This window comes from Archocentrus centrarchus, chromosome 9 (genome assembly GCF_007364275.1).
Source record: "Archocentrus centrarchus isolate MPI-CPG fArcCen1 chromosome 9, fArcCen1, whole genome shotgun sequence".
NCBI lineage: Eukaryota > Metazoa > Chordata > Actinopteri > Cichliformes > Cichlidae > Archocentrus > Archocentrus centrarchus.
This window is the reverse complement of record NC_044354.1, coordinates 4,611,102-4,746,371: the sequence shown is the minus strand read 5'-3', so window position 1 is coordinate 4,746,371 and position 135,270 is coordinate 4,611,102. Positions and strand designations below refer to the sequence as shown.

General features: G+C 39.6%; 6 protein-coding genes across 10 annotated transcripts; 3 read left to right on the top strand and 3 right to left on the bottom strand.

Annotated features, from left to right (window-relative positions):
- Nucleotides 1-53,593: 53,593 nt before the first annotated feature.
- Nucleotides 53,594-57,538, bottom strand: LOC115785842 (zinc finger protein 37-like). The gene is made up of 2 exons (XM_030737744.1): nt 57,309-57,538; nt 53,594-56,196 (listed from the first exon to the last, which is right to left on the bottom strand). The coding sequence occupies exons 1-2, from the start codon at nt 57,478-57,480 to the stop codon at nt 53,681-53,683; spliced, it is 2,688 nt and encodes an 895-aa protein (XP_030593604.1). The 5' UTR covers nt 57,481-57,538; the 3' UTR covers nt 53,594-53,680.
- A 1,892-nt stretch (nt 57,539-59,430) lies between these two features.
- Nucleotides 59,431-63,414, bottom strand: LOC115785843 (zinc finger protein 841-like). Its single transcript, XM_030737745.1, has 2 exons — nt 63,169-63,414; nt 59,431-62,624 (listed from the first exon to the last, which is right to left on the bottom strand). Exons 1-2 carry the CDS (start codon nt 63,338-63,340, stop codon nt 61,666-61,668), a joined length of 1,131 nt encoding a protein of 376 aa, XP_030593605.1. The 5' UTR covers nt 63,341-63,414; the 3' UTR covers nt 59,431-61,665.
- An 8,270-nt stretch (nt 63,415-71,684) lies between these two features.
- cenatac (centrosomal AT-AC splicing factor) lies at nt 71,685-80,181 on the top strand. The gene is made up of 11 exons (XM_030737746.1): nt 71,685-71,961; nt 75,063-75,229; nt 75,840-75,938; nt 76,025-76,091; nt 76,457-76,519; nt 76,781-76,848; nt 76,958-77,072; nt 77,196-77,226; nt 78,164-78,265; nt 78,622-78,754; nt 79,441-80,181. Exons 1-11 carry the CDS (start codon nt 71,845-71,847, stop codon nt 79,547-79,549), a joined length of 1,071 nt encoding a protein of 356 aa, XP_030593606.1. The 5' UTR covers nt 71,685-71,844; the 3' UTR covers nt 79,550-80,181.
- Nucleotides 80,182-81,251: 1,070 nt separating this feature from the next.
- atosb (atos homolog b) lies at nt 81,252-108,831 on the top strand. 4 transcript variants are annotated; one of them, XM_030738332.1, is made up of 11 exons: nt 81,252-81,694; nt 93,487-93,673; nt 100,290-100,470; nt 100,710-100,922; nt 101,557-102,897; nt 104,236-104,294; nt 105,046-105,145; nt 106,298-106,456; nt 107,259-107,327; nt 107,510-107,715; nt 108,009-108,831. In XM_030738332.1, the coding sequence occupies exons 5-11, from the start codon at nt 101,719-101,721 to the stop codon at nt 108,160-108,162; spliced, it is 1,926 nt and encodes a 641-aa protein (XP_030594192.1). In that variant the 5' UTR covers nt 81,252-81,694; nt 93,487-93,673; nt 100,290-100,470; nt 100,710-100,922; nt 101,557-101,718; the 3' UTR covers nt 108,163-108,831. The 4 variants fall into 4 exon arrangements, with proteins under 4 accessions (XP_030594192.1, XP_030594195.1, XP_030594194.1 ...); XM_030738333.1 differs by lacking the exon at nt 81,252-81,694 and adding an exon at nt 93,075-93,189; XM_030738335.1 differs by lacking the exon at nt 93,487-93,673.
- A 2,954-nt stretch (nt 108,832-111,785) lies between these two features.
- naaladl1 (N-acetylated alpha-linked acidic dipeptidase like 1) lies at nt 111,786-124,280 on the bottom strand. 2 transcript variants are annotated; one of them, XM_030737716.1, is made up of 19 exons: nt 124,162-124,280; nt 120,866-121,038; nt 120,437-120,558; nt 119,070-119,189; nt 117,571-117,763; nt 117,363-117,456; nt 117,165-117,269; nt 116,814-116,899; nt 116,612-116,731; nt 116,443-116,528; nt 116,250-116,313; nt 115,836-115,903; nt 115,247-115,335; nt 114,544-114,637; nt 114,339-114,420; nt 113,916-114,089; nt 113,623-113,710; nt 113,427-113,519; nt 111,786-112,808 (listed from the first exon to the last, which is right to left on the bottom strand). In XM_030737716.1, exons 2-19 carry the CDS (start codon nt 121,014-121,016, stop codon nt 112,625-112,627), a joined length of 2,013 nt encoding a protein of 670 aa, XP_030593576.1. In that variant the 5' UTR covers nt 121,017-121,038; nt 124,162-124,280; the 3' UTR covers nt 111,786-112,624. The 2 variants fall into 2 exon arrangements, with proteins under 2 accessions (XP_030593576.1, XP_030593574.1); XM_030737714.1 differs by lacking the exon at nt 124,162-124,280 and adding an exon at nt 121,277-121,636.
- On the top strand, nt 123,488-133,160 carry erap1b (endoplasmic reticulum aminopeptidase 1b). The gene is made up of 19 exons (XM_030737713.1): nt 123,488-123,841; nt 124,173-124,683; nt 124,996-125,134; nt 126,456-126,590; nt 126,773-126,893; nt 127,144-127,298; nt 127,551-127,664; nt 127,871-128,002; nt 128,249-128,380; nt 128,665-128,748; nt 128,876-129,033; nt 129,196-129,275; nt 129,345-129,528; nt 129,618-129,774; nt 130,271-130,455; nt 130,543-130,704; nt 130,808-130,948; nt 131,343-131,424; nt 131,651-133,160. Exons 1-19 carry the CDS (start codon nt 123,805-123,807, stop codon nt 131,819-131,821), a joined length of 2,880 nt encoding a protein of 959 aa, XP_030593573.1. The 5' UTR covers nt 123,488-123,804; the 3' UTR covers nt 131,822-133,160.
- Nucleotides 133,161-135,270: the final 2,110 nt, after the last annotated feature.

Genomic DNA, 135,270 nt, shown 5'->3' with positions numbered 1-135,270 from the left:
TTTAACTGATAAAGCTTGTGGTTAACTGAGAAGCTGAGACCTAAGGTGGAGTAACGCTCTTGCTACCAGCTGAGCTTTTTCCTTTAAGAAACAAGGCTTAATTTGATTTGACTGTTAAAATTCAGGGCCATGGACCATCAGACATTTTATAATAAAGACTCCTGATACAGCAACAACTCACAGGAGGAGGCAGACTAATGGTGACGCCACATCTCCACTGTATTAAATACAATATCCATCATTACAAGTGACACTGAGGCAGAGGGGGCATTTGGTATAATTATGGCCATTTCCTGGACCAAACCCTGCACCCTGGCTGTCTCTATACATGGAGTCTGGCAGTCTGGGCCCATATAGACAGCACAAACACACACATCCATCCAACACACAGCAGATCTCTAATCCAACTGTGAGGGAAGCTGAACAATCTGCTCCTTCTTCTGGCATTCCCCCTTCCAGACATATTTTCTGCTTCAATCTGTCCACTCCAAATGAAGATAAAGGGGAACACCACAGCCTGATTTATCAGTCAACATGGAACTATCTGAAAGTCCCTTCTAAAGATGGCTGGATAATGTCAACTCGAAGACCATTCTCTACCCCTGCTGATTTCTTTTAATCCATCTCCTCCTGACATATTCCTGAGAATACTCAAGAGCACTAATGATAAGGCCAGAGTTTCAAAGTTAGCATTCAAGGGTCTCTATTGATGTTGTTACCACAACAACATGGCCAACCATGCAGCTCAGATTACTGCAGAAGAAGCAGTGATAATAAATGTAAAAATAAGTTGACAGATTCCTCTTAGTGGACGCCTGAAGTGAGCTTTCAGGTGAAGAATGTCAGCGTCCACGGTCAGGTTGACTCCGGCCAAGGGAAATACAGCTGTAGGCTTCAGTTAATAAAGTTGTTCCCAGTGTTAAAATAAAGTTTTATCTGGATATTGTTTGCTGAACAATAAATGGAACATTGCTATAGGATATAAATTAATACAATATGCAGTACAGTATACTATTACTTTTTACCACAGAGGCCAACAGATTATCTACCGAATAGTTTTTACTTGCAAATTCCACAAGTGTGAACATTTTTTTTTTTTATGAATTTTGATTTGTTTTTTCTGTCCAGTATATCAATGCTTCTGTTCTCTGTTTGCATCACTACTATTCTTTGTTCATATGATTTTCTGATTAGTGCAGCTTTAATTTAAATTTGGGAAAAATACCCTTTAGTAGAAGTACAAATACAGACCTTTGTTGTACTTGACAGTCAAATTTGTATTAGTGACAGTGTATGGTTACATGTATGGTCCATGCACAAAATGATTGCTAGCTCTTGCATTAACCTAATTGTTGTCAGTCAGTAGAGTTCAGTCCACAAAAATGTGACTTAAAAAAACTACACTGATATTATCTGTAACTGGCATCAATTCTTCTTCTTTTTAGAGGTGTGTTAATGTAACGTCTGATATCCCTTAAATCTCACAAACATGTTTTGACAAATCTGGCATGTAGCGGCCGTTTTTTTTTTGTTTTGTTTTGTTTTTTAAAGCACAGTGAGGAGACTGATAACTATGTAATCAGTGTAATCTTCTTTAGGAAACATGCACAAAACTGGGACCCCCCCCCCCCCCCCCAAAAAAAAAAAAAAAACTGGGTTAATGTGCAACAGTGAGAAAATGTGATTTTCATGTTTGTTTCTTATCACCTGCTGAAATTGTGATGATTGCATACTTCCATTTTTACTAACAAACTGGTCCACCAGCTTGAAAGAGGGCAGAACTGAGCTTTCCATATGGTATTACATGGTGGGTCACAATCTATTTTTCTGATTCGTAGGTCAGTGTTAAAGCGGTTTAAGAAATAAAAAACACTCCCCTGGAAAATCATCAAGTATAAGAACTGAACTGAAAATGTGTGAAAAAGTAGCCAATGTAGAAAACAAAAATTATTTTTAAAATGTAAAAGATCTTCAGAAAGCCAGAACAACTATTGCTCAAGAACAATTAAAAAAAAAAAATCCATCCATCCATGCAAGATGGCTCAAGACTTTTCCGTAGCTCTGTCTGCTAACCAAACACTCTAACCAACCTGGTGAATAGCCCAAGGTTTATAAAGGCTACTGCTACTTCAGCTAAGCACTGTATAATCAATTCCTCCTCTCACAGAAAAGGTCAGCATGCCTGCTCCTCAACTCTTTGATATGCACCACACTCAGGTCTTATCGTAAAAGCATTTTCTATGCTTTGGCAAGTCTGATCACAGAGGAAGAAAGATACCCGGATTTTGCTTTGAACTTCAGATAACATGGTCTCCACATGTGTGCCAAAATTGTGTGTGCATGCGTGCATGTGTGTGTGTGTGTGTGTGTGTGTGTGTTTGTGTTTGTGTGTATTTGCATTTCTACTTCAAAATAAAATTAAGCATAAGAAATATTTGGCAGTTAAGCTCTGCAGAGAGCACTTTCCTGATTTTTTTTTTTTTTTTTTTTTTTTTTTTATGCAGGCATTTTGGAAAAGAAACAATTAAATACAGTGTATTTAAATTTGTTCAGCCGCAGATGTTATACATCAGCCCACTCACATAAAAAAAACATACTAAGCATTAACCAATTTGTCACATCATGGTGCAGTTTGTCTTGATTATAATGCTCCTCTCAAACTAAAATTGATTGCACTTTCACAGGCACAGAGAGGATAAACCTTCCTGAGTGAAGGTTTCAGAATCTAAAGGATTCTTTGCAAGTGACCTGATTTTTCCATCAGCCTTCACTCGACTGTTTTAGCATTTGGGGAAAAGCAAAACCCGATTCAGGCATTTTCCAGTTCCCCTACCAACTACTTTCCCTACCTGACAGGAGCAGCTGCACCTCATGACATACAGACGATGTCATTTCCAAAATCCCTGCAGTGCTGCTCTGCTCTCACCATTTCTGTCAACACTCAATATGACGTTCTAATTTTACCAAGGCTGGTACACCTGTGCAGATTGAGCCTTCACTTACTTGGTCTCCCCCTCGTATTATCAATTGAAACTGGCTGAACCTAACAGCCTCTATCTATATATAATAGGGATGTTTACTAATTGGACTAATTTAGCAGTCATTTAAATGAGGGGAAACATGATTTATAGACAGCCAGCCCTGCAGCCCACAAAACATAAATGATCTACTGTCAATGTCCTGGTAGCAAATAGCACAAGAAACCCCTTTAAGTTCCCATGACAATATCCAGATAACCATATCCTGATGTTTTGGCTGCACAAATACTATACATACACATATACTATACATACAGTTCACCGCATGAACAAGGACCACCATCACCAGTGCAAAACACAGAAGATGAAATCAATCCACAGGACAAGAGACTCAGTGGAGAGCTAGCTGAATGCCACTGGGGACCAGCACAAAATCAACCTTGCCACAGCCTGCAGGGAGCCAAACACAGCTTGTTATAAATAAATAATATCACTATCTAAACTTCCCTACCACATATGAACTAAGAAAAAGGGGTCACTGACTATGATACAATCTGTAAATATGGCAGACAAAGAATCAAGTGGTCCAACATCCTAAAGTTTACAAGTCGGGAAGATTTGAATCACCACTTCCAGCCAGAACAGGATGCAGAGATTTGTCAGAACAGACTTTACCCTCGTGTTGCCAAGATGGTTTTGTGTATACGCAGCTGTATGCACAACTAATCCGATTATGACATAAATTCAACCAAATAAAACAGAAGTGCTGTAATCCACATCATGGATTATGATTCTGCCCCCCCCCCCCCCCCCCCCCCCCCAAAAAAAAAAGATTGTGATACAATCTTTTGGCCAGACTGACAACCCCCTACCTCCAAGGTCTTGTTAAGGCCATGGGATGAGCTGTGCAGCCTTTTAGGTAATGGTCTGGGGATATGCTAGAAAGGAACTCAAGCCTTCTTGCTATTCCAAGCAGAACACAGCAGGCCATGTTCAGTATCAATGGCAAAAGCAGACAGCAAGCACTGATGCATAAAACATGAGCCTGAGAAAGTTAGGACAACTGAGTCAATTATCATTTTTGGAAGTACATGGAATAAGTTTCTGCACCAGACTGTATAAATTAGTGCCTGTAAAACCACACAGCTCCATATAACAAAATAATTTGCCATTTTTAGCCAGCAGTACAAGCTGAAACTCTAGTAGAAAACAGACCGAGCTCCAGTCATTACACAATATCAAACTGTTTGACTCCATAGACAATGAGACTAAAGACTTCTGCATAACAACAACAATAACTTGTGAAAGATGGCTTTGTTGAGGAGTGTTAACTCTAAGACAAACACATTTAAACAAGCATGTAGTCAAACTACTGTGTAGTCCACAAAGATACTGCAGTTTTGTATAAACGCAGACAAAGCCAAGAGAGTTGTTTTGGTTGAAACCATATGGGACTCATTTGCAAGAGAACTTCTGGCATTGATTTCAGGGCCTGGTTTTGATGTGCAGATAGGCACAGTACACATTTCGGTCAACAAGAATCTATTCCAAAATAAATGTGTCACTGTCACTGTAATAGGAAAATTCCAAACTGAAACCATTAACACATTAAAATGACTTTTATTATATTTTTCCATATCTCAACAGAAATATGAGGACTTAGCTTAGCCCATGTTTCCGAATTATTCCAAGCTAAATCAATGAAAGAAAGCAAATGTCAAACGGTTCAATATTTTTTCTCTAGAAATCAGCTTTTTATGGAAAGATAGTATAGTCTGTAGAGTTTCTCTGATCGACTTTATCAGGCAGATTTTTGTCTGCTTTCCTCTCCTGCTTGGATTAAATTAGTCTAGGGGCCTGTTTGGGGAGAGCGTAGGCCAGGGCAGGGACCAACACAAGGTTTAACTCAAAAACTCTGGTTGCATCAGCTACTCCTGGGGTCACATTAAATCTTTAAAAAAAAAACTGTTTTGGATGTTTTGAAGACTGGCTGAATGAACCGGTGACATCTAAAACAGCGAACCGAAAGACCATTCGAGAGGGGTCTACTGATTCAAGTTCAGTCACAAGTAACAGTTGGATTACAATGGAGGCATTTTATTCAAGCTTTCAAACTGTTTACTTAAGTTTCTTATAGCTGAAAATGGAGCAAGTGTACATTCTGAACACAGTTCTCACTGTGAAAAACAAATGTGCAGTGTTTACCATGGGTCCCCAGAGCACTCAAGTGTAGCTGTTGCCCAGTCAGGCTCCCACTGTTAAAAAAAATGCACATAACAACAAATTCTACCACCAGAAGTACACAAAATTGCTGCTGATTATGGTGAGCGGTAGTAATTCAAATAATGCAGTTCTTTGATAATGGGACAACATATCTGGCTTCTTGTAATCTGGTGTGTTGCCCTTGAAACATGAGCAATTCGCTGTAATGCCCTTACCATGATGGCCATGCTGAGATTACAATCTGAGCAGCTACGAGAATGCCATTTGCTTTAGATGTGACGAATTACAAGAAAAACAAGGCATGCACACACACAAACACACACATGTAGTAAAGTGCAGACTGTTTGGCACCAAAATGTGTAGCATTACACAGCTCACACTTTGTGAGAGCACATATAGTGCCCCTGATGAGGCCATAAAAGGTAAACTGTACTTACACTGCACTGACCTAGGACACTATAGACGAAATCTAAATTAAATACTGAACCTCTCAAATTTCCATAAAGCAAGTTCTTACTCTTCTAAAGCTGAAAGGAGAAGCTCTGTATTCTCGGCAGATCAGAATTACCTTTAAGCTTAAGTAGTTTCCTGGCAGATTCACAAATCATTCTCTAAACTCAGTAAGCACTTTTCCTTGAAACATAGAATGAACTTTTCCTTAAAAACTTAAATGAATCAAAAATCTTATACAATACTGTGCCAAAGTCTTGGGCCACCCCTGATTTCTTTCCATAAATGGAAATACAATATTTAAGGTAAAAACAGAGTTTGTGCAATTCTAACAAGCGTGAAAGGCAATATTTTGTACGACCACCTTTATTCTTCAACACAGTCTGTACTCTCTTAGGCAGTTAAGGCAGTAATTTATTTACGTAGACTTCAGAAATAGTTCTCCGGGCTTCTTGAAGGACAGTCCAAAACTCTTCTTTGGATGTTGGCTGCCTTCTCTGTCAAGATGTTCCCACACTGTTTCAATACTGTTGAGTGGATCAAAATCTACTTTTTTGCATTTTTAATTCCATCAATTTTGACAAGATCTCCAACTCCACTGGCTGAAATGCAGCCCCAAATCATGACAGATTAATCTGGATTAATCACTCCAGCAAACCTGTTGCCACTGATTTTCAATTTACTTCTTGTGTAATTTGGCATACCTCAGCCCATTTTCTCTCCATTTCCCTTCTTTAAGAATGGCTTCTTCACAGCCACCCTTCCACTGAGACTATTTCTGACCAGGCTTCAGTGAACAGTAGATGGATCAACTGAAGGGCCAGACACCACATCTCTCAGGTCCTTTGCCAAGTCTTTGCTGGATTTTTTCCACCTATTTTTTTAGGGACATGACTTTCAGATACTGTTCATCTGCTGTAGATAGTTTTTTTTTTTTAGGCCCGCCACTTCTTTTGCCCTCCACTTGTCCAGTTTCCTCAGTTGTTTTTAAGAACACACTGCACACCATGCTGAGTTTTGGGGTAATAGCTCTTTGGGAATTACTTTGTTGGTGCAAAAATACAATTTTGCATCTATCAAACTGTTATTTTTGTCATTTTTCATAGATTCGACTAAAGAAATGGGAACAAAGTACCTGTTTTTGCAAGAGGCTGATAACAGCAAAGTATCTAAAGATACAATTTAAAATTGGTTCTTTGCACACAGCACTGCTTCATCCATTGAGTTAGGTGTTTCTTTTATGCTTGAATGATTGATAGGTCAGTGTTCAGTGGCTACAAAATTAAAACATTCCTCTGAAAATGGCCAGGTACAAAAACTGGACTGACAATGAGTGAAAAAGCAGCCAATGTCCAAATAAGAACTGTGAAAGACCTTCAGAAAGCCTGGAGATTATTAGTATAGTATTATTTACAAGAAAGTCTGGATCCTTATATAAAGAAATGAGGTGTGGCTTTTGCACGGTGCTGTGGATTCACTGTAATATTTAATAAAATACAGTTTAGCAAAACAAATTATTGCCAATATCATTCTTAGGGTTTACCTAACAAAAGTCCTTTAAAACCCATCATAAACAAGTTACAGCAAATGTAAGAATGTTGAGTGTTGAAAGTATTTTCAAATTCCCTTCTTCAAGTGACAAAAGGGTAAAACCCTGCAGGAATTTCTTCACTTCAGCAGAATTTGACAAATTTAAATCCAAGTGTCTCCGTGAAGCTTCTATCGTTCTATATTTAATGATAGCCTAATAAACCACAAAGAAACCGCCTTCTTTGAACAACACAAGAGCATGCTGTAGCTTCTTCTGCAGCCCCTGACTCTTTCAACCTGTAACTTCAGTCTACCAGCAGCTGCACACCCGCATGAAACTGCCTCCATTAGAGATTCACTGCCTGCATCAATCAGAAAGACAGAGAGATTGAGGATGTAGTGCAGGCTGCTGGCATGCACCCGCAAGTCAGGTTTCACATTAGCATATTAATCAGATGAGATATATAGGATCTCTAGCATGCACTGCACTGCATCTCAAATAAAAATATTAATTTGAGGTCCTTTAAACAGTAGGAAACTACAGGCATCTTATTAGAGATAAGATAAAGATTAATACGCATTTTATACAATGATGTGAATAAGAAACTTTTCACAGGAGTCTATGCAGTCCTGTGAAAACCTAAGTACACCCTTACTACTTCCATATAAATTCAGAGGGTAAGTAGCGACCAGGTTACATGAACATGAGCAAATGTGACCACCTCTATAAAACAGAAGTTTTGCCAGTTTGCTGGTCTGGTACATTCAGATGTGTGTTCACACAATTTTACAATCTTCCCAGGAGCGGCCGTCCCAAATTCACGCCAAGGTCAGACTACACCTCAGGTGCACCTCAGACTCCACAGGGATCAGTTGGCAGCCTGACAGCACAGTAAGAAAAAGACTGAACAAGGATTGTTTATTTGGAAGGGTTACCACAAGAACACCTTTTTTCTGTAAAAAGAACATGGCAGAGTTGCATCTGGACAAACCAAAAGACTCCTGGAACAATGTTCTATGGACAGATGAGTCCAAATTGGATATATTTATCCATAATAGACAGCGCCACATTTGGCAAAAACAAAACACAAAAGATCAGCACAAACACCTCATACCAACTGTCAAGCACGGTGGTGAAGGGGTGATGATTTGGGCTTGTTTTGCAGCCATAGCACCTTGCAGTCATTGATTTGACCATGAACTCCTCTGTGTACCAAAATGCTCTAGAGTCAAATGTGAGACCATCTTTCTAAACCCCTCCCCCACCTTGGCCAGTCCGACCATCTTTCCCTGCCGGTCACCCCAGCGTACACCCCTCTCAGACGGAGAGCCAGACCTACTGTAAAAACCATTACAACCTGGCCTGAAAACACACTCTCTGACCTACAGGACTGCTTCACACACACAGACTGGGACTTATTTGAACACGAGGACCTGGAAACATTCACAGGGACGGTACTGGACTACATTAAGTTCTATATCGGAAATGTGACTGTTAGCAAAAACATCCGGGTTTTCCCTAAGCAGAAATCATGGATGAACAGCCAGGTCCGTTCACTCCTCAAAACCCGTGATGCTGCCTTCAGGTCAGGCGACAGAGCTCTGTACAGTGCTGCTCGAGCTGACCTGGAAAGAGGAATTAAAAAAGCCAAGGCGGACTACAGGAGGAAAATAGAGCCCCATCTGTCCAGCAATAACACACGGGAGGTGTGGCAGGACATTCAGAACATCACAAACTTCAGAGGCTGTGATGTGACTGCAGGAGACCTGAGTGTGTCACTAGCAGAGGAACTTAACTGTTTCTTTGTTCGCTTTGAGATGCCTCAGGACTTTCCAATGATCCCAAGCACAGTAGCAATCGCCACAGAATGGTTGAAAAAGAACAGAATCAAAGTCCAGACCTCAACCCGACTGAAATGATGCGGTGGACCTTAAGAGAGCAGTGCATAAATGAATGCCCACAAACCTCATGGAACTGAAGTAAGGTTGTAAAGAAGAGTGGGCCAAAATTCCTCTACAATGATGTGAGAGGCTGATAAAGTTACACAGAAAATTATCATCTTAATTTATTGCAACTAAAGGTGGTTCTACAAATGTTTGACTTATACAGTAGGGTATACCAAGTTTTTCATGGAGACCTCTGAAAAACATTTTTCACATGACTGTATTTATAGCAACAGGAAAAAAAAAATCTACTAACCATGTTACTCATAATGAAGCAAAATGTCCCCCAGTGCAAAGCCGTTTATATATTTATAGTTTTTGGATAACAATAAAGCGTTATGGCATCGAGCATTTAGGCTCTGGCTCCATATACAATACTAGTTACTCGGATAATTGCTTGTTGGTTTTGCTCTTTTGGCTGGAAAAAGTGCAGAAAATCCAGCCAATGAGAGCTTCGGTTTGTTTGTTTTTCTCTAAAAATTAAGAAAAAGTAATCTGCCCCATTATCAGCTGGTGGTACATATTTAGGAAAGTGGTAAGATTTAAGAATTTTCTATGATCAATTCACATTTATGACTTGAAAGTAAGGGCCAAATACTTGAAGGGAAACAGGATACCTAAACTTCTGTTGGTGACAGCTGGTCAGGGAGGGGGGCGAGCGAGACAGAGAGAGAGAGGATGCAGCTGCAGCCTAGCTACATGATGGTAGGGGTCCAGAAGCAGATGGAGGCTATAGACTGCACTGCAACATGATAGCCATTATGAAATACCCACATATGTTTTTTTTTTTAAATAAAATAAAATCACTTTTTTTTGCCTCCTTGTTCACAAAAGTTTTTCTCTTATGTTTTAAAGCTTACAGCTTTTATCCAGATGACATTTTGTTGTCCTTAAAACCACTTCCTGCACTTTTAACTTTAAAACTTTATTGCTCCACTTACTGTGAAAAAATGATGGCTGCATTAGAATCCGCTCATTTATACAGTTTCTGTCATTCTGCAAAAAAAAAAAAAAAAAATTTTCAATTCCCATGACTGAAGGTGTAAAACAACTGAGTCGACACTTCAGGATCTTGCTAATCTTGCTCCTGCCCAAAGACTGTAGGTTTGCAATGACTGAAGAACTTTGGCATCTGGTTGGAGGAAACCTAATATATCTCTGCCCCGAGGGGCTTTAGGCTATAGCCTCCTAAGGCCACACTCTAACGAAGCCAGCAATTTTGGTTGTACGGGAATGTTACATGAAAATTACTTCAGGCCAGTCATAGATTATCTGTCTGTGAAGAGAAATAAGCTTCTGATTACTGAGATTTGTAAGACGTCCTTCCCTGATAACGTACTGAATCTGTTGGTGAGAAGAACACAAATAAAAGAGAACAGAACAAAAAAAGAATTTTCTTTTTGCAAGAAGGTTTCTTACTGCACAGTGCTCTTTGAAATTTTGTTTGCACAATAATTAACTTATAGTTACAGCAATTGTGTTGCTATAAATTTCACAACATCATAAAATACATACCTCTGTTGCAGGATTGGAAGTTTCCATTAGCCTAAGTCAAGACAACAACATTATCTAGTGACTCTCTTAGACATGTTTTCTGTAATTGCACAATAATACAGATGACAGTATCACAAATCAACTTGTATGACTTGGAGCCACAGCTGGGTGAAACAGATATTACAGGCTGAAAGTGATAAAGGAGAAACCTCCCTCACTACCTTGGATGTGACCCAGACCTGCCGTTTCTCAGAAAGGTCAATCCCATGAGACCTGGAACCCAGAAACTCACGACTTTTATTAAGTCTTAAAACAAATCTGTTTGATTACTTCTACGTTTCTCGTGTTTTTCTTCTTTGACAGCTCTGGGAAAAATTAAAAATGCACTGAACTCAATTTCGGAATAATCTGCAGCCCCAAAGACTGCTTCTAAAAATATGACTATCATTTATTTCTATGTAAGCTTTGATAGGAAGATGATAAGCTTGCTTTGATATGTTGTGTCAGGAATATAAAGTTTTCAGCCAGTACACCAAGTGGTCCAGCGCACATTATTTTCCAGATGTTCATCACAGTTCATCTTATAGTCAGTTCATCCCATCTCTGAAGGAAGAACTCGTCTCATTTTAAGGTCATCCTTGCATAAACCACCAGTCTGAGCTTCTGCTGGTCACACTGTTTGAAAATGTGGTGGTTCCACGATAACACGACAAGCTGACATGTCTCAGACTTTGGACTTACCATATAGTTAGCAAACGTATACAATGCTTGTTTAAGGAAACCATGTATTAGTTATTTGGTAAAACACATGCTAATTCCAGTGCCAATAACAGACTCTTGAGTAGATTGGTTTTGATGGATCAAAGCATTCTTGAGACATGGCCCAACTTCCTCTTTGGCAGGTTTGCCACCAGTATTGTTGTCAAGTCTACAGTTCATGTATAGAGAAAAACTAAGAGATAGAAGCTTTCATAAAATTCAATGTTTTGTCCTTGGCTTGATCCAGAGAATGCAACGATATCTAATTTTTTGAAACTCTGACATGTAGTAAGAGGTAAATGCACCTTTATGAGATGCAGACATTCCCTAATCACAGCAACATTTTCCAAAGCTTAGTACAATGTAGTTCTATGGGCTTGAGATGCAAAGCAGCATATAAAAAAGCAGTACCACTATGGGTAACCTAAACAGCTTTACTGCTTGCCCACACGTTTTATTGCTATGACAATGTTATGGTTAAGGTCTGGTTAGGCACAGCCACAAAAACAATTTGGTTAGGCTTAGGGAAAAACCATGGTTTGGGTTTAGATAATGTACTCTCCCACAGTGCAAACAGTTATTTCGAAATGGGTTAAGTAGCATAACAAAAGAGTTTAATGTTGACTTGTCCTTCAAATTTTCCAAATTTTAATTCAATTGTGCATCTGTGGGAAGTGCTTGAAAAACAAGTTAGAAACTGCTTCCAACATCTTGGGGCCTGGAGCCACAGGAGACCTTCAGCAGGTCTTGTGGAGCCTTGACGGGGTCAGAGCTGTTCTGTTTGCACGAGGTGGACCCACATAACATCAGGATTAGGGAGGCAGCTGATTTTAATATTGTGAGTGATCAGTGTAAATGAGAATGTTAACTTTTAGCAAGTAAGATATTAAGCTTATTCCACAAAACTGACTAATTGTTTAAGTCAAACAATTATGTATTTTGTATCTCAGGTTATTATACATAGTTATAATTCCATTAATGATGAAAATTTTGATTACAAATGCTTTCCTTACATAGCAATACTCCACAAACAGTATGTAAATGCTTCTATATGGCACCCAAGGCTGAGCGTGAGTTACAGCTGCCATAATGTGGTGGCTGTTTCACTTTTATCACTCCAATTATAGTTAAAAACATGATGCCTGCATAAGTGCCTGTTTGAATTTTCACTGGTCAGAGGGAGAGAAAGGGAGAGAGGCCGCGGCAAAGGGAAACATAGACTCAACATTGTGAAGTGAAGGTTTATGAAGAGCCTATCCCCTCAGCAGGAGATGTTTTATTAGCCGTGTTTAAATGACCGGCTTGTTAAACATCAAGCGGCAGGCGGGCAGCCAGGCTACTGTGGCCTTTAGGATCCGCTGCAATGCTACAATGCTGGCTATTTTCACCCTGTTCAGAGCTTTATTTGACATGCTAGTGTGTAGACAGGGTTGTTTCAAGGCCTAATAATCACTTTTAACTTAGGGGGAAATGCTAGATTCCCACCTGCGAGTGCATGTTAGGGCTCGGGTGGTCCCAGGTTGTTCAGTGTCTTCACAATGTTTGAGAGAAAAGAAGCAGGAGGAGGAGAGGTAAGGTGAACAGTAAGGTTTTCTTTAACACGCTGACATGTGGAGAATTTACTTAAAGCCTCACATGGATATGCAATCACACAGAAAAAGTCTAAATTAGCATTTAATTAAATGAAAAGCCCCCTTTTGGCATGTTAGCGTTTAAGATGCAATGTTATTCCTTTGCTTGAAGACCATGGGAGCACATGAAATATAATTGATCCCCAGAGATGAGAGCTGCAGTCATGGAAAATGTGGGAGATTAACTCGGTTTTTTGATGACAATGATGCAGATGGAACATCAGGGAACGGAAAAAGACGTTCATTTTTTTTTAGTGTACTGCCCATTATCTATGCTGTTAGTCTAATCTCTCTGTTCATGTATTCTTCAGTCTTTAATTGTGTGTGTGTGTGTGTGTGTGTGTGTGTATTTTATTTAAAAAAAAAAAAAAAAAAGGACTTAGAGGAATTGCCTAATGATTGAATAAAGACAAAACAGTAAAAAGTTTCTCAAATGTAAATATTTGCCATCTTTTTTAAATTGTAAATTGAATTTATGTGCTTGAGACTTTTGTTTAAAGAAGAATCATTTCAGTTTTTTGATTATATGTAAGCATTCTGGGTTATTGCTTCTAATCTTTTCCCTACAATCATCAAAGAAGCAAGTCTTCTCCTTTAACACACTTCTTGGTAACACATCTGGGCACTTTTTGAGTGGCTATTTTGAAGCATTATTCTAAATCATCTTAAATGTCAGCGGTCACAGGGACTTAAAAACTACAAAATCATCAAATCGGATTCACCAGTGAAACCTGGAAAAAAAGAAAAAAAACACTTTGGGCCATTTCCCCAAAATATGGCTTTGAAAAGCTTTTATACTTCTACCGCCATACAGGAGTATTTGAGTGTCACATCTCTGCTAGTGTGCGTAATAGGGCAGCTTTATAAGTATAAGTCATACACTGTACAAAAGCCCAGCTCCAAATTTTCCTGGGTTCCTCCTGGTGCATGACAATGTCCGGTCTCCTGTGGCAAGAGTATGCAGACAGACTCGGGAACGTTATATTTCGGTCCATCTGGCAACACCAGGTTGCACCTCAGACTGTCCAGGGCATCACTGAGCTCCTGGTCCAGATCTGGGAGGAGATCCCTCAGGACACCATCCGTCTGGACTGTGGGAGGACACCGGAGTACCCAGACACGGGGAGACAGACACGGGGAGAACATGCAAACTCCACACAGAAAGCCCCGGGCCAAGGTGGACAGGGTCAGCTAGACCTTCTAGCTATGAGGCAGCAATGCTAACCACCACACCACCGTGCTGCACAAAGTGTTTCTAAGTGTTCCATTCATTTTTTTTTTGACAAATTTAAGACAACACTTTAATTAAACTTCTGAACCTAAGTTGTATCTTTGTTATGCTATATCTGATAAAATGATACATAAATTAAGGCTGCACCTTGAAATTATACAAGGGTAAATCTTACTCTGATTTTAGGTATACAACAGCTTCTATTAACTAAATAACTAAATAAATACATTTTGACACTAGAAAACTGCACTAAATAATCTTTCTTATTACTGCATCCTTTCCTTTATTCTTATTGTCAGCATGATCCTTCCTGGTGGAACAGCTGCATTAAAAAAAAGAAAAAAAAAACAAACTGCTTTCCAATTCGATGAATGACACCAGCAAAAACAATCTAAGACCACTGAACTGAACACCGTCAGAAGGTGTGAGGTATTGGGTCCACACTCTGTAGCCTACAGTAAAATAGAACATATTTCAGTACCAGGGATATTGCAACAAATTATTTCCCAACCCAGTTGGTGACTTTGTTGTCTTTTTCGAGATTTTTCTGTCTCCACTTTCAATTTTATTCTGTTATTGAAAGAATGGTGGTGCAGTGTGGATTTCTGTCAGTGCTGCCTCAGGGTTGAATGTGAGGACATATTTGGGTGAAGACAGAAAACTGGCACAGGATACAAAATAACCTCAAACAGTTTCAAAGGGTTTGCTGTGGATTCAAACTAATGTATGAATTAACAACTAGTGCACTGAGTGACTTAACCTGACTATTAAGAATTACTTGGCATTGCTCAAACAGTTTTTCATTTCTCAAAGGTGGTTAACAGTCATTATTATAAAATCTATTAATTAATATTATGATGTAATATTGATAATGATAATCAATATCAATATTTATTATTATTATTATTATTATTATTATTATTATTATTATTATTATTATTATTATTATTATTATTATTATTATTATTATAAGCCAGTACATGCATTTCTTGCTAGTCTGTGTGTCTTTTATCAGCAAAAGTGTGTGCAGAAAGAGCGCGCACAATTTTAGTGTATTCAATTGTTCTTCTTGCTTTGTTTAAATCCCTGGCTTTAGTCCAGGCTGTATTTTCAAAACTAGTTAAAAGCAGCATGAAACTGTGAAGAAAAGGGGACAAAGTCAAGAATAAGCCATCTGCCAAAATGAAGTGCAGTAAAGAAATACAAAGTTCTGCACAACACAAAATCCAGAAAACCATAATCTTCCGTAGATGAGCAGTTGATACACTTGCAGAAACAAAACAATGCAATTCACAGAAGACAACTTATCTATAATAATTCAAACAACACACCAGATTTAGAAACTGCATCACTAAATCCACCTAAACACACAAAATAAAGCTCTGTTCTTTGGTTAGACAGACAGCTGGAACACTGTGTTTCTTGTCACGCTGAATACTAAGAGGTGGTCTGGTCTGTTGGTCAAAGCTGTTGCTGATAATGCTATCACTGTTCCCCATGTCCATGCCTAAAATAACTCTGACAGAAATAACTGTATGAAAAATTGTCTTAGTATAGTCTTTAAAAGACAAAAGGGATGCTAGATGGCATCTATATGAAGGCACAGTCTGATTTATGCATCTGGACTAGTTTCCTTTGAGATAAATCACATTGTCAGAAACATAATGTTTGGCCCCATCAGAGTAAGAGCATTTATTAAACATTTAAAAGCTGGTGAGTGGGCTATGAAATTAAATGACAGGTCTGCACATTTGGCATTTAATTTGAAGTGATGTATTTGGTAACTATAGTGGGAAGTTAATTGTTGATCTAAAGCTGTTTTCCCGCATGTACTGCAGCCCTGAACTTTTCTAGACATAACTCAGAAGATGTGCATGTAAGAATACAAATGTCACATACGGTCGGATTCGACATTGAACATTAAGCCCACCAGCTGAATATTACAAAGTCCATGTATTACAAGACAGTGTGATTGAGAAGTAAAATGCAAAAAAGAAAAAGCATCCTTAGATAAAAAGCTACACTGAAAATCAATCACAGCATTTTCTGTGGATTACTCAGAACAGCAACTGTTTCTGAAAAAAAAAAATTGTTGAGTGTAATTTGTTAATGTTGTATGCACCACAAATGCCAGTTCATTTAAATTCATAGTACTGATGAAGGAGCAGAAATCATAAGGATTTCTTCAAATCAGTGCAGAGAAATCCCTGCAAACCTAGAGACTGTATGACTTGATCTTAATAAATTAAATTATTTTCATAGTAAATTGGATAAACCTGCCCCTAATTCACCATATCATGGATTCTTTAGTTTCTACAGAAAAACTGTGACAATTTTCAAGATCCAGACAAGAATGACCTTGTCTCTCTCTTTTACCGGTCATTCAGTCATCTGACCTTCTCCTGCATCACGGACGTGACTTTTTCTTTTACAGGAGCGTAAACAAGCCTTTATTATCGAGCCCTGGACTGTCCATTTGATATATGTAATTTTAATCCTACTAGAAAATACTCAGGGTGGCTGTCCAGACTGCCTGCGATTTATCTGGTGTGCCTGGATTAAACAGTATACACTCCTGGCAGCCTCTGAGACAAGCAGTGCTCGGAACAATTTTAAATGTAAATACAACCTGACAATGAAAATCTATCTCTGAGCTTTGGGCTTTCACTGTGTTCTCAGAACAAACGAGGGCAGGGAGCAGGAGCCAAATGACTGCGCAGGGAGTCTGTCTGCAGCTAGTGAAATATGTAGATAGGAACTGAGAGTTGTGCAAATCTGAAAACTTGAAACCTGGAAATTGCACAAAACATACACTTTCTATGGCTTGATAAAGCTTTAAGCAAACAAAGTCTGAGTGGATCATTCAAACAGCAACATGAAAAGAAAGTTAAAATTTCATCTCGTTTAAGTGGAACAAGCTAAACAAACCCTCCTGTACAGTGATTATATGAACTCTGTGCTGTTTTCCTGTGAAAGACGATATCTATAAGTGAATCCTGGCAGCACAGACAGAGTGCTGTATTAATGATCTTCTGGGGAGTGGTTTGAGTCCAAAACATATTTCATGAGCCAGAAGAATGAGTGCTGAGGTTCTTGGTTTGGGGTCATCTGAAGAGTCAAGACCAAACATCCCTCAAGGAGTCCCTACAGGAAGTTCTCTCTAAGAATGCAATTAGAAAGAGGAGGTTCAATTATTTTTTTTTTTTTGGGGGGGGGGGTTCCTTGTCTTCAACAGGAATAGATAAAGATGCAAGAGCATCTCTATCTATAATGTCAAATTTGAGAAACACAAGAAGAAAAACTGGTCTTTGTTTTGTATCTCACAGTCGAATACACAGATTTGACACATCTGCAGAATGCATCATCTTGTATGTTCAGTTACCAGAGCTATAAAACAGCAGTGAATTTGTTCAAAGAACAGACACGCAGTCCTGAACATTATATGGAATACTTTCCTTACACTTCCCATCAAGGAGCATGGAAATAGGGCTGGGCAGCATTTGTGTTGCGATAGCCGTTGCTCCTTGCAGACGCTGGAACACTGAGCTACGAGTTGTTTCAGTGTCATTCTGGATGTTGGGTGTCGAAGAATCCATAGGTCCCACATCCTCTTCACGTAACTCTTTTCACTGGGATTACATGTGTAGTAGCATTCCAACAGTTCCCGGTTCTCATCTCGTGTCCGTTTATGCCGTATCCTTGTTCCAGCAGCCCACTTATCATCAGTATGTCCTGGTTCCTCAACACCTGACTCAAACCCCTTGTTAATCCGGGCGATCATCCGAGCCGGTATGGCTTCAATCATATATCTCTCGCTAGGCTTGGGTAGTATGTGGGGGTCTAGCCTGGGGACCCTTATTGGACGCGTGCCCTGGCCAGGATTTTAACCCCCAACATATATATATATATATATATATATATATATATATATATATATATATATATATATATATATATATATATATATATATATATATATATATATATATATATATATAAACTGTTAACTGCAAAAAATAAAATTAGTGGTTTATGAATACAAGTTCTAGGAAGAGGACTCAGATTCTGCCTGAGCATTTAATATCATTTCATGCCATTTTTAAGGATTTGTAAGTAATCTTGACACATGCCAATCAGGTCATATTTTCCATATATCAACTCAAAGGTTCCATTTCTATCTCCACTGTAGTCTGTCTCTAAAAAAATAAATTTTATAATAATCACTTTTGTTGTTCCCACATTTAAGAAAAAGAATCTATAATAATTAAGTTTCTTCAATAATAACAGACAGTGAGTAATAGCCAGAATGGAAAACAGTTTAATGTTGTGTTATTGGGTGTAACATTAGCTATAATCAATCCAATTACATCTGAAAGTTATCAGCTCACTTCTCATCATTAGAGCCATTTATATCCTTGTGTTTCACAGTTACCCTTTATAGCCAATATGCTGAAACAGATCACAACCATAACACATAGCTTTCCGAGTGTTCACGTCTTTCATGGCCACTTACTCACAAAGCTGAATGACATCTGTTTATATGTTGAAGGGTTTGGCATTAGCACCAGGCAAGCTTCTGCTTCATCTGATTGTTTATGTTCATTCTGGAGACCCACCACCTTCAACCAACATCAATTCAGGCAAGAGAGACAGAACCACCATGTGTGAGTGTTCTCTTACTGTAAATATTTCCTTAGCTATGCATTTGTCGGCTGCCCTCCCTGCCAGCATTCACATAGTAAAAAGGGGTGGGCTCCGACAGATCTAGAGAGAGGTGGTTCATGTAATACAGTAAATCAGGGATTGTTGAAGAATACTTGTCAGCTAGAGTTATTTTCAGCCAGCAAATACACTGTACATCTTTTTACATGAGGACTTCTGAGAGAAAGAAATGGGTGCAGTGGAACAGGTTAGTTCAAATCATCTGATCTTAAGGCAGTATGAATGCAATCTAATGAAGTTAATATCAGACAAGGTGATGAGTGATGAAAAAATGTTGGAGTGCCATCATTATAGCCCCTTGGAACTTGTCAGTGACCTGAACAGTGATGTAAATAAGCTGCAGCCTTAAAGCCTTTGAGTGCTCTAGGTGCTCTCACAGTAGTTACAGTGATAATAACCTCATTTACAGTAGACTGGTAAACTGAATTAAGTATTAAGGAGAGTTTTAAGCTGCTACAGATTGGCTATGATGACCATGTGATGGCCCAATGACCGTGAATCGGATAAGAGGAAGAAAATGGATGAATGTACGGATGGATTTAAGGACTTCCACTGTTTCCATCATTACATGTTTTATTACTGGGCTATATCTAGGGCTGACTCATGTTTTATAAAATCCTCTCTTTCTTTACATCACTATCCCTCCCACTCTGGAAAAGTGCATCTAATCAAATGTCGTCACCCTCCTAAAACATAATGCCCTGTCATTTTTTTAATGAAAAGTTTATTTTTGCCTAAATCATCATATTTTCAATATTTGGTTCAGATTTTTGTGTTTTCTGAACAACCTGAAAAAAATTACTTTTCAGAAGTTTTCCTCATAATAGGAACAAAGTTGCAAGGACAAGCAGTGACATTATAAATATACTATATTTGGTTAAGTGGCCAAGCACAGATAATTACAACAGGCATTATGACATAAGATTCAACATTTTGGTTAATGTTGGGGTGGTGAAGAATCTACTGAGAAACAGGGTCAAGTTGGGGTCCTTCCAATGAACTAGTGGACTCAGCAACTCTGAGGGGCAGCCACAATTAAAAAAGCTCTCTATACTGTATTACATTTTCCAATTTAAATTACAGTAGAGTACTTTATCTATGTAAACCAACGGTAAGAAAGTCTGTGTGTGTGTACATATATATATATATATATATTAGGGGTGGGACTCGATTAAAAAACTTAATCAAATTAATTATAAGCTTTGTAATTAATTAATCGAAATTAATCGCATTTTAATCGCATTTCAATATTTGACATGAGAAATATTAATTTAAGTTTAGTTGATGAATAAATCAATATACATAAGCTTAAACTTCAAAATTTTGTTTATTTTCCCACCAGTCTACTACACAGACCAATGAAGGGTGGAAGTGCTCCTGTGATAAACTCCTGAAACTAAAGTTAAGCATCGTAACTGGATAGTTTTATTCAACATTAATGTCTCACTTGTTATAGTTGGAAATTAATCATTCTCTCATCTGTATTCCTTGATGTTGAAATGTCTTATGCTTGTTTTAACAGCTTATTTTGAATTAAAGACTTAAAATTAAACCACAAAAAGGAGAAAAAGTTCGTTCTCCGTTTAACAGCTGCTTTTACACAGCTGTGCTTCGCACTCACGGTTGCTAGGCGACATGAGCTACGCAGAGGTGATGGAAGCTGATATGAAGGTTAGCCGCTCACTTCCGGCCTTTGTGGTGTTCGTGGGCTGCGAAAGACGTGGGCCGGGTCCTTCGCAGGATGCGGCCCCTAATTTGGACATTGTGCGTCGATATAATCTGTATGCCGGGAACTCGTGCACTGAGAAACGTTCCACGGTGCAAAGTGCGATTAAAATGCGTTACAATTTTTAACGCGTTAATTTCCCCGTAATTAATTAATCGAAATTAACGCGTTAAAGTCCCACCCCTAATATATATATATATATATATATATATATATATATATATATATATATATATATATATATATATATATATATATATATATATATATATAAATAAACACACATTATTGTATTGTATGCAATATATTGGCCAAATGAGATCAATGGCAAATCTCAGGCATGGTAACCAGTGTAGCTAAACCTTACACTAGTCTCAACCACACAAAGAGTGGAAGTAACAAATCAAGCCTTAAATGCAACATAACTAAAATACCTACTCACACCACACAAAAGACACAATTAATGATTTAAACCGAAACAACGGCATTACTCTGAGACTTCGTGCTCTCTATAATCTGAGCAAAATCCTTCTGGGATGTTGAAAGTTGTTGAAAGATCATGAAAGTTTGTTTTATTTTACACATTATCCAATATCATCTATCAGATTCATCCTGAACTTTGGCAAGAAGAATATGAGAACAGATTAATTATATGAGGAGACTGTATAGGAGAAATACCTCCATCGTGTTCACTGTTAGGTTACTGACTCGAGGATAATGTGCACCAGAATAGGACCAGAGTGTTATAATCAAATGTTTCTTTCAAAAAAGAAAACACATGCGTGACTAATCATAGAACAGCCTTACTCCTCTTGCCTTTTTTCCAAGCATTTGGAGACTTTGTACTATTATTTTCTCAAACTATTTCAATGTGGGGAAAAAACCCAACTTTTTTCATTCTGATCCAAAAAAATAATAAGAAACCATAACACATTAGCTGGGTTTAGAAACGCATTTTTTTTTCACAATAAATAATTAGTTACTGTGGCTATGCTAAAGGGAAAATATGATCTTGTACCATTGGAATGTCTCCTCTGTGTCCTGCCAAATCTGAGCTGGAAACACTTAGTAAGGAACCTGCGTGCACTAGGAACTGCTAATAATTTGCTTAAGGGAACCCACATCTGGTCGGGTGGCTGAGGCAGAGGTTAAGAGTGTCGAAACTGGGCCACTGTTCCTTGCCAGTTGCAGGCTGAGAATAGGGCCTAATGTTAAACAAAAATCTTAACTGCAGGAAATAGGCCTGTTATCATAATATAACCATTTGCCTTGGCTGACAACCAGACTAAAATTGTTCCTTGTTTACTATTTTTGAGTAGGGCCAAACGTTTATAGATAGATAAATCTCAAATCCTTAGCACAGCAACAACAGCTCCTGAGCTGTTTATTTTTTAGTATCACAGCCAAAAAAGTAAAGCGCAGTGAGAAAGTGTGAAAAAAGCAAGTTTGTTTCCACAGCTATCAGCCTTGTTTAAGGGCTAAGACAATAATCCACCCTCCGAGCTACTGAATGCTGACGACTCCTCAAACGCTTCATAACTTCTTTGAACAGCTGCTTTAGGAAAACAGAAGGAAACACAGAGAAGTGTTTAAAAGTTACAACCTAGCTGGAACAGAAGTGAAAGCCAATTAAACACGAGCAAAGTGATGTTTCTTTAGCTTGAAGAGGTTTTTCTACCATTCGGTGAGGGTATGGCAGAACTAAATCTTAAAGCAGAGAATACCCAAAGGGGGAGGCAGAGAACAGATGACATGTAGCGGAAAGACGGGAAGGAATCTTGGCAAGACGTTTGTCTTTGAGCATCATGGACGAACAGTCTGCAAGAATTTTGGCCTTGAGAATCTCACCTGTGCTATTCAAACATTGTTAATCTTGCTGACGATGCATTCCTTTCATTTGTTAAACTGTGTGTGCACTATACTACTTGCACACTCTCAAATTGAGAGCACTGCACAGTTTAGCCCAGTGTGCTAATAACAGCAACGGGACCAGAGCAGGTCAGTGGCGACGGGAAACAAACCCTGAGTCGGTGCGCTCATGGAATCCGTATTTCTGTTCCTGCGTCCTGCTGCTGTTTTCCATCAGAAATAAGGTGACTCACATTCACATGAATTGTTTGATATTTCAGATCATTAACAGGGACTCAGTGGGCTATGCTGGCACATTTATTTTAGCCCTGTGCATGATGAAGTTTCAGGACGATATAATAGCATATATGATATATAATAGCATCTTTGCTACTGCAGCAGACCCACTGTAAGAGGCCAAAAGTAAGAAGAAATGACTGGCTAGCACCACTTTAAGCCAACAGTAGCATGTTAAGGTTTTCCAAAAGGAAAGATCTTTTTACTTCTAGGGCTGTTATAGCAGCTTATTTGCCATTTTTGTTTAATCCAGGTTGTTCAGTCCATTTGCTACTAAAGATAAGTAACATCAAAACAGTGGAAAAGCTAATATCCTCATTGAAAGTCTAAATGGGCCGACAAAAGCCAAAATTGCTCCTGATATATGTGTTTTTTAACACTCGGCCTGTTTTTAAAACTTTTGGGACAGGTTCAGGGAAAGATCACATAGCTATGAGTAAAGAAACTCAAATTGAGTGCAGTCATAGGCTTTGTTGCTACAGCCTCACTTGATCTGTTATGGCCAGTTGTTTGGGGTGACTAAGGGTAACAAACTTCAAAGCAATATCCCAGTGCAACTGACATTATGGAGTCAGTTTACTGATTTTAAACAATGAGACATATTTGTTTCATTGACACATCACACAGTGTGTGAGAACATCTCACACTGCACACAAGAGTGCACTCATATTTAATCTCTGGTTGCATGATTAAGAAAAGAGAAATAAACTGGCATACAACATAAATGTTGTTGTGAATAGAACATAATAGGAAAAGTGAGCATTGCATGCAGTGTTTTGTCTCACTATCAATTACACTAACTCAGCCTGTAGACAGTTCCAGAAGGATATAATTAATGTCTCAGACCTACAAAATAACAGATGTAATTCTGTTCATAAAGAGACCACCATGCAGCCCCTACACAAGTATTACTGAAAAACTATTTGCTTCAGGCACTGCAACATACATATTCCTTTAAACAAGGCTTTCTAGGCACTGGATTCTCTGATACAGTCACACAAAGACAAGAACCTGTCCCCAATGAACATTAGGTATGTTTACTATCATCACTAAACTTTCAGCTCTTAGGAAAGATCTGATCCTTGTCATTTTGCTGCTTCTGGAGTCTTTATAGTAGAATAACACAAGAACATGTGCTGCAAGTGAGAGAGAGGAGAAGACGCCACAGGGAGCTCAAACTGTTGGTGTGCATGTACAGTAAGGTTATTCATATCAAGTGCAGCTAAATCTTTCATATAAACACCAATACAAGGCTGTCTTTGTGAAAGCAGGAAAAAAAAAAATAACCCAGCATGCACCTTAAATGACCAATCAAAAATCCAATCAGGTTAATTGAAGCTCCAAGTAATTGGTATCAACATTAGGCCACGCTTCCCAGTCTGTCATAGCATTTAAATTGCCTGCTGTGATGTTGTGTACATAAATGCATCATGTGAACACACATAAGCATGTGTAATCAATTAGCTGCTTTTGAGTGATTATACTGTCATATATCTGAATTATTTGACCAGCTTTCTGTTACTTTGTTGGATTACTCTCGTGTCTGAACTGTGCTGCTGTAAGTGTACGAGCACTTTTCCCAGACAGAAAAATGACCAATAACATCTGTAAGCGAGAGCGTGCCAGCTTTCCATCTTTTTGTTTTTGGTCACTCTGACTAAGACAATGACTCACTTTTTAAAAGGGAAATTCAACAAGTCTTTGAGGTTCACAGTATTTTTTCTTTTTCACTACAGGGAATGGTGCTGCAAAATAATGAGTTACTGTAACAAATCACTTCACTTCAGTCCATTTCTACGAGGTCATTGCATGCAAACGGAGGACTTCAAATCAAAGAAACTGCATCATTAACGATATCATTCTGTCTTGTCTGCAGTTCTTTCTTTTTTGTTGATATTTTAGTGGAATAGCAGTATTTTTATCCTGAAATGGTTTTCAGTAATAGTACAACAAAGTCTAAATGAGACAGACTAGCACACTTATGTCTGCAGGCCTATCTTCAACATCTGAGGGAACCTAAAGAAGGGGGCCATACCCAAACCTACAGACTCTTGTCGGAGTTCATTTCCCCCAGCCTCCTCCGCTCAATGAACTCCAGATGTTTTGCAGACGAAAGTGAATTTTAAGGGGTGGAGGGATGCAGGCAGTTGTGGGGAGCTGCTCATTTTTGTACAATAATGTATATATGGTGTACACCTAAAAAAAAAAAAAAAGAAGCCATATAGGCCCCTTATGCATGGCAAGACGCCAATGTCTTGCTGAGACTTTCTGCCCTTAATCTCTTAAAGAACATTATCAGCACTCAGCAGTAAAACTAGCAACATAATTTACAATTTACAATGAATGCAAATGCAAAAGATACACTTTATACAGCCAAAATAACTGAGCAAATCCACACACACTATACAATTGCCAACTCAGTTCAAGTAAGAGCCAGAACCAGTTCAGAGTCTAATGAAGTCCTGAGCAGCACATCTTTGGCAGAAATTCCACAATTCTTTGAGCTTGAAAATTTACATACTAGGCCAGGCAAGCAAGCAGAGGAGGTGTTTCTGATCTACTGACTGTGTGTGGTCTGCCTCACTGGAATAACCCAGAATCATGACTGGAAGAAATATACTGCTCTCCATTTTTAATAAATATCAAATCCTTCTTGCCTGAGGGAGAGATGAAAAGAAGCCTCAATCTAGTGTTCCTCTTGGCTCCTAATAAAGTGGCAGCCCCCATCCGAGACTCTCAGACAAGAGGAATCAAATGAAAAATGCATGAAATGTAATTGCTGTCCCTGAAGGTTCTGCAATCTAAATGTAAAGTGTGTGATGCTTCTACTTGCAAACAAGTGAAATCAAAGTGTCCGCTTGGACATTACATACCTTTAAATAGTCTAAGTAATGTTTTGTTTTGTTTTTTCTTTAAGCAACTTGTGCTTTATTCTTTGTTTCAAATATGAAAGATGCCGTTTTGTGCAACTAGTGAACTACCATGGACTTCTCTGACCCCTCATCAAATCCATTACGGCTTCCCTCAAACTGCTCAAAGCACCAACAAGTCTGACTTCTAGCTGCAAATCATGGTTTCACACTCTGCACTCTTGCGCCTGACTCACTTGACCAGGATTGCACACTCATTGTTTGATTCCAGCAAACGCTGGCTACCACGCATGGCATTGGCAGCAGATGTGGCAGGGCCCAGAAAAAATAAACTGCTCGACGATGATGCCGTCCGCAGAAGCTAAATATTGACTTAGCGACCTGTAATCAGATTCACACACATGACAGAATGGAAATAAACAGCAACATTTGCCCGTGTCGCCTCTGCCGACCCTCCCACCACAACACAGGAACCCCAGCTTGCAGAAAAAATTTTTTTTAAAAATCAGCCGCCTGGGGCTCTAAGCTCAGCCGATCTGGTAATGAGAACTTGCCTGTGACGCCAAGGGGTGGGAAAAGGAAAATTGTAGACATATTATGATGTATAATTACTTGTTTGACAGTCCTGCCTCCTACCAGCTCTAAAATCCTGCTTAGTGAAAGCTTTGGTGTGGACTCTTCTAAGGCTCCTAAAAATCCTTCTCAGATTTTAACCTAAAAACAGCACTGCAGCTATACTGTATTTTGATCAACGAGGTTTAAACCCCATGTTTCTGTATTTGACCAAAACAAATGGAGCTTGTTTAAGAGATAACCTTTCTCCACATATGTTAATAACATCAGTGTTAATCCAAGCATCTGTTTATCTCCCTGAGTCACAGTGCTGGCTCATTTTCTACAGAGAGAGAAAACATTAAGCCAGCATTCTCTGAGCTTCATAAATTAAAGTTCAAAATATAAGACCTTCATGTGGTTGGAATCTGCAGATTAAACAATGGTCATAAATCAGGCACATCTGGGGTGCAATAAATCTGTCTTTCTATTTTTGGACAAAACTCACTCCGAGTCCCGTTTGCCAGGATTTGAAGAGCTCTCAACGCAGATAGAGGGATCAGTTTGGGTTGAGCATTATCTCACGCGGTTGCATTATTCATCCATGAAAATCACTTTTTGCTATGGATCAGCATGTACTTGGAATCAAATTGTCCATGAAGTTCATTACTTAGATATTACAGTCATTTCGAAGGATTATTTTGGCTCTCAGGGAGGGTTTTGCTTTCTGCCGATCAGCAAAACGGCACGAGTGATTCAGTGGTAACAAATAGAGTTTGAACTGAAAAATTTGAGCATGTCACATCTTGTGTGCTGCATATTACAGAATAATATGTTGGCATTTGCTTGACTCTGAATTATGAGTGCACCTGCTGCCAAGAACTAGTCACCTAGTCATTTGTGCATGAAAACTATTGAGACATGTAACACCACCATGTCTAGCAATATGACCATCGCATCTTATTTGAGACACCCATCATTTATCTGGACACGCACAGACATTCCTGTCTTGAAATGCTGAAATCCTGCGGTCATTCTTTCATTATTATACTGGGTTATTATGTCCAACTTAGAACAGTATTAGTTATTGTATCATTATGTTGCTGGAGAAAGCTAAAGCTTTGATCTAGTTGTAGCCCCGTCTGTATTTGAGTTGCATGTATAATTATTATTTCTCTCCATGTCTCCTTGGCTTATTTGCAGCAGATGTGTGGGAATTGATTCTGTATTACACCAAACCATCTGCTATTCATTCGCTCTTCATTTGTTTTGTTTTCTATGAATTGAACACGCTCGAAATGAATGTTTGGAATCTTTTATCACTTGCCAGTTGTCCAAACTAATGAGGGATATGAAAGCTTTCTGCTGAGCTTTATATATCAGGGCACAACAGCCCTCAACCACATGCTTTTGTGGGCTTTATGTATATATTTATACACTCTAAATATACATTCAGTACATTTATATCTGATGTCATCAATCTGAAGAACTAAAACGGAACAAAAGGGATGCTGAAGCCAACAAGATATTCACTTCCCCAATAAAAGAATTAACTGAATAAAATAAGCTTTAATGCAATCGTGTGTGGAGTTGCAGCCTTCTCAAAAGCATATTAATGGCCTGTGTCAACATTACATGACTCAAGTTTCTTTCTCTCTGCAAACTGTAAAAAATAAAAGCTACAAAGTCCAGCAGGAGTTGGTGGTATTGGCATAAGTCAAATAAAACGTCTTCACCAAGGGGATTGTGGTTTATGGCTCATGTGGTACCATTACATTTCTCATTTTATATTTAGAATAGAGTGGAAACAAAATACAAGAAAAAAAACTGCATCAGCAACGTTTTTGTTTAGGTTTATGTGCCCAAAATTACAATATTGCACAAAAGTCTTAAACCACTCGTCATTTCTTTATATTTGCTAGGATAATGGGAAATAGGTGCAGAGATTTATTGAAATGTGCAAACATCCACGGAAATACAATATAAAAGGCAAAAGCAGAGTTTGTACAATTCTAACAAGCTTAAAAATCAACATTTTGGATGAACACCAGCCTGACCTCTCTTGAGCAGCCTTCTTGTAATTTCTTTAAGTAGTCTTCAGGAATAGCTCTCCAGGCATTCAAAGCTCTTCTCTGGATGAGGTCGGGGCTCTGGGGAGACCAATCCATGACTGATAGTGTTGCACTGCATTTTTCTATCCAGGTATGCTCTTACTGCACGGGCAGTGTGTTTGGGGATCATTGTTATACTGAAAAATGAAGTTGCTGCCAATCAAATGCTTTCTAGATGGTATGACATGGTGGATCAAAATCTGATGGTACTTTTCTGCATTCATAATCCCATCAAGTTTGATAAGATCCCCAAAACCATGAAATGCAGCCCCAAACCATGACGAAGCCTCCACCATGTTTTATAGATGGCTGTGGACACTCACTGTTGTACCTCTCTCCCGACCTCCTCTGTACAAACTGATGATTTGAACCAAAAATTTCAAATTCGTCACTCCTTCAGAACTGTTGCCACTTATTTTCAGTCCAGTTCTTGTGTAAATTGTCACTTATGCTTTTTCTCCATTTTCCTTCCTTAAGAATGGCTCCTTGCCAGCAGCTCTTCCACTGAGACCATTTCTAATGGAAATGGATGAAGTTCAAACGGTCACACCTTTATTTCTGCATTTTTGTGCAAGGTGGTGCAAGGGCTCACAAACATTTCTGGGTCTACAGCATGCTTTTCTGATACCTTTCAAGAAAAACTAGCAGATACTATAGAACTTTGTGCAAGTGAGGCAATTTAGCAAAATGTATTCTGGTAGGTCAGCACTTCTCAGTTCTAGGAAGAAAACCTGTGTTTACATGCATTGCTGCCATGTACCCTGTGTATTGTACATTACACACCACATACAAGCATCTATCAACAATGAAAATATTGTGTAGAAAAGAGTTCATTTTAACCATTTCTTATAAAATGCCCATACATTTTTTGATAGAAACTAAAATAGGACATATTGATGTGTCTTTGTATGGTTTAAGCAGACTTGAGAGTGTAAACAGATTTTTTAAATCTGCCGAGGGTACCCATAATTCTTTTGATGTGTTGTAATACCCATCCAATACTGATTAAATGGCAATAAAGAAGTATGTGAGATCTGTTAGAAGACGTGAGATACTGGTCTCCTTACAGGACCAAAAATCAATGAATGGAGTGAATCCAGGTGGCGCTGATGCAGATCTGCATGAAGGCAAACAAGTTAGTTTTTTTTGTTTTTTTTGCCAGTTGCATAGATAACCTATATGGTCTATCACCGGGATCCTCAAATCCAGGCCTCGAGGTCTGGTGTCCTGCAGGTTTTAGTTGTGTCCCTGATCCAACACACCTGAGTCAAATATAGAAGTCATTAGCAGGACTCTGGAGAACTTGACTGCATACTGAGGAGGTAATTCAGCCATTTGAATCAGGTGTGTTGGATCAGGAACACATCCAAAACCTGCAGGACACCGGACCTTGAGGCCTGGATTTGAGGATCCCTGGTCTATCATTTGCGATTGTCAAAACCATGTGATCTTCAGTCAGATTATAGATAATCAGGCGCAAAGGTATTCAAAAAGTGGGCGTCGCCAATTGAGCACAGAAGGGGTTAATCTGAAAATGAGGCATAAAATTTTCTTTTCCCATCACCTGACACCATTATCGTATAATATGATCAGATTTGTGGTGATTTCATGCTGTTCTTATCTGGACCTACTCTTAAGCACCTTGAGATAGCTTTTGTTTAAAATAGGTGCTAAAACTGAATTGAATTAATGGAACTGTTTCTCATTTCAATGCTGTATTGGTGTATTTGCAGGGCAGACGTGAAGCGCATACATTTACTGGCTCATGACTGTTGCAATAGAGGCTATTGGTAAGTGTCTTTGCAGCTTAACCTGATGTCTAGCATTTGTCCACCAAAACAATTAATGAATACTCATGGCTATACCGTATAGCTGACTGATGTTACAGTGAAAAAACATACATACTGCAGACGCTGCTTTTCCCATTTACCCTCTAAAAGCAGGTTTTAAACCAAACCCAGGTAAGATGGCTGCCATATGGTTCCATTCGAGTGTGGGAATGTGTTTTGATATTTCCTCTTTATTGTTAAGATCTAAATGAAATATCCAACTGTTGCCTTTTATTCCAGTGGAAGGCTGTAATTGTTGGATGCCTGGATAAACTGTCAGCTTAGACCGATTTCTTCTGCAGCCATCTGGACCATTCACGATTTGGACCATTAGTCCCCCTTCAATGCCTGCACATTTTTGGCCTCACTACACAGGAGAGGAGATAGCGGCTCAGATGACGCCAAAGGTAATCACAGGAACTTGAATGGGCCCCTGCCACTGATGCACAGACCAGACTGATAAGTTGGACAAAATGCACATTTAAGGCTGAGGAGGAGATTATTTTTTCCAGGACAGGCTAATTGCTGCTGAGTGGTGGGCAGTTTGGCTGGATAATCAAGATGGCAGAAAATTGATTAAACCCTAGCCAGTCTTTTGAATGAAGCCAGGTTTCCTTCAATTTAAAACACTTCCATCACCGAGGAAGCAAACTATTTCTTTAGAAAGACGTGTCATGTGTGCATACACGTGTCTTTCTGGTTTGAGGCTCTCTTAAGCTTGATAAACTATACACATTATAGACATAAAAACTATGTACAATTACTTTTGTTCCAGGGTAATAAGCATTAAAAAAAAAGAAAGAAAAAGGAAACAGTATTTCCCCAGCAATGATCCTTTGGGAGCAAAAGTTAAGAAATCAAATGTAAACTAAGCCCTCAAATAAGTATTCTGCCCTGCCCTGTAGTGCTATCAAACACAAGAAAAAAAAAACAGGCTGAGGTTTCTGAGTTAAAGACGTGCATGTTTCTATTAAACATATAGCAATACCCTGGAAGCAATAGCAGAATATTATTTTCACAGTAAGAAAAAAAAAAAACATTCAGGTAATGAGAAAATCTTTGAGATAATTTTGTGGCATGACATTTTTTCTCATTATCACGACAAATTATCCTGCCACGTTAGCAAATCTTTCTTGATAGAACCCATTTGAATTTAAATCGAATTATAAGGAGATCAAATCAAAATCCAATAGGAAACTCTGATTTTTTTTCCCCCCTCTTCTTGAATTAACACTAATGGCTGTGCATTTGCACCAGTTGCTCAAACGATCATCTTGTGTTCCTTATGGTGACGTGGTCTGCAACACATACGATGAAAGCAACATACAAATTAGCATATTTTAATCACATGTGTGTTCCCTGGAACAAAAGAGAACCTCCTGCTCTCTTCTAAACAGGACTGAGTGAGCTTCCATTCAGAGAAACAGCAACAGATACCACAACAGTCAGTCACATCATAATTTCTTCATGCCGTTATAAGGGACCTACTTTAACTTTACACGACTACACTTGTGTTTCGTGTGTCAGCCCTTCCTGGCTTTCCTTCTGGGAAATCACCTGTAGAGTGTGTAAAAACAGCTGTAGGAAACCTGAGGTGAGCTGCAAAAGTCATAAACCTTTGTCAGCTCACGTTTGCTTAGTGATAACTTTCAAAGAGAAGCTGTTTAGTTTATCCAGCTGTTTAGCGTGATGGCAGTGAGAGTGGCATTCCTGCATGCTTTTGAACTCTTTTAATGATGATTAATATGATTTTAAGGCAGTGCACTCATGCAGCATTAGTATAACTTCCTGGAAAAAAAAAAAAAAAGCCTGGAGAATCTCATATGAATCTTTTCTACATTTTGCGTCTCTTTTGTGCGGATTTTTCGTGCGTCAGGCAAAGTGAATAATTTGGAGCATTCATTTATGCTTATATGTTACCTGGAAATATCTGTAATTTTAATGATTAATTTATGCATGGCGTCACACCTAAACAGGTTCAGAAACAACACTTGATAGTGATAGCATTTAATTTAGATTATTTGAATAAGATATACACATAAAAATACATTAAAAGTTTTTTTTGTGTGGTTAGTGCAACGAACTGTATACATTACACTGCTACATGATGCATTAAAAGCATGCAAGGTGTCATACATAAGTGTGAAGCATGATGACACTGCAAGCCTGTGTACTGAAGCTGTACTCATATGAAAGTAGCTCAGCTGTTCACCAATTTCCCAAGCACTCGCCGATTTGATCTGGCACAGATTTTACGTCAGGTGCTCTTCTTGATGCAATATAAAAATACTGAATTGAGCAGTAACAGACAAATAAGAATGTAAGCGTTAAAGATCCCTGCCTGTTTCATTCAAATGTTTGACTACCAGATATCACTGCAGATGTTCAATTTCCACTTCATATCTGTTTATGCATGAACATGCATACCATTCCCAGAGGTTAAAACTCAGATTTGGAGCACAAACACAATTTCCAGTTTTCTAATGTCAAGCTCTGAACATACTTATGGTCAACCGTGCAAGAGATGCAACGATGACCAAAACTAGTTTTATTTAAATCAGACTCTGGACAAACACTAATGCAGAGAAGACAAAAATCTGCAAACAATCTCAAATTACCATCATTATTGGTTAAACACGTTGCTGTAGGGCAAATGGGATTTCTGTTTCTGGAAGAAGCGGAATGGCGATAGCGCAGTCACTTTCTGAAAATTTCATTGAGGTTTCACATAAACAGATTTGAGGTTCACCCACTCTGCTGTCAACAATTGTGGTGCATTCTATGGATTTAAGTTTCAGCTTCACAATAAAGGCACATAATAGCTGACCGGATAAATCTAATAATGCAATCCTACTGAGATTTGCCTCAGATTAATCTGAATCCTTTCTATTTCCATTTAGGCAGATCTGTCAGAGATACAATCCCAAAGGACATGAGGGACAGCAAAGTGTTTATTCTTCAGCTTTCTTCAGGGCACTAAGAAAATGCCAGCAAGGTTTCCATTGTGAAAGAACAGACATCCTTTGTATTCCCTGCCATTGAGTTCTGTGTTTCCATAGCCCTGTGCTCTCCACCCTCTAAATCACACAATATTCCAGAATTACAAAGACATGTGGAGAATAGGGTTTCTCTTCTCTCAGACACTTCTGTCAGTGTCTTAAAGTTTTGTCTTGGCCAAGAAATCTGAGCCCTGCTCCAGAGGCAGCTCAGCACACTTACTGAAGACAATGCCTGTCAGTAATTTATTGGTTTGACAAAGTCTGATGTAAAAGCCATAAAAAGTCTGGTGGAAGAGGGACAGTTGCACTTGGTTTTTGAACGTGGCATAATTCGGTGCCAACGGTATTAAACATGGATTTCAATCAAATTAACACGACTTAGAGGCTCCAACCAACAGATCTGTGGGCTATGATGAGCAAGAGCAGTGCCTCCTATGATAATAACAACATACTGATGTTTAGCAGCTATGTTTAATATTTTCACCAATGTTATTTAGTGTGTTGACATACTTTTTTTTTATAATTTAAAAAAAAAAAGTACAGCTACTGCTAATGGGAATGTCATTAAATTAAAATTTACCTATTCAGTGATGGTTCTTCATGCTGGTAAAATGCATCCTGGGAGGCACGTGACCAACCAAATGAACTAAACCAAATGTACAGATTGAGTTTTTTTTTTTTTTTTTTTTTAGGGGGGGGGGGGGTCTTTTAAACCACAAACATAAATGTCACCATCTTGGTAGTCCTTAGTTGAAATATCTGTAAAATGTCCCATTTTATGAAAGTTCATCCAATAGCTGTCAAGATATTTCCACTGACTTGTGTGTATATTGCCTCCGATATAGCAATGGGAAATGTCTTCAATTTACAAGTTACTTGAACATAATGCATTCTGGGAATTGCACGTGCTCACATAGCACATGAGAAGTCTCTCCTTCTGTGTTTGGCCTGCTGACAACTGTGCATCTCTGTCTTGTTGGAATTTTTTTTTCCAATACAATTTCCCTGCCTTCTTTTATTTTGTCTCCCTGTTATTCTCCCTCTTCTTCACTCTCTCTACAGCTCCCCCCCATTATTCCTACCTCTTCCCTTATTGGCTGTTAGAGACATGTCTGTGGTTCTGTGGGATCCTCCCATGTAAACAGGCATGTTTTACCGCCAGCAGACTGCCAAACCCCCTCAATTTGTCACTTCCCCAAGTCAGTTTGTGTTTTGTGGCTTGCAAGGTGCTAGCAAAAGGTACTTAAAGGGGAACCTCAGGCAAAATGAGGCCAGAGATGGAAGAGATGTGGTCAATGGTTTGTGCTGTAGGTGTGCTGAAAGTACAAACCACCAGACTGCTTCTAACAGTAACCAACACAACCTTCATGTGTTTTTCTTCTTCCTTGACACATGTTGCTTCTTTATAAATTTCACCAGCAGGTTGTCATACTACTTGCAGTCATAACCAATGGTCACTGGCAGGCTCTGCTCATCCACAGCTTGGCATCTGTGTGGTCTGAGCCACAAACCCACCATTCATTAGCGGCACATGGCACGGGAAAGTTTATATACAAAGTACAGCACCACTCAGAGGGAACAGTATCAGGACTTAGCAGGAATTTATTTCAAAATATTTTTAAAGACCACGTCCCTTCCACTTGTCTCATCAGTAAAGTGTTCAGTGATAGCTTAGGACACTTGACAAAAATAGGCCAACAGATTTTTGAGCTCTAATGAACCCAAATTTTGTTTATGTTGAAATGTCACTAATTTACACCTTTTTATGGCCAGTAAACTGGATCCAAAGCAGAAATTCATCTAGTTTTATCAGTTGCTGTTGAGACCAAGACAGATAAACCTTGCACAGAAAGTAAAGAGCAGCAGAATAAACTGTTTGGCATTGGCAGAGAAGATTTGGCAAGTTTTTCTTGGGTGCAGCCCATGTACTCAACTCTGCTGCTCAACCTACAAGTGCATTTTTCTTGCAAATGTGGCTCCATTTAAGGGTAAAACAGTATAAGATTTATTGCCAAAAAGCATTGTTACAACAAAGAAATAATCGACCAAACACAAATTTCCTCACTTTTTGTGTGAAGTTTAGATACTGTTGCTGATGAATACTCTGATCATACCTTAACAGAATAAACTCCTCTGCTATGAGGCACATTTGTCAGATTTTGAAATGCAGAGTATGTTCCTGATATTATGATGGATTGGTGCACATAAAGAGATTTCAGCAGCTGATGTTGAACAGCTTAGTGACTCGAGTGTCAGTGGTTTTGTGGGTGTCAGTTCAGTGTGGGTACAGAACCAAACGCTCTTCTGAAAATACTTTCAGATGGGATTTTTTTGACAAAGACATACAGCTGTCTTTGTCATCTGGGCATATGTGCACACATGCAGATGGGCAAGGCTGCCCCCACATTTTATACACACACACACACACACACACACACACACACACACACACACACACACACACACGCACACGCACAAGCACACACACACGCCTACACACACTTCTCCCATTACTTGTCTGTTGTCTTTCCGCGGCTCATGTTCACCAGATGCAGCAGGAAACAGATGAGAGAGGGAGCAACAAAGGGAGAGAGACTGATTTTGGAAAGAGGACTGATAAAGTAAAATAAGGAGACAGAGAGGCACGGAAGGGAGGAGACGGAGAGTGCAGAGAAGAAACAGATGTGTGCGTGTCTGATGATTCACACCTGCAAGGTGAAGAAATAAAGTAGAGAGGTAAAGAGGACTATCAGCAGGTGATGAGGAGAAAGGCGGTGGAGAGAGAAAAAAAAAGATGGTGTGTGAACCTCATTTGGCTAAGCTGAAGAAAACACATACTGGACTCTTGGTGATATCTCGTCTCGTCATTTTCTAAGATGATGATAATGGCGATGATGATATCAAAATTCCGTATTGCACAGCAATCTATAATGAATGAATAAAGCTAATTATTCTGAAAGGGAAAATGCAAACTCATGACAATCTGCAAAAAACAGAATGTCAGCATTTAGAAATCGCAGAGGGCAAACAACCAGTGCTGAGAGCGGGAGAGCAAGAGGGATTTTGGGAAAAGTATAAAAAGTTATGTTTCAGAACAGAGTTGGTCGTCCTTTCTCCCCTTCACTGAGAGAAATGTGTCATCGTAAAGGACGGACTTCAAAGGATCAACTATCGCACGGCTGCAAATGGAAATCTGGAGTTGAGATTCTTCTGCTTATTCTCCTGTAATGGACTGGGGACAGTGAAGGGGACTTTAGGAGTCACCACCTCCCCAGTAAATCCTTTTCCATATCAGCTGGCAAATGCTTGTTCTGGTCATGTGTCTCCTCGTTCCTCTCTTCAGAGTTGGTATAAGATATCCAGTCTCAGCTCTTTTAACCCAGACTTACAATGTTAAATGAGTGATTTGTATGAATTAATTCTTGTAATACAGCCATTTGTTATTTGATTGCATTGTGTGGCAGCTGGGATAGCCCCCAGCCCCAGTTAAGATAGCCTCCAGCTAAAGGAATCATTTAAACTCCTCTAACATTTTTAAATCAAATAACTCTATTAAAATAACAAAAACATGAACTCTTGAAGGCCGCTCTATCACGAGCTAGCTGAGACCGATACATAAATATAGGAGACTGTAGTTAGATGAAAGATGAATAATTATTGCTGGGCTCAATGGGTTGGAGATGGGATACTGAGCTGGGGCAGAGCATGTAAGAGTGGCTCACAGATGCATAGACAACCGGGCAGGTTGATGGCTGTGCAGTGCAGCGTGAGAACAGAGCAGAGTCCAAAGTATGAAGAACTAATCCTCAGGGGGACTGGAGCCTATCCCGGCTGTCATAGGGCAAGAGGCCGGGTGCACCCTGGACCTTCTTAATTTTAGTCTAACTAAAATTTTTTAAATCTTACTCATATTTATAAAAATGAAATGAAAATTAACACTTCTGCATGAAAAGATTTCTTTACCATTGCTGCTACTGTTGCAGGATGGGGTCAGAATGATGGTTCTCCTGGTTTCTTCATTCTTCAAATCCTGGCCAAGATCATTAAGATGAAAGCTGCCATTACTGGTAGAAGTACGACTGGTGGTAGTACCTAAGTTAGGGGGTGACACAGGTGAGATGAGTTAGGTGAGTTTACAGAAGCATGGTAGGCACTCAGATGAAATTAGAAGATAGGTATATGTTTTTTTGACTGCCTGTATAGGGTACCTAGGGGCTAACACATTATTAAATACAGTACATACCTAAAAAAGAAAAAAAAATTTTTTTAAATCATGCATTTCATGTATCTATTTATCTCAGAGCTTCCACACAGTTTTTCATAGGGCACGGGGTCAAACCAGAACACAGAAAAAGCCAGGGAGCCTCCTCGAGATATCTGGAGAATGCTGAACATGGCCGACAAATGAAGACACAGCTGTGTTCATCTGTGCTCCTAGTCCCTCAGGAACGTGGAGTTATGAGACCACTCACACACGACTGTGTTTGCTTAGTCTCTGACATGGAAAGACAACCAACAAGAGAGATAGGAAGAGTGGGAGGAAGGACGAAAGGGAAGAAAGGCAGATGGGTGAAAGGCCAATGGTAAAGAACAAAGTTAGAACAAGGACGGATCCCATTTAAAAAAAAAAAAAGAGTATGCTGGAAAGGTACTGGAAGGATGCTGCTGTTACTGGAATTTTCAAACACCCTGCATGTAATCAGACTTAACTGCTTTCAAAACAAATGAAAGCCAGACTGTAGAGTCAGAGTCATTGTCCCATTGGCAGTAACATTAACAATTTTAAACTTCAGCCACTTTTATTATGTATAATTTGTGACCACAAGTGTGTTTAGACTTTCTCTAATAACTGCAAACTGCGTATTTTGTTTCTTTAAATAATTTAGAAGAGACAGCCCTTCGGTATAATTTTAGTATACTTATTTCTCAAACTTTCTTGAGACAGCCAAACAGACATTCGTGAGATGTAAGACCTCAAAGGGCCAACCTGATATTATTTTCATTTTTTCTGACTCAGGCTTGCAGCCTGCACGCTGGAGTTTTTATAAAGGGATACCAAGGATTGTTCCCCTGCACCTTCGGGGCAAGGAACGGGTCCTGACTGTCATTTGCGCTGATGTATCAAACAACAGTTCAGAGTACCCAGCTTTCTTGGAGTCACTGAGTGATTCACCATGTGACTCCATTGTCCAGCTGAGAGACTTCAACAGTCACGTGTGCAAAGATAGTGAGACCTGGAAGGGCGAGATTGGGAGGAATGGTTTGCCTGATCTGAACCCGAGTTGTGTTTTGTTGTTGGACTTCTGTACAAACCAGTTTGTCCATAGCAAACACCATGTTCAGACATAAGGATGTCCAAAAGTGCACGTGCACGGAATCATATCATTAGATCTTCGGTCATATGTTCTGGACACTCAGGTGAAGAGAGGAGCTGAGCTGTCAACTGATCACAATTTAATCCCACTGACACATCAGTAGAGGAAGCAGAGTCTGGGTAGGAGGGGGATGACTCACCCATCGCCAGGGGGTGAGGTCACTGAGGTAGTTAAACAACTCCTTGGTGGCAGGGCCCCTAGAGTGGACGAGATTTGTCCTGAGCACCTGAAGGCTCTGGATGTTGTAGGCCTGTCTTGGTTGGCACATCTCTGCAATGTCGCATGGAGATCTGGAGTAGTTTCCATCCTGGTCACGGAATGCTGGACCAGCTTTTTATCTTTTCAACGATAATCGAGTGTTCGTGGGGGTTTGCCCATCTGGTCTACCTGTGTTTTGTGGACTTGGAAAAGGCATTTGACTGCATCCCTCAGGGTATCCCGTGAGGGGTGTCTGACCCATTGTTATGGGCCATTCAGTCCTTGTACAAATGCAGAACTTGGTCCACATTGCCAACAATAAGTCTGAGTCATTTCTGGTGGGTGTTGGACTCCACCAGGGCTGCTCTTTCTCATGATTCTGTTCATAAATATTATGGGCAGAATTTCTAGGTGTAGCCAAGTGGTAGCCTCAGAATCTCATCTCTGCTTTTTGCGGATGACGTGGTCCTGTTGGCTTCATCATGTGGTGGTCTCCAGCTTGCACTGGAGCGGTGTAAAGCGGTGGGTATGAGAATTAGCATCTCCAAGTCTGAGGCCATGCTACTCAGCCGGAAAAGGGTGGAGTGCCCACTCCGGGTCAGGAACAAGCTGTTGCCACCAGCAGAGGAGTTTAAGTATCTTGGGGTCCTGTTCACGCATGAGGGAAGAAGGGAGCGGGAGATTGACAGATGGATTGGCGCTGTGGCTGCACTGCTGCGAACACTGCACCGGTCCGCTGTGGTGAAGAGAGAGCTGAGTGTAAAACCAAAGCATTTGATTTACTGGTCAATCTACGTCCCTACCACCATCTATGGTCACGAGCTCCAGGTAGTGATCAGATGAATGAGATCATGGATACATGCAGCGGTAATGACCTTTCTCTGAAGGGTGGCTGGCCTCCAACTTAGAGATAGGGTAAAGAATGCAGTCTTTCGAAAGGGGCTCAGAGTAGACCTGCTAAAGGAGCCAGTTGAGGTGCTTTGAGCATGTTTACTCCAAATAAATATGTTTCTTTTTCTGTGTATTTGAATATAGAAACTGACCCGAGGCCGGTTCATGAACGTACACTGTTTTTACGCATGTAAATAAAATGTAACATCTGCACATTGCACGTACATTGTAACGGTCACCAGAGGCTTTAAATTTTAAGAATCTGGCACACTTTAACCATTTCACACCATTAAGTGAGGGGGAAATACAGTCACACCAGATGGAAGAGAGGGGAATCTTTCCAGACATTTGCATGCTACGTCCAAAGAACTATGTACAACCTAAAAGACTGTGAACACTGAACTCTGTGAACAGTGGGTGGGGTCGTTCATTCCTTTGAGGTAAAGTATTGCTTTGTCTTTGCGGTCATTTCCATCTTAATTTCCATGTTTACAATTAAAAGCCCCTATTTTTGACATTAATATGAGGGTTCAACTAGTAAATTTGATGTAAATGTGGCAAAAACCACCCATAAGGCACGTTTTTGCTAATGTGTACCTGTAAGTTTGACAGTTTATTTATTAATTAATCTGCCAGTTTTTAAGTAATTTGTTTGATTTATAGATTTATAAAGATGACATATTCAAAATGTTTTGACTAGGCAGATCAACTGTCCACAACTAAAGCATATTTATTCACTATATCACAAAAAAAGCAACAAAGTTAAACATCAGAAAACGCCCACCCCACTCTAACCTACCCTACCCATTTACACACTCTCACACTGACACAGTTGAAACAAATGGCCAAGCTAAACCTGTTTCAATGAAGGCAAAAAGCTCATTTAGAGACAGGGGTTCTCTTTGAAGTTGTGTCACTTGGTCTGTGAGCCTGAAGAAGATTTACAGCTTTTCCTGCTCACCTGCAGCTGCTTCTCCACAATACCTGCTGGTGACAGCCCAGCCAAACAGCTCATAAAGGCTCACATAAACACCAAGAATTCCACCTTGCTAATTTAGTAAGCGTGATGGTTCATTCAATTATGCACACAAGATTTGTTTGGTTAGAATAGCCTCTATGTGTGTTATTTCTATCTAGTGAAACTGCAACAATTACCAATATTTGTTTCTTTTTCTAATGCAGTACGGATTCAATACAAAAAGTTAAAATGATCAGAAATCAAGATTTGTCTTCTGAAATTATGAGCATGCTGACAAACGCTATGACCACCTTCCCTGTAGTAGTACAGGCAAAACTGTGTTAGAGACCGGCTCAGAGCCCAATTAAAAAGTGAACTGGCACCCCCTGGTGGCCACCTGCTCCCTGCACCGTACACCTGTTTAAAGGTGATAATTTTGATAGTTGTGCTTGAGCTGGATAATATAAATTATTTTTTCATATAAATTGTATTTTTATATTTGTCAGTGTAAATAATATAAGTAGCTATTCTTATTCCATGTCAAGTTGTTCATACTCATCATACAGTTGACCAGTTAGAAGCTCTGAGCTACAGGCTGTCGAGTTCAACTTTTAGTTAAACAGCATTGATTACTGCAGTTACTGTCAGACTCTGGGCACTTATTAATATACAATATAACTAAATTTTGATCAGTAAACTTTTATAATGAGACAAATCAAAGAAAGTAAATACTGTGTTGTCCACAATTAAATTATTCACTTAAACAGTCCTTTAATTGACAAATAAAATTATTGTCCACTCATTTAATATACCATTAATGAAGTTATTTTAATAAGAAACTGCTTGTGTGGCATCAAATAAATATTGTTGAGTTCTGGACTGTTTGGACAAACTAATCAATGTTCAGTTCACCTTGGGGAAAATTGTTAATATTATAAAAATGTTACAAATTTCAGGGCTGCAAATACAAATTTTTCTAAGGTATCATTTGTTTGGTTTAAAGCTTGAGCTAACATCAAATAAGCCAGAAAAAAAAAATTCACAAAAGAAAAAAAAAAGGCAGGAAATGTTTTGTCATGTTGAAACCTGAGTGTTCATAGAGCAAATATTCCTATCCATGCTGACATGATGCACATTGACGTAACAAATTTATTACTCATTCTAAACTCTGCTGACAGCAAAACATCGCTGTACCACACATCCACATATAAATTATTTATTTGCATTATTTAACAACTGGCTGAATAATTTTTCCTCCCCTGCTGCTTTCCTCTCCGCAGCAACCCTGCCTACCCAGGTTTTAAGGCAATTTAGAGCCCACATTTATTTCTGCTTGGGAAAAAAAAAGAATCACACTGCATCCAATCTAAATCATTGCAACAACTGAGCAGCACTTAAAGGCCATTATTTATACAGCGTTCAGGCAGCCAGGTTAAAAGTAGAGCACCTGTCACAGCCAAAAGGGAAAAGTTTCAGCCCAAAGAATTAATGCCACGATTATGCAACTCTAACTATCCTTTCTGGCTCTGCGATAGAAGAATAACTTCTATTGTGCCCCCCCCCCTGTGATCAGACAGTTGCTTCGTCATCTCATCAAATAGTTCCACACCGTGTCACCTTGAAACAATCAGTTCCCACTCTGCTTTCTGCTCCAAAGTTTCCATTAAACTCCTGGCTCCCTCGTTTTATTACATTTTATTTATTTTCAGAGCTCTTAAATGATTATACTGAGGTCATGGGAATATTGTAAGATAAATATTTCCTTGGCTACTGTACTACTTAAATTGTTTTCCTGTAAGAGCACTTCTAGTATTTAAAGTAGACTGGACCAATAGAGCTCAAACTTGTTTCAGCATTTTCCAGAGAGCCACCACCATAAATTATGTGCAGAACAATAGAGCTACAGGCATCCTTTGATGTATGTATGTATTAGCAGTGCAGTCTGTAAAGGCACACTTGGTTGTGCAAGAAAAATCCCAACAGTAGGTCAACAGTTTCTGAAATACTCAGATCAGCCTGGCTGGCACCACCAACCATGCCACATTTAAAGGCACTTATTGGAAAAAGGCACAAGCTTTGTAGTTTTGCATCTGTGGTATTTAAATGAATCAATCAATTAATCAATGTTGACTAAAGTGCAGACTTTCAGCTTTAATTGGGGGGTTACAAAACTTTGTAACTGTGTAGGAATTACAGCCATTTTGATGCATACTGCAGTGCCACATTTTCAGAGGCTCAAAAATAATTGCACAATTTCGTGACCAGGTGAGGCATTTCATGACAAATGAGGCATGTAAAGTATTCACTCGTCTGCCTTCACACACATATGAACTTGAGTGACATCTCATTCTTAATCCATAGGGTTTAATATGATATGGGCCCACCCTTTGCAGCTATAACAGTTTCAACTCTTCTGGGAAGGTTTTCCACAAGGTTTAGGAGTGTTTATGGGAATTTTTGACCATTCTTCCAGAAGAGCATTTGTGAGGTTTTGAACAAGAAGGCTCACAATCTCCGCTCTAATTCATCCCAAAGGTGCTCTTCCTTATTGAGCTCCAGACTCTGTGCAGGCCAGTCGAGTTCTTCCACACCAAACTCGCTCATCCATGTCTTTATGGACCTGCTTTGTGCACTGGTGTGGAGTCATGTTGGAACAGGAAAGGTCCATCCTCAAACTTGGGACCATAAAATTGTCCCAAATGTCTTGGTATGCTGAAGTATTAAGAGTTCCTTTCACTGGAACTAAGGGGCCGAGCCCAACTCCTGAAAACACCCCCACACCATAATCCCCCCCTCCAACAAACTTTACACTTGGCACAGTGCAGTCAGACAGGTACTGTTCTCGTGGCAACCACCAAACCCAGACAGAGAAGCGTGATTCGTCACTCCAGAGAACACGTCTCCACTGCTCTAGAGTCCAGCGGCAGCGTGCTTTACACCACTGCATCCAGTGCTTTGTATTGTGCTTGGTGATGTAAGGCTTGGATGTAGCTGCTCAGCCGTGGAAACCCATTCCATGAAGCTCTCCGTGCACTGTTCTTGAGCTAATCTGAAGACCACATGAAAAAGAGGTCTGCAGAAAGTCGGTGACCTCTGCGTACTATGCTCCTTGGTATCCACTCACCCCGCTGTGCCATTTTACCTCGTGGCTGAGTTGCTGTCATTCCCAATCGTGTCCCCTTTGTTATAATACCACTAACAGTTGACTGAGGAATATTTAGTAATGTAAATTTGTATTTTATAGCTTTTTACTGTAATTTTGAATATGAGGCCTAACGTGATGTCAGTGGAAGTGAAGGAGGCCATCATCAGGTTGAAAAACAAACTAAACCTATCAGAGAGTGAGCAAAAATAAATCAACAATCTGGTACATTCTTAAAAAGAATGAATATATTGACCAGCTCAGCAACAGCAAGGGGCCTGAAAGACCACAGAAAAGAGCTGAACTGCAGGATGATATAATTATTTCCATGGTTAAGAAAAACAACTTTGCAACATCTAAAGGTGCAAACCAGTGGTTACTTTTATTTCCATTAAAGACGTTTTTTCAGAAAACATCTAAAAGAGCCCACACAGTTCTGGATAAATACTGTTTGGATTGATGAAACCAAGATGAAAATGTACCAGAATGATGGGAAAAGTAAAGTATGGTGAAGGAAAGAAATGTCTCAGATCTGAAGCATACTGCATTCAAACTTGGTGGAGGCAATATATTGGTATGGGCATATATGGCTGCCAACGGAACCAGGCCACTAGTGTTTATTGATGATGTGACTGCTGACAGAAGTAGCAGGATGAATTCTGAGGCGTACAGGGCAATACTCTGCTACGATTGAACATTGCTTAACAGTGAAAATGGATAGTGACCCAAAGCATACTGCAAAAGCAACCCAAGAGCTTCTCAAACAAAGAAATTGGATATTTCAGTCACCTGATCTCAACCCAGTGCAAGAAGACCCACAAACAAGCATCAACTGAAAATGGCTGCAGCACTCCAGCAGGTCATCCCAACCATTTCTACATGCCTGAATGCAGGGTTGCTGCCATGTGATTGTCCAATTAGATTTTTCCATTAACAAGCAGCTGAACCTAATAAATTGATCATCAGTATAAATGGGCCTGCAACATTACACAAGCAATCGTATTGCAGAATGATTATTTATTTGATGGAGAAATCTTAATTTTAATACTTAATTTTGACCAAAGGTAAAGGAGAGCATGCTTAAACAACAAAACATGCATACATGGAACCTGATGGAAGGTTCTGACAGTCTGAACACTACTTCTGGCCACAGCCAATCAGTGTATGAACAATAGTTTTAGATCTATGAGTCACCAATCCCTTGTGCCAACATCTATGCCACACCTGTCACTCTAGTTTGAAAAATCCCACATCCAGTGAAAAGTAGACATAACATAGAAAAAAAAAAAAAAACTCTTACACAAAAATGCAAACAAACAAAGCCCAAGCAAAACTGGGGTCTCAAAATTACTACGTTTGTAACCATCAAATTGCAAGGTGACTTTATAGTTTATACAGCTATAAAAACATAATTGTGCACTGTGGATTTATGAATACTGCGGTTTTTAAAATTAGGTCCCTAAGAAAAGCTAAAAACCTTTCTGTTAATTTGTTCCCTTTTCCCAGGCCTTTGATTCACCCGCTGTGGTGCGATAAACGTTTATAAATCACTGGGTTAGCAACAGAGACACTTCCTGAGAGCACGCAAGTGTGTTGGGCCAAAATGAGTATGGCTTTGATTTGGAGTACATGCCAACACTCCAGCCAATGCTAATCGCTTGGGAAAGCTTGTGAAAACCATGATGGATTTTGCAGACATGGTTTCTGAGCTTTGGGTTTCATCACAAATCCATTTAAGCTTTTATGTAATTTGGTTAAATATACAGAATCCCTTTTAACTTTTTATGTGTCCATTTTGGACCTTGGTGGAAAATATGATATTGAAATGGACTTCTTTTATTAAACTTGAACTCTGCAGTGTGTGTGTGTGTGTGTGTGTGTGTGTGTGTGTGTGTGTGTGTGTGTGTGTGTGTGTGTGTGTGTGTGTGTGTGTGTGTGTGGCTGACAAAGAAAAAGAGTGAAGCTGATTGCCAGAAGGTACACGCCAAACTATGTCTGAGTTTAGTCCTGTTACATTTTCTTTATGGTGCTCTGCTGGCACCAGTTTGAGAGAACAGCTCAGCTTCCAGCCCCGACCACTTCTCTGATGCAATTTCCCGCTGTCAGCCAGACAGTACAGGCAGTGACTAACACTGCTGCGTGTAATAAAAGAGTTTTTAAGAGTCAAACTTTTTGACCCATGATAAGTCCTAAATATGTAAAGAAGGTACTTGTAGTATACCCCGTGTATCAAATGTACTTATTTGATAAAATGAAGTAAAATATCTGATATCCACGTGACTGCAGCATTTCCTCCAAGCCACAAAGCTGCAGCAAAAATGCTGCACATTTGAAGCACACACCCTTATTCTGAAGTCTTGCTTTGGATCGGAGGGAGACTGAATGATTAAGATCAAGAAACAAAGCTTTCGATTCTAAAAGACAGTGAAAATGATCACAGGCTGTCTGTAAGACAGCTGCATCAGATAAACCCAGCGACAAATAAAATAGATTAGAAACTGAACAGATACACTTCTGAACATCTTTTGAAATTTGAAAAAGAATCTCAGATTTAGGAAGTATGAGTTAACGTGAAGGTGGGCTTTAGGACAAGATTAAAAAGCAGCGTCTCTGAATACTGCCAGCTAAACATACTTAATACATTACAGATCTAACTTTGAAGATGTCATTGAATGCTAAACACAATAACCCCTTTCAACTGCCTAACAAAACAAAACAATGAATTGTCCTCTGGTGACAGCTACATTATTAAAATATAAATTAAACACTGCTGACTGTTTTTGCATTCTTGAAAATATTACAGCAGTAAAAACATTATGCATGCATGCTTGGCAAGAAGTTGAAAAGCACACAATAGTAGCATGATATCATACAAAGATTGAAAGATTACAATTGAACTGTTTTCTTGGAAAATAACATCTTCATGTTCTTTCAGCTTGGTGGCATTTCTTGCTTGTGTTAAAAACCTCTTGCATAGTTCATATGTATGGTCATCTAAATTCATAAGTGCACTTATTATGTTGCGCATAGATTCAGTATCTTGTGAATGGTCACAAATAAAACATAACAAGTAGACTTCTTGTCATCTTTGACTGCTCTTATCCTGGTTATGACTGTACTTTGTGTACTTTCTGAATTAAACTATCATTAAAGTGAATTTGTGAGCCTAAGCTGTGGTTTTTTGGCTGCTTCATCTCCCTCAGTACTCATCCTAACAACCTCATTTGCACGTTTTTTAAATGGATGGCATAATCTGTTTTAAAAACAACAACAACAAAAAAAAAACAGTGGGTGACAGATACTTTGTCTGCAAGCGATTGCAGCATTGTTACATCAGAGAATCAGGGTGAGAACGGCAGCAGCTGCAGATTATATAATATGTTCTTATCATGAAGATGAATGTACACCAGAAAATGTCAAAAATCAAAATTAATATCACAATCACGGCTTTGCAACCTGTAATAAAATCCAGTTTAATGTTGTGCAGCATGCTAAGCAGCAGATTACCATCAAAAGCAACAACGGCATGAAAGGAAAGCCAAAGCAAGCCCAGAAAAAATGTTACTGAGTTTAAGTCTTTCTGTTATTGTAGTTCTTTGCTAAATATATAATGTGAAGAAACAAAGAGGTGAGTCCTCAGGACTACAGGGAAATAATGAACTGATGCATGCAGACAGCAGCCCCCCTTCTCTGTTACCACTGTCATTCATACACTGGCCAAACAACAAAGGTAGTGCTGAATTCACGTGGAATACCAATGAAAACACAGCACAGTTGCAATGGCAGCAGCAGCAAAGAGCAGAAATTAGCAGCCAGCCAGATGTCAATAAAGAAACCACAAGCAGCAACTCTGCACAGAGAATGAAACAGCCCGCATCTGCTGCAAGACCCTCGGCTTCTAACACGCCTGTTGCCATGAGCGCAGAAACTGTCCGAAGAGTGGCAACATGACATCACAAACTCACATTTTGCATATTAACACACAAGCACCAAATTCTTACTTTGGAGGAAAAGGAGGCCTGCAGATGGACATGAATGTGGTTGCTACATACTACATACTGCATAGCATAAAGTTAGTAAAGGTGCCACGTGATATTGTTGACATATGGGCAGAAACATTTGGAAATCAAATGAAACAAAGGTGAAGGGGCGCGTTCAGTGTGTCTGGATCAGCTCCACAATGGTCGTAAGGCTACTCCTGATAACGTTTTAAAGCATAATGTTTACCATTAAAAGTTTATTTCGTCATTTAAGATAATAACTTGTGATAATTAGATGGTGCTTAAAGTGTATAAAGAAAAAGAAAAAAGTTCCGAAGAAGAATTTAAAGACGAAATTATGTTTGAAACGGAGAACCCTGAAAATGCAAACAGATTATACTAGACGACACACAGCCAGAAAGGCAATAAAACAGTGGAGTCCCTGTGTGTGTGTGTGTGTGTGTGTGTGTGTGTGTGTGTGTGTGTGTGTGTGTGTGTGTGTGTGTGTGTGTGTGTGTGTGTGTGTGTGTCCTGCTCAGTGGTATGACAGGCAGCCTGAGGAGTGAAGTTGGTGCTGCTGGACTTTATCCTGTGGTCAAACTGTTTAAAAGTGGAGATACCTTCAGAGTGCTGGGGGCTCTTTGATTGTAGGATTAAAATAATCAGTAAGGTCACTTTTCTTTGGTCAAATTATGCTCTCACAAAATGAAGTAAAAATACATTTTATATAATGTAGTTTTGTCCTTTTTTGCCATTTCTGTGTCTGCCCACAACAACATGCCCACTCACACTAGTGCTCCATCAATCACGTAATGAAATATTACAAGGTAACAAGTCATGTTTGAAATTGATATGGACGTGGTTGGAGTGGGGGGGGGGGGGGGGGGGGGGGGGGGGGTCGCAGCCAGCTGTACAAACAGAGTCTGGATGATTCATGAAGCCACCTGTGAGCTACTAATAATCCAAAATGACACTGGAGCCATTGCAACTCTGTAACTATGAGTCACTGATAAACCACTGCAACAGAGACTGATAAATATCCAGTACAAAGAGGCAGGTAGGTGGTCTCTTAGACAGATAACTTCTTATCACTCTGTATATGCAACTATATAAATGTATATCTGAAAGCAACTTCTGCTCTAAAATAATATTTTTGCAGTGACTAAACCTTTGATTGTGGTGTAAATATAACAGAGAAGAGAGGGGAATGCGATAGATAAGCAGGAGCTTGTGTGCACATAAAAAAGGGAACAGCAAAAACACAGGAAGCAAATCCAAAGATGGAACACTGCAGGAGCCGAGCTAATATCTGTAGATGTTTTCCAAATATTCTACCTAAGTCTAAAGACCAACTGTGACTGATAAACCCAGGCTTATATTCTGTGCTAACCAGTTTTCGATTCAATTCAGTTTTATTTATATAGCACCAAATCACAACAGTTCCCTCAAGGCACTTTATATTGTAAGGTAAAGACCCTACAATAATTACAGAATAAACTCAAGAGTCAAAACGACCTCCTATGAGCAAACACTTGGTGACAGTGGGAAGGAAAAACTCCCTTTTAACAGGAAGAAAGCTCCAGCAGAACCAGGCTCAGGGAGGGGCAGCCTAATCTTAAAAATAAAGAGCGTCTTTCTCCTGAATCCAAACTGGGAGCTGGTTCCACAGACGAGGGTCCTGAAAGTATCCTAAGAACCACAAGTGACCCAGCAGTCTGAGAGCCAAGTGCCCTATTGGGGTGATATGGTACTATGAGGTCTTTATAAGATGGGGCCTGATTATTCAAGACCTTGTATGTGAGAAAAATCTTGAATTCTATTCTGGATTTAACAGAGAGCCAATGAAGAGAAGTCAGTATGGGAGACATGTGCTCTCTCTTTCTTTCTTTGTTTTGGGGTTTGTCTCAACACCTCTAAGGACTGTTCTGTTATCAGCTGCAGAGGTTTATGGTAGTTAAGTTTTTCTTGTGAAATCTCCACACTTCTCAGGTTTCCTTACAGATCAACTGTCACTGTCAGTTCTCTGCTCTTCATGTCGGTTAATGCTTTCTGATACAAAGTGCAATTTTAACAAATAAAAATAGCTGACAAAAAGAAACAAAAATCCTATTTTCAATAAAGGACCACATGGTGGCAGAATGGGACTGTGACTAAACCAGTGTTGCCATCCATTCCATCCATTTCCACAGAGGATGTAGTTCAATCAGTCTACTCACTGTTACATGGGTACGTGATGTATCTAAAATAAAATCATATTTTATTAGCCTGTCAAACTTATAAACTTTAACACTTTCGCCCAATAAACATGAACTTTTATAAATAGACAGTTTAATGAAAAACATTTTAAAAACTCATTTTAACATGTTGAAAGTATTTGGAAAGCATAAAACTATAAGACAAAAGTAATATTTACAGAGATCAGGCCTTTAAAGCAAGGTTGCTCTGTCAACTATTTAGGTTCAAATGAGGCCCTTTTTCAAATGAAATAAAAAAACACCTTAAAACCTGTTAAACATGTTAATACATTCACCAGCCACTTTATTAGGTACACCTTTTCACCTGCACAGTAAGGCAAATATCTAAGCCAATCACATGGAAGCAACTCAATGCATTTAGGTACGAAGACATAGCCGAGACAACCTCCTTAAGTTCAGACTGAGCATCATAATAACAAACAACCACGTATTGCAACCAAGTTATGCAGAAGAGCATATCTGAACACAAAACACGTGCCTCGAAGCAGATGGGCAGATTTCCTTAGTACACACTTTGGGCTGCTCAGTACCAACTGCGCACCACAATCCACCCAAGTATTGCTGCTGACCATGTCCATCCCTTTATGACTACAGTGAACCCATCTTCTCACAGCTGATTCTAGCAGCAGATCTCATCCTGGTACAGTGACAATGAGTTCAATCCAACAGAGCACCTTTGGAATGTGCTGGAACAGGAGATCGGCGTGTGCGGGGAACGTGCATTCGAGGAATGTTTCCAGCACCCTGTTGAATCTAATCCATGAAAAATTAAGGAAGTACTGAAAGTTAAAGGGGCCCACCTAGTGCTAACAAGGTGTACTTAAAAAAATTTTTTAAAAAGTGCTCGGTGAATGTACACAAAAAAATGATGTTGCATATTTAATATGCAACATGTAAGCAGTCTCTCCCTTGTTGCTAAGAACAGCCCGTGAACCTGGAAATGACCCACAGTACAACGCACTGATTCGTATGTTATTGGCATAAGAATCAGTCTCTTTTGCCAGATTGGGTCACAAATTATTAAATATTAACAGCTGATCTTTGTAACTTTATTTCAGGCTTCAAAAGCATCTTCAGCAGTCTCTGCTGGCAGGTGCTCACCCTCTCGTAAACTATAATCTCCTTACAAACGACTGCGTCCCAAACAGCAAATTATCAACTGAAGACATGTTTAATAAATAAGAGCAAAATTTATTGCACTGTAAACTCATCTCTTTCTTTACTTATGTAAAAAGCCATTTCTTTTTGTTCCCAGACTCTCTCTCTATACATCACAAATAACTTTAAGAAAATAAATCTGGAGCTAACTGATTCAGGAAGCACACATTATTTACTGACAGCTACAAAAGACATGCTGGTTTATTGTAAACTCATTAATAAGACATTCGCTGATTGTTTTACCCGGACTGTGATTAAAAAAATTGGAAGAAATGCTTATAAAATAAAATCATTAACCAGAAAAAAAAGAAAAAAGCTGTTTCTTCTGCTAGTTCTGGTACAGCACCTCATTAACACAGTGAGCCAGTGAAGACATTCTTTTTACATGAAGCACTTAAACAACTGTAAACAACTGTAAAGCTTTTCAAAACTCAAATCCATGAGAAAACCACGACTCTCACAGGCTTGTCTGTGCTTGCTGTCCAGTCTGTTTCATTTAAGCACCAGATTGTTATCAGAAGTATTTACAGTATTTTGCTTTTTAGAATTTTCTTAAAAAAAAAAAAAAAAAAAAAAGATTAATAAACAATCCCAGGAATACATTTACAAACAACAAACATTTGCTTTAAAGGAACCCTACATAAGTTGAATGCGGCCAAATAAATACTGAACATCACCAGAACCAATCAGCTGGGCCCTGTTCCACGAAGCAGGTTCAACAAACTCTGAGTTGATCAACCCCGATTTTCCCGTTCCAGAAAAGCTGATCAGAGTTGGTTCAATCAACTCCGAGTATGTTCACCCTGAGTTAGTGCGTGTGTGAGTAAGGAAAGAGAGCCATCATCACTGGAGCGCCGATACCAGGATTCATCATGGGAACAGGTAACCGAAGAGCTTTTAACCCAGTGGATCGATCATGTCAGCGTGGAGCATGACGAGTCGTTTTAATGTTTCCCAGTTTAACCGAGGAGCCAGAGAGACACTCAGAGTTTGTTGGATAAAACCTGCCAGCGTCCAGGTTAGGTTCACAGAGCCTGTTACCCCAGTAACTGACTCAGAGTTGAAGTTAGCGCTCTTTCTGTAACAGTTTCCCTCATTTTAACAAACATTAACAAACCCAGAGTTTTTAGCTAAACCTGCTCTTTTGGAATAGGGCCCCGGTGATGGATTTTCCATTAGGAGAAAAGAAAAATGGTACAGGACAACAAATACTTAGCAGTTCACATCGCAGAACACTAAAACTTCAAACCTGAACAGCTTGCTACAAGAAGTACCAGAGCTGTCAGCTTTTGCTGCAGAGCTAAATCTGATCGAATATTTACATTGCATTTAGGGATGATCACCAAATAATTTAACAGTCGTTATAAAAACAAAACTGAATTGTTTATGCAAATTTTTTGGTCCTGAATGACTTTCCTGTTTTTACCAGCTGCAAAATGTAATGGGCCATTATTGCCAAAAGGTGGTGGTAATGCGCCAGCAAGCAGTTTGCTGAAAAAAAAATTGGAGGAAACGACTACCTACCAGGAAGGATACAAAAATCCAGCCATCAAAAAGTTGTGTGAGGAAAAACAACAACGGTGTCCAGTGCAAAATGGTCCCGTCCTAAGTTGTGTTACTGTAATAAGAACTTTTCATTCTTTAACTGTACAGCTTCCACAATCTCAAGATATTCACCTGCGGAAGTTAACAGTATTCTTCCCATAATTAGACCGCCCTGAGTTAAAGCTCTATTTAGACTGACAGTAAAAAAGTGCAACCTGCTCAGAAAAATATCTATAAAAATGATACAAAACAGTAAAAAAAAATCTCACATCAACCTCTAAGTGTAAGACTAGAGGGAAAGGGTAAATCAGTGACGTGCAGTTAGGGGAGGCACTGCTGTCATCAGGGCAAGTAAAATACCAACAATGATAAAAGAAAATACATGTTTGTTTTTTTATTTAAAAAGAGACCCCCCCCCCCCCCAAAAAAAAATAAAAATAGTTTGACCTTACATTAAATCGTTTGTTTTTCTTGCCATCATTGCTGAACAGTATGGAGTTGATTAAAGCATAATTAATCATTAGCATAATTAAATATAAACTTCTATTTTGGGTTTATATATGTGAACATCCGAGTCCAAACGAGTCAGTGCCTCACCCGTCACAAACCTCAGCGCACGTCACTGAGGTAAATATACAATCTTTTGTCACAAATGTCAATAATAAACAATCGTCAGTGTGAAAGTCTAAAGCTTCTCTTTGCATTTGGGGTATTTGCTGATAATTATAGCTCTTTGTAGCTCTTTTACTCACACCAACTCTTTCTGCATTTATCTTTAACTTCTCTTTAGTAGCCAACACCCCCCCCCCCCCCCCCCCCCCCAGCACAACCAACTTCAACACCGACTAAAACTTAAAAACAATGATTTTTTTTTTTTTTTAAGTTGAATACCTTTTAAAATTTGCATCTATGTGAAGTCCGATGAATTGACTCAAATGATGTTACTTGTGATTCATTTGCTACGATGTATCAAATGCAGATCCGTTAATCAGTGGGTTTTTCTGAATCATTTGCATGCACACGTTTATGTTTGTGGAGTTTTAACCAGGTGGAGAACTGTTCCCCACAACTAGTGCATTTGTAAGGCTTCTCGCCGGTGTGCATCCTCATGTGTCCTTTCAGGTCGGTCTTGTGACCAAACACTTTATCGCATACGGTGCATTTATATGGTTTTTCACCCGTATGTGTTCTGGTGTGCCTTTTTAAAGTCGTGTTGGTAGCAAATTTCTTCTTGCAGTAGGTACACTTGAAGGGCCTTTCCCCCGTGTGCACTCGCAAATGATTTTTGTAAGCAGAAGAATCGGCAAACTCTTTGCCGCATTCACTGCACGTGTAAGGCTTCTCGCCGGTATGGATCCTTATGTGCTTCTTCATGTTCACGCAGGAGCTGAAGCTTTTCCCGCAGTGGCTGCATTTGTAGGGCTTTTCCCCAGTATGAACCCTAACGTGCAGGTCGAGATTATAACGTCGGTTGAATCCATTCCCGCAAATGTCGCACTTGAAGGGCTTCTCGGCAGCGTGAATTACTAAATGTTTGTTCAAATCCCAACTTTCCCGGAACATCTTGCCGCAAGTGTCGCATTTGAAAGTCTTTTCAACGGTGTGCGACTTCATGTGAAATTTGTAGTTTTTGAAATTAGTCATCACCTTGCCGCACCTGTCGCACTTATAAGGATTCTCCTCATCCTCGGCTCTGCCACCATCACTCTGATTTGATGCTTTAACACGTTTTTCACTATGTCTCCTCTTTTGCGTTGGATCAGTACTTTTACTTGATGCCGTGCTCCTTTTGTTATGTTTCTCACTTTGTTTTGCCTCTGTAGTATGAGTGTGTGCACCATTCTCATCCTTGTGTCTCTTCTTTTGTGTTGGGTCAGTGCTTCCTTCTGATGTTGCCCTCCCATCATTTTGTCTTTTAAGCCTCGTTGCTTCCTTACTACTTGAAGACATTGTGTCTCCGTGTTTATGTTTCCTATGTTTTGTTAAATCCTTAGTTCGTGTTGACGACACGCTCTGGTGTGTATGTGTATGCTTAGCACTTGTGGATGCTAATCTCCCATCAGCAGGCATCTTATTTGGTGTTGCTTCAGTACTCCGAGTTGATGGCATTTTATCACTCTTGGAATTTTTATTTTGTGCTGGTTCAGTGTTTGAAGGAGAAGCTACCTTCCCTTCACTGTGTTTCTTTTGTGCTTGGTTAGAACTTGAAGTTGAGGATGCGTTGCCCTCAGTGGGTTTCCTATTTTCTGCCTGGTCTGTACTTGTATTTAATGCTCCCTTCTCTGGGTCACTTGTCTTATTTTGCATTGGCTCGGGACTTTCAACTGATGTGTCATCATAACATGTAATGTCTGCTGTTGGCTCAGTATCTTCGTTTGTGTCCCAGTCATTGTGTTGCTCATTTGGTATTGATTGAGGAGTTGTATTTGATGACATTTTTCCATCTCTGGGTTTCCTACTTGCAGCTAAATCAGTACTTCCACTTGGTTTTGTCTTCTCATCACTACATTTCTTTTTAGATGCAAGTTCAACACTTGCAGCTGATGTTTTATCGTTGCCTTTTTCATCTAGTCTGGGCTGGACACCAACGGTTGTGACTGGTCTCCCAACTTGACTTTTCTTATTTGGTGTTGGCTCAACATTTCCTTTTAATGGCAGGCTCTTCTGATCATGCTTCTTATGTTGCGTTACGTCGATGCATCTAGTTTCTGTTGGGGTCTTTTTTAATGTTGGTTCAGTACTTTTTGTAGCTGCTGTGCACTCACCCCTTTGTTTCGTGTTAGGTGTTAGCCCAGCAGTTGTGGTTGATGTTTTATTCCCATCTGCATGTTTCTTGTTCTGTGCTGGCTCAGCACTTGCAGCAGATGTGGTCTCACTATTACTTGCATCAGTTGGCATTAGCTCAGAATTACTGGTGGATGATGTGTTTTCAACGCCGCATCTTATGTCTGCTGGTGACTCAGTAGTTGTACTTATTTTCATGGTCTCATGGCTGCATTGTCCAATCTGTGTGTCCTCTGCACCACTGTTTACTGTGGTGTCCCCATCATTATTTTCCTTATCTAACATCTGCCCTTCTGCACTAGCTGATGATGTGTGTGTGTCATCATATCTTGTTGGTGTTTCACTTCCATAGTTACAAGTTATATCATCTTGACTCTCCCCTTCATCGGAGTAGTGACAGAAGAACTGGTCGTCACCATCTGGTGCAGGTGCTGCAGAAGGCTCTCTGTCACATTCGTCTTCGTTTGAGTTGCTGGATCTGGGATCGTTATTTGCTGGGCTGTTAGTTTGGTCAGGGCCTGAAGGCCGAGACTGATCACTGCAGGCATTTTGATCACAAGCTGGGGTCACCTTAGAAGCAGCAGTCTCCTGCTGCTGTCGTTCCTGACTGATGCACATTTCCTCACGTTCATCTTTAATCCGTGTAATATCAGGCTGATCCAAAGCAGAGTTACTCTCAGTGTTACTCTGCTGACTGAGAGAAGTCTTTGTGAGATCTAAAGGGAAGGAGGAAAAGTGGTTATAGCTAGGTTAGGGTGTTACTGAGCTATAGTGCTAGCCCAGCGTTTAACCAACTTTAATTTTCAGGATTTAAGTTTAAAATTATAGGACGGAAACAGCAAAGAACCGCCTCTAACAACAACAACAAAAATGTGTCAAGTTCAATGACTCACCACCAAAGCACACCAAAAACTACTCTGTGAGATTAAAGATGGAGACTACAAGTGCAGACGACAACCTCAATGCGATCTCACCTCTTTAGAGGTATTTTTTGCCACATCAAAAGTGATTTATCTGCACTTATGTGGGCAAAATATTAATCAGTGAACTAAAAAGCAGAACACAGAACAAGCCGAGCCCTGTGACTCCAGGGAGAGAGCGTGCAAGCCAGCACTCTAATATTTAATGTTGTGTAACATACTGGACAAGTGTCATTCTAGCTGCTTCGGTGAAACCTGTTGAGAAGTTTGAATGAAAAACACTTCTTTCATTGGCATGCCACCAGACTAGATAAGATATACTCTGTTTACCCAAAGTTGGGAAATTCCTTTTGTTACAGCAGGTGGAAACAGTACTTAACGACACCAAGTGCATTATTATCAAGTTTTACAACTATTTGTCAGAGGTACTGAAAAGCTGTGCTTCAGAGTTGTAGTGAAGCACACGTAGTTTAAGATGGAGCTAATAAAGTAAAAGTACCTCAAAACTGTATCTCTGAATTGTATGCACGGAAGTCTGCTTTGTTACTTCTTACCATTGTTTGTTGCGTCACAGATCTGTTGATTACTGGGTTGTCTATAATTTATTGCCCGCTCAAGGTTACATATTACATAAGACGACTTCCCTAATCAGTAATCTCGATATTGTACTTAATTTTTTGTCAAATTAGGATCCATGGACTATGTTTTGGCTACTTATTGAGGTAACACCCGGATATTAAAAAAACAAACAAACGTGTTATTCGGTGGAAACCAAACGGCACGTTATCCCTGCCAAACTGGTCAGATCACAGGTGAGACTTGAACGATCACTGACTGATTCCTTTTAACCACTGATCATTTCGCACATAACAGGCTTCATTACTGAAGGATGTGGTTATCTGACCGACCTTTATCTTGTAACTTTATCTCAGGTGTGAACATAGTATCCAGCAGCCTGCGTTGACGAGCGATTTCTGACTCGTACTCTTCTACTCGCTTTTCAAAAGCTCCCAGTATTTCTTGAGCAGCCGCTGTTAGTCGATCACAGACAAATTTACGCATGCTTGGAACGGGATACATTGTTATAATTTAAATGAAGACGCTGAAACTTCGTTGTAAACTCGGCACCGTCGAACCTTGCGCACTTTTCTTTTTACTTCCGCAATACATTGAGCGTTACATGCATCCTGTATCAACTCACTACTGCCACACGCTGGCCTGGAGGGCGCAAGCAAACAGAGCCGTGAAAAGCTTTTTTCCGCCTGCCTGATTTCAGTTTTTTGCATATTTGTCACACACTTACATGTTTCAGGTCGTAATATTAATTTTAATGTTAGACAAAGACAACAAATGCAGTTTTAAAATCATCATTTCATTTATTAAAAGGAAAAACAAGCTATCCAAACTTACCTGCCCCTGTGTGAAAAAATTATTTGGGGTTATGCAGCTGGACAATGATGTGAGTCCACCTCAGAATGGCTCAGAAAATGAAGGTTTTGGAGTGATCTAGTCAAAGTTCAGACTTAAATCCCTTTGTATGATTTAGCATGACCTTAAACAGGCCCTCCCGTGTGCCTGAATTAAAACTATTCTGCAAAGAAGAACAGACCAAAATTCCTCCACAGCGATGTGAAAGACTCATTGCCAGTTATCACAAACGCTTGACTGCCGCTGCTAAGGGTGGCACAACCAGTTATTAGGTTTAGGCAGAAATGACATTTTCACATAGGGGCAAGTCAGCTTGGACAGTTTATTTGACCTGATAAATGAAATCAAAATTTAAAAACTGGATTTTATATTTACTTGGCATATCTGATGATCTGAAACATTTAAGTGTGGTAAATATGTACAAAACTAAGAAGTCAGGAAGGGGTAAATGTTTTTTACAGCACTGTATACAAGTATTAGAGGTTTATGTTATCTTTTACAGTATTTACAGTATATTATAGTATTTTTTAGTTTTGTTGTGGTTGTTTAAAGACAGAAAAACAAACAAAAGTATGTTTCCTAAGAGAGGCTCATAGATACATGGATCAGCATTCACGGTCTTTTGCATCAACTTTTCAGTTGCGTTGTGATCTCATCACTGTGGTGAGCATATCATATTTCACATCAATTTCATACCCATCGATAACATTAGTGACCCCTCAAGCCCTATGGATTGAGGCATTACCATGCCCCCACACTCATGTACCAGTATGCTCTATGTCAAGAATATTACATATTCTGAACACAGTTTTACGTACTTTAGAAATAGTTCTTAATAAATTGTAAATAGTACTACAATCAGTATTAATATTTGTAAAGTATTAGTGTAAATAGAGTGAAACACACAAGTTTCCCTTTGCAGTGATATATTAAATCAGGGCTCTTCACCTCCAGGCCTCGAGAGCCCCTGTCCTGCAGGTTTTAGATGTGTCTCTGCTTCAACACACCTGAGTCAAATATAGAAGTCATTAGCAGGACTCTGGAGAACTTGACTGCATACTGAGGAGGTAATTCAGCCATTTGATTCAGGTGTGTTGGATCAGGGACACATCTAAAACCTGCAGGACAGGGGCTCTCGAGGCCTGGAGTTGAAGAGCCCTGTATTAAATGATATTAATAAATTCCCCTGCTGCAGTATTGTTGCTCCTGTCAGTGGAATTAAATTGATATCATGCCTTTTGCAAGGTGGTTGCTAGGCAACATGTTGACGTCACAATATCTGATATCCGTTAGGATCTTCATGGGCCTAAGATATGTCTATGTGCCAAGTTTGGCTGCTCCCGAGCTTGTAGGACGAGTTGGCAGAGAAACAAACACACACACACACACACACACACACACACACACACACACGCACACACACAGAGATTTTGTGTGTTATAGTTGTGGAGGCTACTTCCTCAAGCTGTTGGTGCCAGGAACAACTGGATGTTTTGGAAACATAACAGCGATGGGATGACAAAAATGCAACACACACGCAATCTAGTGAAACTGAGCATTTAATGTAACATGAAATAATCAGAGTTACACAGGAATCTCAAGGCAACAAATAATGCAGAGGAAAAAGATTAAATAGAAAATACCACAGACTTCCAGAGTGCACAGATGGTTCTCAGGATCACATACTTAAAAATAAAACAAAAAAACACTATAATACTATTGATGCAAATATCTCTAAACATTGATGAATACAGTAAAACAAGTTAGAGACTCTGTTGAACACTGAACGGGCAATGCTGTCATTATTGCTTCTTGTTACTTCCTTTGATCCCCTCGACTAATTTTAAACAGCAACTTTTAACTTCATTATTTAAACAGCATGCAACTTTGGTAAAGACATTAACATGCTGTACATTTAGATCCAGCATCATGTATCTTCACTGGTTGTCTCTACAGCAGGCACTACAAGGGCTTAGCCAAAGTCAGCCGATATATATGTGTATGTATGTATATGTGTGTGTGTGTGTGTGTGTGTGTGATGGTATATTTGCATGTCTGTCTACAATAAGTGCCCAAGCGAGATTTAAATTCAAATCTTGAAGACAATCTTACTAGAGTCAAGCTAAAAAAGAAAAAAAAAAAAATACTGTAACTTCTGTGAGTACTTCAGTTTTGTTGTTTCTGCCATTTGCTTACAGGGAAATTGTAATGCTAATAATTGTAATACTAATACAGTAAAGGTCTTTACTTACTGTGATACCTTAAAGTAGAAACATACACATGTAACCTAATGAATGCTTGGCTGGGCCGAACCACGTAAAGCAGACTCAGACTAAAACGATGAAGACAGATATACATATGATGTAATCAGCAAACACAAGTTGAGTGTATCTCATTCATCACAATTACAGCAGAACTACTGATACACCGACAGGCAGCCTGCCGTACTGCATTTGCTTCTAAATGATGCAATGGGACAATAATCAGGAGCAGTAAGAACAGTAACACCAAACAGGATTTGACTCCAGCTCCTCGACTTAGTTCAACTGGGAGAATTTCAATTTTATCGTCTTGTGTGACACTGAGCTGTGAACATTTTTGTTCTTTGCCAAACAAAATATCTCCAAATATCAGCTGGAGTTGTAAGACATTGTAATGGGTGTTTCTCAACAGTGTTTTACAGACAGATTTAATAGCTGGTAGACTGAATAATCCTGATGATAATAATAATACTTCTAGCTTTGAACTTTAACAAATAGACAACGCCAAAAAGCAACACAGTTACAAAGCAAAGCAGCAACTCACATGCTGCAGAGGTGAAGACATACAGCTGCATACAAACATTCAGGCACACATTTTGTTACATTTATAGATATATATATTTTAATACAGATATTGTGACATGTGCATGTCTTCTTGTAAAGGCTCATCTCTTCAGTAACTCTAGGCCTTACGTCAAAACAACAACAACTGTCATTACAGTTTGTCAGCTGAAATTTCACTAGCTGACAAATACTGTGAGCAGACCTGTAAAAAGTAAACAATGCAAGGGAAGGATATAAAGATATGAAGGCACTTCAAGCTTGAAAATCCACTATTCCAAACCCTTATATTCATAATCCCTAAAGGAGCTGCAGAAAGGTTTTGCTGACACAGGAGTGAAGGAGCATCATACATTACTGTGAGCGAATGCAGCAACAGGGTCTGAATAGAAGGAGTCAGAAGACCTGACCTGCAACCTCATCACAAAAGTCAACATCTGAAGCCATCTATAGAAGACATTTGGTAAGTGAGTGATGTGGATAGATGAAATTAAAACTGAGGTTTTGTAGCTACAATCACCAAAGATGTGTTTGGAGGCAGGAAGGAGCAGCTTTTGATATATCAGAGCTCTGCAAGCAATCTGCAAGGCAGAGTGGGGGGAACTCATAAATCCCCATTACAAAGACACTTTGTTGGCTATATGCCAACCATATACAGTAAGGGGGGCTTTAATGATGTTCTGTAGTGTGATGGCTTACACATTCACTTAGGAAGTGAAAGGTTGCTGGTTTAATTCCAGTCGGAGACGCAAATCCCTTCAAGGTTACGTCAGGAAGGGCATGCAGTGCAAAATTCTGCCAAATAAAGAACACGCAGTGCTATACACTGCAGCGACCGCTTCTGACAAGGGAGCTGCAGAAAGTACATAAGTGTTATGAAAATGTGTTCCTATGAGCTGCAATTAAGCATTCCTGCTGTGTTTTGGTCTCGAACCACAAAACTGGAACTGTATCCAACATAATTTGCTTTTACTTTTAGCGACGGTCTGGTACGAGTTTGACTTCACACATGGACTTACAAGATAGTTACACCTGAAACATCCCACCGCTCACAGGAATACGGCTGCTCACCTCTATGTGTTTTCATGTGGACCAGCAAACTAGAACGACTTCTGAGACATTTCCCACATGTTTTGCAAGAAAAGGGCTTCTCTCCTGTGTGGATTCTGACATGAGCGTCCAGTATTGACTTCTGATTGAATCTTTTACCGCAGATGTTACAAGAATACGGCTTCTCGCCTGTGTGGGTTCTTTTATGGACGTTCAGTATTGACGTCTGATTAAATCTCTTCCCACAAATGTTACAAGAATATGGCCTCTCACCTGTGTGGATTCGTTTATGAACGTTCAGTATGGATGTCTGGTTGAATCTTTTACCGCAGATGTTGCAAGAATATGGCCGCACACCCGTGTGGATTCGCAGGTGTCTGATCAATTTGGAATTAAACGGAAATGTTTTTCCACAAGTGTCACATTTGAAAGACTTTTGGCTTGTGTGTGTTTCACAGTAATTCATCAACATGGCAGGATTATGTACATAGTTGCCTTTGAGAGGTATCTTCTGTGGTTTTGTCTCTGCATTTCCAGGCTTGCCTTCTATCTCACGGCTCTTAGATAAACAAGAACTGTGAGAGAAGAACTGGTGGTTGGAATTTAGCTCTGCTTCCTCTGGGGTTTTAATAGATATCTTGACTAATGACTCTTTCTCTGCTAGATTCTCAGATTCACTCAGATTCAAGCACAGAGTCGGATCTCCAGTGTTGCAACCTTTCTCATAAGTATGAGGCACCATAAAGGTATCAGTCTCCTGCTTCAGTACAAGATACTCTCTGTCCTGGCTAGTACAGAGCTCCTCTTTAACCTGTGGAAGCTCTGGGCCCTGTTGGTCCAACCTGGAGTTTCTCTCTTGGTGAATGAGCTGGTGGTCAATGGCAACAACCTCCTCCTCCTTGCAGGCAAGTTGCTGTGGGAGCTCTGGAGGGGAAAGTGATACAAAAAAAGGTTACACAATGACAGAGGAAAAAAAACAGTTTTGGTACCCACCCAAATTCTGAAAGATTTTTACACTGATGTGTTTAATCCAATCTGTTTCTCTTAGTTTCAAGTGCAAATTCAGAGAGAAACTTTAATCACTTAAAAATCTGAGAAAACTACCAGCTGAGGATTTTAAGTAAATAACACTACAGTTGCTACTCAATGTCATATAATTAAAACTGATATTTTAGACACATGCTGTAGAATAATTGTCATATTTTCTTCAGCTTTGATTTGTCCAGAATCAAAAACTTTTAAGGACTGAAAACACCAGCTCTTCTCTCACACTCATAAAAAAAGATCATAGACTGATTTTGGCTCGACAGACATTGTGGAAACAGACAGGTCCACATCACCTCATAATGATGGGATAATCATAACAATCCATTACGGATTTAAGCCATTAGGATCTAATCCAAGTCTAAATTCTCCATTATATAACAGCAAACAAAGGCAAACACGTAATAATTAGGGTGTTACGGACCTATCCTGGGTAACTTCACCGCAGGTTTCCAGGCGATGTCCAGCAGCTTCCGCTGACGGCTGATCTCTTCCTCGTACTCGAGGATAGTTTTTTCAAAGGCGCTGAATATTTCCTCAGCAGCAGCAGCAAGTCGCTCGTTGAAAAACTGTCTAAAACGCTGAACTGAAGGCATTATTGCCCTGTTACAGGTATTGTACTTGTGTTGGACTCGATGTTAACGCCACTAACAGAGTTTCTGTGTTTACTTCCGCTCGGTGTCACACTGTTAAGATCCGGCCGTGGAAGCGAGCTCACCCTTTCATTCCGCTTTCATTCAGCACAGTTCTATGTTTATATTATGTATATTTATATTATACATTTCTATATTAATATTATGTATAAAACGTTGGTTTTGTTTAACATATAAAAACGAGGAGATGCCTGAGCAGAGATGAATACAAATAAGAACAAACTGTTTAAATGTCTGTATATTTCAATTGTTAGTATACTGCTCCCAGGAAAATTGAGATGAACTCACAAGCATAATTGTTATGATCCATGAAAGGAATTTTGCCTTGTTATCAGCTCACTTCAAGGTTTTATTTATTTAAACTAGGGGTGGGACTCGATTAAAAAAATTGATCGAATTAATTAGAAGCTTTGTAATTAATTAATCGAAATTAATCGCATTTTAATCACATTTCAATATTTAACATGAGAAATATGAATTTAAGTTTGGTTGATGAATGAATCAATATACATAAGCTTAAACTTCACGAAGGGTGGAAGTGCTCCTGTGATAAGCAAACTCCTGAAAATAAAGTTAAGCATCATAACTGGATAGTTTTATTCAACATTAATGTCTCAATATAGTTGGAAATTAATCATTTGTTCAGCTGTATTCCTTGATGTTGAAATGTGTTATGCTTGTTTTAACAGATTATTTTGAATTAAAGAATTAAAATTAAACCACAAAAAGGAGAAAAAGTTCGTTCTCCGTTTAACCAGCTGCTTTTACACAGCTGTGCTTCGCACTCACGTTGCTAGGCTAGCCGCTCACTTCCGGCCTTTGCAGTCTTCGTGGGCTGCGAACAACGTGGGCCGGGAAGCTATACGTGATACTTAACTTGTTGATTTGTACATTTTTGTCCAATAAAAAAAAAAAAAGAAAAGAAAAAAAAAGAAGCCTTGTAGCAGTTTCCGTCCAGTCCACTGGGTGGCAGCCGCGACGCTTCCTCTAAACAAAAACCCTCAAAAAACCGTATAAAGAAGACATGTTGCAGTTTCCGTCCAGTCCGCTGGGTGGCAGCCGCGATACGTCCTTAAAAACAACAACCCTCTAAAAAACTGTATAAAGAAGACTTGTAGCAGTTTCCATCCAGTCCACTGGGTGGCAGCCGCGACGCTTGATCAAAACAAAAACCCTTGAAATAACCGTATAAAGAAGACATGTTGCAGTTTCCGTCCAGTCCACTGGGTGGCAGCCGCGACGCTTCCTCTAAACAAAAACCCTCTAAATAACCGTTTAAAGAAGACATGTTGCAGTTTCCATCCAGTCCGCTGGGTGGCAGCCGCGATACGTCCTTAAAAAAACAAAACAAAAAAAAAACTCTTGGCCGGTCCGGCCTGAAACGTTCGGGAAACCTCACGATGGCCAACACGCCCCTGGCTGAGAGTATTGGTAAGAAAAGGACAAGCCCAGTGTAGCTAACATTAACTGATGAGATGCCGTAAAAGTATCTGTTTTTACCTATTTGACAAGGCGTGTCAGCATTTTGGTCACATGGCTACCAGTTGGGTTTCTGAGACAGGATGTACTTTAAAGTGAAAAAAAAAGTTAATCCATTAGTCACTCAGCAGAAGGATCTTAACTGTTTTCTGAACTGATTCCAAGGGGAAAAGCATCAGGTATCAGCTCTGGTGACATCAATAATACCCAATTCATTGTCATAATGCACCTCAGTATTTTTCTGTGCATCGGAGGAATGGCCAAACATTTTGAGAGGGAGCAGCAAATAAACCGTGACTTTTGGGGGGTGTAGAAGTCCAGTTTGAAGGGACATGCTGGTCTTCTGCATTCATCTTTGTACAATCAAGCTTTTTATGTTCCACAACAGCAGACGTGGACCATAAAAAGGCTGTATGTGTGGAGAATGACCCAAAGAGCTGACATAATAAAGATCAGAGGTCAACACACTTATTTTGCAAGGAAAAAAACAAAGTGCAGCAAGGGTTTTAACAGATCTTAGTGATCAGCTGCTTCCTTGTGCTGTGGCTCAGTGAGCGTCCCTTCATCCTCAGATCTGTAAAGTGCTCTCAGTGAATTGGAGTTGATTTGATTTTAGCCTGTAGATTCTGTTCTGATTGTAGTTTTGTGCACTAGTGGCCATCTGCATGCTGAAACCTAGTTAGTTCATACTGTTCCCTGTGCATGAGGGACTGACTGTTACTTCTTGCACAGTGCCTCACATTGTATTAGTGTCAGTGCACTGCAGCCTCCTTATGGCTAGCATGGGGGGTGAAAACAAGCTGAGAATAATCACTTATGTCCTTTAAAGTGATGATTTTCAACTTGAATATCATCAGAAGAAAGATGTTAACATGTACTGTTGCTTCTCTCATTTTTTGTATAATTGTTTTACCTTTTATAGTGGACTTGTTCTGTTTATTGGGCGTTTTTTTGTATGAAAAATAATAAAGAAGGCCTGCTGGGAACAAAAAAAACCCAAAAAACTGGAACCCATGCCCTGAGAAACGTTCCGGTGCAAAGTGCAATTAAAATGCGTTAAATTTTTTAATTCGTTAATTTCCCCATAATTAATTAATCGAAATTAACGCGTTGAAGTCCCATCCCTAATTTAAACCCATTAATATATTGATGGATACCTCAACAATTCATCATTTTTAGCTCATCTGAGGTTTCTGTATGGAAAAATCTCAGTAACTAACTGCTAAGTGGATGCAAAACAACTAAAATGTCTTTATGTGTCAAATGTAGTACAGTCTTCTTCTTTCAGCTGCTCCCTTTAGTGGATCCTCAGTCTCCATCTCACACTATCACGAGCATCCTCCTCTGTCACACCAGCCCTCTGTAGGTCCTCCTTCACTACATCCATGAATCTTCTCTGTGGTGTTCTTTTTCCTCCTGCTCAGCAGCTCCATTTTCGGCACCCTCTGTCCCATGAATTCACATACACCATCGCAGGTCTTGCAACCCTCCCTTTCACTTTTGCTGCTATCCTTCTGTTACAAATCACCTCTGACACTCATTTCCACTCACTCCACTCTGCCTGCACTCTCTTCTTCATCTCTGTTGTGCACTGTCTGTTACTTTGGATGTTTGACCCAAGGTATTTAACCTTGTCCACCTACACTATCACTGCTCTTTGCAGTTTCACTCTTATACCTTTCTCCTTCTCATTCACATGCATCTATTCTGTCTTGCTTCCACTGACTTTCATTCTTCTCATACCTCCATCTCTCCAGGCTGTCGCTCACCTGCTCCCTACTCTCACTACAGATCACAGTGCCATCTATGAACGTCACAGTCCACAGAGACTCCTGCCTGATCTCATCTGTCAGCCTGTCCATCACCACTGCTGTCAAGAAGGGGCTCAGAGCCGATCCCTGAGGAAATCCCACCCCCACCTTGAACCCATCTGTCACTCCTACCACACACCTCACCAGTCTCACTGTCCTCATACACGTCCTGCACCACCCTCACAGACTTCTCTGCTATTTCTGACTTCCTCAGGCAGTACCACAGTTCCTCTCTTGGCACCCCATCTTTCTTTAGATCCACAAAGCCACAGTGAAACTCCTTCTGACCTTCTCTATACTTCTCCATCCACACTCTCAGAGCAAACAATGCACCTGTAGTGCTTCTTCTCAGCATAATGCATACTGCTGCTTGTTGACTATATCCAGTACACTTACTCTCCATTCCTCAGGTGTCCTCTCATTCTCCCAAGACTGTGTTAAACACTCTGGTTAAAAGGTCCACTGCCATCCCTACTAGACAGTATGTAAAATGCAGTAACATAAAGTACAAATGCCTCAATTTTTTATTAGATAGCTCACAAATTCAGAGTTTTCAAGTTTCTCTACTTTACCTTAACCTCCAACAACTAACTCGCAACCCTGAAACACATCTTGCATATTATAATTAAACATCACTCAGTAAAAGTGCTCTGATGTCACTTTTGATGCCACCCTCCTAATCTGAAATCTTGATGAAAAGATTATAATTGCAGTTTTAAATCTCTTCATTTTCCATTCTTACATTAGGAAGTAGGAGACCTTCATTTCTAGAAGAGATATATGATAATTATATTTTAAAAATGTATTACTCGCATTCATTTAGAGGCAGATCATTGAATGCACAACTTTTAATATAGTTTTGATAACTCTGTAGCTTCCCCATTCATATAAACCATAAATGTAACACCAGTTTAAATAGCAATGGAATAAATGTCATTAACAGTCTCTGACATCATGACATCACAAAGAAACATTGTGTTCAATCTGTTAGTGTTTTAGCCCAAAATTTTAAGTTAAGACTCAAAATTAGGAAAATTCTATCAAGATGATGAAAATCAATATATAGATTTGATAAAAAGAAGAAAAAAAAATCTCAATTCAACAGGCTGACCATTTACAATAACAGCAACTTTGCACACAGAAGAGTTGTGGGTTCTTATGCAAAAACTGAATATTCCCATTCATATTTTGCAAGCACAATGTCCCCTAACCAGTGTGGCTTCTCATGTGGACTGACAGATCCCCGTTATATCTAAAACTTTTCCCACATATCTTGCAAGAAAATGGCTTTTCACCTGTATGAATTCTTATGTGGCTTTTTAAGCTTGACAGCTGACAAAATCTCTTCCCACAGGTGTTGCAAAGGTAAGGGCTCTGACCTGTGTGGAGTCTCATGTGCCTTTTCACAACGGTTACATCTCTAAATCTTTTCCCACAGGTGCTGCAGAGGTAAGGCCTTTCATCTGTGTGTGCTCTCATATGCCTTGTCAAAGCTGATGCATTCCTAAATCTAATCCCACAAGTGTTGCAGGGGAACGGCTTCTCACGTGTGTGGATTCTTTTATGAACTGCCAATACTGACATCTCACTAAATGCTTTCCCACAGACGCTGCAAGAATATGGCTTCTCGCATGTGTGGATTTTCAGGTGTCTGATTAGTCTTGGTTCATGCTGAAACACTTTCCCACATGTGTCACATTTTAAAGACTTTTGACCTGAGTGAACCGCTGAATAATTGGCTTTGTGATGTGCCATTTGTTGTCTTGTCTCTGGATTTGTAGCTGATATAGAGTCTCCATGTTTGCCCCCTTCATGATCATGGCTATCAGCTAAAGGAGAGCTGTTAAAGGGAAGCTCGTGGTCAGTGTTTGGTTGAGACTCCTCTGGGTTTTTAATAAATATTCTCACTACGGATTCATCTGCTGCACCTTGAGCTTCAACAGGATTCAAACACAGATGCTGATCTTCAGTGTTGTCTCCTTTCTGATTAATAAGAAGTGGGGTAAAGGAATCAGTCTTCTGCTTCAGTGTAAGATGCTCTTTGAACTCTTCCGGTTTCTGTTTCATCTGCAGGGATTTTGGTTCCACTTGGTCCAGACTAGAGATCCAGTCCTGGTTACAGAGGACCCCTTCCTTACACATGTGTTGCTGAGGATGTTCTGGAGCAAAAAAAAAAAAAAAAGAAAGAAAAGAAAAGAAAAAAGAAGAAGAAGCAGCCAAAGTTAGAGTGCAGTGCAAAAGATGTGAACCATTTTGGTAGGATAATGGGAAAAGGATGCAGAAATTTATTGAAACATACAAACATAAATGAAAATGCAGTACATATGGAAAAAAATGTAGTTTGAATGGTTTTAATTAGCTTTAAAATTAATATTTAACATGACAACATTTATTCTTCAGCACAGCCCAAACTCTCCCTGGTATGCTTTCTTGTGATTTCTTTATATAGTTTTCAGGAATAGTTCTCTGGGCTTCTTGAAGGATGTTCAAAGCTCTTCTTTGGATGTTTTGTTCTGTTCTCTGTCAAGATGATTTCACACTGCATCAATATTGCTGAGGTCCAGGCTTTTGGGAGGCCAATCAATCACTGATAGCGTTCCATTGAGTGCTTTTCTTTTCTGTCCAGGTGTTTGGGATCATTGTCACACTGAAAAATGAAACTGTTGCCAATCAGCTGCTTTCCAGAAGGCACTGCAAGGTGGATCAAAACCTGATGTATTTTTCTGCATTCAAAATTCCATTAATTTTGATGAGATCCCAACACTATTGGCTGAAATCCAGCCCAAAACCATGACAGAAGCTCCACCGAGTTTTACAGATGGCTGTAGACACTCACTGTTGTACCTCTCACCTGTCCTGCTCCAGACATGATATGACAACTTGAACCAAAAATTTTAAATTTGGATTCATCACTCCATACGACCTGTTTACAATGATTTTTCACTGATATGGTTTCACATACCTGTTCTGTGTAGCTTTATTTCAGGTTCCCAAACGACAGCCTGCTGCATGCGCTGACAGCTGATTTGTTCCTCGTACTCGGCAAGAGTTTTTTCAAACACTCTTAATATTTCCTCCGCAACAGCAGCGAGTCGCTCACTGATAAACTGTCTAAAACTCTGAACTGAAGACATCGTTGCTTAATTATAGTTGGCGCGTTTATATAACAGTAAAGTTGTTTCTAACAATTTTCGACTAAACCATTTGATCTCACGCCCCTGCTCTCGCTGTTTTGGTACAGTGTCCCAACAGTGGAAATCAGGTGCTACGTTTCCACCGCCGAGGTGCCGAGGTTGTGCCAAAAAGTGATTGGCTGCCAGAAATCGATTGCAGACTGCTGGAGCGCGCGCGCAACTCTTTAAAGGTGCGGCTGCACCGCGTTCACGCGGTCCGCGGGAGCACGCAGCTTTTCCAGGCTGCCAAGAAGTTTTTTTTTTTTTTTTTTTTTTTTTAGAACAAGGATTTACAGACAAATCAAGGTAACAATATCGGAAATAAAGTATCAACTAGATCTCACAGGCTGAGTGGTACATATGCAGATTATTAGAGACAGTAACAGGAAGAAAAATAATTAATTAATAATAATAATAATTTTTTTAAAAAAGGGGGGCATTTAAATAACAAGGAACAAACATCGAGGTTTACAACAAATCAAAATTGCTAATCAAAGAATAAAGTCGTTGGGCAGTTTTACTTTTAACCATCTTTAGAGACTCAAAGAAACATATTAGGAAATTCTTCAAACTATCTAAATTTGGATTGACTTTAAAGAATCTGCATTGATGAACAAAAAATTTTCCCAATAAAATTAAGTTATTAATTAAAAATTCTGTGTTGGAGTTTTAAAAATATATACCAAATTTAATTATCATTAGGCTCAGTACTGGCAGTTCAATTCCCTGAGCGTGGAGCCATTCCCACATCCTGCTCCACATGTCTTGAATGACACAGCAGTGAAAGAAGAGATGATCTAGATCCTCCTCTTCATTATGGCAGAATGTACATCCAGCAGTATCAAATTTGAATTTAGACTTTAGAAAAACATTAGTTGGACAAATGTCATTTAGAATTTTAAAATGGACTTCCTTTACTTTTGGAGGTAGGGGAAAAGAGATAGATACAATTTTTAAAATTAGGAAAAAATATATTTCAAAACCTTTAAGAATATACTGCCGTTTAACTTGACCAGGGTACAATTCCTTTTGTAAAACTCTCCGAGTAAACTTGTTTGTCATTTTTTTTTTATCTTTAAAGTCTATATCTTCTATATACAGTTGACTCAGAGCAGGGGAGATTTTTGAGTGACACACATCTTCTCTCACCATAGCTTTAAGAGGAGTTGGGAATGCTTTTATCAACTTGTTATAAGTTTTGACATCAAAAATAAGATTGAATTTCAAACAAAATTCATTCAATGATAATATATCACCTTTGTCATCCATAAAATGTGAAATGGCCAGGCTGCCAAGAAGTGATTACCAGTCATAACTTGAGACAAAAATTTAGTTTCTTCCTCAAATTTGCTTTATGTCACTGTGAAGCTTCATACGAGACAGGTTGTATTTCAAACACTCCCTTATAACTGCAGAAATTACTTTAAAGGGACGTTATAACTGAACACATCCCATTTCTGGGCTGCCAAAAAAGTGACTGCCAATCATAACTTGGGACCGGGATGTTGTTTCTTGCTCAAATTTGCTTGATGTCATTCCGTAGCATCAAATGAGACAGGTTATACTTCAAACACTCCCGGTCGGTGGAAAAGGGGCCAGGGAGTTCTTCGTTCCGCTTTAAATTGCTGCCATTTTATTGAATATAAGGAATGTGTATCTACTGTCTATGATCGCTTTAAATATCACCAATATCTCGTATAATAATAAAAATATCAATAATAAATACCAATGAAAGAAAATTTTAAAAAAGGTGAGAACTTTTTTCTTAACCGTGAGCCTGTTCCCCTGCTTTCAGGGGGAAGCATTTCGAGACGGAACTATGTCCTGTAGCAAACGCTAACTTCCGCTAAGCTTTGTGGGAACATTGAGAGAGAGAGAAGGTGGATACGGAATCAACAAAGATAAAACGGATACATTTGGTTTTAGCTCAGATCTGGCTTCATCACGACTTCGGTATATGTTTGGTATCTTCGACGAGATCTAAATGGGTGCATACTACTGTGCTGTTTGTAGACAAACAACATTCAACGGGAAGGGACACATCTTTGGAAAAACTCATCAAAGTAGACTCAGAGTGGTTCTCCTTAAATTCATAGAAAAGGTAAGCAGGTTATAGTCAGCTATTTAAAAAAAAAAAAGCTGCTATTTGATATTTTAAGTGGTCTTTTTCATCTTGTGCAGTTTGATCAAACCCGGATAGAAACGATAGATGCAAACTGTCGCCAAAATACAAGAGATGCTTTCCTTCTGAGTAACATTAGGATTTTTAAAAATTTGATTAGCAGGCTGTGCAGCGAAATATTATACTCCTGTTACCACCTTTATATGTATATTTTAAGGCTACAGAACGGCCACCATGAGGTACATCACTATTCATAACTTGATTAACACCAGCACAACATACATAATATGGCCTGGTTTAACTGTGTAGGTTCTCAATCATACAGGTCATGGTAGTCTCTGGGCCTTGAAAAAGGCACCTGAGCTTCTCATCCGAAACGCTTCTTTAGTTCTAAAAAAACTAAATGATGGCGAGACCCAGGTATTTACACCTTAGTGGGGGGGTGTTCCCTGGAGGTGGTCGTTGACAAAAGCGAACCAACATAGTGTATGCTGTCCAGTGCAGTGATGAGTCCTCGGACATCTGCATTGGAGAAACCAAACAGCCACTCCACAAACACATGGCACAACATAGAAAAGCCACCTTGACAAGACAAGTCTCAGCTGTACATCTGCACCTAAAGGACACTCTTTCAAGGATGCCAGTGTTCACATTTTGGATTGAGAAGAATAGAAGTGGTGGCTGATGACACCAACTGCATCTACAGTACAGTCCTGCGCTCCCATCCCAGACACCTCAACCCCGACTCACACCTTTCTTCAGATCACATCAATAGGGCACGTGATAGAGTAGGGGGAAGTCCCACATTGGTGTCATTCAAAACCACTGATTGTAATGACCCACACCCTTTTTCACACCTTGGCTCATGTGATTATGCACATAAACAATAGTGGGTCAACGACCACCTCCAGGGAACACCCCCCACCTGGGTCTCTCCACCATTTGGTTTTTAGAACTGAAGGAGCTTTCAGATGAGAGGTGAAACATCTTCAAGAAACTTAAAAAAGTCCAGTTGCCTTTTTCAAGCACCAGAGATAATGTGGCCTTCTTCTGATTGAGTAGTCTAAGATTCTTTTATATGTAACACGTGGTATTATTTGGATAGCTTTGTAACAATACAATATTATTTATTTTTCTATAATTTATATAGTTTTTCTTGTATATACAAAATACTGTATATATCATTTATATATCTTTACCTCTTTATCTGTATTGATTTTATTTGAAAAGGGACCATGTTTAATATTAACATAAATGTTACCATTTGGTACATTGTGAAAGAGTTAGCTTAAAGCTAATTGGCATCTGCAGTTCCCTGGCAGATTCCATGCAAAGTATTGCAACAATAAAAGATGACAAAAAGGAAATCGCAAAACACACACCCATAAGCACCAAACAAGAAAAAAACATACCAATGTTTACAAGTCCGAGAGTCTTTCAGTCTGTTTTTAGAGCTGCAGTTCTTAATGATATCAGGCAGTGCATTCAATTAAGCTGAGAGAATGCTGATTGCACAAAACAAGAGTGATTAAAAAAAGGTGCAGTGCAGTCTTCAGTTGACAATATTCTTGTGATTTTGATGGATTCTCCTGTGTGAAAGTTAAAACAGTGAAGCAGTGGAGGAGGGGCCAGACTATTTAAAATCTTAAACACCTACCATATACTGGAAAATAATTTAATTGAAATGCTCAAAACTCAAATAAAAGTTTGATTATAAAGAGACTCCAATGGTTTAGTGACCATAAAATTGAGCCTATGCCCATTTTTGATGTAATAGCTCTTTTTTAAGTGCATTTTCCTTCTTACTCCTGAGATTCTATTGGTTTTCATCATCCAAGTTTCTTCTGCTTTTATTCTGAACCTTAAAATGATTCTTTACAGAATTAATTTATCAATGAAAATGTTGCAACAATTCTCAAGCTCTTTAGAGATATTATTATGCAATTTCATTTCAGAGCATGTATTTCTTTACTAAATGCAGCTTGCCTACCTTTTGGAATACAATTAAAAACATTTGCCTGCTTTTTTTTCCTTTTTTTGATTACAGTAATTGAATTATATTTGTCCATTATACTTTTTAGCTTTTTTCTCTTTAATTTGTCTTTCCAATCTAAATTCAAATCACCCATAAGAATTAGCTCTGTTATGATTACACTCATTAAGGATTTTTGTAAACTGATCATAAAATGTGTCATTTGCAGAAGGTCTATATAGTCCTATAACGTTAATATTGCTATGCTTTTGAGTAATAGAATCTGGTTTATTATTGTCATTACATGTATATTACATTTATGTACATCACCTGCAGATTTATTGTTCCTATAATTTATGTAATTTAATGCATCTCCATCATGTTTCCATGACTTAGTCAGTAAGACTTTTGAAGTCACTGCATTTTATCAGTAAGGTTTACGAGTAGTTCCTTAAAACAATGAATTTTGAACAAACATTTGAACAGTTCACATATACAGCTTCAAATATTGTAATGTGCATACGTACATATTATAGGTCTTTGCCATGTCTGAAATTTTCTTCTTATTTCATTTGTATATACACAGTAGTTGGAGATGCAGATGTTAATATTTGCTTTGTAGTTTTCTTGATTATTGATTTTTATATCAGGGAAACAAATACGAGCACATTTTCATTGTAAAACTATTTCCAAGTCCCTCAGAGCTTTTTCACATTATCATACATTTAGCCAGAAGAGTATTGATCTGAAACAATACAGCAGAAAAACACTGACTTGCTGCCAATTAGTAAATGTCATTTGATTTCCAGGTGTGAGTTGACAAAGCTAATCAGACTTCTGCTGTGAACCACTGTTGGCTTTTCCTGCTCAAAGTTTTTAGTTCTTTTGTTTTGTTCCCTCTTGTGTATCTGGAACATGTAATAGTAAACATACATACATATATAACCCAATATAATTCAACAGCACAGCAAACTACACCTTCCAAGCTGATATAATTTTAAAATTCATGAAGCTAAAGGTTAATTACAACAGTATAGTTGTATGCAACTGTTTTTAATTCCAGTCAGAGTTTTTAGCTTCTATGTTTGTTTCATCTACTGTCTCCCAGGTGAAGGAAGCTCGCCGGACACTTAAGAAAGCCCAAGTAGAAAAGTTTGATTGCACCCAGCACAAGCAGACATTCTGGTGCTACTGCTGTGGGTGTGAAATTCAGAGAAACGTTACAGACGGCAACATGACTGTCCTTTATGGAGGCTTGTTGGAACATATGGCCACGTAAGTCTTATTTGATAAGGATTTATTTATGATATTTCTTTTTTTTTGTCTGAAAGCACTTTGAATCCTTTCCTTGTTTGGTATGCTGCAATTTTTTTTTATTGTTTTAAAGTGATCAGTGTCCAGACAAGTGTTTCAACACAGTCTGATAAAATTATCCATATGAAAATGCCTTTTAACGCCTATTAGTTGACCACATATCTGTGCATACACATGCTAGTATAAATGGGAAGCAGAGGGTTAGTTGCTTCTTTGTGATCAAACAGGGAAGGTCCTGTAGTGACTGATAAGACACAATCAGGAAGCAAACACTGGGGCCTGACTTACTGTTTCCATTTCTTCCTGTTTATGTGCAAACATGGCAAGTTCAGTTTTAAAGTGATTCCTAAACCTGCATATGGAGAGTGCCTTAATCTTTGTTCACTGCAGGGGTTGTATTTCCTTTTTCTCCAGCAAAATATGTAATATATCCAGAGGGTCACAAAGACCCATTATCAACACAGGATACATTTCTCAAGCATTTCCTAGGTTAATAGAATATGCCTCCTTTTTTTTCATATGAATTTATATGAGACTAAATTTACATTTTTCCAAATATATTTGATTTCAGCCCAGAACACAAGAAGAATACGCACAAGTTCTGGTGGGAAAATAAAGCCGACCCAAAGTTTAGAGACAAGGTCATCATCACAGAGGAGGAAACTGAAAGGTAAGCCTACTGAGCCTGAAGTAGTTAGATGTTATTAAAGTTCGTGTGTGAAATAAACTTCATCTGCATTGTGTATTTTTGTTTAGGTTTAAAGCTGAGGTAGCAAAAGCATTGGAATCATTTGTGGAGAAGGAGGATGAATTCATTAAACAGGTATTGCAACATCATATTTAAATCTACATACAGCTGTGCTGTTTTTGGATTATTAAAGCACAGTATTGCTAAATGCTAACAGTAGCATACTAATATAGTAACATAGATGGGGCTTAAATGCTGATCTTTCCTCTTTGGTATCTTAATTTATTTTGCCAGCATGTTAACGTTTGCTAATTAGCACTAACATGCAGATGTAGTTAATTACAGCCATAAACCAAAGTTATATTGAAATTTTGACCTGATAATCATCCAAAGAGCTGTTTTCAGCATTGCTAAAGTGTCTTATGGAATGGTACATTATCCACATTTGTGATATTTGATGGTAATTAGTTTTTTCTTTTCTTTTTTTTTCATGGCCGCAGCAAGCTGAGCATATACGAGCCCGGGAAAAGCATCGCCAGGAGGTCTTACAGTCTCTTTTAGAGGTTTGTGTTCCAACGATGCAGTGGCAGTATCCATCACTGTGGCATTCATTGTTGTTTTCATTTAAGAATGCACTATTCTTAACTCTTAAGAATAGTGCAGGTGGTTAACTTTTGGTTCCCAAGGGCATGAAGAGAAAAGTTTGTTAACATTTTGGGTAATGTCATGTGTAAGGTTTGTGATGATAAAAGCTGAGGTGAAAAATGATTAGATGTCAGACTTCCTCTGTGAACCACTGTTGGCTTTTCCTGAATCAATATCAGCGTGATGCAGAGCCCGAGTTGTTGAACGGACCCAACGGCACAGACACGTCTGTAGAGGATGCTGTCAGGTAAACCCTTGTCCCATCTGCAACACTGTAGCCTTTTTACACTGTGTCATCAATCACACTTCAAATGACTTTTGTTTGTTTGGGGATCACCTGTTTGTCTGGGGAGCAGCTCTCAATTCATGTGTCAAGGTTCAGACCAGCAGGCGGGGAGCAGCTTTGTCGACTCAATGGTTGAAATGCCGTGGACATCAGTAGGACAAAGCCTGACATTCATAGGTTATCAGGTAGACTGACAGCTACTATTTAGAAAGTATTAACTTTAAATCAGTTAATTGTTTTACATTGTGGTGTCAACTTTTCGTACAATTGCGGTGACCTCACATTATCGCTTGTTTTCTCCTTTACAGGATTCATCAAACAGTGGAAACGTTCATACAGGTACAGTGATGTATGACTTCATGTGGTGCTGAAAAAATATATGTGGGTGGCCAAAACAACAGAAAAAAAGAACTTGCATTGTGAACAAATTCACTGTGAACAGCATCAGTGGAAGCACTGCTTTTGAGAGTTACTGTTAAACTGTTACTGTGGACACTCCTTGGTAGTAGTTGGACCTCCATTTTGATGCTCAGTTTGAACTTCAGCAGGTCGTCTTGACCGTGTCTTCATGCCTAAATGCGCTGAGTTGCTGCCGAGTGGTTGGCTGATTAGATATTTGCGTTAATGAGCAGCTGAAAAGAAACCCTCACAAAGTGGCCATTGCGTACACATTACTATTATTGATTTGACACTTGATTTGTTTTTTTTGCCCACTGTTACAGTTCGCTAGCTGAGACCACCTCATTTAGATTTGACATAATTGAGAACAAACAGCTTGTAGTGTAGAAGGGCAAATATGGACAGAGAACCGGAAGGGGAGGTATATGAGGTGTGGTCCCACTCCTGAAATTCAGACAAATTATCTCCAAAATGAGCCATCCACAGGATTTCATAGTATATTTTTTAAATCCTGACTCACTGTTGTTCATAGATAGGCTGGCAGATAGATAGGCTTAGTCTGTCTCGGTGCCTTCTGACTCTTCGTGATCTTGATTCGAGCTCTCTGGAGACCACACCATCTGCTGCAGGACTTCTTGTCTCTAAAATTTTACATAACTTTGCAACCAAACACCTGCTCAATCATATTGCATGATGGATTAAAAATAAGTGATTAATGGTTTTGCTCTGACTATATTGTGCATCAGTGGACAAACCTTGGTTTCTCATAAGTTAATCAATTGTTTACCGGTTTCGTATTGTGTGTTTCACACTTAAAGCTTTTGCAGGAAACTCTTTTGTCTGCTTGATAAAGCAGTATAACCTCTGTGTGCCGTAGGTGCCGTCCCTCCTTGGCTTCAAGATGATCCCCTGGAAGGGACCTCCGGAGCTGCTGCACAGCCAGAGATTGGCCCATCACTCCAAGAGTTCCTCAAGCACAGTAAGAAGGATACTATATTGAAATAATTAGACATATTCCCATGAATTGAACAGGTTTTTTTTTTGGGCAGTCAGGAGCATTTTGTGATCTGCTGTTTTTATCCCTTTACTTTTTCCTTACGGCCATTTATTGCATCGCTGTCATTTAGGAAAAGCAATAAATTCAAATGTATTTATTACTGCTGCACCTTCACAAACACTAGAACTACAAGCATGAAGTTGCATAATGGCCAAATGTGGCCAGCTACTGCACCGGCAGTTAGTTTGAGTGATAAAAATAACATATTCACATAAACTTGTATTAAACCAGTTAAAAATCTCTGTGATTGGAGTATAATCCCATCTGTCTTTTGCCAGAGGAGCAAGAGAAGCTGAGGAAGCTTCCTCCAAACAGAGTGGGGGCCAACTTTGATCACAGCTCACATACAGACGCCAACTGGCTTCCTTCCTTTGGAAGAGTGTGGAACAGCGGTCGACGCTGGCAGTCCAGGTTAGTTCACAAAGCTCTTCACTGCACCTGATATCCACACACTGTATTGCCTAAAGTGAATACAGGTGCATAATATCAAGCACCTTAGCATGCAGACTGCTTCTACAAAAGTTTGTGAAAGAATGGGTTGCTCTCAGGAGCTCAGTGAATCCCACCTGTGCAACAAGTCCAGTTGTGAAATTTCCTCACTACAAAATATTCCACATTCGACTGTTATTGGTATTATAACAAAGTGGAAGCGATTGGGAACGACAGCAACTTAGCCACAAAGCAGTAGGCCATGTAAAATCACAGGTGTTGAGGCACAGATTGTGTACAAGTCACCAACTTTCTGCACAGACAGTTGTTACAGACCTCCAAAATTCATGTGTCCTTTGGATTAGCTCAAGAACAGTGCATTAAGAGCTTCATGTGATGGATTTCCATGGCCGAGCAGCTGCATCCAGACCTTACATCACCAAACGCAATGCAAAGCACAAATGTGCTTCTGGAAGAATGGTCAAAAATTCCCATAAACACATTACTAAAACTAAAATATATTATATTTTATTCTCCACCAAATTTCTATCTGCAGAGTGCTGATGACCTTAAATTATCTCTGGAAGTAACTCAGCCTTTTTAAAGCATGACAATCACATGCAGAAGTGACCAGTGATGCATGTGATGGTTTTTTTTCCCCACAACAGGCACCAGTTCAGGCAAGAAGAAGGTCAGAAGCACAGACAGAAGAGGAGGCGGGAACATGGCACAGAAGGGTCAAAGAAAATAAGAACGACTGATCAGCTGAACGCTTAAAATTTAGTGTGTGAGAATACAGAAGCAAAATGATGTATATACTTTGTAACTTGTGACTAAGGGTTATAATAACAGTTTGAGGAGCTGTACTGGAAATGCTCAAACTGATAACACATCCATATGTGCATTGATAGTACATGCATGGGAAATTGTATTTAACCATCTTTACAAAAGCCCAGTTTTCAAGTTTTGCTGTAAAAACATTAACTTTGTATAAAAAAATGGCTACTCAGCTAAGTCCTAAATATATTTATTAGAAAGTAAGCTCTGTTTCTTGCCCTTTTTTTTTTATAATAAATAAACTGCATGTTTACACTTGCAACATGTCAGGACATTTAAAAGAACTGATGCTGCATTATTCGATCAACTGTAAATCAGTGACATTTATCAAGTCCTGGATTCTGATCAGCAGAGGACAACATGACTGTTATGACAAGTGAACAGAAGGGGGCGCAGGGAACTAAAATAAAAAGCACCTTTGTGTGTTACTGCCAACATTAAGTTAATAACGTAGGCATAGGCAGGTGGAGTTTGTGATTTTTTTTTTTATGATCTGGCTCTGTCTTTATGTAACAGAAATAAAACATAAGTGATTGAATACCACTGTGCTTTTGTAGCTATGCAAACCTGAAATACACATAATAAGAGCAGCTGTTGTCACCAAGTGATGAGCTTTCATTTCCTTTTTCAGAGAATGAAATACTGGAAAATGTTTGTGGGCAGCATATGTAAATTTTGTCACTTTTAGATGAGTTATAAATGTTTAGAAAAGTGTCATTTTTTTGTTCATTAGAATTCTTTATATATGGGCCTTTTAACTACATATATTTTTTTTGGGGGGGGGGGGGGGGGGGGGGGGTCGACAGCAAATACATTTGTGGTCACCACAAGCTACACTGATGTACTAAAATATTCTGTTAATGGGACACTTCAGATTGAGGTGGAACATATGATTCATACAGTAACATTCAAATGCTCCCTCTTGCAATACATTATGGATGCACTGATGTTAAATATCTGTATTAACACTTAAAATAAGAAATTTGTGATTTTGCAGTGACTTTCTGAAATCGACACTGGTTTTATTGCTAGGGGGAAAAGTACAAAGAAACAACAGCCAAGAGCAGTAAATGCAGGATCTTGTATTCAACTGTCAGAGCTTATAGGCCGTCCTTTTATCTTTTTAAGCTGCCTCCTCCTCAGAGTATAATCAGGCCCCAGTGTGCACTGGGTATATGGGCGTGGAGTTCAGTGCAGCTGCAAGGCAATATGGGGATACAACGTGTTGCTGAGCTATTCTTAGCTTTGTGACAACATGGCTATGGCTGATCCAGAGCAAGAAGGAAAGGGAGGAAAAGAAGGGGGTTACCAACTGTACTGCGAATTTAATCGTTGCGTAAAACCTAAAGATATTTTTAAAATATCGGTGCCAGTTCTTATTAAAGTATTCATTTTAATTTCCGATCATGCCTTTATTGTATTATTATTTTAAATAATAATGGATAAAGGAACTGTCGAAGCTCCAACACAAAAGCTATCCTTGGCACTGAAGACTGGGAGGGAAGAAAATGCACGTGTACTGGGCGGTTCTTGAGGTAATCCATAAGCCAATCAGTGAACCGTATTTTAGAATAAATCTGCATATTTAAAGAAAACACCCGTGATGATTGGTTAAGCGGAATCCAAGCGGCGAATCGCTTAAATGACAGGCGCTCAGCTGGTGAATAAGCCCCGCCTTTGATATTTTTACACGCAAACCCCGGAAACACTGTTGCTTAAAGGGACAGAGGAGAAATGTGAGGCAAAGGTTGAAACAACGAAAACAGCTGGGAGCACACATACAAAAAAGAGTGGCACAGAGAGGAAGGGAGGTAGCTCTGTCAGCTAACAAACTATGTGAAAAGATAGAGTGAGAGGACGAGACTAAAACTGTACGAATATTTTACCTATTAGATATACGGTAGATGCGGCTAACGTCTCTTAGCTTCGGTGTCGATTTTCGGCCCATATCATCAGCTACCTGGAAACCGACAACGCAGCAGTTAATACGGCAGACAAATAACAGAAAGGCCAAACTGCTAGACTACAGGGACGCGTCACTTCAGACTGCCTGTTAGATCATCTGAGGCTGTATTTTTTTGTGAGGTGAGTAGACTTCGAAATCTTCCAATTTGCCCGGCTGTATTCCCTTAGCTTGAGCATTCTGTGAACTTTAAAGGTGGGGTTGTGTTGAAATTGATATGGGTCTAACTAGTATTTTCAGGATTGTTTAAGTGACATTTTTTTCGTGTTATGATCATGCATGCAAGTGGTCTTCATTGTCTTAATTATTATTCTGGCCGAAGAATGAGTGGAATCCAGCCTGAGCCAGCTGATGACCTGACAGTAGCTTGCAGGATGTAGGGGGCGTTCCCCTGCTTTGTCTGCCTTCCTCACACTTTCTTTATGTGTCTATACAATCTGCATTGGTTAGGGAGAAGTGATTGAATTTCCCAATGAAATCCCAATGCATTAATCGCTATCACTGGTGTGTGTGGCATTAAAATGCATAAGAAATTTTATTATTATTATTATTATTATTATAACTGCATACTGTACTCCTGGGATTGTGCATATATGGGCCAGGCAAGAAGGAGGGATCAACCAGCAATGGCATATCTGTGAGATTATGACTGTAGCTCAGCGGGTGGAGTGATGATGATCACTGTACAGCTAACAGGAGAGGGGATATAACTGAGTGCAGTGGGTGTATTGTTCCCTTGGATTGCACTTGGGAGTTACATTGCATCATCATGCAGTGAAGACAGCATTTGATGATGGCACAGAATCTTTGTCACTGCATATGTAAAAATTATTCCATGAGTCTGTTATTACAGTGTTAATATGCTAGCTGCAGTGCACCATCCCTCATTGTCCTGACAAGCAGAGCATGATGGCAGTTACATACACATTAGGCATGTGTGTGCAGTCTCACACTGCATCATCTATATAGCTCACATGCATACGGGATTTCAGCTGCTGTCTTACATATATGTAAAGTGAAGATTTTTGCACACACAGGCTGCACATACTGCAACAGCAAATACAGCTGCAGCTCATTCTCTCTCTCTCTCTTTCTTGCTTGTCCATGCATTGCTCTGACAGCCACCCCCCACTATTCTGTCTGGGAGAAAGCAGTGGGCTTTTGTCCTCAGCTGAGTGTGACGTCATGCAGATCTTTGCTGTATCCAGCCCTGAAGCCAAAGATGCATGTTGTTCAGCAGGCCTGGGTCTGGACTTGTCCCATGCACAAACACCTTTTGCTTAGGTTTCCTCATGCTTAGGCACACAAGGAAAATAAAAAAGAAGAAATTAATTCAGCCAATTCAGGTGAGACGGGAAAACCAGAGAAATCCTCTCACATCCAAAGAAAAGGAAGGGAGGGAGTGATCAAAAACTCAGTAAGGCATTCGTTTTTTCATGAAAGAAAAATAGCCAGAGGAAAGCCCCAACTACCAATACATTCAGCCTAGTCAAATAAAACTAAATCAGGTTTTATGCTTCTGTGCAGACTAAGCAGGCAAGTACATTGAGTTAAGCAAGAGTGGGATCATCAGTAGCACTGTGTTAGTAGTATACAGAGCCACCAGGATCTAGTTAGGCTGTTTAGGAAACTAATGATTCTGTCTGAATAGATTAAGATAAAGTCCAGGCAAACAATATTACAGGCCTTTGCATACCCTCCCTGTCTTTGAGCAAATCAAATATAATTTTTGTATCATTTGTCTTATGATGGTTTTTGTCTGCACTTGCAATTCTCTTTTTCAACGTCTCTACCTGGCAGTGATTTGAATGTCTGTGTGAAAAGTGGGGGTGGCTATTAAATGCTTTGAGCCGATGAAGGCTTGCTGATAAAGGGTTGTTGTCAGCCCTCCAGTGTGTCTCGGCAGGATTTGATGTCAGAGATTACAGATGATTGTGTGGGTTAGACTGAGTACTCAACAGCGCTCTGGGGCTATATTGATCTCTAGTGTGTATGTGTGACTGAGCGTGCGTAATCACGATTGTACTTCTGTCCTGGGAGCTGAATTATGTCTATTGAATAACAATAAAAAAGCATAATAAATGTAGTTAGATTTAAGATAAGAGGAAGGCAACAAGTAAATGTTGATGCACAAGGATTTGCATGTAACTTTTAGTATAAAATTTCAAGCTGTCACCAAAAAGCAGTGGCCAGCTGACAGGAACACAGGAACACTCTCTGCCACAGTTGGCTCTTTTAAATGTTTTTTTGTTTTGTTTTTTCCTGTCATTTTGAGATTCTACATAATATAATTAAAAAAAAATCTGACAAACTAGAGAAATCTCTGTATGCAAGGGACAAGGCCAAAAAGGAAGATTGAATGTCCGTGATCTTTGGGTCTTCCGGTGGCTCTGCGCTGTAGCACACACGATTCTGTAGTAGAAATCACTGCATAGGCTTGGGAATGCTTCTGAAAACCATTATCAGTAAACATTAATTGTAGCTGGATATGAAGTCACGCAAAGGAAAAAAAATGTAATATAATTCTATATAAGCAAGACCTTCTCTGGGAATGAGCTCATTCAAAATGGACTGACACAAAGTTTAAAACTGGCCTGTGGTTTGATCAATCAAAATGTTAATTTGTTTTTCAGACAAATTACAGACATGTGTCCTCCAGGCCTAAACTGTTCAGAAGTAGGGAATCCATTAGTGCACATAGCCTGGGTAGGTTGAACATCTGTGAAGGCATCATTAATGTTGAACAATTTACACAGGTTTTCAAACAATTTATGCTACAGTCCAGATTATACATCTTTCAGGGAAGGCCATCCCTCTTTCAGCAAGATTATCATAACCTCATTCAGAATGAGGAAACATTTTGGTTTCTAAATTTAGAGCAGCTGGGCTCCACACTTTACAAACACAGGTGATGTAACAGATTTGGGAAACATGTGGCATGATACAATATAATTTTTTTCCTGTTGTGTGCTATATGTAAGAAAGGAGAACTTTGGAAATACCCTTACATGAATCTCCCAACATTGTCTAGAGAACATGCATGAAAAGAGCTTCCTACATACACATTAACTAAACCATGCTTCAAGCTTACCATTAAAGGGCAAATAGTCCACCACGCAGTCTGTCAGTAAGAGGAAGCAGTTAGTTCTCTTGCAAACCTACAGCATCCCTGTATATGTGTTACTGAGGTTAGTAGTTTAATCCATGTGTAGGTTAGTGAAGGAAATGCCAAAGAATTCCATGATGCTTGGAACAAGTTAGCATTGTGGACCTGGTTGTCAGGGATCTACTGACAGTCAGAACTAGGACAACAATGCAGTAAATAAGATAATAATGAAGACTCAGGAATTATACAGGTCTAGTGTATTTTGTTCTAAGTTGCTCAAACAGCCTAAAAGTGTTCACAGGCTCCAGATTGCTCCAGCGATTTCCATAACTGTCAGTTTAATATGTTGCTTCTGATTGATTATGAAAAGGGATGATACTGCATGTTATGCTGGAGAGGCTCAAATGGTGGATCTGAGGCTGTGTCTACAGTAGAAGCAATTTGTAGTAACACGATGACCAGAGACTATAGAAAGTGAATGACGTTCCACAACTTCAAGCGGCTATGGGCTAAGTAATTGCTGGCTGCAGGAAGTGGGTGGGACCTGAAATAAATCTTTCTCAACTTCCCAGCAAGTTCAGTTCAACTGAGGCAACTGTTGCTGCGATTTGGTGCTATATAAATAATTTTTGTTTTTTTAAAAATAATCTTTTCCATCCATTCTCTTCTGCTTCAGGGGGAGCAGAAGAAGGCTGGAGCCTATCCCAGCTGACATATCTTTTTAAAATCTTTTTATATCACCAAATCACGCCTAATAAATAACATTGCATGCATTTGGAAAAACCAAATATAATTTGTAGAGTATGTACAGTGCAAAAACACTAATGATGAAATCTAATGATGGATTAAAAATGCCACCCTACAATAACTGCATTTGCCAGTTAACTACATAAAAAGTGGAGTAAACATGCAAAAATACAAAAAATAGGAATTCAAGATACTTGGTAGCTTGTTCCACAGATGTTGGAGAATTACACAGTTCAGTTCTTGGCTTAGCCCCCCCCCCCCCCCCCCCCCCCAAAATAAACTAAATGATGTTGAGATCAGTGCTTAGGCCTTTTCCATCTGTTGCAGGACACTTTGCTTTTCTTGCCACTGAAGATAATGTTTTATGACTCTGACAGCAGATTGAATTTGGATAAAGTCACAAGCTTCCCTGATGGTATTGCATCATTGAAAGTACTTGAAGCTTTTGTAAAGTACTGCAAGCTGTTCATCCCACTTTGCCGCTTGCTTGGCTGACATCTCTGAGACTCAAGCAAGACAAGCTTCAATTGTTGTTCCTTCTGAGGGAAATATCCCCTTACCAAGACCTTTCCAAGACCACTGACAACACAATTGTTTTGCCAAGTTGGATAAGTGACCTAGAAATGACCCTGGGAATGACTCTTATCCTCTGCAAACATTGGTGTGGTAGGCCACTACTGTTGATATATTTGCCTTCTTCCTTACCATGGAGGTGGCATCAGACTTCCACAACTAATCTAGCAAACCACTGCCTTTAAGTTATTAATCATCAGACTTCTTTGTTCTTTACAAAGGTCCCCTGTTTCTGCCTAGATCCTGTTTAAAACTCTGGTGTTAATCTACAGGGAAGTGAGGAAAACTGCTCCTTGTTACCAAAGCATATCTACTATTCTGATTTTTAACCATTTCACCCTCTTTTGCTCTGGGTCGAAGGTGGTGGAGTGAGCTATCGGAGTCAAGAGAGCTTCCACTGCAGGCTAAAATTCACCATTTCAGACATCTTAACCCTGTCTTGTTGTAGCTTTCTCAAAGAGTCACCACTATCTTTGAGCCTAATTCTTCTTACTAAAAATTGCAATTACATAAACAGATATTTCTCCAGGTAAGTGAAAAAGAAGGCTTCAAGGCACCACTGAAACAGGAATCATCTAAAGCAGTCTGGTTGAGGACCATGGTGGTCCTAAGGTGTATCAGTTTGAACCGTTGTCTCCATTGCTAATATTCACTGAACCTGGAGCTCAGGCAATGCAAAAAAAAGAGCTGACTGAGTCCAGGGACTATCTTGCCATCTGCAACCACTGCCGAGCCTTATCACGATCTGAAGGAGAAGAATGCATTTTTTTGCTGCTGTAGCCCATCTGCTTCAACGGCGCTCTTCTGGTCTTCTGCATACATTGGTTGTAGCAAGTGGTTATTTGAGTTGCTGTTGTCCTATCAGCTTGAAGCAGTATGGCCATTCTCCTCTGACCTCTGACATCAACGAGGCATTTTTACCCAGAGAACTGGAGCTCATTGGACAGTTTCTCTTTTTCAGATCATTCTTTGTAAACCTAAAGGCGGCTGTGCCTGAAAATCCCAGTAGATCAGCAGTTTCTGAAATACTCAAACCAGCCTGTCTGACACCAACAGTCATGACATGTTCAGTCACTTAATCACCGTTCTTCCCCATTCTGATGCTCAGTTTCAACTTCAGCAGATCATCTTGGCCATGTCTACATGCCTAAATGCATTGGATTACTGCTGTAAGATTGGCTGATTAGATATTTTGATTAACAGGTAGTTGAACAGGTGTACCTAATAAGTGATCGGCATCTGAACGTATTTCATATAGTCTGTTCATATGCTCCAGAATTAGTGGGTTGGTCTTGGTAAGAAGACATGTGCATTATATTGGTCAAAACAGTCATGAGCTTTCCTTTTTGTTCTTATATTGTTCCCGTTGCTGAGGGGACCAAGTGTAGCTTCAAAGCCCTCCATGTGTGCATATCCCATCTTGTGGATTCTGGGTATGCAGTGGTATGAAATTTTACACTGAATAAAAAATGTTGAATGTGTTTTAAATGAGAAAAAAAAGAGTAAGGCAAAGATGCAGAGGTGATGTTTGCAGTATGTTACGCCTGGGAGTATAACTGGAAGTGTGTTGGGTTTAATGGAAACTGTATATTGTAAGTCAGCTGCCGAGTCAGAGTTCTCCCAGCATTAAACAAGCATGCATAATAGTGTGTTTCCTCCAACACTGAAAACATTATAGCACTTGATGTCCTTTTAAAGAGTTTTAAAGCTGTGGTACAGACTAACTGCTTCAAAGAGTGCAGGGCTGTATGTATTTCCAAAGTAGGCCTCATTGGAGATTGTCTCTCACCAAAGCAAGAGAACAGCTTTTTTTTGTTTTTTAATTTTATTTTTTTGGTCCAGACTGCAGTGATCTTAGTCCTTGGCAGGATTTCTTCTGTGTATGGCCTGATGCAACATGCAGAGGACAAGCAGCCAGCAATTAGGCTGAAATGGAGACAGGAATTATAGCAAAGGAGAGAGCTGAGGAATGACATGAAGCAAACTTGGGCCAGGAGTTAAACCGACTCAGCTTGAGACTTACACAGCCATCAGGTTGCCCGTATGTTTGGTTGACTCTCCACCAGTAATCTTTTTAAGCTATGCGTAGGATCATCATATTAGCTAGACCTAAGTACCTTTTTGTCATTATAATATATATTTTGATTTTTTATCAGTTTTCTATTGGCACTCCTTTCCCACTGTCTGGTTTCCTTTGACAATGGATAATGATCCCAATACCACTCTAAAATGTCACCATAATTTTACTTTGTGACACAATATTCACATTATATTTAGTTTCTTCGTCAGCCTGAGTTTTTGTTCTGCCTCTTTATGTTGTTGTTATGTTGTGTTAAGCAAGAAATTTGCTGCTCCCTACTTGCAGCGACACAGGCCCTGATGGACGTGAATAGTCAAAGTGTGTCAGTGTAGACAGAGATTATCTTTGAAACTGTGCTAAAAAGCTTTTTTGGAACGAGATTGTTTGTTTATTTTTAATGAAAATGTATTAGGGTGGTCTTAGTCCAAAACAGAGAGCAACACTTACCGTGCCAATACTCCTCATTATTAAGTGCTACTTAATAACTGCGTGCGTGTGTGTGTGTGTGTGTGTGTGTGTGTGTGTGTGTTTTAAATGGATCTCAGATTAACTCTACTCAGACCTTTCTCTCTACTTCGCGCTGCAACATCCTCAGAGACGTTCTGTAAACGTGTGTCTACAAATATGCAATTGAATTCAAGATTTGCCTCTAAGTTTGTGCTTTGCTGCTTGTCTTTTCCCTTCATTCTGCTGTTGATCACACACGTCCTGTAAAAGGTGTGTGTTAATGATCTCTAACTGCCATCATAATCTTCTCATCTATCCGCTTTGGTTAGTAACCAGTTATCTGTGGGATTAACTGATTAAATAGTGACAGTATGATTGTTAGATGTTTCACTGCACAGATGGTAGGGTGAACTACATTTAGCCTCTACCAGTCAGGATGGTGCAACACCACTGTGCTGTGTGAATTTCCTAAACATGAAAGGCAAAAAATGAATTGATTCAAATTGAAAGGAGATGGACAGAAAGAAGTACCCAAAGGCCAGGAGAAGGAGGGAGAGGCAGAAATACACACAGACACACACACACAGACACACATAGCTTTATTTCCTGTCCTCTGTGAATAAGCAACATATTTCTCTGGAACATTCCATCCTCTGAGCTGGCCGAGCCTGTCACCAAGACTCAGGGTGCCACACTCCTCCCCATCATTTTTTTCCCCATGCACTCTCTCTCCTTTCATACTTTTGACATTGTCTCACAGTGCTGCGCTGCATATTAGATTAATACACAAGGGGTGGAAATTGCTGTTAAAAAACAAACAAACCAACAACAAAGGAGCTAATGTTGTATCAGGGATGCTGTATTTGAGTTTAGAATGGACTAACTGAAAATCTTCATACAGCAATGTTCTCTTATTAAATGCTTTCTATACAATCCACAGTTAATTATTTTATTTGGGAAGCTTAAAATTTTCCTACATGCTGTTCTGTTTAGCTATCCGATTATATGTAGAGTACAGTATGGAACTGTATAGTCCAACCATTGTGTTTTATTGGTCAGATAGAGCTAGCTTATTTGCTGAAATTATAAAATCAACTGCTTACCCTACAAACAGAGAAAGCACCTGTACCTGAACTTGCTATCTGTTTATGGTAAAGTCTGTTGTGGAATTATAGCACTGAAACGGGCAGGTAAAGGTCTCATTCAGAGGCCCTGTTCTACTATAAAGTCCAGGTGCTGGGGGAAAGATGGTGAATGGTCTGCAGCAACATAAAAGCTAAAATGTTTGAAACTAGGAAACCTATTACTCTGCGCTGACACATGCATTTACATACAAATTAGTTAGCCAGTTTTACATTTCCAAGTTTAATCCTGTGAGTTGTGTGGTACCAAAAATGGAATGGTATTGAAAATCATTTTAAATGGCTTTAATTTAACTTTCACATTTCAGTAAAGGACAAAAAGTGTAATTGTAATAATCAGCCATCCTACAATATATTTGCCTTATTCTACCTTATTCTGGCAGACATATTCATGTAATTGTTACAGTCAGACCAGAAACATTGCATCATAAAATTCAAGTGGATTTGAAGCAGCGAGTCATCAACATGCACAAGTGTTTGTAATATCCTTGTAAATATTAGATGTAAATATTTCCTTAGCATATATGAGCTTTACTGATACTTAACATCTTTACTTTAGCTTTACACACACACACACACACACACACACACACACACACACACACACACACACACACACACACACACACACACTAGTCAGACACCAAAACAAGGAGTCTGTCTTTAAACATGCTCTGGATTGCAGACATTGTGCTCTCCTCTTCACACACAGACTTCTCTCACCCTTCCTCTGCCTCTGCTTATTAATCCTTCCTTTTATTTAGTCACTGATTGAATAAGAGGGTTATAGACCTTGTTTTAGATTGAGTCAAAGCCACTCTTAAACTAAGTGTACCTTCGATTTTCTATTTTTTTCTTTTGTAGGCAATTTGCATTGTAAATGTTGGTCCTGAGACTATATTTTAAGCCATGTAACCCATGGAAACCCATGTAATCCACAAAACTGCATAAACACAGCTGGTGTCACTTTGAGGGGCCTACAAAAACAAGGCATATGTCAGGCAGCATTTTTCATATTAAGGCTGAAAGTCCGAACCTCTTCTGCCATAAAGACATCAAAACAAACACTGTCATGCGCTCAAGTCAAAATTGCATCAGTGTGAGTTTTTGTTGGAATGTGTGTGTGTGTGTGTGTGTGTGTGTGTGGTGTGTGTGTGTGTGTGTGTGTGTGTGTGTGTGTGTGTGTGTGTGTTTTCAACATCTTTCTCTTCAGCTCCACTCAGTGCCCTTGAATGGAGGAGGGTGTTCAGCGGGAGGACACGCCCCTTTCCCTCCAAATATGGAAAGCAACATTGACTCTTAAAGGGACAGAAGGGTGCAGTTGTGTGTGTTTGTTTATGCTGAAACACATGATCTTTAAATAAAGTTCTATTTAGGAACACAAATTACCCATTATTAAGACTTTCTTACAAGTTTTTTTTTCTGTTTTTAAAAAAAAAAAAATGGAGCCAGGAGCTCAGTTCAGTCTTCAGTTGGGAGTTTATCTTGCTCTGTTTCTTTTGGTTCTTCCTCCACCGTCTACCCCCCCCCCCCCCCCCCCCCCCCCCCCTGCTCACCCCTATCCCCACATCTCTATATTTGGAGGTATGTGGCTGAAGACGTGTCTTGTTTTTCAAGCCTCCTCTCTGTTAGCTTAAACCCTTCACACACACTCAAAACGAAAACAAACAAAACAAAAAAACAGTCTGACCATACTATCGATCATCCAAGCATCCACCTCTGAATAAGCAGTACAAGTTGAAACAGCTACAGTGATACTAGTTGAGTTCTTTAAGCAAACTCCAAGTAAAACAAAAATCATTCATTTTGGCATTTAATGTTTTTATTTGTTTATGTTTTTATAGTTTGGGGGTTTTGGAATGAAGATAAGCATGTGAAATGTGATTTGATGCTGGCCTATGAGGCCAAATGATTAATCTGTTCAAATAAACTGGGATGCTTGCCTGAGAGAGTGCTAGAAATTAAATTTGTAATCAGGTATTTGCATATATCTCTTGTGTTTGCAGGTAGTATCATATCTTGTGTGTATATCTATATATTTTACAATTTGCATGAAGGTTTTTTTTTTTTTTTTTTTTTTTTTTTTAGCATTAATTCATAATTTGTTATGAAGCTATAACCTTAAAATCATTTGTTAAAGGAGACGCCACAAAACTTATGCCCCCCCCCCCCCCCTCTGTAAAACAGAGCTGATACAGAAACTCAGCTGCAACTTGGCAGGAATAAATATTCCATCTTGTTTTGGAAACAGAGGAAGGGTGTCACAGATGGAAACTGAGTAGGAGGTAGGCATACTGTAGAGAGGGAGTCCTACAGAGAGAATGATATGAAATGAATGAAACTTAACACAACAAGTAAGCAGTCAATCTGTTTGTCTCACATATCTCATCCAGCACACATCTGATAACAAGTCAGCCTAGTTTTCCAAATGAAAAATGCAGAGCAGACAGGAAGGTACGAGTTTGTATCTTTAGGAGGGTTAGTGTGCTAAATATGTGTTGGATATGCGTTCTTGACAGCTTCAAATGTATGTTGTGCACAGTGCTCTGTGCAGCTTCCACCCACTGCATACATGCACATGTAAGTGATGCACTTTCTTGTGCATTGCTTAAAAAAACCTATTTGACGTAATTCCTGCGTAGTCACCATGCAGTTCCTCATTAGCTCACAGATGCTGAAATAGTCCCACACACACACACACACACACACACACACACACACACACACACACACACACACACACACACACACACACACACAGAACTGAGGGCTGCTCCTGGTCCTCAACTGATAAACTTTTCACATGCATTTATTGCTCTATCAGTCCAACCACAGATAAGCCTTCTGCTTTTTCTGGCTATAGGTCATGTGTGCATTTAATATCCAATGGTGTCCTTGTCTGTACGAAATAAGCCAGTAAAGAAAGGTGTGTGTGTGTGTGTGTGTGTGTGTGTGTGTGTGTGTGTGTGTGTGTGTGTGTGTGTGTGTGTGTGTGTGGTGGTGGGCGGGGTGATTGTATAGATATTAGCAGGTTTGACGTGAACTTTTTCATTAACAGTTATTCTTTAATCAATACAAGCACACATGTGATTGAAGAAAACTGTACACAAGGTTATTTACTTTTAATAGTGTACACTTTATGCAAAATGCTCTTAAGGCTTGCTCTCTACTTCTGCACAACAGTCAAAGCGGGAGCAGGTGGGCGGGCTTATGGCTGCCCACACCTCCTCCCTCTATTGCAGTCCTTTCCCCCAGCCAATCAGGGCCTTGGGCACTACAGCTGACCCCCCTTTCTGGTGAGCCAATCAGTTGGAAGCAACCCCCCCCCCCCCCCCCCCCCCCCCCCCCCCCCCCCCCACCCCCCCATGCCTTCACTGCTGAGTGAGCAAAGCATGCCTTGCTCTATCAGCTGAGAGGAAACCAACAGAAAGAAAAGCACACGCACTAACAGAATGTAGGATAGCTAAAAAATGCTTAAAAGGAGGGGCCTGAAAGTACATAGAGGAAGAGGAGAAGTGGGAGGTGAGAGGGGACTGTAGCATGCCAAATAGCTTTTGTATTCAAGATACTTTTAGAGGTGTGCGAATGAGGAAAAAAAAACTGGGAAAGGGAGGGCTTTGAAGAGAAAAGACAAGGGAGGGAACCAGTGAGACATATCGGGGCTGCGAGTTGTTGATGGGTTTTTCATTTTTGTATGTGTGTGACTGAGGGTGGAGAGAGAGGTAGACGGGCAGAAAACAGGATATATAGAGAGATGGATCACTAGTGCATGCAGAACAACTTGACGTGTTTCTCTCTCTGTCGACATTACCTATTCAGGAGGAAGGAAGCAAAGAGAGACAAGAAACCGGGGAGTTAATAGCGAGAAGGCAGCCTGACCCAGTGGAAACAGAAATATACAAGAGAACAGAGAGAAGATACAGAGTCACCCCTCAAGACCACCAGATGAAATAGAGGAAGGAAGGAGAAAGACAGAGTGAGACAGAGAGATAATCGTTCTGCAAGGGTGAGTGAGACAAGTTCTCCTGGTGTCAAGTCAAGTGTACTAAAGCTGTTCCCGTTGATTGCTGTCATATTGTCAGCTGGCCTCGAATGACTCAATGTCTCCTAAAATGGCCACATGAAAGGCAGGCAGACAGATAGGCAGAGGGAGGGAGAAACAGAAACAGACCCTGTGTCAAAAAGGCATTCTCAGCAACTATGTCACTGAGCCAGCTTAGTTTAGACTGCAATTACTCTCCAGTCAGAGTGCTGTATATGTGTTAACTCTAACACTGTCTCGCTCTTGTTTATCAGTTTCATTGAACTTTACCTCTCTCTGGTATGTTGTCTTTCTTTGCCACTTCCTGTTCTTCTGAGTGTGTTTAACACACTGAAACGCAGCAGACACAGTCAGCTGTCATTCCACTCCCTTGTGAACAGACACTATAATGATCTACTCAACGGCTGGTTGTTTGCAGGAGCACCCAGCGACTTTTTCTCTTTAAACTTTTTTTTTTTTCTTGGTGTGTTTGTTTATCAGCCTTCAGACACGGTACAGGCATGGGAGTAGCTTGGGTGGATCTGCTAAAACTTGGTGAGACAATCAGGACATTTGGGAGGCTGTTAACTTCGTGCTGATGCTATCACGCCTCTGGATTTCTGTAAAGGGTGGACTGAGGACACAAGGAGGTCAGAGTGCATCTGACCACCTAGCAATGGGTTTTCACAATGAATGTCACTGACCGAAAACAAATTATTTGAATTCTGTTGCAGGGTGGACGTTAAACCTATCCCCATGCCCCACTTTTTCCCCCCTCTTGTAAATTGAGAAAAAATAATCAATTTTGCACAGTTCACATAATGCCACTGTGAAGTCTTTGTCTGCCTCTGGGGGAGGAGAGACTTTCTGTTTGCCATCAGTTGTCCGGGTTCGGATTTTTGCTTTGCAATTTTCTCTCCATCAGAGCGAATGAATGAAAACGGGGGGGGGGCAGCACGGCAGTGCAATGGTTAGTACTGTAGCCTCATAGCAAAAAGGTCCTGAGTTTGAACCAAGCTGTGTTTCTGTGTGGAGTTCGTATCTTCTGTGCCTGTGTGGGCTCTCTCCGGGTATTCCAGCTTCCTCCCAGTCTAAACACATGCATTTTAGGTTAATTGGTGACTCAAAATTGGTTGTAGGTGTAAATGTGAGTGTGAATGGTTGTCTGTCTCGCTATGTTACCACTGCAACAGGCTGGCGACCTGTCCAGAGTATACCGTGCCTCTCACCCTGTGATAGCTGGAACAGGAAAATAGGTGGATGGCTAATAAGAAGGAAACTAAAAGCTGTGCTTTTGCTGTATTGGCTGCTTCCTCTGAGAAACAATTTCCTATAGGTGGAGTACTGTAATTGAGTGTGCAGTAAAAATGTCTAAATTATGCAGTGTATTTGTTGTTCTTCAGATCAGGTGAGGATTTGAAACAAACCTGATCCATTGCTGGGTTAAATTGCTAGGTTCTGTATTTACCCTTTGCATGTTTTTTTTCCCCCTGCAGTTTTGCTAACTGCTAAATGAAAGACAGTGGTAGTGCTTTCAATGGCATGTGAGTCTGTGTGCATCTGTGTTTATGTGCACGCCTGCAGATGGCATTTGGATGTTGTGATGAATATGCATAAGCCTACCTTTCTGAGATTTCTTGTGTAGCCTGAAAGACTGATCTTGTCATCTCCATACATTTTACTTTACTTTTGTTTTGTTTTTAGGTAGAATCATCACATATTACCTGTTAATGACATGATTCTACATTCATTTACTTATTTATAGACCAGTAGTTATCATTTTTTGGGTGCCTCATTTTAGAAGCTGAAAAAAGTTTATGCTCCACTCCACACAAAAATTCAAGCCACAAATCCTACAATTTAATCAGTCGTTAACAATAATAAGGGATCCACAGTGAGCTTTAATCAAATAAAGGTGTATAACATCGGTGCAATTGCATCAGCAAACTATTGTTTATTTTTGCCTAAAATTATTTATTCACCTTAATTTCAATTAACATTTTCTGTTGGTTGTCTTCACTCTATTAGGAGTGGCTCCATGTCCCACCAGTGGTGCCTTCCCCCACAGTATGGAAATGACTGCTATAGCTTGAGTATGTTTTCAAGCGTGTATTCCACCCATGTGCAGCTTTTCAACGTTTGCATGGAGCCACAGAGTGTTAAGTGTGCTTTTGCCTGTTTTGCAGATGTCTTTTGTTTATTATACTAATGCTCTAGTTGCCACCCACACTGATTGGTGTCTAGTCTCATAAGCTCTTAGTCTATCAAGTGGAACTATGAGTGCATGTATGTAAGCCACGCGCCTTACTGTTAGCATCCACCACATCCTTAACGTCACCTCTCATGATGATGGAGTTAAACTCTCCTGGGCCTCTTGATGTCATCTGACCAACACTTTTGGCATTCAACCTCATGACCACATTTTTCCTTGCCCTGGAGGATGCTCATACACTAACACACAGTGTTGCCTATGGCTTGACAAACTTGTACATATTTCAACACACATAGCAGGCATGTCTCAAAGATACTGAACTTAATAATTTAATAATGGGCAAATTTCCTTTTGGATGTTTTTTTGTAAGCGTGACTCAGTCTGCTCTTGCATTGATCCAGATCTAGGGACTGGTCAAACTAAGCATTTTGTTAAGCAATCATTTCATTGTCCTCTTCACCACTTTGTTAGTGGGTTTCTTAACCTGCTCCTACTGCCTTTTATTCATTTGTCTTTTTTACCTGGGCACATTGTATTTTGACCTCATTCATAAATGCATGTGAATTCAAGATAGTGTTATTTTATTGTATATTTTAATCTCATTTTAGCAATATTTGTGTTGGAAGCATTTTGTTTGTTCAACCATTTCAAGAAGGTTTTGCATCTGGAAATTTATTTTTAATTTTCATTGGCTGACCATTTTGTGTGCTCTGAACCAACTGATCTCATAATTGCTCATTTATGTAGCCATGAACACACTGGGTTGCCCCTGACACTGGGGGGGGTTCTGAGTGCTCCTGCTCTATTTATACCGTCCTCAAGGTCTTTGGCTTGGCCGTAGCCTCTCTCTGATCCCCTCATCCTTTATCTCTTTGCTCTCTGACTGGCTGTCAGGTTTTTCTGATTCTTTTCTGTCATCTTGGCCTTTCCAACCTCTCTGTCTGTTCCTGAATGCAGAATATAGTTAGTGATGTGCAACATCTTTCTTATTATCACTAATGTTCAGTCAAAGAAATGTAAGAAAATGTTAAAGGGTTTGATTTCTTTTGAAAACAATAATGGCTGTTAATAGATTTTAAGGATTAAATCAAACAATTCGATGTCGATGATAAAAAATATATTTGCTGATATTTTTGAATATGTGTTGACAAATGAATTTTGCTAATAAGAAATATCTAATTAATAAGAATTGCTATTTGCTGCTTAATGAGTAACACATAAACAAGTTACAATTACAAAATTTGGTCATTTAAAATATGAGCTGAAAAACCATAATTGAATGATATGCAGCATCCCAACTTGTTTGGAAACAATTTGCACATTTATTAGAAATTGCATATATACCTGGGCTGTTCCTGTTACTATATGTACAGGTGTTTTGTCTTGTTTTTTCCATTTTGCGAGAAGCACATACTTCAGATTGCACAGGTCATATGAATGTCAAACAGGCCAGATTTAACATGTAGATGTGAATAGGTTTGCTGGTCTGAACTGGCACCATATCCAGGAACCTGAGACATTTTTGGGGTGAAGCCAGTTTTTTCCCTTTTCTGTTGGTTGCTGGATTGAGCCAGAGAAGGGCTAGGCAGCATTTGCCAGCCTCCTACTCATTCAAAATAAGGTCAGAAATCAAGTGGGATCTTGCATAGGGCCAAGTGGGATATGCAACAGGCTATGACTATAAATACTATTGCTGACTCTTCTCTCATTCTTCTCACCCCCCCAGAAAAAAAAATCTCTGTGTGTGTGTGTGTGTGTGTGTGTGTGTGTGTGTGTGTGTGTGTGTGTGTGTGTGTGTGTGTGTGTGTGTGTGTGTGTGTGTGATATAATTACCCATGGTGCACTTTTAAGATGCCACTTCACTTTATCTGACTTGTTAAAAATGTTTGACTGATACAGGTCTGGTTTGGCCCTCCCCCACTCAAAGAAATATTAACAAAAAAATTGAATGGCCTCTGCTAACAGGATTTATATTGGAAATGTCCTGCCATAGTATTTCACATATTCCCACTTCTAGTAAGGAAATGTTATATGCAGCAGTATGGATAGTTTGGCTTGGAAAGAATCAGTTTTTTTTTATGTGCACCTGTATGTTTGCAAACACTTTCTGCTTTAAGTAGTTTCTTATTGGCATGCGTATTAGTAACACATTGGCTCTTTATTATTCACTAAAAGCACGTAATTATATCTTAATCTGTGGGACTACTATTCTACAACTACTATTACCATTAACTCTGAGTTTTTCCCTCAGAATAATTATTGCTTATTAAGTATTAACTTAGTTAAACTTAGTTTTGAGTTTTGTTACATAAGAATAGACAATATTTATTTAGTGCTATTAAGAGAGACTTCACAGCCATTGTAGAGGTAACAGGTAGTTACATTTCTCAGGAGGTGCTTTTAAGATTAGGGCATAAGTTATGGAGTAGGGTTTCAGAAGGGTTTGCAGATATAGCATAGATTTAAATCCCATTCAAGTCCCATAGTGAGCAAAGGATTGTAATTTATGTGCAGCATAACTCAATATCAACAAGAAATAACTAGGAGGTTAAATATGACTTAATAAGAGCCAATCTACTGATAATATGCAGGCTAATAAGCAACTAAATGAGAATATGGCTACTTTAATATGAAGTGTCACCAGATGTTTTGTTGTAAAAATAGGAGAGGTGCTCATCTTTATACTAAACCTGTGGGGCCTGGGATTTCCCAAAGGTGTGTAATTGCATAGGGACCATATATAATCTATTCTAACTGCATAAACATCTTATAATGCATACAGGGGGTTGAGGTTTAGTTACTCTTTTTCCTTTTTTTTTGAGTACTTTCATTCTTGTGTCATCTTTGACAGAATATCTCTCTCTTCTTGTATTATCCTTACTGAATGTAGAATTAGGTGGTTACAACTATAATATATTTAACCTCCTGAAACCCTGCAACCACATATGGGGACATTACATTTTGGCTTTGCTGCACTTCATTCGGCTCAGTAGTGTTTTAGATTTAGTTGACTTTGTTAGGTTATGCTCCAAATAATCCCATTGTCCACATCTCAGGACATTTTTTTTCTTTCACAAAAGTATGTAACAAAATACAACTTCCTGTTCAAAGAGGAAGCTGAGTTTATATACATATCAGGTCCATCTAATCACAAATATGTAGGAGAAATTAAAAATGCATTGCTAACAGGGGCTCAGGTCTCAGGAGGTTAATACAGGATGTGCTCATAAATGCTATTGTTCAGTCAGGTAATTCAAACACCTGCTGAAGGTCATGAAGAGTGCAGCCAGTCAGATCATTAGATAGTATAGAATTTGGGTTCCACCATTGGAAACATTAGACCTGTATTTGAATCTAGTGGAAAATATGCATGAACACTTCAGCTCTTTCCTCTGTTGCTCGATCTTTAGGACTGTGTCATCACTTCTTTTTTTTACGTAACAGATTTCTACATGCGTCATCACAGTTTCATCATAATGTGTAAAAGGAAATGCAGAAACACCCTGAAGTACCTGATTTCTGTCTTTCTGGGTAACGTAATGTCTCAGTGGGAACCAACTATACTTCTCCTCTTATACGAGTGCCAGGAGGTCATGCAGATTAGCGTTCTTGATTTTCAAGCTTTGAATGAAACTGTTTCAGTTTATTTAGCTGCTTTAGCTTCATAAAACACAGGCTTGTGTCACAGTGGGGTGAAAATTTTTAGGTGCCTGGACAGATCTAATGGAAGACTGCTGTGTGTGTTTTTTTTTTTATTTTGAGGAGCATCTTTAGCCCCCCCCCCCCCCCCCCCCCCCCCCCGAACCCCCTACTATCCAGTCTGTCTCCTTCTCTCTCTCTAGCTCCGTGTCTCTTTTTCCCTCTTTGTGGCCAAGCACAAAGGAGCCGTTATCCTTGGACTACTGGTTGCCACGGTGACAGCTCACAGTGCCCCCGCTCCCCCACATTCCCAAATTGTAGTCCAAGTGGGTTTGGAAAGAGCTTCCCCTGGCCTAGCACCATTTAGTGTCAAGTTAGCGCTTCAAGTCACTTCTCCTTATTTGATCCTCAAATGGGATATTTGGTTATACAGAAACAGAGCGTGGAGGAATTTTTACGCAGTTTATTTTTTTATTTATTTATTTTTTTGATAACACACAATTAATAGTAAATTTCAAGGCAGTGTTTTGATTATTTTGTTTTCTCATTGCTTCACAGTCAGTGACAAACTTAAATATTGAATTCCTAACTTTGTCTTCCTTCCTCTGCAGCCTGTCTCTTCAAATATCCACAGCTGTTATAGCTGTATGATTTTCTGTTATATCTATTATAATATGTGCATGTCTCTGTGTTTTCTAGGATGAATAGTCTGAATCTTTGATTTAATTTGGTGTCCTTCTGCCTCTTCAGAAATACTGGGTGGAATGACCCTGCCATGATGCCTCAGCCATGCCGCACCTCACGCCTAGGTTACCAAGGAGGGCGTGTCTGGCTTTCAGCCAATTGCAAAGGAAAGCCCATTAGAGTTACCAACAACTTTGAGACATTTCTTCTCAAGAGCCTCCTGCGTCACTGACACTCTGCACCTCTGGTAAGTTTCGGCCTTAAGGATCACATCTTGTACTGCTTAAATCCAGAATGTCCCTTAGAAACAAACAAGATTAAGCCACTGTGTATTTACCAAGCTAGTTTCTAGTACTGGAAAAGGAAAACCTTTCTTATCCTCATAAATTTGAATCAGCAACTTAGTAATCATAAATGCTTATATCCATAATGGTGCTGATTTCTTTTGTCACTGACAAGGACACTTACCGTTGTATTTCCACTCAGGTCTTGGCTCTTGTGCCTACCTCCTTCACTCCTATTTGTTCTGGAGTCCTTGGTGGTTTCCTGTTCACATGTTCTGGGATGTTGGCTTTGTTTTGTGACAACTGCCTTGGAGTTAGTCGGGTTCCTTTAGCATGCCGTTAGAAACAGCTTTCCGATGTTGTGCCAGATACAGTTTGTCCACACGGGCAGAATTGGACAAGGACGGGCGCAGAGGTGAGCTGTTGATCTCAGGTCTTGTCTTGAATATAAGTTCTGTTTTTGTTTTTTTTTTTTTCTCAGGCAGGAAAGTTTTGCTGTCTATAACTTAGAAATCACATCATAGTCTTTTTAAATTTGTTAAGGCATCGTGTCTGGACCAACATTTAGAGGCATGCCTTTTCATTGCAGTCACAGTGAAGGAAGCAACAGGGGGGAATTTGGCATCCCGGCTCAAGTGTTATAAACATATCGTTCTGCATTTCTTAAAGTTGAATGGGTGTGGCAACACATGCCAAACTGAGGGGTTGTCGTCAGTCCAGAAGCAAACTGTATGCATTTTTTTATAATGAATGAGTTTTATTGCTTGATTTAACTCATGCTGTTTGTTTGTTTGTGGCAGTCGGCCAATTATATTCTGTGTGAAAATATATATTCAACAAAAAGGTTTTTAAAGTTACTTTTTAGATGTTAAAGAGCCCAAGTTACAAACATTACAAAATAATTTCACATCTTTGTTAAAAGATTTGAAAAGCACAAAATATTTTTTCTATCATTCAGTATGTTTTTAACACCTCCATGCTGCATACCATTTATAATTGCTTTATTCAAATTTCTCCTGAATAGTAATATTGTGTTTTGTTTCTCTCAGTTGCTGTGAGGCCAGGCTTCCTGATTCAAAGTGTTTGACATCACAGCAAGAAGTGTAGGACTTACCGCTCCTGTGGATCATCTTGCTCTTGCACTTGCGAGCATCTACTTGACCCTGTTGCACAAAAGTTAGTTTAAACTCTTATCCTTCAGCCGTGGAAACATGCGGCACATTCACGTCGAGCTAGCCCACAAAAAGGCTCCACTAGATCTTCCGGCACAGGAGGGGGACCTGCCTCCCTCCTCAACACAGGGCCTAGATCCTGGTGTCAGACCAGGGGCGCCCAGGCACCTTGATCAGGAGGAGCTGCGGCTCCAAAAGGTCTACCAGCTCTCCATTTTCTCCCAGTTGGGGGGATTTACTACCTCCACAGAATCTCACACTGATGCCCAACAGAGGCCTGTCCGGTCAAGTGTGAAAAGGGGATTAGAGGAGCCTCAGTTAACTCATAAGCGCCCCCACCTGGGGGACTCCTCTGACAGGGAGGCACTAGAAGGAGGGATGCTGTGTGGGCCAGCCACAGGTCAAGGTGCAGCAATGGGGTTAGCAGGTGGGCCTAGTGGACCTGGTTCTCTGTACTCTTGCATACAGATGGATCATAGAGACCCAGAGGGGGGATTGCTACCCAGGTCCCCACCCCTTTCCCCAAGCCACAACCCTTCTCGACGCCCAGCTCAGCACAATCAAGATAGGCCCATTCCTGATGTATTTGCTCCACTTTCACCTAAGTCACCCCCAATGTGTGACCCACACGGGCATCTGTGTGACCAGGGTCATTCCCTCGGAAGCTCAGCCAGGACAGAGACACCTAATGGTAGTCGCACACCAACCCACTCACTAGGTAGCGCTGGAAATGACAGCTGTAGTAATGGGTCATCTGGAGGCCAGCCCAGCCCCCACTTATATGAAATGTCCACATATGAAACTCCTAACCCAGCCAGCCCAACCAGTCCCCCAGGTCCTTTTTCTCCCCCACACCACACGGAGCTACAGGAACCAGGAGAGGCAACTGAATGGGAAGTTGGACTTGAATCCTCCCCACCTGAGCGAAGTGCCACCCAGGCTGCCACCTCATCTAACGGTCTAACTTCCTGTGAGAAAACTCCTAGCACTAATGGCCACCGTCTGTTCTCTGGAGGCCACTGGCCTGCCAAAAAGAGGCTGCTGTCTCCAAGTGACACAGGGGAGTCATGTTCAGAAGATGAGGGACCCTCCACATCTAAGAGAAGCAGGCTTTCGTTGCTTGCTCCAGGACTTGGGCCAGCTTCGTGTCGTAGCACTGATGCTAAAGCTGCCCCTTATTGGAACCACCTGCTGCCCTCTGCTTGGGACCGGCCTAAGGTTAGCACCCTGCATACTCTCTCAGAAATTTGCTTTGAGTAATCTAATTTACTAAAACAACTGCATTGTGTATTATTCAAACTACTGTGTATATGCAACATGCTATCAGTGGCAAAATCAAAAGTGACAAATTAATTTTATTAAGAGCATCAAATTAGTAATGTGCCAAAATATTAATATGATCCTGACTTTATGTAAATCACAAAACATAAGGAAATTGAGATTGAGGGAAGAAGCTTGTCTGGCTCTAATTAACTACTACAAGAAAGAGTCCTCTGTTGATTTTAATAAACAGCGAGGGCACATTTGCATGCAAATGCTTTTGAACTGTGGATAATGAAATGCCTTTCGATCAGTATTGGTAAGAAATCTGCTATCTTGACAATCCTGTATAAGGCATTAAAAACCCCACAAAGAGAAAAGGTAAAAAGAATGAGGTGATGGCCGGCTCATTATCATGCTATACTGGAACAGGCAGAGCAGCTCCAGAATAAAGCCCATTCAGGGAGGGTCCATTGTTCCCTCACACGAGTGTGCTGCGTCTCTTATGCACATATGTGTACATACATCCTGCTCAAAAATGGTTCTGGAAGTGAATTGGTCATTTTTTTTTAAAAAAAACACTGGAAGGCCAGAAAGCGCTTTGAGTTTGTGGTATGGCGAGTATGTTAATGTTACAAAAGGGTTCACTAGTTTGGTTTCACAGTGGTGGCATCATTGTGACTGCAACTGATTAGTTGTATGTGTGAGGGAACAGCAGGGAGAAACAGACTTAAACACAAGACAAAACAGGAAAAGGCATCAGTGGCAGAGTTAAAGAAAAGAAGTGAGGATTTCAGTAAATAAAGACTGGGGAAAAAAAGATATTTGAGGTCACACAGAGAGGCTGGACAAGATAATTTTTCACAATGCTGTCTTTGGATTTAACCAAGTGTGAGTATCAACTGGCAAGCTGACAAAGAACTCCTAGCTCAGAATAGAGCCACTATAATCAAGGATTGGTTAGTAACAATAAGTTAATCATGAGTGAGAAATTATCAGTGAGAAAATGGCTAGCAGGTAGCATGGGTTTGGCTAGTGATGAGTCGTCTGAAGGTTGCGTGGCCTTTACGGTGAACGGAAGCCTGGAAATGGGGAATGTATTTGTGCATGACACAACAACCACTAGTCGGTGCACAGTAAGTAGAAGGACACTGAAATACACAATTACACTTTACAATTTAGCTCACAGGAACACAAGCAGTCCTGGATGTTTGTGAGTAGCTTAATGATAACTCAGGATATTAACAGACAAAAACAAAATAATATGTTTATTTTTATTTGTCTTCTTTTTTTCAGACTGCCACAGACTGCACGAGATCAGGAAGACGACTAAAGAACGGACTGCGGTTGAAAAGGTGAGTTATCCGCACTATTTGTAATCGCATCTGCTAAAAATGAACTGGAGAGCAAAACTGTGTTCAGACTGAATGTAAAGAAAAGTGTTGTTGGAAATCCACAAATATGTGTGTGTAACGGCCAATAGCGACAACAGTGATTGAACTTTTTCAGAACTTACCAGGAAGTTCTGCAATGTAGCTCATTTTTCTCCAAGCCTTCTCCTCTCCTGTCACTTTTCTCCTCACTCTGTCAAAGTGGGATCATGCAGCTGTGACAGGAGGCTTATCCTCCATTTCCACTGGTGTCAGGAGAACCCACAGACTATGAGAGAAACTGAGCAGAAAGTCTTTCACAACACAGCATCATGTAATATGTTTGAGACTTGATGCATATTTGCCTCTATTCATGATGCCTGGAACAGATTTGCATCAGTTTGCATCTCTGAATAGACTTTGTAAGTGATCACACGGCATTGCTTCACATTTGGTCTGAAGAAACTATTAACTGTTCTCAATATGCATGCAGTAAATTATAAAAACTCTCACCCAGTTTGAGTGTCATACTGACTTCACCAAAGTCAACATTGGGAAAGGAGGTGGGAGTCAGGGTAGGTTGTTGTTCTGTTGTGCTAAATTAAAGGGTTTGTGCCTGCACTTGAATACTCAGACACAGTCAGAGGCATGTGACATGTTGGTTAAGACAAAATTAGTGTAATCTTAACCACAAACCACCGGTCTCTTTTGTGTATGTGTTTGTGGTCGTATCCAGTCGGCAGCTGCGCAGCGGCAGGCACACAGACACCGGCCGTTCCACACGTTCCAGTGGGCCCGCATCTTCCATCAGCAGATCACTGCTCGGCAACTTTGAGGTGCAAATTTATTTATTTATTTATATGTTTATTTATTGCAGCAAAATCAAAACATTAACGTGCACCTATTCTGATAGTTTCCAGCTCCATATTTTTATTACTGGACTTTACTGCAGTTGCTTTACATTATTTACAGCACAAAATAATGCTCATTTATCTTCTTCGGGACCTTGGTGCATCCCCTCAGTTCAGGGAGCTGCTGTGTTTACAGCCAGAGCTGCATTCACTGACATCTTACAGAGCCAAGAATAGAAAGCAGTCTGAAACCAAGCATAAAGAACACTCAGAGCGTTTGTATCATAGGGATTCCTTAAACATAAACTTTAGCCGCGTTTATTGTGAGTATCCACCCACTGTGACAGTATGTATGCCAGAAATGAAGCTGAAACACAATAGGTCTTCTTTAACCAGTGTAATGTATTCCACATGGAGATGGGGGTAATCTTGGTTCTTCTTTGGCAGTATACACTTGTACAAACTTTTAGGGTACACTTTTCAAATGGAATGTAATTCAGTACAACTGCTGAGCTTTAACTCCAACTCTAAAATTTTTTTTTTTTCATTGCATTATACTGTACTGGTGTACCTAATATAGTGACCATGGATTATATTTTGCAGTCCACATGGGGCTTAATTTAGACAGTTATGGTTTATTATTGGTACATTTTTGGAAAACTGTCAAATCTTTGTCTGCATTAAGAGGCCTTGTCCAGTTAGAAATAAGAATGGAAGCTCGTTTACACTGACGGGCATTCTCATAAGAACATTATCAAGGTGTTGCTGATATTTTAAGGCTTTACTAACAATCATTTAAATGTAGATTTAAAAAAAAAAGTGATTCTTAATCTCAATAGTTTAATTATAAATAAATGGTGCTGTTTCACAGCTTTTAAAGTTGATCCCTCTCGGCTCACAGTGTTGCTGGCTAACAGATGCGTGTTTTATAACTGCGTCCAGCTGAGCTTCGGTTTCAGTTAAAATAAACAAATGAAATATGGATTTTTATGGATTTCACAGTCATGTGTTTATCTGACTCACTGGCCAATTTGACTCAGAGTGCAACAGTGAAACTTGTCTTTAATGAACCCTGCATTTTACAGTTTTAATGGACCTTGTGTGTCTACACTTTTTGCCTTCTCTTGTGCACCCCAGGAGTCCATACTGAAGGGGCGATTCTCCCCCTCAGGCCGCATCGAAGGCTTCACAGCAGAGATCGGTGCCAGTGGCTCCTACTGCCCACAGCACGTCACCCTGCCCGTGCAGGTTACATACTACGACATCTCAGAGCATAGCGCACCCTCGCCCTTCCTGGTCAGTCTGTGTGTGTGTAACCATAAACCACACTGTTTGTATTCTTTGTATAACAATAATTTACTTGTTGGAAGAAATAAACCCAATTTGGAGACCAGAACTCCCAAAACGATACACGTCTGATTAATACTGACTTGCTTTTTCAGAAGCAGATGTGAGAAATATGTGTTTTTATTCACAGGCTGTGAAGCTACTCTCCACATCTGTTCAGTTGAGCGGGAAACGCTATGCATTGATTACATATGCTGATGCATATAATTCACAAGTGTTGCAGCAGTGTCATAAGGAAGCGGCGATGTGTAAACAACTTTAATCCTACTTGGAAATTTGAAAAGCAGCTGTTTTTGTTTTTGATTAATTCCTCGTTTATACTTTGATCCGTTGTGTATGAAAGTGAATGTGAGGCCTCCTTTGATTCACTTCTTTGAACTCTAAATTTGACTTTCCACGTGGCCGCCTTCATCACTACTACTTCATCACATTTTGGTGCTAATAAGCACCAAAAGTTTTGCAGTAGTTTTGAAGTAATTTTTGCAGTAATTTTGTTGCAGTAATTTCAGAGTTAGTCAGCTTCCTTTTTTTTTTTTTTTTTTTTGGTTCAACATGTGTTATCAATACAGATATGCAGATGATCTCATCAGTGTGTCACACCAGAAATGGAAACAGCTATTGTGTAATACTGCTGTCATTTTTATTACAGTGCACATAATCCTGATGTAGATCATAAGCATTAAAATGTGTCTCATTATTTCATCATTACAGTGACTGAGGAGATGTATTTGTTGTCTGCTCTCTCTCACAGGGTGTGATATCCCTTGAACCTCTTGGAAAGAAAGGATACAGCATACCCAAAGGAGGGACCATTCAAGTGGTAATTTTGTCATTTGTTTCATCTCATTCTTTAACGCAAGAAAAGGTTACCATACATCTTTTAACAATGAAACTATGTGTATGAATTGTTCATATCTTTTGTGGTTTTAATCAGGGGGAATATTTTTTTAATTAAATGTAAAATGTGGTCTCATCTGTTCCTGTTGTGTGACGTGCCCTCAGACCTTATTTAATCCCAACAAAACTGTGGTGAAGATGTTCCTGGTGACCTACAACTTTGGAGACATGCCCGTCAATCACATGACGTTCCTGCGCCACCGCATCTTCCTGGTGCCAGTCGAGGAGGGCGTTGAGGGGAAAGGCGAGGCGTCTCCAGGAAGTGGAATGCTAGATAGGAAGAAGATTCTCTGCTACCTTATACATCTCAGGTACAGCTGAGGTTTCGTGTGGCTTTTTACTTTTCTTATGCCAGAAAAGGCTGAAATCCTGCGTCATGATGTGGCTTTAAAGACTTAGAAGTGTCTCTATTAAGGAAGAGGAACTAAAACATTAGCAAAATGTGTGTATTTTTTAAAAAATGGTGTCATGTCAATTTTTCATTGAATATTTTATAATTTTTGTTGCCTTTTTTTCTTCTTTTTTTTTTTGTCGTTTTTTTAGGCTTAAGTGGAATTCAAAGAAAATGTTTTGTCAGCTCCTGTGTTTGGTCTTGTTTTCTCAGATTCCAGAGCTCCAAATCTGGAAAGATATACTTGCACAACGATATCCGGCTGCTATTCTCCCGCAAATCCATCGAAGTGGACACAGGGATCCCATACGAGCTGAAATCTTTCACCGAGGTGCCAAGAAACCCAAAATACTCCCCCCGCGTGTGATCCCGGCTTGACCTTTTGAAGTTCCTAATGCCGACGCGACCCCTCCTGTGCTTCCTAAAGAGGAGAGGGGAAACAGACTTCTAGAATATTGAACATACGATTTCAAAAGATTCACGAGAAATGCCACAAGCACACAAGACACATGTGCACATATGTTACAGAGTTGGTGACTGGAAAAGTCCTCCTTTTTATGCATTTATTCTCTATGTGCAGATTAAAAATCTCACAGAAACAAATGTGGGGTTTTTTGTTTTTTTTTTGCACCTTCAGTCACTGAAAAGATTTAAACTTTAGAAATATTAGTGTCAAGGCAGTCTAACACGGATGCTGTTAAAAGCAGGACTTTTCCAGGACTTTAATCTGTACAAAGAAGAAGAAAAAAAATGCACAAACACTGACGCACACATAAACACGCACCAAAACAGACTGACTGGACTCGTGCCCGTGGCATGATACAAGCGTAACAGCAGAAACATTTCTGGTGGCGACTCTCTGAGTTCAGTGTTAACATGCATGCCTTGTGACTTCAACACCCGAATTTTCCTCTAGTGCCGCATCACACTGTCCTTCACTCTGCCTGCAGCTCCAACTGCCTCATTGAACCAATAATTGTAACTGCGATTTTAAAAAAAGAAAAGCCGCAAATCATAGGGGCGTCCCTGATCGTGGGGATAATTCACCACGATCAGGGACGCCCCTATCGTGGGGATAATTCACCTTCTGAGGAGCAAATGAGCAGGGACACAAACACTAGTGAAAGCAAAGGCTGGAATAGAACCAGCCACCTTGACTGGATGTCTTATGTGTAACATGACATGATTAAAAACATGCTGACATGATTTGACCGAACTCAGGACATCTGTTAAAGAAAGTAATTCTCTTTTTTTGTCCACTTGTCACGGTACAGACCACTGTGTACACATGTGATTTCAAAGGAAAAAAACAAAAACCTCGGGAATCCAGTTCATTGTATGTAGCCAGACTGAGGGACACTGTGCTGTTTTCTTTTTGTTTTCTCCTTTTTTTGTTTTAAATTTCCTCCTTTTTAGATTCTGTTTACAACAGTCAGATGTTGGAGCAGAAATTGGGGGGGGGAAAAAAAAAAAAAAAAGCTGTAGTTTTTTTAAATTTATGTTTTCGCAAATGTCTTAATAAGCAATATGCTGCACAAAGTAGTGTGTGTTTTTCAGCCAGACAAGCTTTCTCTCTGGAGGCAGAACAAAGAAAGCAGAGAAATGAGGGTGAGGGAAGAAATGGGGGGGTGAATGAGGGAGGAAGGGTTGTGGGGTATTTAATATGGGGAGGGGATAGTCTATGTATATTAATAATAAACTCTGCGACTGGCAAGTAAGGCTCCAGCTTCTTCTTTTTGATTGAATGTCATAGTTAATGTTCTTTTTAACACATTATTGCTGATGTCGGCACTGAGACTGACTTTAGGTCATGATCCAGTTATTCCATATCAAAAGTAATTTTCCTCGTCAATCACAATGCAAATACAATATTTAAACTACGAGTTGCGCTCATTGATAACACTGCCTTTACTTATTACTGTATGTCAACATTTACTCTCAACTGAAAATATAAAAAGTATTCAAGTGTCCTAAAACAGCCAGGAGGAAAGTCAGTGGAAACTGATGATTTTCTGGGATTTTCCCGCACAATCATCTCTTGGGTTTACAGACAGTGGTCCCAAAAAGAGGAAAATATCCAGTGAGCATCAGTTCTCTGAGCCAAAAATGTCTTGTTGGTGTCAGAGCAGAATGGCTGCTTTTAACAGATAAGAAGGCAACAGTTACACAAATAATCACTTGTTACAACCATGATATGTAGAAGAGCATCTCTTGACACAGAAGTGTTACAGCAGCAGAAGCAGCAGCCACTCCTGTCTGTTAATAACAGGGAACTGAGGGTGTAACTCACACGGGCTCCCCAAAATGGGACAATAGATGATTGAAAAAAACGTCACTCATCCGCCTGGTGAGTCTCAATTTGTGCTGTGACATCCAGGCGGTAGAGTCAGAATCTGGCATAATCAACATGAAAGTGGTGTAATGATGTAAGGGGATATTTTCTTGGCACAGTTTGGGCCCTTTAGCACCAACTGAGCATTGTTTAAACAGCACAGCTTACTTGATGCCTATCCACAGTGTGCCTAGCTTCGGATGGCTGCTTCCATCAGGATAATGTGTCAAAGTACAAACCTCAAATGATGTCAGATTAGTTTCTTGAACATAACAATGAGGTAACTGTACTCAGATGGCCTCCACAGTCACCAGATCTCAGTCCAGTAGAGCTGTGGTGGAATGGGAGATTCACATCATGGATGTGCAGCTGAGAAATCTGGAGCAACTGAGTGACGCTATCATGTTAATATGCAGAATCTCAGAGAAATGTTTCCAGCACCTTGTAGAAGACTGGCAAGGTGTACCTGACAAAGTGGCAGGTGAGTTCATTTATAATTTATGAAGCAGCTGCCAAAAGGTCACAAAAGAAAGCCTGGGGATAGTTATTCCATCCATTTGAATCCAACTGTTGCAAGCTGTTTACTATCCTGCATGAGAGACTTCTTTAAGCTGCGATGTGCTGAGTGGCTAAAAACAGACTGCCTTTGCTGTTCTGAGCAGCTCTGCAAATATTAAAGTCAAACCCTGTGAATACTAAGCCATTCACACAGCACTGCTAAAGGGGAAGAAAAATCCATGACCCTTAAGTATTCCCCTGCTAAAAATACTGAGGAACATCTATATATATATCACCAACAAAACAAACAGTCATTCCTGAAATACACTGGTTGTAATGTGGGAAGAAAAAAAATATGCAGTAATCCTGAACCTTGTTCAGGAAAACATTCAGTGTCCCTCAGCTAAACAGGTTATTTTCCTGCTTCCACCCTTCCGTTGTCAATAAATAGGTTAAAAACTAGCATAACAGGCAGACTGGCTGTTGTGCACATGTTGCTTTGAAGGCATCTTTAAACCTTCAAAACAGCTAAATTATATTTACCTTCATGTAAATTACAGCAAAGCAATTCAAGAATATTCAAATCAAATTAGGGCACTTTCTTTCACTGCCTTGGGGTGTTTGTTTTTAGGAGAATTATTATTTAAAATAATTAAACCCACCCACCTCATTCATCTAAAAGCTTACTACAACCCCACCAGCATGTTTCTACTAAATGGGTGTGATTAACACTGTTTGACCATTTGACTCTATTCTTTTCTAAGAGGTTTTATTGCTTTTCTTTTTTTGTTGAACACATTTTCTTCATTTATTTATTAATTTTTTTACTGTACATGATTATATAGGTTAAACTAAACCGTAAGACAAATCTGTATAAGTACCTCTTCAGCTTATTTGACTGGGCTTGTCATATTAGTCTTTGTCCAGGTGTCGAAGCATTTTCGACCCCTGCTGGCAGGAGCCAGTACTGCAGCTCCCCTGACAGGCCGGCAGTATGCCTACAGCATGACGTGCACACAGGTTATTTTTCATTGACATGGAGTTTATCAGTGATGTTAAAATTCAAACTTAACCATATATGGACAACTTCAGCATTTTATTTGTTTATGTTGCAACTGCACTGTGGGTACAAATAATTTTACCTCTCAGATAGTCATTGCTCCATACGCCAGCACACCATCCAATACCTCCAGTGGATTATGTGTGGGTTTTTTTTTTTTTTTTAAATCCATTTATTGGTGCTTAACTGCTTTTCCTAATTATGAGACAGTCAAGCAGCTCAGGGGTACAACCTCTTACAAATGATAAAGTGTTGGCACATGCTGATTACATATATTCAGTTATTATTGTTGTGAAAACATTGCTGAAAATTTGTATGAGGGGGGAAAAAATGTCACCATATGCTTAAGACCCAAAAATTCTTTCCCAAAAGCAAATAAAATGTCAAATGTTCTTTAAAATTAAATTCTATCATATTAGAAACATTGAAAAACTTGTTTAGATGTGTCCAAACTTAGGGACAAGACCTAAATTTCTATCAGTAGTAGTCTTGACGTTCACAAATAAATATAAACTGACAAAATACAAATGGCACTAAATTGAACATTACTAAAAATAAAAGAAATCAAAGCCATCTTTGCCTTTATGACCAGAATGGGAAAAATTAAAAACAAATTTGAATTCTTTATATACTTATTGTTGTTCAGTCGTGTCCCACAGAGGACACCCACAATCAAAAACAAAACCAAGCCCTATTAAGAACAGCTGGTGTGGTTAATCTTTTGTGAATTACCTTTATTAACGATGTGCATGAAAATATTTTCATCCACTTAAGAAAAATAGACGATATCATTTGCTTTTTACTGATGAGCTTTGTTGCATGGTTTCCAAATCCCCTTATGTAGTATCATTCATACGTAGTCTCTTTTTATTGGCTTGCTGACTGCAAATCGTTGTCTTTGATTAAATTCCCGAGGTAGTGCAGCTCCTTGCTCCCAGCTTACATCTGCATGTCATCAGTCAGTGTGCTGGCGGCACGCAGTATGGCTTGGCTTAATACTGACAGGTGGTAGTGAACTTTGTCCCAGTCACTGGCCTGTTCTGATGACTCAGCGTTGGCAAAGGCATCAGCTAGGCCCGGGAAGGTTGATTTGCCAGCACTACTCGAGGCCCAGATAACATGCCTGTGTAACAATAAAATAAAGATTGGCACAATAGTGATATTAGCTGTGTACCTTAGTTCCAGTCAAGCAAATCATTTTCATCATACACCTGGTACTGTATCTCTTGTCAAAAGACTACTAAATGCAACGAGCAACAGAGTGTGAGAGCAACTGGCCTAGATTTGACTCACTGGCACTGTGGAAACATCATTATGGATGCTGTTTCATTCTATGCATTTACATCCTGCGCATTGTTCAGTAGTTTCTCACAGTGTCCCCCTTGCACCAGACATGTGGTCCTGCTGTATTCTGCGATCACTATTACTCCTTTCACTACAGGTTTAATGACTGTGCCAGCCCCAGCGGCTCCAAGAGACTTTTCTTGTGACTTAGATTATTCTGGTCCTGCAGGCACACCTTCCTTCTTGAGCCCAGATGTTTTACTTAAGACAATAGGTGTAACCGTGGTAATCATGTCCTGATTAACATGTTTTAGGATGAGCATTAACAGTGGGACTTCAGCAACACCCGCAGTCTTTCTACTCTCACTGTGTACAGTATCCTGTATGATACAGAAGACTCCAGTAGGCACTATAATTTTATTTGTCCTAAACCCACAGAACTGGGCCACATTCTTACCTGTATGCATATTTATCTGGGAAAGCCAGAGGGTCCAAGAAAGCTCGGTCCAGCAGCATGAGTTGGTCATTGATCCATCTCACTTTAAGCGGCCTGAAAAAAAAAGAGACACGGTGAAAGAAAGACGTCTGGAATTAATTCCTGTTTGGATCGATGTGAATATGTCTGTGCGCGTATGTAGTGTGTGTGCACCTACATTTCATTTGCCAGGTCTGAACTTTGAATCACCTTCTCCAAAGCCAAAACGGCAGCACGAAAACTGGTCACTGCATGTTTTAGGGGTTCTGAGACAAGACAGAGATCATTGCAGTCTCCCAGTAATGATTTCATTAGGATGAGACACAGATCCATGTTTTCGTACAAGGAGCATTTGTGACACTGTCAAACAGTATCATTATAGTATATGATGTGTTACCTTGAAATTTCAGCGTGTTTTTGCTTGCTACAGTGTTCTTCCCCTGCGTCTCTAAAAAGATCTCCTGTACTTACCCATTGAGATGTTCACAGCTTTAAGTTTCTCCTCGTATAGGTTCACGGCAGTTTTGAGGTATTCCTCCAGGCTGTCAGCGTAGTCAGTGCAGTTTAATGGCAACACCAGGCTGTCAGCCAATCGGATCAGGACATTTCCTGCTGTCCTGGCAACAGCTTGATGACTGACAAAGCCTAAAAGAGAGCAAGAGAGTAGGGTCTGATGTTTTAACAGAGCTATTTGCATTCTTTTCAATCGATAAAGTCTTTAAATGATCAAGTCTGACAACAGAAAAGCCACAAATTAGAAACCATCTGCCTGAGAAATTCAAGGCTTAAGAAAAGAAAAAGGGTTAGGCATGGATTCTTTTATTCTACTCACTATACGAGAAGTAGACTACAAGAAAAAAAAAAAAAGCATAATAATAAAACAGCATTTCTCACCGGGATCGATGTACTTTGAGGCGTAGTCAAAAGTATCATATGCTGTGTGGTATGCAGGGTAAATCCGAGCATTTGTTTTACTCTGCGTGAAGACAAATACACATACCAGAGTTACAATATTATCTGAATGAGCTCAGTCGGGTCCTTCAACGGTCACATTTAACTGTATGTATCTTTAGTGAGTTTATGAGGACATCTTCAGTACCTTGTCATATGTGTATGAAATGTCCATGGACGTGATTCCCAGGTAATGGCTGAAGGGAGCATAATCACTCCCTGCTCCTGTCAGATATCCCATCCTGATGAAGGAAGACAGAAAACATTAAACACCTTTTGTTGTGAGCGTGCTCGATCTCTGCGGGGACACATGCAGTAGAATTAAATATGAACATACAACACAAATCACTACAAAACCCAGTTAAGTTGCATATTGTATAGACTTATTTAATAAGATACTGTCTGTTAAATAATTTAAATGGTTATGATTACATACGACCAACAAAACTGAACAATAAAATCTAATCTTGTATCTCACGCATTATTGTAAAGAAACACATGCAAATTGCACAGGATTGGCCAATCAGAATCTTAGTTGCCTCCTATTGGGTTCTTTACTGAAGAGCATTTTAATAGATTTTGTTAAGGTAGGTTTTCCTTTTTAAGTAGCGGTTTCAGCTCACATTGTCTCACATAATCCAGGATTTTAACAGTGAACCAGCTAACATTATGGTGTCCAATCCACTTGTACTCTATTAAAAACCTAACAAAAGCTCATAGATGATGCATTTAGTTTTTTTTAAACTTTCAAATCGAGACAACAGATTTTGTGTAAAATCCTGGACAGTTGTTCTCCCAAGCTGTAACGTAAGATGTGAAGGAATTAACGAGGCATCGCCGTTGCTTGTTACCTGGGAATTAATCCATGGGTTGGGCTGGTTTTGTTTGTATAATGTAACCAGTTTTCATACACAGACACATCCCGGCCAGGCGCATTGACCTGGAGAACAAAGATCAGAACATCAGTGAAGTGGTAGCGCTGACTAATGAGCCACAGTTCACAGGCTGTTGTGATGTGTGAAGTTAGAAAGAAAGTTGTTGTTATTGGTGGGCTGTATTTCACAAGCTACTGAGAATTAAAATGCAATGAGAAGTCCAGGAGGTCATATCCAAGAGAAATTTATCTTGATTCATTAAAATCTGACCGGCACTCCAGGAGGAGTATGGAGGAGTAAAAAATGGAAAAGTGCCTGTAAAAGCAACCAGTATGACCATGATCTTGAGCACGATTTGGGTGATGACCTGAGGTGATTATTGGGAGCAAATTTGACTAAAATTTAACCAGTACTCTTGGAGGAGTTGTGACTCCTCTGAAGGGACAGATGGTCAGATGGACGTTCACTGGTCCTTTGGCCAGATGAACTAAAAGCCACGTTTCTGAGTGACAAAAGTCTTGGTGTTGTGTAGACAGTAATTTGTTTTTGTTTTTTGTTTTTTTACCTGTTTTGCAGCTTTGAAGATGATATTCTGCACTGATGGCATCCCTGAAGCCCCAAGAGTGGCATTGGCTGAAAAATGCAAAAAATCGATTGTTTTGAAAGAACATCACTACAAAAACATTTTCGAGTTGCAGCATGAATCTCAGGTGTGTTAACACAGCTGTTTACTTCTTATTGAGCACATATAGAAGAATCACGTTTAGGCCTATATATTTTTAACATTTCTTCAAAACTCCAGGAGCAATTTATATTTTTTTTAAACATATTTAAATTTGTAGTAGTTGGCGGTATTTCATGTAACTCCCACAAAAGAACTGAAGGAAAACCTCTGAGCCGTTTATGTTGTACTGGCTGAATGAAATACATTTTTATTCACTTCTGATGCGTAGTACAGGTGGAGTGTGGGGCTTCTTACCAAAGACAGCGATGTCCACATTTATGTAAGCGACACTGCGTTCACTGAGTGCTGTAAAGTATTGCTGGAGGAGAAACAAGGACAAGGTCACGTTTAGAGGATGTAGAAAAAAATGCATTAACTCACTGAAATGACTCAGTTATGACATATTGCTTGGAGTTATGAGCAGTCTTGTGGACAAACTGTAGATCACCTCTGTGTATTCTGTAGATCCAATAAGGCCAAACTCCTCAGCTCCCCAGCTTCCAAAAATAATGGACCTACGAGGCCTCCAAGTGCCTGCAACAGAGAGGCTCACAGTTCAAGTCTTTATCTAGAACTTTAAGCAAACAGTCGTTCATTCCAGCTATGATCCTCCTCACCCTGCTTGACCATCTTGCCCAGCACCCTGGTAATTTCCAGCATGACTGACGTGCCGCTGCTTGGGTCTATGGCACCATGAACCCAGCTGTCCCTGTGGTTGCCATATATCACATACCTGTCTGTGGATATAAACACACCACAGTTGGAGAAATAAACTTCAAAACTGCTGATCTTAAATTGCTGATTCACACTTGGTCTCACCTGGCTCCACACTTCCTCTGATAAAACCCATGACATTAGAGGAGGGTTTCACCTCTTCACGGTTGTAGATGTCCAGTTCCACCTCACTGAAACAGAGGGAAGCATCATGTTTGTATAAATGTAATTAGATATCCCAATGTTAAATGTTTGGCATGAAATTGTAAAGTGAATAAAAAAATATTCAATCTGGCTAGTAATTTAATTTTTACAGCATTTATTCTACATTATCTAATTAAATAATTTAAAAAAGTAGTAAAAGGTGCAACATTACAGCATTACTATACCCTAACATAAAGGGGAAAAAACCTTAAAGTTAGTATTAAAGTTTTTCTTCTTTTTACTCTTGATTACCTGTTATTGAAACTGGATGTACTTTTGAACCCTGGACCGCCATAATTGTAGGTACAGTTGAATCCTCCCTGCCATGAAGGTGGAGCAGGATCTCCATCCAACTCACTGAAATGACCAATGGAAAAATATATGACTACAGTCATAATTGCTTATTTTAGGGTGTATCAATTCCACATGCAGATCACTCTCATCACAAACCAGATTAATTTGTAGGCGTCCTCATATCCGATTGGTTGAATTGGAATAGGAGGGAGGCCTTTAATATCTGAGGGTGGGATTCTGTAGGTTTCCTCTGCAAAATAAATATATTTTTAATTAAACATGATTTGAGGTTCATATATACTGTATGTGTTTGAAGCTATATTGCTTATATAGTATTGGAGCATAGAGAAGTGCAGCTATTAACCTTTGGCAGCCAGGTAAGGTGTGAGCATGTCTCCAAACTGACTTTTGAAGGAACCTCTTTCCACACCAGAAGGCGGCAAGTACCAGGAGTAAGGATATGTCTCATTGATGTCTGACATGAGACCATCATTCATGTCCAAAGGATCTGTGTACACAAGCACACCAGCGACACCATACGGTGCTCCATTGATGGCCTGGATGAGACACATAATTCATTTGGTAAATAACTATTGGTTAATTTACACTTTTATCATTGTTTTTTAAACCTTTGGAAAGGTTTTTAAATGTCATGAAACCTGTTCACTCTAGTTGGCCCCTTGCTGGAACCAGCCTGTACCTGGTAACAATAATGTTAAATAAATAACAGACTCAGGATTTTCAAAGTAATGAAGATATTTAATATGTATTTATCAGTGTGCTTTAACATGAGAGGATGTTTAGAGCATGCTGAGGACCCATAAGTTGAAGCAATCTGTGTTCCTTTTGGAAAAACAAGTCAAAATACACATTTCCAAACAATGTGTAATTTCAGTGTCGTGTTCTACAAATTAAAAGCATTTTTAAGGACAAATCTGTATCTCACTTTTTGTTTTTTTGGTATGTGTTTAAAGTGCTGTATTGCAACTGGAATATTTTTCTGAAGGATTTAATGACCCTTTTTATTGAAAGAAAAAAAAATGAACAGCTTTAAAATAGCATGAGTGTCATGATAATGGAGTGCTGTAAATTAAGAAATGGTGCTATAAATGAAAGTACAGTACTGTAAATAAATATAAAGCAAAAGTACTTTAAATAAAACAATATAAAATAATAATACTGTAAATGAGATTAAAGTAGAAGTTCTATAATGGACATTACAGTAGTACTCTAAATGGAAATACAGTAAAAACACCTTAAAGGACATTAGAGTAATATTAAATTAAATGATATTATTGTAAAAAAAAAATACTATAAAGGAAATGTGTATTCTGTAATCATTACTGTTATACTGTAAATGGAAAAAACAGTGAAAGTACCATAAACCTGTATCAATACTTTGCATCCATGATTTACTAAATACTAATTTTGGGGCTTCCGCCTCATTCACTGTGTTTTAAATAATGATAAATAGCTGCAAACTTGTATGAAAAGTGCTATATACATAAAGTTTTGATTAATTGATTTGATTGACCTGCAGTGGGCGGCTTTAATCTTTGGCTTCAGTTTATTTAGCTCACATGCTGCCAGCTTCAGTGCTGTGATTATAAGTTGGTTTACATTTATTAGACTGCAGATCACTCATATTGTGATAGATTTTTTTAGTGTTAAAATAAAATGCTGCATTCGCAGAACAGTGTTGATGTAAATTAGATGAAAAAAAAATGACACTAAAGTAGTGAAAGATCTCAAGCATACTTTACCCTTTTGTTGTTCAGATGTTTATCTCTATAAAATGTAACCAAAAACATTTGTGATTGAAGTGTACAAATCAGAGACTGAATGACGCATTCTTTAACTCACTTTATCTGCTCTTCCTACTCCACCGTATTTGGTGATGGCAATGGTTCCACTGAGATCCATAGTGCGGTTCAGTTCGCTGTAGTCGCTTGGCTTCCCCTGATTGGCATAAACTAATTTCCCCTAAAACCACCAGAAGGACAAACAGTCTGTAAACAACAAAAACTGAAAAAAAGTGAACTGATATGAAGAAAATGTGATTTAAATCTTTTTGTAACTACATCTTAAAGCATCTCACCCATCTTTTAAATCTTTTAAATCATCTTTTTAAATGTATGTTCATGTTATGGTTTGATGTTTATCTTAATTTTGCCCTTTTCTCTTTCACAGGAACTTTGGCTTTCTTTTTGCTGCCACCTTCAGCTGCAGCTTGTTCCCCTGCCCGTATTTTGTATAATTTTTGAAAAAAGTTTTTTTTTTTTTTTTTTTTTTATTGCTGTGTGTGTTGCAATTTTGTTCTGCATTGCACACACATAAAACTTTACAGATTCATAAAGTGAATCGAGCTATGACAGGTTATCTTCCTTATCAGAGCCTCGTTTTTCATTCAAACTTTATTATGGCCCTGAGATAGATGAACAATGACACATATCTGCTCATTTTAACAGATTGGCTGTTGATGTTTTACAAACTCAGTTTACATAATAACTTTATTAGCACTTGGCAAGACATTTAAAATTTTTTTAGCCTTGAAGTTGCAGATGTTGGGAAATTTATGCCACCAATAAACAAGAAGTATTGCTTAATTCGAGAAGAGTGACTGCTTTTGTGAATTTTTTTTAATTTTTTTTTTTTTCCCAACAGTAAATCCCATCCATTTTACACCTGGGTGTGTTCCTCATTCCCTGTTTTCACATAAACATACTGTACATGAACTGAACCACCCCCAACTCTGGTACTTTTATTGCACCACTATTTAATCATTTTTTAGCATCTTTCATGGAAATTGCAGTCACGTAACTGCAATGATTAAAGTTACACTTTGTCTTGACAGTATGTCAGTAAGTCTTCAGTGTAAGGCCTCAAAGGTTATAACAAGTAACCTAAATATGACTATCATTTGCTTTTTTTTAATGATTGTTTAAGAAAATTATTGGTCAAAAGTGGTGTATTATGTAAACACAAGGAGTTTCATAGACTCAGTATCTGTGCACAAACATGCAATAAAATACTGGAGTTTTTCTTTCAAGAATATTTTACTGGATTCTTCTATCACTGCTCAACTCTGCTTAGCTAACAAGGATAAAGCAGCTATTTTAAACTCAGTATAGCTGATATTTTTCAGGTTTGTTTTGAGTGATCTACACTGTAGGTATGCAGCACTTACAAATTAAATGTAGTGCTTGATGCATGAGGCTGTAGCTCTTTACCTTCGCGTGTCCTGCTGGGGAGTACGCCGCGTATGGCTGAACCACCTCAGGATCCACTTGGTCCGGAGTGTAAGGCTTCTCTTTTTCTCTCACAGTGTGCAGCACCGTATCGGATGGGCTCACTGAAATGGACAACTCACAGTGAAAGGTGTTGGATACCATGAAACTGGATAGATGAATACCAGTTTTCTTGGTATGATGGATTCAGTATGGACTGTAACTTTCTTAAAAGACAGAAAAATATATACAGTATAGACATAATGTAACGATGTAGGAGTGCCTTAAGGATTTTATCTTCCATGAGATAATCCTGTGGATTTTTTACTGTAAATTTTACTGCACTTAACACACAGCACAACACATAAAGTAAAGCAAAGCTAACTGCACCATCCCCACCTCCATCGAGCATTTTACATGCATTTCACTCACCTACAGTGACCTTATTAGGCTTCTCTGGGTCTGGGAAGGACAGGTAGACCCAGTACTCCTCTCTCCAGGCCTTGTCCAGACCGCTTTCAGGGTCCTGCCATCTCTTAAGCATTAACTTCACTGTCTCCTCATCTCCAGACGTGGTGGCCATATGGGGCACTTTTGTCAGCTCCCTGTGAGGGAAGATGAGAATAAAAATAAGCTTGATTCAGTCATGTGTCATCTATTATACGGTTTAAAAAGAGACATTTTAAAACTTCCATGGCAATTTAGCTTTTGAGAAACCTCACAAATATGAATGTAATGGTGTTAAATGATGCTCTTTGGGCCTCAAAAGAGGTGCTGCTGAGATTTTAGCACTAAATAAATAAAAAGCACAGCTGTGTGACTAACAGAGTCTCTTCAACTGACCTCAGGTTGTTCTCAATCTGGGTGTTGTCCACCTCAGACAAGAACTTCTCAACGAGGCTCTCATCCACATCCCGCGCCACATCTTTCACCCACGATGGCGCAGCGGTGCCACGCTTGCCAGTACCAAAGTGGCCAATAAGGATACCTACGGCGAGCATGACAGCACCGCACACAATCCCAATCACCACCTGTTTTATCATTCTCCTCCCTGAGATGAGACCCTCAAGTAGTTCAACCTTCTCTCTGGACCTGAATCCTGACAGTGAGCCTTCCCCGAAGAATTTTTTTTGGGCCTGTGAGCTGTTTATGAATCCAGGCTTATGTAAGAGAGTATTGTTGCATCTGATTCCTGAATGTGATGACAGTGGAGCCAGAGGAGTCACCTCCCACAAGACATAGTCATTGTAAAGTTTACTCATTAATGTTTGCAGATTTGATGGACTTTATCCCTTCATGTGTGTGAGGGGCTGAAAATCCATTTATTTTCATTGTTTACACACTTTTTGCTTTTCTCTTGCTTTCTTTTTCTTCTCTTTAATTCTGAATAATTTCTTAATTTCAAGCGAGTTTTTGATTCAGGGAGTGGTTTATGAAAAAAAATTGTTCTAATAACTTAAAGAATAACAAGACAAACAAACAAAATATATCACTGCTAAATGAGAAACAACTAAAAACATTATTTCCAAACAGGATCCAGTGTGGAAAGTATTTTAGTATAGTATGTTCTAATATTCTGAGTATGCAAGATATCAGAGACTTTTTGCCTGTGCCTATAAATAATGAAGTATGCTCATAGATCTTGTGAGATGAAGTTGAGTCATTTTGTAAGAGCACTAAATGAACACAGTCTTTGCAGGGCTAATGGCCTCCATGCATGACTTCCTCTTATTTTCTGTGCATGATGAGAGCACTCCAAAAAAGGAACCTGAAAGAATCAATTTGATACGGAGAACAAATGTGACAAAAAAAGAAAAAAATCTACCACTGATGTACTTGGATAGCTTGGACTTTGTTGCTTGGGACTATTTTAAACTTGAGCCTTTGGCGTATTTTTGTTTTATTGTAGAAGAATGTGATTCATGAAATTGCTTGCTTTGTTTCTCAGCTGATTTTTAACAATACCATATTCATGAAGCCAAACTGTCAAATTTAAAAACAGTTTCATTTTATAGAGCTTTCAAATGTTCAAGCAACAAAGACAAAATTCTCCTCTGATGTACTTTTAATCTGATTGATATTCACTTTGCTTCAAGTCCAATAAAAATATATCTTTTAAATCTGTGTAAGTCTGAACTGCTTTTAAATAAATAAATGTGGGCCAAATATAAGTCGATATTCTTTAAATATAAACATTTTCATGCAACATATGTGCTAAACATGAGTGTGCACCCAAATGCAAGACAGGCAGATATGAGCTTAAATTAACTTTAATGCTGAGTTCTTCCACAAAATACTTAGGGAAGCAGAACAGCAGCAAAAAATCCAAAATCCGAGAAGCACCAGAAAAGCAGGGAACAAAGGAACACGCACCCATGAGGGGACAACAATAAAGGACACAGGAAGACTGAGGCAATATAAACACAAGTATACACAGAGGGACGCACAACTTTCCACATGCTATCTCTGACTCAAGACAATACTGTATAACTCATAAACATTTATCTCAGATAGTGAATAGCCTGCAAAGTCGTCTTATCTGAGCTAATTTTGGTATTTATGACTCATTTACTTTACTGGTAAATGTTAAGTTGAACCAGACAAATCCTGAAAGTCACAAAGGGCTTGAAATGTGTTACAGCAAGTTTTGTGTTTGCCAGATGTGGCGCAGATCCCAAAATACATCTGGCATCTGGCTTATATGAAGTGGTTCTGTGGCTAAGTTAAGCAGCCAGATTTGGCCTGTGTAATATGACTGTAACTGCAGAACTGCAGATCAAGGTCACATTTGAGTCAAACATGCACTGTTTGCTACCTGAAAGTGATCCTCACTGAATATCGATTTGTACTGTTTTTTTTTTGTTTTTTTTTTGCTGGAAAGAAATAATCGTCACTTTATTTAATGTCAGCTCAATAGTAAAATCTATCATAACGAGGACCAACTTTAGACTGGAACCACAGAGGCACAGAATCACCTTTATTCAAAGCAATGTCTCCCTCTAGTGGTTAAATAAATCTACTGCGGGCTTTGTAAACACGGAAGTTCCTGATTCCTTCCATTTCCTTCTCAGAGTCATTGTTGCTCTTGCATTTGTCCTATTTAATTATCATGGTAGAGTAATATAATGAATAACTTAAAAATCTATTGCACCCGAACTGTTTGATAAGAAAAAAAATGGGCAGTGTGTTTTTATAACTCATAGTTCCTGGAATATGTGTATAAGATGCAGACATGACAAGTCACCATGAATTTAAGAATCTTCCAGGCACAGTTACAGAGGTGTAGTTTAAAGTAGCTTCACTGACACATTTCCTCCGGCTTCTCCCAGCATGCAATTCCCCCTTTTTTTATGTTTCACTTTCATTTTTGAATGATTTCTGCTGAAACCACGCGCAGGAGACGACGCGGTAAGTAAGCAATTTTTGACATATAGCGCAAATAATTTTTAAAAAAAATAGTAAGAATATAAGCTAATATGTTTTATGGCTTCTGAAAACATGACTGGTTTTTATTGTGATTCTTGATTATAAATGAATCAGTGTGTGCGAAATCGAAAGTAATGCTTTTCCCGGTCCTTTATCATGTTCGTGCAGTTTTATAAAGTGCCTGCAGTACTTAAAAAACAAAAAACAAAAAAGAAAACAACGCAGCTATCACCGAGGTATTTGATATTTAGTGATATAACACTACAAGTAAACAGAGAAATGCTGAAATTGTTTTATGTTACCTCTATTTCAGGTCCTGCTTGTATTGTCACCATGTTAGTGGCTCCTTTCCTGCTGGTGCTTTTCATTCCCTTTTCTCCCTCATCTGGAGCACAGTTACCAAACCAGGGTAAGGCCAAAGACCTCCCTATAGCCACCAATGGTCAGCCCTTCCCCTGGGACCGAATGAGACTCCCCCAAACCGTCACACCAGTCCACTATGACTTAAGTCTACACCCCAACCTGACCACCCTCGACTTCACTGGTGTTGTTCGTATTGAGCTGGATGTCCATGAAGATACCAACACTGTGATTCTCCATGCTAAGCAAATAAAGATATCCAGTGTGCACCTCCTGGCACCTGAAGGTATTAAGCCCCTGCAGGTGTTGGAGTATCCTCGCTTCCATCAGCTCGCCTTGCTGTCAGATTCAGTGCTGACCAAAGGGAGGAAGTATGAGGTTCAGCTGGCGTTTGCCGCCAACCTGTCCGACAGTTTCCACGGTTTCTACAAGAGCAGCTACCGCACAAGCAGTGGGGAGGTCAGGTAAGACCATGAAGCTTTTTTTTTTTTTTACCATTGCTAAACTACACTTGTGACAATTAAATTAATGAAACAAATGAAGAAGATCATGATTTCATTGGTTATTCTAGGATATTAAACTAAAATCTTCCTTTTTGGAACATAAAAACAAAGAGTTTATGGTAAAATTTAGTCCAAATTTAGAATTAGCAATATCATCATTGCCAGTAAAAGCTGAAATTTCACAAAGAAAAAAAGATAATAATTATTTGTTGCTTAAAAATCCTTATTAATCCACTTTAATCCACATTCATTTGTGCCCAATTAAATTTTCAGAGTCCTGGCATCCACACAGTTTGAAGCAACTTTTGCTCGTGGAGCCTTCCCATGCTTTGATGAACCCGCCTTCAAAGCCAACTTCACCATACAGATTATCCGAGAGCCACGCCACATAGCCATATCCAACATGCCAAAGGTAAACGTAGATTCACCCATAGATGCCCTGATGCCAGTTTATTTTAAGCACAAATAAGTCATTATGAGTATTACAAATTTATTTAAAAGAACTACATAGAGAACTGCATATATAGCTATATATGCACACTATCTGCAACATTGATGATGTCATAAACTGGCTCAGAGTAGGTGACAAGGAGGGAGTCCACACAAGAGTTTTACTTAAATGAAAGGTTATTTATTAAACATAACCTGACCAAGAGACAAACATCAGCGATGGGTTGATGCAAGGTGAAGTGGAAGAGAGAGACTGAGCACTTCTTCTGGGCTATCTTCTCTAGCCTGGAAGACACAGGTGAGCTGCCTTAGCCGGCAATCCTTCCATACCAGCCAATTATCAGAACAGCCAGGACTTTCTTGACAGTGGGAGGGTCATCAGTGCCCCGCTGCCCTCTTAAAAATCAAGGTTCCAGCTTCACATTGGAAATTAACCTGAAAAATCAAATCAAAAATGCAACATTAAAACATCCCCATTTATTAAAATGGCTACCACACAACCTGGCACATCAAACAAGCTGACACCCATACCAGTTATGCCTCGCCACATAGTTAAACCATGACTCCTTTAAAGGCTGGAAACTTATGAGACAAATACACTGGTGAAGAACCAGGCACATGCTCCCCAGTCCTAATTATTCTCTGTAGATTAATCTCAACCCTAGTCTTCAGACAGATATTTGTGGTGGGTTCTTACCAATGCACCAGAGGCAAGAGATTAAAACATTAATTAAAATACCAATTCCACCAGCACCAAAAGCAGGCAGAAACTGGCAACTTTCTAAAAATTAGGGAAATGATCCCAAGACATTGACTTTAGCCACATTCTCTGCCACACTAAAGAGAAACTTGGTTGGTCTCCTATTCCGATCAACCACTACGAGAGGGGATGTGTGGCTCAAAAAGACTCACGTGGTTATACTCACCTAAAAAGACATGAAACCTTGAATAACATGGGTTTGAAGGCCAAGCAAAAACCACAGAACAATTCAAATTGAATGTGACCAATCCAAACTAATAGTATCTTATGTGGAACTCTCTGAGATATTGGTCACAATGCTAAATACCATAGCTACTTTAGGTTTTACTCAAAAAGCAGTTCAGCCCAGCTAAGCATTTAGCAAACCACAAGCTAAATTAGCTATAGACACTGACTCAACTTTAATCTTATCAACGGGTCTAAAAATCCCGGATGAACCCCCATTTGTCATGAACTCCCTCCTTGTCACCTACTGAGCCAGTTTGTGACAGTTGACCTCTACTTTCTTTTCTTCATTTCTCAGGTCAAAACAGTGGAGTTGCCAGGCGGTTTGCTTGAGGATCACTTCGACACCACTGTAAAAATGAGCACCTACCTGGTTGCCTACATTGTGTCGGACTTTGCATCTGTGAGCAAGATGACCCAGCATGGTGTCAAGGTGAGAGGCACAACAGATGCTTTTTATCTTCTTATTGAAACTATAGATACTTTTTTAGAAAGTAGTTTGAATAAAATACAGTATAGAGGTACTGTATATCTCTACACGCTATACAGCATAAAAAGCTGTGCATTTAACTGAGAAATCTCAGCATGCTTGTTCTTTACTGTGATTCCTATCAGATTTCAGTCTATGCTGTTCCTGAGAAGATTGACCAGACAGCCTTTGCGCTGGATGCTGCTGTCAAGCTGTTGGACTTCTACGATGACTATTTTGACATTCCTTACCCGCTTCCCAAACAGGGTCAGTGGAAATCACTGGAAATCAAATTTAAATGCAGGCGGCTCACATTGCAAGTGTTCTGTTCAAACAAAATAGAACATTTAACTCTTCTTAAATGCATCTGTGCTAAAATTGGAGCATAAACAATGGAGGCGTGTTTGGAAGAATATTTAAACAGCAATATGAGTTAGTGCATGTTTCAGAGGAGAGCTTAAGCTATACCTAGTTGGATGTGAGGTGCAACTGAGTGCTTAATTTTTTCCCCTTGCAGACCTGGCTGCTATCCCTGACTTCCAGTCAGGTGCAATGGAGAACTGGGGACTGACCACATACAGAGAGACCGGCCTCCTCTTTGACCCTGAAAAGTCATCGGCTTCTGACAAACTGGGCATCACCAAGGTCATCGCCCATGAACTTGCACATCAGGTAGCTGCAGTCCTTTTTTTAAAAAATTTTTTTAATGAAAGTAATGCATTAGGGGAAGCTGATTTAGCGCACTAAGTTGAGCAGGCAGTCCACATGCCATAAAGCTAATGCAGAGTTTTGGTTTTGAGTGTAACATGTGCAGTAGATACAGGTCTGTTCGACCTTTCAGTCTTAGTGAAGTGTAACAGTACTAAAGTTAAAGGTGAACTTGAATGTTTAATGCTGTTCTCATATGTTTTCCTCCTTGTCCAGTGGTTTGGAAACCTGGTGACGATGGAGTGGTGGAATGACTTGTGGCTCAATGAGGGTTTCGCCAAGTTCATGGAGTTTATTTCCCTCGACATCACTTACCCAGAACTGCACGTGGTGAGACTTAAAAATGTATTTAGAACTGAGTGATCCAGGACCTGCTGGAGCATACAGATCAGTCTCCATTTGTGCTGATTTTTTCTAGCTCTTCATTTTTGTCTCTCGTTTTAAAGTTAGAAATTATTTACTAACATAACCAGAAAGACACTGGATTAAACTGCAGAGATGTACATAAAGATGACTCCATCCTCTCATTCTTCCAGGATGACTTCTTCTTGGCAAAATGTTTTGAGGCTATGGAAGTAGACTCCCTTAGCTCCTCCCACCCAGTCTCCACCCCTGTGGAAAACCCCACGCAGATCCAGGAGATGTTCGATGATGTGTCATATGACAAGGTTAGGCTTATTCTGTCAGAGGATCACCTGTTTTATTCTCTTTCATGTTGATGTACTTGCATACAATATTGAAACTAACGATCATCTTAGCATTTCATCATGAGGTAAATTCAGTAAGATTTATTGTTCCCAAAGCTGAACCCAAACTGTGCAGTTGGAACAAAACGCTTAAATACAGGTGGACTTATTCAAGGACTTTGTATTTTGTATAGTTACTTTTTGAGCATATATCTATTTTTTTTTCAGGGTGCATGTATTCTGAATATGCTGCGGGACTTCCTCACTCCTGAGGCTTTTGAGATTGGCATCGTCCGATACCTGAAGCGCTACAGCTACCAAAACACTGTGAACAGCCACCTGTGGGAGAGCCTGACTGATGTGAGTGGTCTGTGCAACTGTGCCTTTGTTAGTGTGGTCTGTTATTAGAGGACTGATTTTTCATCATTCCTCTGAATCCTGACAATAGTTTTTTCATCAGCACTGCGACAGACTAGCGACCTGTTCAGTATGTACTCTGCCTCTCAGCCTGTGGCAGCTGGGATAGGCTCCAGCCATTCCCCACGATCCTGAATTGGATAAGCGGAAGGCGATGGATGGATGGATGTGTCTTTTTCATCTTGATGATATATTTATCTGCTAAATGTCATTCTTCTCACCATCAGATCTGCAGCTCAGATAATCTGGACGAAGGCCGACTGAAACACATGGAATTCTGCTCCAAACGCAAAACTCAGTCTGGAGCCTCTGTAAGTTGCTTTTTGCTTGGTATCAGCCAAGTTTTCCCAGATATTTCTACAACACTCCTGTTTCTGACACAGTGCAGCAAATGTTACAAATCAGTTTTTATGGTGTGATGTTTGTGTGTATACACAGAAGTGGTACAGTGGTGATGAGCTGGACGTCAGGGCCATCATGGACACCTGGACACTGCAGGAGGGCTTCCCACTGGTCACGGTGGAGGTCAGAGGTCGGGAGGTCAGGCTGAGTCAGGAGCGGTACTTGAAGACAGACAGCCCCTCCCTCACTGAAGGGTAAACTGAGTATTTCCTCATTTACAGCATTAAGCCATGAATTCTGGACAGTTTCGAGAGAATCAGATTCCCTTTCTCACATGTAGCAGGAAATTTGTATAATTGTGTCAGTTTGACAGCTGCTTATCTTTTATATTTTAAATTATAATGTTGTATGGTTAGATTCCTGTGGCAGATTCCGCTGACATACAAGACCAGCGCCTCCAACACCATCCACCGCTTTCTGCTTAAGACAAAGACTGGTGAGTAAAACAACTGTAATGTTTAATTTTAATTCCACAAGCTTCTCTTTACTCTTCTTTCTTGTTCAGATGTCCTGTACCTGCCAGAGGAGGTAGACTGGGTGAAGTTCAACGTGGACATGAGTGGCTACTACATGGTTCATTATGCAGGCGAGGGGTGGAACTCTATTATCAAGCTGTTGCACCACAATCACACAGCCTTGAGCGGCAATGATCGTGCCAGCCTCATCCACAATGTCTTCCAGCTTGTCAGGTCTAAATTTATCTTATGATACAAGCATGTCTTAGAAAGGGGAAAAGTGTGGCATGATGTTGACTTGAAGTTTGTCTTGTGTCTTTCAGTATAGGGAAGGTGAGGTTGGACACGGCCTTGGAGCTGTCTCTTTACCTGTCCAGAGAGACTGAGATCATGGCTGTGACTCAGGGCTTTGGAGAACTTGTACCTCTTTACAAACTAATGGAAAAGAGAGACATGAAGGTGCTGGAGAATCAGATGAAGGTTAGTTTGCTGGCACATTGCGGCTTGTCTTCACACCTCATACGTGGCTCAGTGACGTAGTGGGAAAGCACTGGCATCTCGTTACCCATGTGCATGTAATCACAAGATGAACAAAATAGGGACCCAAAATCACTTAGAGTTAATCAGCTGACACAGTTGTAACTAAGGTCAGAGTCAGGTCAGGCTTTTCTTGGCTCAGATGGATTTTAGGTTAAAAGTGATTTGCAAGTATTACTGCATACACTAAATGCAGGGAGTCTGTGCTACCTTAAATGTCTGTGCATTTTCCTGTTAATTTCCATCCATGTCCATTGTACTTGTACAATTTATTGTTTAAAGATGTCACTGGTGTTCTAGAAAACTTTTTAGTCCAAACCTCTTTGGAGGGGGGGTCAGAAATTCCTCTTTGCAGGAAAACCCTGAATATACAGGATGCTCAGTAGGTGCAGTTGTGAACTGTTTTCAGTCAGATTTAATGGCTCTTTCTGTTTCTCAGAGCTACATTGTAGATTTGTTCCTGGGGCTGATTGATCAGCAGGAGTGGAGCGACTCTGGTTCCGTGTCTCAGCGAGTGCTGAGGAGTTACCTGCTGCTGTTCGCCTGTGTCAGGGACCATGCTCCGTGTGTGACCAAAGCCACCAAGATCTTTAACCAGTGGAAGGACTCTGATGGCACCATGAGGTTGGGGGTCATAGTCAAAAATAACACAACAGAAATCTTATTTTAGTATGTATAAAGATCTGAACTGAAAACCTTCTTGGTTTTTAGCCTTCCTGTTGATATCACAATGGCTGTGTTTGTGATTGGAGCCCGAACACCAGAGGGATGGGATTTCCTGTTTGAGAAGTACCGCCATTCGCTGCAAATGTCTGTCAAGAGCCGCATGAAGACTGCCATGGCTGTTAGTCCGCTGCAGGACAAGCTAAAGTGGTGTGTAGATTATGGAAAGCAGGACACATCAGCCATTATTAGCTAAAGCTAAGGGGACGTAGTTACCCCTGCTCTCCCTTTGCTGTTCTCTTTCCGTCTGCAGGATGATGGAGCAGAGCCTCAGCGGTGAGATAATGAAGACTCAGGACCTCCCAGATGTGGTCGTCTCTGTCAGCAAGAACCTCCACGGCTACAAGCTGGGCTGGGACTTCCTCAGAGCCAACTGGCACACTCTCATCAAGAAGTCAGTCAGCCCATCACACACTCACGCTTTTATTTTTATATAATTTTTAAGATCCACAATACACAATCAGCCTTATTCTTATCAAACTAGACTACAAAAATGTGTTAAAGCAATATGTCATGATGCCAAGTGATGATAGTTTTGTGCACTTACAATACTTTTGATTAGCCAGGAGAAAGCGCTGCATGTGCCAAGAGAATTCAAATTTATAGCATCGCCTGTAGCATGAACTTTGTTTGTATACAAAAAATTTAGTTTGTTTGTTTGTTTGTTTTTTACAAAATAATTAATTAAATGAAAGGGCTGATATGAAGTAATTCCCTAACAAAATAGGAAATTCTCTAAGTGGTTTAAATAATCTGAAGTGTAGTGTTTGTTTGCTTTGATGCCCCAGGTTTGACCTCGGCTCCAGCACTGTATCATACATGGTGACTGGGGTAACTAACCAGTACTCTACCAGGGAGATGCTAGATGAGGTGCGTATGGCTTTTGTCCTTTTGTTATTGTCTGATTGGCGTGATGCGTGAATGAGCAGAAGTATAGATCTGATTGCTATAAAAAGGGTTAAATTTTTTCATCCTCGTGATTAAAGGGAGATTATTTTTAATAGCTTTCACCTTATATGTTAATTTTCAACCTCTTTGTGGATCTCATTTAAAACCAGTATGTGGATTTAAGTTTCCCTCCGTTGCGCTGCCTCAGGTACGAAGCTTCTTCGGCTCCCTGACCGAGGAGACGGGCTCAGAGATGAGGTGCATCCAGCAGACCTATGAGACCATTGAGGATAACATCCGCTGGATGGACAAAAATCTTCCTCTTCTGCAGGCTTGGCTGGACAAACACAGCCGCCGTGTGGCTCATGAGGATTTGTAGCTTCAGGGGGAAACAAAAAAAATGTCCGTTGTGAATAATTACAAACAGAAACAGAGGTGTGGATTCCAAACACAAAATAGATTATGCTTGATGATGGTAATCAAACATGTTTTTCAGCTCAATTTTGACTTTAATAGAAAAAAAAAACTCCTGACTTAACTTAGATGGTTCATTTTAGTCCCAGAAGTTAGAAAACATCATCTTGCTTTGGGAAAGCTTGTGGGTCATTCTAACCATTATTTAGGACTCCAAAACTGACTGGCCATACAAGTACGTTTTTTTATTTACACCTGTTTAAACTACAGCTGAAAAAAGTGGCAAACAGATGCATTCCAGAGCCAGACATAACTGATTAAGCATTCGAAGGATGTACTCAAAGTAGGCGCAGTTGTCTTGCTCTGTGTCTGAGCACAGCTGTACCCCTTTCCAGTCCCTTGCTCATCTGCCCTACCACTGCATTTAACCAACCATCCCCAGGTACGCTTCAGTTTGCCTCCTCTCTCTGGCTTGCTCATGCTCTCTTACTGTCAAGCACATCTGCTTTTTAAAAATGTGTCTCACAATGAGGTTCATGATTTTATAGATCATGTGGCTTATTAGGGGACTTCTTTCAGAAACAGTGATGCACTGTCCGCACACATGTCTGGATCTCTTACTTAATACAGTGATTTTCATGGAGGCTGCTTATGTTAAAGAAGGATTTGATTTCCATGCATGCATGTTCACTGGTCACATTAGAGTCCAACTGACCAACGTCTGAGGCCCTCACTCTTAAAGCAGGCACAGTATGTTTAACCATTTAACAGTTTAACTGTGCCAGGGAATGTTACTGAGTGATCACAGCGGTCAGATCAACTGGACTTTGTGGGTTAAACGTGCACGGGCATGGTATGAAGCACTGTGTGAGTACACACTACTCAGTGAGTATACGGTCCTTTTAAGATTTAGGATATAACATAAATTTAAATGACCCTTCAGATTCTGTTGTTCTTTGTAAAGTTCTTCTTTGTCCCAAGAAAAGATCTTGGGATTTGTTTCCAAAAAAAGGGAAAAAAAAAATAAAAATCTGAGCAGAGGAGTAGAGACAGTGGCTGAATATTTCTGCTAGTGATGTTTGTGTGTGCTGTCTTTTTGTGCAAGTTTGTGTGTTTTAACTGTGAAGTTTAAAGTAAGTTTTTACTGTATGAAGTCTCTTTATTTTTTCAGATGCAGTGCAGATAAATTAAATGTCATTAACACTCAAGATCACAGCGGTGTATATTTATATCTGATAGTATTTTTCCACAGTTTGCATAAATTTCTAATATTGAAAAGATAAACATCACTCATTCCAACACCACTCATCTGTGTCTCTGTATTTTTTTTTTTTATTTTAATTTATAATCCTGGAAAAACAAAAAAAGCACTGTAAGAAACATTTTGTTATGATGTTTCTTTTATTCAACACAGCAGCAGATATTTCATTTTTATGCTGCTGTTGCTAAAACTGTTGGTTTGAAAAGATAAAGATATGTGTTGGTTGAATTAAATGTTGGGCAAATAAAGTTTGTTTGAACTAATATGCGCTTTTTGTTTTTCTCAGCATTAGTACTAGTAGGGGAAAGTGGAGCAGGATGATTCATGTTTTGAATATTTTTACCCTTAAAAAGCCATTTGAGGGCAAAATTCATTAACTGACTGTGTAGCATCTTGGTTTCTGCTAGCCCAAAGGTGCGGGAACGTTGGACCACTATATGGTTTGGTATCTTCAGGTCTCAGAGACTTTCCTTTGTCAAGTTCTTCCAGTGCCTGCGGTACCAAAGCACCATCATATGGTGCCTGGTCAGTTTTGCATTTATAGTTCCTTGCCATTTGACCTGAAAGTAATAATACACTGATGTACATCTTGAATACTGGCCTACATTATCACATGCATCCATTTCCTAATTTATAATAGTAAAGTGAGTTCAGTGTGTTCAGTCCCAGCTAATGTAACTGCTCTGAAAGTCTTTTGCAGCTCTTCCATCCTCCATTAAATAGTTGGAATAAAGCTTTTAGCCCAAATCATGATGACACAGCACCTGAAGGGAAAAAATGCTCACCAGCTCCTCCCACCAGCTTTATTTATTTATTTGCCAGTGAGGGCGGTGCTTATTACCCAGCAGGAAGAAAAACAAAAATCTGACAAAGGGTAGATGAGCTTATCTGAGCCAATGGCCATCATGTCCCCACACCGCCTTGTGCGTAACTCTGGGAGGAGTTAGCTAAAGTCCAACAGAAGATTTACAAGCCAGTGGTATGGTTAAGATGGTCAAATCTCAAATCTGGCATCTAGGATTGCTCTGGCAGCTAACCATATGACCACACAGTCCAGTTCAGGGATGGGCTGCATGCCCCAATCCAGGAAAAGTGCTAGAAAAGGTGTGCTAAAAAGCCAACGCCAGTCCATTTGCTCCTGAATATTCCCATACACATAACACCTGATTAACCCTTGCCACCTTGAACACTATGACAGCAGGTCTGAATTCGAATTCTTTAGAATCAGACCTGCAGAAAAACAGCTTGAATTTCCAGACAACTGGACAAATTGAACACTGATATTGCAGCTCTTACTGAGATGCGGCTTGCAGATCAGTCTGTGAAAAAGAATACACTTTCTTCTGGACTAGACAACCTTTCAGTGAGCTCACACAATGTAGGTTTTGCTGTTAGGAACAATAACCTGAACTCATGCATTACATCCCCTGTTGGTCAATCTGAGACTCATGCACCTAAACATTGTTTGCAAAGGCCACACAATACACCTTACAGCAGCTTATGCCACAACACTGATGTCATCTAGTGAAGGATGCTTTTTACACACATCTGCATCCATTATATCTTTAATTTCACACTCCGACAGTCTGTTCATCTTGGGTGAATTTGGGGGCTCATGGGGGCACAGATAATTGAGCTTGGGAACAAGTCCTAGGTCCACATGCCATTGGTAAAATAATGTACGCAACAAGGTTACCTGGCAACATTCTTGCTCCAAAAGATGAGATTTGAGTCATGTCTGCACTACGCACAGTGCTGAATGTGACACAGGCCATGCCCTTGTCTGCTGCAAGACCACCTTTTGACCTAAAAAGGTTCACTGATCACGACCAGCACCAAAAACAAGGCTAAACACCTCAGCCTTAAATCATCCTGACAATCTTGAAAACTTCCAGTCAAGTCTTGAATCGACCCTGCAGATACTGTATTACTGAAATGTCTCCATCCTCTCAGTGGAATGCCCTCAGTAGCGTAACAACAAGACGTGCTAAAACTCTATTGGCATTGTTCATCACAATCAGCCTACTGGTTTGCAGTGTCTGTAGAGATCCTCTACCCTGCCATCAAAGAAAACATGGATAGCCCACCTGGGATACTCCAAAGATCTGTCCCAGGTGAACAGTGATTTTCTGAAGCATGTAAGGGCTCATGCC

Excerpts from the sequence above, each read along its gene's own strand:
- LOC115785842 (XM_030737744.1), bottom strand. The coding sequence starts at position 57,480 with ATGTATCCCGTTCCAAGCATGCGTAAATTTGTCTGTGATCGACTAACA. Across the intron at positions 56,197-57,308 it reads GATAAAGTTACAAGATAAAG|ATCTCACAAAGACTTCTCTC; the intron begins GTCGGTCAGATA and ends CCTTCCCTTTAG.
- LOC115785843 (XM_030737745.1), bottom strand. The coding sequence starts at position 63,340 with ATGCCTTCAGTTCAGCGTTTTAGACAGTTTTTCAACGAGCGACTTGCT. Across the intron at positions 62,625-63,168 it reads GGTGAAGTTACCCAGGATAG|AGCTCCCACAGCAACTTGCC; the intron begins GTCCGTAACACC and ends TTTCCCCTCCAG.
- cenatac (XM_030737746.1), top strand. The coding sequence starts at position 71,845 with ATGGGTGCATACTACTGTGCTGTTTGTAGACAAACAACATTCAACGGG. Across the intron at positions 75,230-75,839 it reads TTGTTGGAACATATGGCCAC|CCCAGAACACAAGAAGAATA; the intron begins GTAAGTCTTATT and ends ATTTGATTTCAG. Across the intron at positions 75,939-76,024 it reads ACAGAGGAGGAAACTGAAAG|GTTTAAAGCTGAGGTAGCAA; the intron begins GTAAGCCTACTG and ends ATTTTTGTTTAG.
- atosb (XM_030738335.1), top strand. The coding sequence starts at position 101,719 with ATGCGGCACATTCACGTCGAGCTAGCCCACAAAAAGGCTCCACTAGAT. Across the intron at positions 105,146-106,297 it reads CACTGCTCGGCAACTTTGAG|GAGTCCATACTGAAGGGGCG; the intron begins GTGCAAATTTAT and ends TGTGCACCCCAG. Across the intron at positions 107,328-107,509 it reads AAGGAGGGACCATTCAAGTG|ACCTTATTTAATCCCAACAA; the intron begins GTAATTTTGTCA and ends ACGTGCCCTCAG.
- naaladl1 (XM_030737714.1), bottom strand. The coding sequence starts at position 121,476 with ATGATAAAACAGGTGGTGATTGGGATTGTGTGCGGTGCTGTCATGCTC. Across the intron at positions 120,559-120,865 it reads GCCTAATAAGGTCACTGTAG|TGAGCCCATCCGATACGGTG; the intron begins GTGAGTGAAATG and ends TGTCCATTTCAG. Across the intron at positions 114,090-114,338 it reads CTCAAAGTACATCGATCCCG|GCTTTGTCAGTCATCAAGCT; the intron begins GTGAGAAATGCT and ends GCTCTCTTTTAG.
- erap1b (XM_030737713.1), top strand. The coding sequence starts at position 123,805 with ATGATTTCTGCTGAAACCACGCGCAGGAGACGACGCG. Across the intron at positions 130,705-130,807 it reads CTGCAGGACAAGCTAAAGTG|GATGATGGAGCAGAGCCTCA; the intron begins GTGTGTAGATTA and ends TTCCGTCTGCAG. Across the intron at positions 130,949-131,342 it reads TGGCACACTCTCATCAAGAA|GTTTGACCTCGGCTCCAGCA; the intron begins GTCAGTCAGCCC and ends TTGATGCCCCAG.